The sequence below is a fragment of the Echeneis naucrates genome, chromosome 15 (genome assembly GCF_900963305.1).
Source record: "Echeneis naucrates chromosome 15, fEcheNa1.1, whole genome shotgun sequence".
Classification (NCBI taxonomy): Eukaryota; Metazoa; Chordata; class Actinopteri; order Carangiformes; family Echeneidae; genus Echeneis; species Echeneis naucrates.
This window is the reverse complement of record NC_042525.1, coordinates 6,460,224-6,583,193: the sequence shown is the minus strand read 5'-3', so window position 1 is coordinate 6,583,193 and position 122,970 is coordinate 6,460,224. Positions and strand designations below refer to the sequence as shown.

The window sequence follows — 122,970 nt, the reverse complement described above, 5'->3', positions numbered from 1 at the left end:
TTAACAGGCGTAATATTTGTAGAAACACAACAAAAAGGCCAATAAACCCACAATTGTCTTCAAAGATTCACAGGAAAAATAAACGAAATGATCTTATTTGTTTGGCTGATTGCATCCGCATCCAAAGACCAGATCCATCTTTGGTGTTGTAACAGCAGTGACTTAATATTTCACATAAAACTTCATAAATTACCCCAGTTTCTGAGGATATTTACCAGCTTTTTACTCTCATGCAGTTACATAAGCGGATGACATGAAGAATTCGGCATAAAGCAAAGAGAGAGTCAGCCAGAGGGGATACAGTCGCCCAGCGTTGGAGGAGCTGGTATTTCACACATGTGTGACAGAGAGGGAACATCACCCACAGAGTGGTTCTCCTTTTAAACTTCTATTTGAATCATTAGCTTCCCTGCTCCGTCCTCAGCCTTTTGTGTGTCTCTCTGTGATGTTAAAACTAACAGGTGCCAAACTCCACATTTGTACCTCCAGATAAACACACAAAACTGTCTGATCTTTAACTCATTCAGCGGTGATGTCCTCGTCCCCGGGGTCAGTGCAACCCCCCCCCCACCTTTTGTTTTTCTATTCAATTTGTCACATTCCTGAAAACCCACTGATGAAAAGTGATCGCTCCTCGATGCCCTTCCAGTTAATTGCTGCCAGTTTGTTTGAGGTTGTTCCTCCTTACAGAATGCCTGCTGGTTGTGAAACTGTTGTCTCAGCAGAAAATGCCGGTTTACTGTGTCACACATTGACATCCTCTGGCAGCGCCGTATGAACCGCCCTGGAACGTGCTCTGGGCTTCGAACCAGCCACCAGTGCCAGACCCATATAGCCAATCCCCGGTGTGTGCCACGTGGACTGTTCCAAGAGACTCGGCCCAAATATCTCCGCCACAGAGCTACAACAGCAAGTTTTTTTTGACTTCCCCATTTTCCCTAAGAGCGCATTTTTTTCCTGGCCTCGCCATCGTCGACTTAACCGCTTCCCTCCCTGGTGTCTGCGCTGGGAGACAAACTTCAGATTTGGCAAAAAACCTTTTGGTCTCTTGAAACTGTGGGACTCTGAAAACTCAGTGTTACACGATCACAAAAGCCTGGTTCTAATTTTATGTGGCCATGAAGGATATTTGAAGAACTGACCTTGGAGGGAGATTTTCTTTGAAGCTCACATTTCCTCCTGTACTGCTGGATGGGAATATTGTGATGTCTCAGAGATCCCTCAAGCAAATTTGATGCCAAACTGATTAACAGATAAATTAATGTAACTCTTCACCTGTCGACACGTTTAAATGCGTCTTTTCTTGAATTTATTTTCAATTTTCTGTATTTCTTCACTCTCAACAGCCATTTTTTTTTTTACATCATGGATTCATCCAGCACAGAAAATACTTGTAAAATAATATTTGTATAATCTATTCCTCTTTGAGTAACATATGCTAAAACCTAGTGCTCTGCTGTTTATGGGAATTCATAAGCCTTTTTGTGTGGCAGATATTTAAAGATTTACAAGCACTAATGAGTTTGGGTCAGAGAGCCTCAGACAGGCATTCGTGGACATAAACAAAAATATGAATGAACACCAGCCATATGCTTTCAAATGTATTTTTTAAGCTAGCATACTGTGCGAATAATGCATTAAATGACAGTATTTATATTTGGATAGTTTCTCAATACTTAGCAACAGAATTGTGTACAAGTGATTTATTTAGGAAACAGAAAAATCTTACACTAATATTTGTAGAACATTTATCCAACAACACATGTATACAAAAAAAAAAAGAAAAAAATGTAATTTTGTGCATCGCAAACTCTCAACAAAATGAACAAGATGGAAACCAAACACTAAAGGACAGGAATAAGACAGCAAAGCTGAACACAAAACGCAGTCACACCTGTTTTCAGAGGCCGTCATCTGGATTCACCACATCCATAGGAGATAATTATGACAAGCATATGGATGATGCATTCATTTGCATAAAAATGTTTTCACTGCGCTGGATCTTCATGACACATAATGACGGTTGCACTTCAGACGTGATCCATCACTCCGTGCTTGGCACACAACATTTGATTAACTGGGAATCTGACACTGGAACTGCAGTTCTGTTTAAATGAAACAGTTCAGACTAACTTTTGTTGTTTTTTTTTTTGTAGATGCATTACAAATATAAGGCATTGAGGAACTCTTGCCAGTAGCTCAATATGCATCCAATTTAAGTAGCGGGGCATTTATAAGCTCAGAAAGACGAGAACTGAAAAATGTTCCACATGTACCCAAGTGATATATCACTCTGAGGACAATAAAGCCCTGTCTGGATGGCCATGGAAATAAACACAGATGCCTTTTTAACATACACATCCCACCAGAATTTATTCTCTGGCAGCTACTGTCACATACATAAACACACACTGTGTTTACATATGTGATTATTTAACAAGCAGCTGATGTTTATCCTTTCCGAAAGCCTTACATTGCAGTTTGTCTAAAAGATATGAAGGACTAACAAGTTAAGGAAGTGCTTGACAAAAAAAAAAAAAGAACCGTTAAGCTCGAATGTGTTATCTTCGTGTTTGTGATATTCAATTGTGTGCTTTGTCAGTGTAAACAAATAAATAAATATTTACAAGCATAAAATGCAAAACGAACAAGCAGGGCATAAATAATTTACAAAAGGAATTATTATACAGACTTAGTATAAACATCTTTGGCACTGACTAAAATGGCTTAATTAAATCGTTCATTCACGTTCTCCATTGACAAAAACCAAAAAAAAAAGAAAAAGAAAAAGAAAAAAGAAAGCCTCAGGATGGAAAGGATGAAGAGAAATAGTAATGTACTTCAGACAGCTAAGTGATTATGCTTTGGTTACAATTAATGTTTGTTTGACATTATGATCAGCTCTGCAGAAGAGAAGCCACGAGTGAGCCTTTAAATCCCAAACAGAACAAAACATAAAAAAAAGGAGAAAAAATAGAAGAACTGAGTCACTTACAAGTAGTTAGAACTAAGACACCGCTGGAAAGCACATACATCGTGTAAGTGGTTGTACATTGAATCATTTAAAATGTAGGCATAGTTATACAAGTTATAATTAGGTACTCTCCAGAGCCTTTTTGTTTTTTAAGTCGTTCACTCCCATCAGTTTCTCTTCCCCAGCTTGGGAACTGTCACTGGGAAAACTGAAATCTCTTCGGTGGATGGATCAAGGGCCAAACACGGAAAAAGGATGGAAAGTCTCACTTACGTCGAAAAGGATTTAGTGATGACGTAATGTTTACTTTGAGAGATTCTTGCCTTTTGCCTTCTGCTGTTTTTCTGTTGATTCAGTTATCTGTGGAAAGGTTGAAGATTGAGAGAGTAAAACTTCCATTCTGGCCACATTCAGAACCAAAACTAGGACAATCAGTGAGATTCGCACAAAGTGCAACAACACCAACATTTCATAAAGCGTGTTTAAAGCGTGTTTGCAGTCACACGGCTGCGATTGTGAAAAGACTGTCGGCTCATTTTCCACAGTTTAGCACACAACAGAAGACCTGGAGTCCTTGGACCAGAACACAAGGCCTTCCACAATGCATCTGCGCCATTGTACACAGGCAAGCTGACAGGCAGGAACAATAAAGCGTGACTTTGTTTTTTTTTGCTTCAGCCAACACAAAACACAGAACCTTTCTCACCACCACCACCACCACCACCTTTATTATTACCTTGTGAACACTGTTGGGAACTCCGGTTTATCTGAGATTTAAAAAAGATGTTGGAAGATTTGATGACTTTACTCACATTATCCAAACATGGAGATAGTTCCTCCCCCAGTATGTAACGTCGGGCCATATTTTGAAATATGTGCACGTGCCAACATTACATACACATAAAATGCACATGTAAAGATAGATACACACTTAGTGCAGCCATCTCTTAAACATGCAACATCAAATTATGGCTGCCAGAATAATTTAAACTTCCCAACCCAATAAAAAAAAAATAATTTATGGGACACTTTTTGGCACAAGATAACATCTGCTACATTAACGTTCACATTTTTTTTAACACCATACATGTGCACATAGGTCATATATGGGTGGGTGAAACTTTGTAGTGACAAAAGCATTTTTACTTACCTCTGCACTCATACTTGAGGTCAGAGAAGAACACCAGCTCTTGCGAGAAGACAAATAAGCCTAACCTTCCTCCGGCAAAAGTCTTGTCATAAATTGGCCCTGAGTCAGCCATGATCTGTTTACCTTCATAGACCACAACCCTGCAAGATACAAGACGAACAGGAACTTCAATAAGGTTCTGAGAGATCACAGTTCTGTCTGCAGTGAAGTGTGCCTATTTCCAGGGATATGATAACTAACATAATTACCAGATTATATATTGTTGCTGTTTGTAGACCTTCAATCAAAGTTGCGTAGCACTGAAACAACAGCTCGTCTTGTTCCGGTGGAGTTTTCTTACCTTATAAATCCAGTCTTTGGTCTGTGGATGAGATGCCACCTGTATGCTGTGTAGTCCTTCCAGCCAATGTTTTTGGGGTCGTGCCACAGAGTACGCACCTATATAAAGTAGTTCATAATACAGAGCGTTAAAGCTGCTGTGGTTTTTAAAACCGACCATCAGTGTTTCAGCTGCAGCCCACCTGTCCGGGAGTGTTGCCCGTATGCCACAAAGCATTCCTGAGGTTTTCTCCTGTGCCAGTGGTTGAGTTGACGACTTTGAGCGAAACGCCAGAGATGCCAAAGGCCTTGGAGGGCTTGTCCTCCCAGTATGTCTGTGTGATCTGCTTCCACATCACCACATAAAAGCGCCCGCTGGACTGGTAGCCGAACACAAAGCCAGCATAGTCATCATCTCTGTCCGTGTTCACGTACATCGTCCCACTGAAGTCCACGGCGTTGAACTGATCAAAGCCTGTGACGGTGACAAAAGAAGCTGTTAGGACTGCACAGCTTGACAGATTCAAAGCTCTTTTAAAGCTTGTGGGAGCTGGACTGTGTGCGTGCTGCTCACCTACTGCGATGCCTGGGTCAGAGTTGGCAGTCTGGACCAGCTCTTTGCCCTGGTGTCTGACCACCCAGTTGGGATCAATTTGAGTGGTTCCCTTGGGATCCAGGTGGACCATCTGGAACTTCCTGAAGTCAGTGGCACTGATGGCATTGTTCTCTGGACACACATCGAGAAAATCTGGGATGCTGTCATTGTCAAAGTCATCTTTGCAGGCATCCCCTCTTCCGTCGCCTGTTTAAAGAGATAAAGCAAAAAAAAAAAAAAAATTACATAAAATTAAATTAAATTATACATGCATGATACAGAGTTAGGTTGGAAAGATTTTTATAGCCACTAATGTGAATGCCATAATGCTTCCACTACTGCGAGCGGCGAAGAGCTGGTCTAAGTTAGCATTGAAAATGAATGGAAAAAATAGCAATTACTTTCAGGAAATTGGCTTTAATACCGTTGCCAATAACGACTAAGGCAAATCAACCATCTTTTCATGCTGTGACAACTTCCACTAATACTTGTAACTATCTGAAGCCTGGCGTCTATTAGAACCAGACAGCCGGCCGGGAGCTCACAGTGGAAAGGATGCCAGTTGCTAATGAAGGACACTGTGTGGAGGTAGCGCGCTGCTTTCTGTCAACATCGTTGTTATTTCACACAAGGGGCTAAAACGATTCTATCAAATAAACGCTATCTAACGAGCTGTGAAGAGCGTCCAAGGCCTTCCTCCTTCGTGGTCTGTTTCCAGTTATAGACAGCTGTACAAACTCAAGGTGACCCTGCTTCATTTTGGCACTGTGGATTTGTCACGAGCAAAAAAAAAACAACCTTAGGGAAAGAAAAACTTCATGGTCTGACATGTGCCCTCCTGGACGGCTCACTGAAGTCATGCACAATGACATCACCCATGCCAGCCAGAGTCACTGACCCTGTGAAAGCTGCTGCTCAATAATTCTCTCATATCTCATAAAGTAAATAATGACTTAATTTTAAGTCAAAACAGACAAACAATCATTTAAGTGCCTAGACACACACATGTAGTAGTAGACATTTGCCTAAAAGGTTTAAATGCTGTTACTCTGCAAATCTTAACATAAGTCATTTATAACTGATTAAGGTGGATTTGAGCACTCTGTCATGGTGATTTTGACTAATGATTATTGTAATAATTAAATTACTTTTTCACACTTATCTCATTTTTGTTTTCTCCATTTTCGGTCCTGCAGAAGCTAGCATGCTTTTTTGCTTTACTACCATCAACAGCCGGAGTCACATGGAACCCGGCTGACTTTGCAGCTGTTAAACTCTTTAATCATCAAATGCTCACCGTCAGAGTCCAGCTGGTCTGCGTTGGGCGTTAGCCGGCAGTTGTCCTTGTCGTCGGGTATACCGTCATTATCATCGTCGTAGTCACACGCGTCTCCTTTGCCGTCCTTGTCGTGGTCAGCCTGGTTAGCATTGGCCACATAGGGACAATTGTCCAGGTTGTTCTGGTGGCCGTCTTCATCGATGTCCTGGTTGTTGTCACACTGATCTCCAACCAGGTCGTTGTCAACGTCAGTCTGTTGGATGAATACAAGTTTTAACAGTGCAACAGCTTCCTGTTTCAGCTCTTGTATTGGAGTGTGTCGTTACATGCAGCGTGGCACAGTACCTGGTCAGGGTTATGGAGCAGCGGACAGTTGTCACACTGATCACCAACTCCATCCATGTCAGTGTCCTTCTGGTCGGTGTTGTACACATAGGGGCAGTTGTCGTTTTCATTCATGATGTCTTAGAACAACAACAACACAAATAAAAAAAGTTGACACATAATGTTATAATTTTCTTTAGAAGTTAAGGTATAAATACAATATATAATATTCAGCTGCTATTGGCAGATTGATTATGATATTTATTCATTTAGACTTGTTTATTTTACCATCTCCATCAATGTCCACTGCACAGGCATCCCCTTCTCCATTGTGGTCGGTGTCTATCTGGGCCGGATTGTGTTCATACGGACAGTTGTCGCATCGGTCACCCACCTCATCTTTGTCAAAGTCAAACTGACGAGGATTGTAAAGGAGGGCACAGTTGTCCTGTGGTGGACAGTAAACATTTGTTAGAGAATTCTTTGTCTGGAATGAAAATAATCCCAAAATAAATGTTCAAAGTTTCGTACCCTCTCATCAAGGATTCCATCGTTGTCGTCGTCCTTGTCACAAGCGTCTCCTTGACCGTCTTTGTCAAAGTCTTCTTGTCCAGAGTTAGGAAGATTTGGGCAGTTGTCCTGGAAAGTTTTCAGACAGAAGAGTTTAGTGTCACTGCAGAAAAGGCAGCACAGGATGAAACGATGAAGGGTTCGGGTTAGGAATCAAAATACCTTTTTGCAGTGGTAAGTGGCGTTGGCGCCACACACGAGGTTCTGATTGGGCCAGCCATCCAAATCTGAGTCTTCTCCACAAATGAAGCCATCTCCAGCATACCCAGTCCTACATTCACACTTGTACATTGGGTCACTAAAGTGGCTGATGTAGATACACTCAGCGTACTTGTGACAGTTGTGGGTCTTGTCCTTGCATGGGTTTTCTGGCTCACACACCTGAAGAAAAAAAAAAAAAAAGAGACTCGTCAACAACCACATCCGCTATCAAGGACACACAGTTTCACATAGTTTCCATTTTGTTTTTTCAGCTTCTGAAGCCAAGAGTGGGAGCCACTCCAAAGGAGGAGATTTTGGACAAGGCCAAAAATATTGGAGGTCTTGAGGGCATAGAAGTCCCACCACGACCCACTGTTGCCCCTTTTACTGCAGTGCTAGGTATTCACAGCTGCCAGTCATTACCGGTAGATGAAGAATGACTCCAGTTTGGATGCCACTCCATGTGCTCAAAGGGCAGAAAATGACAGCAAAAACAGGCCTTTCTTTGATCCAAACTATGAAATAGAGCCCCTTAACACCAGTGATGAGACAGTTCCCTTTTTCCCCCAAATCAATTTGCAAAATTGGGGCATCAAATCAAAGACAAGCAGCTGCAGAAGCCAAAGAGGGAGAAAGTGCTTGATGAAGGATGTTGTGCAAGTGCTGCTCAGAAAGGTTTGGTAAGTTTGCCAGTTTTCCAGGAACTATGCGAATTTAGTGATCACAGGGGAGCAGAAAATAGTGTGTTCCAGTCAAATAGGCAATACGGCATATATGACGTGTCATATTACTTGAGATATGGTTATAAAATTAAGGACAGAAGTGGAAAGTGGAAACAAAGTTTAAAAGGTTTGAAAGAGCTGCTGGATAAAGAAAAAAATTGGGGTCTGATCCTGCATTGAAAGTAAAAAAACGATACCTGTAGCCCATAGGAAACATAATGTCTGTCTGCACGCCGAGAGGAGTTAGAGGGACGTGAGCTTCCCAACACTTGCTGGAAAGATGTTTTCCTAAAAAACATCTTGGGAACGTGTTGCTGAGTGAGCACTTATTGGTGGCAAACACCACAGAAAAGCCATAAAACCTTAAATATTTCCGCATGTCAGTGTTAATAAGCTGCTCTTCTGTCAGATCCTGACTTTGAACCAGAAGTAGAACACTTGTGTTATTTTATTGGTGTTTAAAATCGCTGAGTCTAAGCATACATTGTTTTTGATAGTTATTATTTAGCCGCAGTGATGCGCGGGGATACATAATACTCACTCTTACAGTTCAGATACTTTAACACCAAGAATATTGGCTGAAGTTTCTTCTGCACTGTGGTCCATATTGTATCGTGACGTTAAGGATTGTTGATAATGCATGTTAAGAAATAGTGGTGATGATTCGATTTGTATTAATGTATCTATGCTTGTTATTAAGGGTTCCCTACTTCACCTCCTGCTTGTTGTAACTGAGTGAAGGTGAGTCACAATAATGTCATATGCTGGCCGAGAGCCTCCCCTCCAATATGTGCGCTCTCACTTTAAGAGTGATACTTATAAATCACCCTAGATGCTACTTTCATTCATAAATTTGGATGTGACATAGAAAAAAAAAACAAAACAAAAAACTGTCTTTAAAAAAATCTACCTATACAGGCCTTCATTGTTTATTTATTTATTTATTTATTTTTTACCACATCGGTCTTTCACGTCTTCGCAAGTTAGTTGAGTTTGAATGGCATCCAATCAATCGTTTGTTACTGGGGCTGAATGAGTCCGTTCAACCCACCTGTTTGTTCTTCTTGGCAGCCTCCACACCCATACCAAAGGGCTGCGTGCCCTTGTAGCGCTTCGGGCAAGGCAGGCAATGGAAACCTGGATCGGTGTTGACGCAGCGTTGCGTTCCACTGACTTTGTAACAAACATCAGAGACCATATCGCACTGGCGGAGGGAATGAAAAGCTTCAGTAAGATGCAAACAAATCTTTCCATAAATGAACTCTGTTGTTTATGCGCCGAAGAAAAACAGGAACTTTTACCTCATTAATGTCTTCACAGTGGGTACCATTTCCACGGAAACCAGCAGGGCACGGACCGCACTCCCAGGAGCCATCTGGAGAGCTGTTGCAGTCCACTCCCCCAAAGCACGGGTTAGACAGACAGCCATCTGCAAGAGATTTAGATGACACGAATGGATACAAACAAAGGAAATTGATTTAAACATTATAGAACGAATCTGCACACTGCATATCCAAATGATTTCTCTTTCATTTGAACTGGATTTTATCTCAACTGGAAACGTGAAGGTAAAGCCAAACCAGCTAGCATAAAATATATACATGACCCCACCAGGTTTTAAAGGTTTGGGTTTTCTTCAAATTTGAGCTTTTCAGGGCTCAGCTGCTACCACTGCAAAAACCATAAACGGCTCTCACCAATAGGACACTCTGCCTTGTTACAGCTGTCGCTGTCGTTGGCCTCCCCGATACACTTCTTGCCGCCGTACTGAGGTTGAGGGCTGTTGCACTCGCGTGTTCGCGTTTTGACGCCCCCTCCGCATGTTGCTGAACAAGTTGCCCACGGGGACCAGGGACCCCAACCACCATCGACTAAAAAGATACAGACGCAAATGCTCAAAGGTTAATCGTTCACCTCAAGCGGCTCGTTCCGCACATGTTTTAACCTCTGAATTTCTAAATAAAAGTGTGTCAACATTCAGAGTCTGAAATCTGAAAAGCAGCCAGAGTCAGAAGCCTGGAACTTAATACCACAAGAGAACATACTGAGCTGATTTGGGTCAACATTTCCGGAAAGGACAGGAGGCCAAAACACATGGGGAGTGTTGCCTCAAGGGAGCCATGAGGCACGAGGAAGTCTGGTTGTTTTAACACAGACGCTTGCTGCTCAAGTAGAGATGCTGCTGTTGAATGTTCTGGGCTGAAATACTCACTGGGACACGGCTTGGCAGTGCAGCGCTGAGTCTCTCTGCCACTTCCTTCGCAGTCTTTGCCCCCCAGCTGCGGCACGGGAGCATTGCAGTGGCGTATCCGCGTGATCTGCCCTTCCCCGCAGGTCACAGAGCAGGATGACCACGGTGACCACAAACTCCACCCTCCGTCCTGGCGAACTGGGTATCAAACATCAAGCATATCAGGCAGAGGATCACCAAAACACGTCATGTATCATCCTCCTGAGTTTCATTTGGCCGAATAAGTACAGACATATGTAATTTACACAAACGGGAAAAAAATTGCGATGTTGGCGATGATGGCTCTCTTGCAAACATTTTCTGAGATGCTAGAGCCAGTATTTATGTCACTGTGGGTAAACTATCCTCCAGCGGTTAAACTGATTCAGCCGCTCGGACAGATGCAGGATAATGTTAGCTGCAAGAAATAACAGATACTAACCTCACAATTTATCAAACTCCTGGTTCATCAGTTTCTGCATCCACCACCCATCGTCATCCCCTTGCCTCATATTCATTAGAATAAATTTTTTTTGCATGACTGGCAGTGGTGAGTCATTGCACGGAGAAAAAACCCTTTCAGACAGTGATTTATATGGAATTAACTTTGACCAGGCACACCCTGCAACCCAACCATGCGATCCAGCTCTTCTCTCGGCCTTACTCAGAAGGATGCATTTTCAACAGATTTGTGGAGGCGTGAACGTGGACATTCTCTCTCATGTGCATCACCCTGCTTCTTTATCTTAAGTGGCTGAGCAGTTGTGGCGGAGGGAGACACACATATATTGAAGGTAACATCTCTGATGCTAAGGAATCACTTTTTAAATGAACATGGAATGACAGGTGATTAACTATTCCGAATATATCCTCACCACGGCTGTCGCATTTGCCCAAGCTGCACTTGCGGGTTTGGATTGACGGTCCGGTGCAGGGGTTACTGGTTGCATCGCATGAACGACCCCTCTGTTGAGTTCCTGTCCCACAGGTGACCGTGCACTCTGTCCACTCCGACCAGGGAGACCAGCCATCCTCACTTTCTATAGCTGCAAGATATAAAAGCAGTCCCATGTGTACAGTACTCATTGTTAAAGCAACATCATAAAAGTACTGGGAAAGAAAAAGTCCAGCTGAACTGATTTTATTCTTTATCTCAGCCCGTTTATCACATGACATCATCTGGAAAAGCTGCGGTAGCCATTGTGGGTGTCTAATATTTTGACCAATAACTATGAGGTTAACTCACAAAGACAATCTGACTGCAACAATCCTGTAGCATTAAAATTTAATATCCATGGAATACTGCTTTTATGGTGTACTGCACCATTAATTTAAAATTTCTTGTGTGCATAAAAGTGCATGTGTATTCGTAATTGCGTTTGTGTGCTAGATGCATTAGCAAAGAAGGCAGTTTGGGTACTTACGTATGCACACAGGGCAGCACTCGCCATCGACGAACGACGGGCTGGCACAGGCCACTGGTGGGCACGTAATCTGGTGGCACACAATCTTGGACTCCTGCCATCCATGAGTATTAGAATTATGTGATGATCAGTCACTGAATTTGTACATATATCCTCATGACTTGGCACTACCTGGCAGGTACACTTGGTGCAGCTGTCCACCACCCAGTCCTCCTTATCATCAAAGAGGCGGCCATCCTGCCAGCACATGTTCTTCTCTTTGGAGTTCTTCAGTTTCGCAAGGGCCTCCATCAGCACTGTGTTCTCCTCCGTCTGATCATACAGCAACAGACAGTCCATGACACAAGAACTCTGCCCTCCACTGAACATTTCAAGGTATAAACCTGCTCAAAAGTGATTGTCTGCCTGAATAATGTCAGACGACTCTTCGCCATGTAAAAATAGTGCGTCCAGCTCCAGCAAAAGAAATGCTACCTTAAATTTTACTTATTTTTGGGTGAAGCTAGAGACAGGTTAAATATTGAATATGGCATTAAACAAAACTCTCTGAGACACACAACTACCACTGTACATAAACAGTCAAGTGTTATTCTGTGATGTCATTTCTGAGAAGTCTCCTGAGCGAGGAGAACCTCAGAAAATAAAACTTAAACCACCTCAATAAAAGTACATGTACACAAACTTTTATTACTTTAATGTTTCTGTCAAAAAGTGCAATGAAAAGTGTTAAACACTTTGTAACCTCCAGCCTAATTAGAGAGTTTTGGCTGGACTCCTGAAAACTGGGGAAATGTCAGTTGATAAACTGCTGCCAAAGATTTGTGTGTGTGTGTGTGTGTGTGTTCATGCATCCTCCTTATGGAAAAGGGAGGCAGCAGTGTGCAGCAGTTGAATCTAAGACACCACTCGGTCTGGAAGAGCCTCGGGGACCCTTCTCATCACAGCCGTTCATTTTTTTTTTTTTTTTTTCCCCCAAAGTTCATGCCCAGTCTCTTATTGCTGGGAGGCCCCCAGAGGAAACACATGGGTTGTTTAAACACAACCAGACATTAGACTGGACCCATTGCTGCCAGGGGAGCACTTCCTATATCCACATGTAACATGTAAAATCTGTCTGACTCACGCTGCCATAGATAGCAGGAGTCAAATGGGTTCAGCCATCATGAGCGACTCTATAAACAGCTCTGCGGATACTCAATGTTTGCTTTCAAACCAATGTAGGTTACCTAGTAACCTAATTCAGGCCTCTTACCTCCTGACTGCTGAGAATTATATGATTTATTTTCCCAAAATGTCAATTTACTCTAAAATGTTAATTTTCCTCCCTCACACAAAGACAGATTGTGGTGATTTGACATCCATCACTAAAATTGGCCTGCAACGTCTGGTAAAAGAGGCAGTAATTTGTCTAAAACAAACATAAATCGGGATTATGTTGATATACACCATATAGGAGAGCATCAGTCAGGTTAACACATGTGTCATGTCCACTACTTACCACTTTCTGCAAGCCATCCATGAGGTTACTGACGACGACTCGCAGGCCTTTGAGTTCCTGGAACATGGTGCTCAGTTCCTCGCAGGAGCGTTCGCACATATCTGCGCCCGTCTCATCTGTTTTCTGACCTATGATGTTTGTAGTGATGGAAGGACTCACGTCCACAATTTCTGTGCTCTCGCTCACAATATTAGCATCATCTGGAGCAGCAGCAGAAAAAAGAAGGAAAGAAGGACAAAAAAAAAGAAAAAAGAAAAACAGGACTGTGAGCGGGCAACACAGACTGGAGATGGAAAACATATTTGAGAGGTATGATGAGTGAAACTCAAGGACTCAAAGGGAACAGATCAATTTCCTGTTTTCCTCTATCAAAAACAATGCTGTGATTACAATGTTTACTGCGTGCCCAAAAACAGATGTTCAGTTGCTCGGGTTTGAGCTGAAAAATATATCTGTTTGAAATGCTGATGGTTGAAATTTTCTACCACAGACGACAGCAGGGCTGACTGCGGGAGGACAGAAATCTGGGTGTTCCTTTCCTGATGAGAAAACCGCACACTTGTCATAAATCCCTGTGACCATTTTGATAAGTGGACACTTTCAGTATGAACTAAACAGAAGGGAGTGACCACACAGATAGTCTGCGCTCTGCCCTTAACTTGCTCTTGTCTAGATGTCAACACAGACTCTCTAATCACACGAGACGTGTGAGAATCCTTTGGGTGAGAGAATTTATCAATCGTTGATAACACTGAGGGATTTACACTCGGACCTCATATTTCAGCTCCAGGGTGGTTTGAAGGCCAAAATGAGGCCAAATGTTCTTTGCACAAAATCTGGAAAGTCCAGCCCAGCAGGAAGTCCAGCCCAGAGGAACGTGACTGCCAACTGTGAGCTTTGTACAACACAGACAGACAAGAACCCAAATCACATGCCTCACTCACCTCAGTTTACTCACTATGAACTTTATGAATGTATGATACCAAAAACAAATACACAACACATATCACAGCTCACTGGAATGCCTGTCATTCAGCCAAATCACACAACATATCTGCAACTGGTTTGGATCTTGCAACGCAAATTGGTGAAGATTAATAGCAGGCCAGGGGCTCTAAATCAAGAAGTCATCCAAATTGCCCAACGCTGTCCCAACTGTAGCCAGCGCTGTGTTTTCTTTCCTTTTCAGTCTGCTGGACTCATTCAAATCTCAGGAGGGCTTCACGCTGTGTGTGCATGTGAACGCGTGCTAGCTCGTCTGTGAAAGCATTTACACATTCTTTTCTCCCTGATAGACGTTCTCTATTTTCTCTCAACAGATAGAGGAAGGACTTAAAAGAAAAGAGAAGGGGAAAAAAAGTTCGGGAGCTTTAATACTCCTCATTAATGTCCAACATGACGGTCTTTATAAGTGTGCGGGCCGTGCGGCTTTATGAGCGGCTCTTGGCATTAAAATTGCTACCAGTGCAGAACCTCCTCTGGTACCAGCCAACATGTTGGAAACGTCCAGGTCTTTGTGACATTTGCTCAACAAACTCATTCAGCCGGAATTAAACACTGCATGTGGCAACAGAATAGCACACACAAACACACACGCATGCACACCTGCAAACTGTGCATAAGGGGTTGCTTTGTCACAGTAAACCAAAGACACGGTCGCCAAACCTGGCGGCCATTTAGCTTTGCTGTAAAAGATGATTTTCAGCATACTTACTTAGATGGCTGTTTTTTATTCCCTCTCTCGCTCTCTTTGTGTGAGCTCCACTGTGGATCATGAGGTACTATTACTCATGAAAGCAAAGATTCAGCTGAGAAAAGCAACCCAATCAGCCAATTCATGACTTCACTGTGTGTGTGTGTGTGTGTGCAGCTGGAAGTGGAAGCTCCCTGCACTGCAGCAACAGCATTCACTTTCTCTTTTCTATTTTATTTCCCAGGGCACTATCCAGAGCCCACTGCCAAGGGAAATAAATGTAAGCATCTGTATCTCCTTTTGTTCACCACGCACACTGCACAGATACTGTTGTGTCCGTGAGGATGAAGTAATGGTGAGAGATCTTGCCACATATCAAATATGCAAGCTAGCGAACTATGCCGATACAAAAAGGAAATCAAGTGAGAATGCTGAACCGTTTGGTCTGGAAACTTGCTGCGGTTGGTACTTAACAAAACACAGACACCGCGCTCTGAGGGATCGCATGTGAATGAATCCCCCCGTCACATCTGTAAGGTATCGGACTTGAAAAGGGTTCGTAAATATAATTATTGTGACTCAGCTTTTGGGATTATGAAAATCACACAAATAAAGGCTGGTTCCCACTGCTCCAGCAGAGCAGGAAGTTTAAGGTTAAATTGCGGCTCAAACAGATGAGCGCCTCTCACCTTGTTTCGTGACCTCGCAGTCTCTGCTCTGGAGGACGTCTTCCACTGAGGTGTCAAAGATGAAACGCACATTCTGCAGAAGGCCCTGTTTGGGAAGAAAACACACATCTCAGTCGCAGGCTATTATATGTTTTGGCTACTTAAACACACTTCAGACATTAAATACAGTATGAACATTTTCTAGTCCCACTTATTCCAATGTCAAGTGTGGATTGAGAATCAGTCTAAGGGCCCTGTTTACTCTTGAGCATAGAGGTACACTCCTGAAGTTGCCGTGCAGACTTTCATACTCGTGTTTACACACAAGGGGCAATTTACAGTCTAAATCTGGAGTCGTCTCCACACAGAAAGACCTGAGCAACACTGAGCCACACGTTGACAAGGGGGTATGTTAAGTCTCTACTTCTGGAAACTGCTGTTTAAAATGAGCTCCTGTTATGCGCCTGGTTGACCGCAGACTTGTGTCTTGTAACTTCTTAGCGGTGATAAAATATTGCACACTGATGTCACTCCCGGGGAATCCTGGTGCTGTTACTAAAAAGCCGGAGTCTTGGCCTTACCCTGAAGTGGTTCTCCCGGATGGATCCTTTGGCAACATACATGCGGCTTCCCTCAGCCCGCAGGTGCTCGTAGAAAGGCTCGTCCAGGATGAAGCTGTCTATCAGGCTGCAGCCCACAAACAGGTTTGCGTTCTCCCCATGGATATGAAGCGTGATATTCTTCCACTGCGAGTCGGACAGGTCCACATCCTCGAAGGAAACCACGTTCTGAGAGCCGTCCACCCAGTAAACCAGGTCCAGAGTGTTGGCCCTTCCATTGGACACAATCTCAAACTGTCTCCTGCCATCTGGGCCCTCCAAACCAATCAGGGTGCCCCTTGAGGCGCGGTCCTGGCGTATATTGGCCACAAACACAAAGCCCTCATTGTTCTGGATCTGCCTTAGAATTTGTTTCAGTATGGGGGGGCTCACTGGGGGAAGGTGGTCGAAGCGGATGAAGCGGTAGGCAGGGAGGTCTGAGTTTTGGCCCCGGAACTGTTTGGCCCCCAGAGTTTTGCGGGAGATGTGGCTGATTTCAAACAAGTCGAATGACATCTCATCCTCTTGCTCACCATCTATGCATGAGAGAATAATTACAAATAGACGTTTCTATTCTGGGGAAAAGGAGAGCTCATACAGAACAGAACATTTAGGAAGTTAAGCTTTTGGTTGCACCTGAGTCAGTTTCAGGTACTGAATAAATTCTGTGAATGACTATTAAATAAAAATTGGAATTGATACTATGAGGGAGGAAGTTTTGCACTTACCTTCAGGTAATGCGTGGAGGAAATTAACTGACAGGAGCAGCAAGAAGAGGCTTCTCCTGAGTATCATATCTGCTTCAAAACACAACAGAAAGGGGTTTTCATGAGTTTTGGAGTCGTCCATTTAAAATGTTGAGTCTGCACTTGCGCCTCTCAGTTACACAATGAGCGAGCCGAGAAGGAAAACATCAGAAGTCAAACCGAATGCGGAGAAAAAAGGATTTTAGATTTAACATTAAATTCCTCTGGCACTATCCATGTGACTTACCTGACGATGCAACTTTATTGTCTTTTATTTTTCCAGGTATCCGACTTGAGGAAGTATAATTCTAAATAATAACAATATATATATATATATATATATATATATAAAAAATGAGAAGTGATGAGAAGTGGTATCTCCCGTAAAGCCCGTGCGTAAAAAGAAGCGTAAAGTCCAGCCCGGTTTACTACATCCACAGTGCGCTGCAGCTGAGGCGCAACAGTGACGGAGGCTCCCACCGCCCTCCTCTTATACGGAGGCTCGCACACAGCCTGTCAATCAAAGCCGTCTGCGATCGGATGGTAAGACACACAGTTACATAATTATCTTCCGATGGCGTCATTTTCTTACCCACAGACACCGGTGAGCCCCCCCCCCCTCCCCCCGTCATCTGGTGCCCAACATGCCCTCCCCATCAAGCCCACTTTCCCTCTGTGTCTGCAGCCCGTTCACTTTCACTGTGCGTGTGTTTGCGGGGATGGAGGGGCGGAGAGGAGAGCTGCTTTTCTCTGGAGGGATAAAGTTTTGTTGATAAATAAACTAAAACCCAAATTAAATAGCTGCAGCAGCTTCATATATGTGTTTGATTTTTTTTTTCCATTCTGAGAGAGACGGGAGGGTTTTTTTTCTCCTTCTTAGAGAATCCACTGTGCGTTTTTACTTTGAATTTCATGGGTGACAACTTTTTAAAAAGATTGACTCTTGAAAGATTTGGAAGGTGTGAACAACAGCGTTTGGACCAAAAAAGGTGCCATAACTTTTTTTTGTATAAAAATATCTCCAACTCCCAGTGAGAACTCCAGCAATGTCTGCAGTGTGAGACAAAAGAGAACATGAATATGACCTCCAATGCAATAGATACTTTGGATGCTTCCACTTTGCTGGCAAGCGGCGTCTTGTGTCTGGAGATTGTCAGGTGTTTGCCAAGGCTTCCCCCCCTCTGCTGGTGTCAGGCAGAGAAAAGCTGAGGGGACGTCTCACTCTTGGAGCCCAGTGGAGGGATCGTAGGGCTGGACGTGGGTAGGCGCTGTGAGTACCAATAGGCTCCGAGATGGTTTGCGTCAAGTGGAAATGCGCATTCCATTTAGAGGAGAAGAGGCTGAGGAACAGACAGTCTCTTACCAAATGGGGCAATTTCCTTTCACCAGTGCGGATTTACTAACCTGACAGAAATTGGAAACAGCAGTAGGCGGATATTCAGACATACTAGAGGATAAGGATGCTTTGTGATGATACAAGCATTCTTCACTGACTAGAGAATATGATATTAAAACTGTCAGAAGGTGGTAAAGCTGAAATGTTGAAACTGTCAATTGCAGTTTCTTGTGATGGGTTTGAATCAGTTTGAGTAGAACTACGATTGGACCACATCAGAATCAGAATTACTGTCTTCGTGCAGCTTCAACTACCACCTTTTACTTCTACAATCTGCATTTTAATGAGCATCACTTAGATGCTTTAGAAAGCACAGCACAAACGTTAGCTGAGATGGTAGTCGTGTAATATCCACAAATACAAAGAGAATAAAAGGTAGCTCCAACCTAACTGTCCCACAGCAGGAGGATAGTCAAAAACAAGCTGCTCAAAAAACAGAATACGCACAGTCTGCCACTTTTAAGATATTGTTGAAAACTTTCTGGGTCACTTGGAGTCACACCACAGTCCTGCATAATATCTAGTTCACAGCCAGGGATCCATGCGCTCCTCTGTTAAAGCTACAAACATCGGGGATGTGGAGGAGTCATGAAATGAAGGTGATTGATGTCAGTTAAGTTGATAAACAATTCCAGTTTCCAGCTCTCTTCTCCAAACTGTGACTTCACCGTGGAAGTTTATATGTTTTTAACACACACGCACACACACACACACAAAAATGGGTTCAGTGTGACTCAGGAGCACAATCCAAAAGGGAAATCTGGCACCTGAAATGTTTAAAGTACCGAGAGAGTGACACATGAGAGCGACACTGTAAATTACTACGGTTTTTGGAATGATGAAAATACATATGTTAGGTAGAAATGGGTCTTTTTGGTTGAGATTTACTTCAAAAAGCCCCCTTTATGTTGATCATGCCAACAGTTGAGTAATTCCAATGAAACCAATTTGGCTGGAATGGCTGGCATTGTAAAATATTCTTCCATAATCTCCCAATTGGAATGACGGCTCCGCTTGCATTGCACTGTAGTGTACAGTATGTATGCAAATATCTGCAGGGAAACAAAATAAGTGTGTCACTGTCCTGTGTCTGCTGTAGTCTTACGACACTACAGCGATTTTGCTCCAAAAATTAAAAAAATGCTCTAAAACCAATTTGTTCCTTGTCATTTTAAACTTATTCTGGAGGTGAGTTACAACATTATTACTAGTAACCTCCAAATTAAATTAGTTGGGTTTTTTTTTTATTTACAAGTTTTTGGAACCTAAAGTTGTCAAAACAAAACATAATGTGCAACCAAATGTCAGCCCGCTGTGATGTCACCCGTTGGCTTGTGAACCACCCATTCGAAGCCTCAAGTTTGTAAATTGGCAGTTGCAATGTTGGTTTTTTGAAACCAGAAGAAACCATATTTGGACGAGAAAGCGGAGGAAAGAGAGGGGGATCTGACCTTCTCTGCTCTCTATGCTGTGTGTCCTAGCCTGTGGTGATTTAGACCATGAACTCATCACGAAAACTTCTTTTTCTCAAAGACCTCGACATAATTTGACTTCTTTTTGCAGCCAGTGGCGTCGCCCCCTGATGGACCTTAGATAGAACGCAGGTTTGAAATAATTTCACATGGCCTTCACCTTTTAGCCCCAATGTTGACATCCATTTTTATAAACAGTCTATGTTTCCAGGATACCACCCACTGGCTCCTTCAGCGCTGTGTGGCCAGTACTGTCCAACCATATGAAAGCAGGCGTAGCCAAAAGTGTGGACGTTATTACCTGACACTTGTGATTGCCACTGTGCTGATTACATCTTCCATCACCACCCAAACTCCTCCAGATGTGGTCTGATAAAGAAAGAAACATCCATGAAAGCGCAGCTCTTGGTACATATTTTTGCCCAAAATCGCCACAATTAATGTTTGTGATCAGTTAGCTTTTTAAAGCTAGCAGCAATGCTACTGGCAGTGGAGTTAAGTAACAGATTTTTCTTCACCACTTTGATGAAAGTGGTTTAAAAAGGCATGACAATAGCGTTTAGCTAAAAGCACCGCTGTGCAGCTACACCGAGCTGCCTACCAGCGGCGGATTGCTGATCCAGACATCTTCTCCTCACAGTAGTTATTTTCACTGTCAAAATATATAGATTTTTTTTTTTTTTTTTGCCAGACTAAGGTCATTTAAGTTTCACTGTCCCTGACTTCATTTGCTTCTATCTCTTCTTTCAATTTAAACACTTGTGTACTCCACAAGTTTATTTTTGCTCTGCAAAGCGTAGACGAAATGTATCTTCCTGCCATGCTTGTTCGTTTGACCTGATGGCTCAGAGTTTATTATTCATAGCTCGTGTATGGAACCACATCATAACAACCACCACCCAAAACCTCAGGGGTGCCCAGAGCTACAGAAAACTGAGACAGTCCTTGTGCAGCAATGTACCAAGGAAAAACCCCTTTTTGAGTCTGCGCATGTGAAACCATTGACAGTTTCACAAATTCCATCATTTCATTCCATTTGTGATGCATTTTTGATGTGCTTGCATTTTGTATGAACCGACACACTGAACTTTTTCATTTCCCACCACTTTCTGAAATCATCAGATTCTCCTGCCCAAAAACTAACAACTGTCACGAGCTCATTTCCAACAGGACATACAGAGCATTTCCTCTCATGCTGCGATAGACTATTACAGGAAGTACATTGAAACAACATCTGAGTCATTTGACGGGAGTCTTTTTATGGAAAAGTAACTCCAGGTTTTGTTCTCATAGGTTTTGTGAGGCAATTGAGAAGTCAACAGGGGACCGAGAAAACTGTGGAAAACACTTGAGCTGATCTGTGCACACCATTTATCACTAAATTGCAACACGGCAGGACTTCCACTTTTACTCTCTGGCTTCGAAGGGAATTCTAAGTGTGTGCTGACACACTGATGCTGCCCATTGAGTCAGGCTACACTCGAGGACTCATGTTACCAGACGGCAAATTTTATGACCATGAAGGATCTTGAACATCAGCATCAGTGAAGTAGCATACCGTTTTAACTATAAATGAAGTATAATCTGATAACACATGTTGTCTACAAACTCTAGTATGTAACAGCCACAAAGAGGAGATTGTAAAAAAGGAGGATTTGTTTCCAGGAAACCAAATGTTTGCCTTCAAAGCGTTTAATTCCAGTATTCATATTAAAATGGATCGCATATCTTGGCTTGGGCAAGGCATTACATCAAAGTGAGATAAGAATTGTTTGACTTGTTCTCCGCAAAGGTTTACATGTGACCAACGTGAGCGAGATTTGTTAATACGTGATTTGTAAATTCAACATAACAGAATATTTCCTGGGTGATATTATATTTGGGATTATAACAGAGCTGTGGTAACATTTCTTAATTTACTATCACAAAAAGGACAAACTCTGACGACGTGGCTCAAAACACGGACCTGCCAGATCTTTGTTTGTGGTTAACCAATATTTCTAAGCGGAAGGATGAACAGAAGGAATCTTGTTTACTTCCATTGTTGCTTGCAGGACTGTTGAAGGATGGCAGGCTGTGGGAGCCCCATTAATTAACTCCTGGTTGCTCATGTTCAGTGAGGGCCAAACACCGCCAGCTTTATGCAACACTGGTTGCCAGAGTGACGTAATCAGGCCTTGGTCAATTCATTGGGCCGGGACTTATTCCCAGATGTTTATTTGGACTGTTGGATTTGAACAGAAGCAAAACGTGTCTGAATTGAAGGTCCGACGAACACGTTTAAACCTGAAATTAGTGTGAGGTGCTGTATAAAATGAAAGAAAGAGCTAATAATAGCAGTGATTCCCTCTTTTACTTTGACTCATACCCTTCCTACATTTATATTAATGGATGAGGAATTACATGAGCGCAATTTTGCTTCCACCCTCTTCTCTCACAATCCCATTTCCATTTCTGAGATGCAATCATTTGGTAATGACTTCCAGATTCCCCATTTTCCTCCATGTGTGGATGACATGAGCTGAGTCATGGCACAAAAGTAAGAAATATTGGGCAAATTCATAAGATAAATTGGAAAATTCTGCGCAAATCGTAGAGGCAATACACATTTGACAAAGTAGGAATTAACGAGGGAATGACAACATGGCACCTGGAAAGAGACTAATTTGTATGGATAGTGAAAGCAGGCACTGGGAAGAGTCTTTGTGAGAAAGGGAACAAAGTGAGAGTCAGATCTCTTCAGTGAAAGCAGAGGAGGAGGAGGTGGAGGAGGAGGAGGAGGAAGAGGAGGAGCTCTGGCCTTGGGTCCCTGGGCACAGAAGGTGCTACAGAAGCTTCACTTTCTATACAAACTCATCTGAACTAAACAAGTTTAAGTTGAAGCAAAGAACTTAGTTCAACACCTCAACTTCTCACACCGTGGTTGAAATTAGCTGGGTACAGCGACCTGTGGTGAAGTCGATTGACTGGACATGAAATGGAAAGACACACACCTGTCTGTAAAGGTACCAGATAACACAGGTATATGAATACTTGTGTGGTGATACATTCCTGCTTTTCTTTTAATGAATTAGCAGAAATTAAAATACTCATTATGGGGTAATTGTTGTAGATTGATCATTATTGAAATGGTTTTACACAAGGCTGAAACATAAAAGGGAAGCCACTTTTATTTTTACCACTTCATACTCTCTCTACTACTCTGGAACCTTTGTTACATATATTTGAACTTTTCAGTATAAATATTTTTGGATTTGCACAAAACAAACTGCAGCTGCACCACTGAAATGGTTATACATTTATACCTTAGCAGTAAATTTACAATTATTTAATACATGATGTATTACTTACCAGGATCCTGTATATGAAGTGATGTCTGCCAAAGTTAGAGACTAGCTGGGGAACACAGGGGAGAAACAAACATTTTCCAAAAGAGCTGATGGAGACCAAGCAGAGCAAAAAGTAGAATGAATATTGACTGAATGAAGTGTGAGTGGTTGTGTGTCTCTGTCTGTCTCTGTGTGTTAGCCCTGAGATGGACTGGCGACCTGTCCGGGGTGTACCCTGCCATCGCCCAATGAGAGCTGGATTTGTCTCCAGCACCCCCGAGACCCAGAAACAGATAAGCAGTTGATGAATGAATGAATCAATGACTTGACTGAATGACTAACATTCATCACAAAGAAAGAAAAAATAGACATTAGCTGTACTAATGTAGTTCTATATTTACTGGCTATGTAGGTAAACAGCTGCTTGCTAAGAAGTTGGCTTCGGTATTTTCAAACTGCAAAGACAACGCACTGCACATCAGAGGCTGATAAAAGGGCATAATCATTGAAAACACATTGACGATAAGTGCAGTATGCAGGAATGATGTGTTGAAGGATACCAAATGTTCCACAGGAGAATTTCCTGCTCATTATTGGGTCCAGGTTTTATAGCTGGCATCCTGTGTCTGCCTGCACACCTCAACTTTTAAAAATTCAGGGTAAATTGGCATGTTTGTCGGAGGGGAAGAAAATTGGGCATAATGTGGAATAGAGCACAGAGAACACCTTAAGTATTTCCTCCAGTTGAAGGTGGTCAGGCAGGTGATAGCCACGGTTAGTTGGCTGCCACACAACCTGAAATCTAAGATCAGATACAGAATTACAGATGACATGCTTGGGCTTCATCTTCCTGATGGCTTGAGAAATGCTGCCAGCACACTAAACTCCAGCAGTACGAGTCTGATCACATCATTCTCTTTGAAGCTTGTTTTGTTTCTTCATTTTATGGCATTAGCAAAATATGAGGAACATTTTTGCATAACAACAGCAATATCACAAAATCGATAGCAAGTTACAAATACCAATCATGTCCATGGACTGAGATGGAGCACAACCACATGTGGTGTTAATTCTCCAGCTTGGTTAGAGACAATTAAAGAGGAAAAAACATAAAATGTTAAGGAATTAAATTCAGTCATAAAAACGAAGGAATTTGCTAATAGTGGAGGTTGATGTTGAAATGCTATCTGTGTATCAGGGTAAGGTTGGAGTTGAGGTCGGTGGTGGTGAGTTAATGACCCTGAGAAATGTGCAGAGACTTGATGGTTTAGATTCAGATGCCAAACTATCATCTCATCTCACCGTTGCACCTTGACTTAATGGAGCAGACTGAGGGTCGTAACTTCACCAAGACCTAGAATGGGAAAAGACTGTGCACTTAGTGACCCGGTCTTCTTTTTATAGGGTCCAAAGGAAAACTTGGAATATCCTTTTCTGAAACAAAAACAGAAGAGTCAGGAATTAATGCAGGAGACGGGATGAGTATAAAGCTCAAGCTGTTATTTGAAGGCTTACTATCTGAAGTGATTTCAAGCCTTACTCAGTGATCTGGCACCTTGCATTACGCTCTCCTGTTTTCCTCATTTGTTCTGCTCACTCCACAAGGGTCTTGTGTTGATTTACTGGAGTGTTAAGCACTTGGATGTTTATGCCTTGCACCCTGGATGACACTGTCTGCTACTAATCTGTATTTCCGTTGTTGTCTGCACACATCAGCCCAGAACAGTTCGGGATGGAGTCAAGTACAGAGATACCGACTTCCCTATCTGTCTCTTCCTGTGTGGCTGCATCTGGATATTTCACTTGTGTTTTCTAGTCACTCTACAGCTCACTATTCATGCTGGTCTGCAGCAGCTGCCTCGTACTTTGTGGTGTTACTGAACACTAGGACACGCAGATTCATTCAAACCTCTCTATATAACACAGACAGTAGCCCGGAAACATCATTTCAATTTCTATGCCAAAAACCTTTAAGAATGGGAATAGTAACCCAAATGCGCGTATAATGAGGGAAACCATTTACAGGAAGACATGTAGGGAGAAACTGGCGCAACTATTTTCAGACGAGCTTTGGTAATGGGTGCTATGCTGCATGTTGGTGCAGCGTTTTTGCACAGTGCCACACTTTCTGTTTTGGTCTTTTTTTCAGGTGGTGTTTTACATTTTCGTTTAGCTCCATTTTCTCCTGCTGCTCATGCTAACTGCCAAAACGTTATCGAAGGCAAACTGCAAGTGCTGCTGCTGGAGCTATAAAACCAGCGGGGAAAAAATATACTTTAGTCAAAGTTCATGCAGTATTTTATGAGAAATATACACTTCAATCATCAAAAACAAAAATCTGAATGCTGAGCGGTGCCTGTGAGACTATTGTATGTTCTAATATTTGATGCATTAGCAGTATTATAAGGTTGTATGTAGGTAAGGTAGATACTGCATTCTTTGTTACAATTAACCACTTAAAATGTGTAAACAGAGAGGCAAGACAGTTCAAGACTTTAAAGACAATTTGACAGAATAATTGATCAGATTAACTGCCACGAAATGCTGCATTAATACAGTGGATGATAAGAAAGGAAGTTCAAGGAAGAGAAAGTCTCATACCTGCCGTGGGACTGTTATTTGGATGTAAAGTGTTTCCAACCACTTTGACATAGTTCAATAGGATGGCAAAATTATTATTTTCCTGAAGCACAACATCTTTTGTGGCTGAAAACTCTTATTAGGTCTTATCAAGGCAGCTATGAGCTAAACCATTGAAATGTTTTAGCTCTGTAGCAATTACAAGCATTACTCATGTCATATCACTTTCATGCCCCGTCAGTCTGACTATTTATTACTTGTAAATAATTCATAGAACATTCTAAAACCAGAAAAGCATCAGAAATGCGTAGCTCAGCTATGTGACATGTGCAAAAATACTCCCTTGCCTTGACTTTGAGTTGCACTGAGTTTACAAAAACAAAAGAACAGAGATCCTCAGGGGTCTCTGAGGCATCATTAAAATACACATGTGTCATGATGTATATCTTGGTTCTCCTTATATAAAGAGCTCATGAGGGAGAGAGAAGGCCAGCACTCAGAACTCAGGCAGGGCCTGAGACCAGAGAGGAAATTAAACACCCAGACACTTTGCAGGCAACATCACAGCTATACACAGAACGTATCTGATTTGTGGATGATTCTGAAACGCAAGTGGTAGAAGTTATGATGCAAAACTCCTGAGGTTACTCTCTGTTCTTTTCTGTCATAATCCGGAGTACAGACCGTCTGAGTAGTTCAGGACAGACCAAGTTCACCTCCTTGTCGAATTGAATGATAAAGCATTTTGAGAAAACAGACTGCATCATGATGTTCGGGTGTGCCTAGTTGGGAAAGCCTTTTATTTGCAAGTATAAACACTTCATTCTTTTGTGGTGAGATCAATGAAGGGAGTACACCCAAAACTACCTCACACGGACAAGAAATGTGGATGCACAATAATATATCGCTTTGGTTTGTCAACGTGAGCTCACGGAATCTTAAGAGCAGCAAGTTCATTCAATAAAAGATACTTACTAAACTAAAGAGTCAGACACACACACGCATTCCAGCACATTAAAATGGAACATGGCGACATAAATTTACTCCAAAGAGAATTTATTGTGTTGTGTTCCACTGGTCTCGGCTAATTACAGGAACACTAAAGCTCACTGTGACAGGCCTGACTTGCCAGTACATACCTATCTTTTGTGGCATAAAAAGTACACCCCCGTGCCGACAGACACAGATGCACAATAAGATGATGACAAAAGATAGATAACACCCAATATGTCGCATGCGGCCTCGGCTCTGCTTTCTTTGATAAATAACATCAGTTTTTTTCTATTGGAAAAGCCATATTTCATCTGACCTGTCTGGGGCTGGTGCTGCACCGAAAACTATTTTGACAAGTAGTCTGGCTTGGCATCAATTAAGGTCCAAAAAAGACAGAGTAAATCAAACACAGAATATTGGACAAGAGACAAGTGAGCAGTCTAGTGAAAATTCACGTCCGTTAGGATATATCAATCGATCACCAGCGTCAGCGTCAGATAATACGTCCAGTGTTTTCCCTGCTGGAGAAAATGAGTGAGGCTTAAAGCAAAGAGTTTTCCTTCAGCCTCTCTGAAGAATTAGCTGGTGGTTTTGACATGTCAGCAGCGATAATGGGAGCAAAGTTGGCAGGAATGAAAGTTTGCTCTGGTTAAGAAAAAAAAAAAGAAGAGATAATTAATCGAAGGAAAATTAATTGGTTGCCAGCAAAAACTCCTCAGGCATATTTTAACGTAGACTTTGGTATTCAACTTATAAAATTTATATTATATATTAATTTGGTCGCCAAAAGTAATTTGGTATGGCATTAAATGAACATTTTTCATTGTTGAGCTTTGTTCCCCACTAAAACCAAAAACTGGGACTGTAAACATATTTCATGAAATTTTCACTGAAAACAAACAACATTTGTTATACTCGATCCAAAAAGAAGAAGGAAAAAACCACAACAGTCCCTTAAAAATACAAATCTTTTTTGGCCCCAAATTAATTTTGATGGATAATATCAGCATCAGTTATGTATTAAATATCTGTTTGACTTTAAATGTGAAATCACTACAATGACAGCATAATACAAAAATTCACATTCTTTATTATCGAAGTGGAGTTTCCATGGTTGATCCATAAATCCACATATTTAATTTGATTAACTTTCTGGACACCGTCAAGACAAAATAAAGCCAGAGCTTTGCGGTCCTAACTCATACCACACACTGTTGTGTTTTATTGAATTTATTAGCTGAGAAAAAAGTTTATGGGATGTTAAAGTCAGATCACAAAGCCTCTTGATTTTGGGATAAATTATTAATAGCTAATGGTGTTGTCAGCATACAGAGGCACATAACTGTCAGAAAGATTAAATGAGAGCGAAGTTAAAAAAAAAAAAAAAAAAAAACCCACAAAAAACAAACAAACAAAAAAAAAAAAACTAAAAAAGCTCCCAAAATAGTGCACATTACATGCATGTGATTGGGATTAAAGATTTATTTATACCTTGCAACAGTAGCCCTTGACACAAATCTTTTGTTACACTCTGGCAGAGTCCTATATTTTTATTCTCTTGTATTACAGTTGAGTGTTACTAACATTTTGTTGCGGCTCAGACAGAAGAAAGCAACTGTAGAGCAAAAACAACGTGGAACGGGTGTGTCATTATGAACAGTAGTGCCATCTGTGTCTTTGGCAGCCATCGAGGTTGCACCCAGTTGATGTCATTGTGAGCTGATCTGCTAAATAGTGGCTAAGCCAGTAATATGGAAGACTCCATCTGTTCCACTTACAGTAAGTACATGAATGGTGAGAATATGTGATAGTAACATTGCTTCCCACAAATTTATCTGTGATAGACTGAATGAACGTAGCATCGAGAAAACATGGCGACTCGGTCAAACTACTGCCAACTGTTTGGGCTTCAGTCAAAAGACAGGCGGCCTATTGATTAGGTGGCTACTTTTGACAAAGACAACTTTTTTAAGCTACCTATTTTGGATTTTCATCAGACAGCAAAACAAAACAAACCCTTATGTTCTTCATTCTCAGTGAAATTGTGGCCAAGGGGTCGGAACTGTCTTAACCAAACCTGCATGGTCTTCACATCAGCCTGCTGTAATTACCCAGTCATGCTGAGGAGGCCATGCACATCATTACTGGTGTCATGAGACAGACGGGCCCCCACTGCTGGGCTCAAACAGTCTCAGCCTCCCATCCAGGGTCCCAGTCAGCAGCTGAGAAGGACAGAGAAACAAACATGACGTCACATTCAGTTTTTACTCCTGTGGATGACATTTCCAAGAAGCTGCATCACACATCATTCCCCTTTTTCCGACTGTCTGTCTAAAGGACTGAGTTGCATAACAGCACACCTGCTTCCGCTTCAAGGTCAAGAGCCGCGCTGTTTGCCATTGAAATACTTGTTGTTCCATACCATGCCTGCTATTTATCACAAAAAAACATGATGCTGTCTGAGCAGGACTCTGTTACATAAGTCTGTTTAATCAAAAAATGGGACTTGATGTCTCTGCCAGTCTAAGTCAAGGCATCCACATATCAATAAACTAAAATCAACCCACACCCTGCACAGCCGTTTCAAGGAAACACATGTGCAAACGCACAACTAACGCCAACCAGCAGCTGGGTGCAGATAACAAGCACACATGTGCACAACCATCTTTTTTCAATATTTCTCTTTCATCAGTGATGATTATCTAATGTTTTTAACAGCAAGTCAAACAGATGAGCGTGAGCTGACGTTACCTCAACTATCAATCAGCAAAGGTTCAGAATGAGACTAATTTATGTTCATATCTGCAGTGGCTCAAAACAGGGTGTACAATAGAATCATAACTTAAGTTGGTTGTTCACAAATAGCGCTACATTTAATTTTTAAGCATGCGTAATATACAAGATCAGGGAATGCAGCAAACCATTTTAAACTTATGTCATACTACCTCAAACTGGGGTTGTTTGTTCAATACTAAATCCCCTTTATGTCCTGAAGGACTTCACAAATCAACCATAATGAAAAAGAGGTGAAAACAAAGCAACAAATTACAAACTAAACAGGAATGTTTGGGTTAATATCCAGATTTGCTGTGCAGTATCAATGTCATATATTCATATTTCAGAGATTTTACGTTGCTTTAAAGAAAAGTGGGAATCTTGCGAAACAAGGATTTGCCAAGCAGTGATAAAAACCACATTTGGTACAACAACAGTCCAACATTTTTTCCCATGTACTAAAGCTGTTTTATGCAGGAGAAATCATCTTTTACCAGCACACAGATGCCTGTGCTGGGAAAGGGAGTCAGTATAGTTGAGTTCTGAGGATGGCTCAATGAGTTAACTGGTGTGGATTTAATCTTTCTTTGATGGGTGATCCTTGCAGCCCCTCTCCCATAGGATCCACAGAAGATTTCTGGGTATGTATGGAGCCCACAGACTAGAGAATTACCTTCTAAAGGCAGCATGAATGCATTATTGAAATACATTACACAAGCAATTCCTGTGCTAGTGTTTTTGGTGTATAAAAATGTTTGAAACTCTTCCAAGAAACAAACAGTTTGACAGCTCATTTCAGTAGGTCTTCTATCCTCAAGCAGTCTTCTTTCACCATGACCTCCTGCTCAATGACCTCCATGAACAATAGCCAAGCTGTCTGGGTCCTGCCCCGGGCTGCTAAAATAGCTATTTAAACCTTAAAGAAGGTCAGAGAGCAGTCCCATTAGCGACCACAGTTCTTTTCACAGATTACTTTCTAAAACCATTAGACTGTGTAATCACCTAGGCATTACACTCCTCCATGCAAACATTCAGTGAAGAGTTGACATTAATAGCATTTTGAAGACATGCATTTACGAGAAACATCTGTAATCCAAAACATTCCACTTCTTCAGCCGTCTGCCATCCATGTTCAATGTGGCTGAAGTGAGTTGAGCCATTGAGTACTGAAAATTTTAAGCAACCTTCAGCGCCAGAGCTAGTTCACTGTAGACATAAAGTTAGGGTCAAACCAGGATATCACAGGTGAGTTATTACACTTTCCTAACCATCGCAATTCAACATTCATTTGCTGTGTCAAAAGTCCTCATGCAATCCTATACCTACTGGCATATGGTACGAGTTCAAATCCAGTGAACAACCTCAAATGGTCCAAAGGTAAGCAGTAAAGGGTGAGGGGGGGGGGGTGCACACACAAATGCAGCAGATTTGTGGGAGCGTATCCAACAATGCTGTGACAAACTTTCAGAACAATGTTTCATTACAATTTGTTCTTTGCTTGAATCTAAGAAACACTGGGTTCAACAGTTACATTGAATATAAATTAAATAACAACTGGAGAAAAGGGTTAGTTTTAATGGTCATTCACAGACACATGCAGTTAAGTTTTGGTAAAATTTGATTGCAGAAAAACTCATACATCTTACATGGAAATATGAGACTTGTGTTCTCTTGTTATCATGTTGTTTATTTGTTTTTATCCGCAGTATAATAAATATCGTACAAAACTTTTTACGAATTTCTGGATCATAAATCCGATAACATAATATTTGTGCCATACTGTGCACATTATCAAGCTCAGTTAATGTCAAGCATGCTGGCTGAACACCATGGAAAATATCGCACGCACACCACAAATCAATAGTTCAAAGCAGGAATAAAAATGATGATTCAGAATGCAATGTGGGCTAGATTTTCCGGTGGTGAACACTTGTGTCAAGTATTGGCATTCGGGCTGACAGAGAATGTCCATCAGTAGAAACTGCCCTCACAAATGCCAACACACCACGGGGCAACCATGGTTCTACATGAACTAGCAGAAATACACGTGCACTAATATCTGTGCATCTCAATCTTTATACATCATAGGAGCTATTGGTAAGCTTTGCTATTACTGCATAGCCATTATTCTCATTAACATTAGCATGATCATTTTACAAAAAAAGAAAAGAAAAGAAAAGAAAGAAAGGTTGAATAGAAGCAAAACAAAGGGTGGATTTTCACAGCTGGAGACAGCTGTTGGTGAGTAAAGGAATGTAGACTGATGCTGAACTCACATTTGTTCTAAACTGGTAACAAACAGCCAATGCTAATGTTGGCTGTGTGGCAAAAGCAAAACTCACACGTATCCTTTAAATATCAGTTGATCGTCTGCTATTAAAAGAATAAAAGGCATTTGTATACATTTTGAAACTGATATCTTAACTTAAAAAGGAGAAAGAAATATCACATGAGGAGGAGACATGACCTTCTTCATGTTTTCTAATTTCCCAATAACCTCAGTTAATAATAATAATTCATTTATCATACTTATTATAACAATAACACCAAAAGTAGCACAAATGTCTGGCCCAAACTGACTGTCTAATCTTCCATCTGCCCTCTAGCTATTGTCTGCACAGGTAGAGCTCATTTCTCAGACCATAGATATGGCTGTAATGCAGAGAAAGACAGATGCTATCAGACTGACAGCATTCCATATGTTTGCTCCAGAGGCTGTGGAATGCATCTTGAAAAAAGGTGCAGGGACTCCCCTATCCCCCTACCACCGCCCACCCCCCCTCCAAAAAAAAAAAAAAATCTCTTGAATATTTTCATTTGGTTGAGTTGGGGAGTAAAAAGTATTTTGCTGCTACAACATTAAATATATTCTGAATATCTTTAATTGAATCTATATGATGCTCAATAGACGATTTGGGGTTGTTTCTCTCGCAAGACATGTTCTCACATTGTGAGAATTACAGTAAATTTGTTTGCTGCTTTTACTCCGACAAAGCTGGATGTGTGAATAGAAAAATTTCTCATCAATCTCAACAAGCTATTAAATCACAAAACCCCAGCTGTGATCATTTTCACTTATTAGAAACAGAAATTTAGCAATCTAATGAATTCGTTATCATTCCGAACGTAAATCCAAATGGAGATCTGAAGTGCATTCATGATTTGAAGCTGCAGAATTGAGACAAATATTGTGTTGTTCAAATTGACACAGCAGGTGCCATAGACAGGGGGTATTCAGGCAAAGAACAGGACAAAGCTTTCATATACCTCTGTGGCCAACTGAGAAAACGCTGCCTACCACATGTGAAAGGTTTTGATACTTCATGTAACTTTGCAACTGGACCCAAACTTTTTACTCCCTCACTTCCTGTTCATTGCAGTTCTAACTGTGCCGAACACAGGCCAGTTGATTTCAGAGAGGCTGTCTCAGCTCAGTCTGTGTCTCACTCTAATGTGACATTCTGGACCAGACAGCAGAGTCCACCTCTGTATTTGCTGTCTGGCCACTACAGTAAGAAGGGAGTGTTTGGCTTGTTGGAGTCAGGCAGACAGGAAATGAAGAGATACAATATGAAAAAAAAAGGGGAGTGTAAATAGCCCTGCAAATGACAAATGGCCATAAATGAAACGATAACCCTAAAAAGGCCTAGAGAGACACCAGCTGCATTTTGCTTGCTTGCAAAGAACAAAGACGATGCATACTATGCAGACAAAAGGAGCACAGAGCTCGAAAGCCAATGAGATGATTCACTCACTGTCCATTCTCCTAGTTGAGACGATAGAGCATGTTAACTTTTCAAGACAGCTGCCTGTGTCAGTGAGAGGTCACAGTCCTGCACTACCTCCCAAACAAGAAGTGCAAATGAGGTCCAAAGTCCTTGAAGAAAAGTTCACAGACTTCCCACTTAATCAAAGGATTGACACAAAAAGCTATATTTTGATTTTAAAAGAGTTCTAATTCAACTAATAATTATTCAGATAACATTTAAACTCCATATTGGTATGTGTCTAAAAGAAGCACACCTGGTTCAGGATTATTCAAAGTGAAATCCTTGTTTTTATTTGATGGCTCTGTCTTGTAAACGTCTCCAACTCCACCCTGTTCATGTCCAGAAGGTCTCCCACAGGTAACCATTACAAATGTTCCAATTCATGCGAATCACATTTAATAAAAGCTGAAATAACATTTGGAGAATTTGACATAAATGTAAAGACATGTTTTTCTTTTTTCTTCCATCTGTTTTAACTTTTCCATACAAAAAGTCTATCTTGGGACACAAACATGGTAGTAAAGACTCAAGAAATCAAGTGAGAGTTTTGTTATTTATGGCCACTCCCAGTACTCAGTGGGATTCAATATCCATGTTAAAAAAACACTAGTCCTTCTCACCAAGAAAGCAAGTTTTTAAAAAAATCAAATTTTGTTTTCACAAATTGCACAGTGACGTTTAAATGAAATGTCACAAATTAAAACTCAATGGTGACTAAATGAAACAGCGATGAAAACATGATCACAGAAAAAGAGAGGCTGCTGGCCTTTAAAAGAACTCATTCACTAAAATGCTGATCTTTGGCTGAAAAACAAAGAGGTTTCTACTACAGATGTGGAACAGTGTAATTGGAGCTATCGGCAGCTTGGGATGTGATGGTAGAAATATGAGTCTTGCAAATACAGCACAGCCCCATGAGGTCTGTTTCTATTGTCTGACCTAGTAACCTGTTTCTTTTGAAGTAACTGTTCATTTGCCTCTAGCTACAGCATTTTTCTTTGCCTTTACTCTTCAAATCCAAAAATCACCGGGGGGGGGGGATAGTAGCCGCAGGTAAAATATTGACACTATCTTGTTTTTCGGGCACATTCCTGTTGGAAAGTGAGAAAGTTCTTCTAAGAAAGTAAATTTTAATGGTAGCACATTTGGGTCCAACACATGGGAGTGCCCAAATCTTGACTATGCGCGCTATGTGAAATCCTGAAAGGTTTTACAAGACAACAAAGTGACGTGACAGTAAAAGTTGGGATCTCTCATTACAGACCAAAGAACCGGAATAAACCTGAGGGACTGAACCCTGGAGCTGGATCAGCTTGCTTGATGGTCTTTTAAGTATTAGGGCGGAAAACGTGAGTGAAAAATTAGTGGAAAATATGCATTACACTCTCTGTCTGTGTCTTGCATTGGAAGGTTCTCACAGCAGTAAATATGGAGAACATCTGGTCCTCAAATGTGGCTAAAAAGCAAGGTGAGCACAGGTTGGGGACACTCTTCCTGCCAGTATTTTTTCATGGATTGATAAGGAGAAAGCGCAGGCTGAAGACATACAGCACTGTTAGTGTCGTGGTTTCACCGAACTCTGATCCCAGTTAACGGTTGAGACTGACTGGCTATTTCCCAGGACTTCTTGAACTTCTGCTCATTTATATTGACTCATTGCGTTTTTGGCCACAAACAAAAGAAAAATAAAGATAAATATGCATGCATCTATTCCAGTCAGACGTTAGATCAACCAACTCAAAGTTAACTAAAAACAGACTCACAGAGCAGAGCCAGGAACCCGATATTTTAGCTGTAGTTCAACTGTGCGAGGAAAAGGAAAGAAACACTTTTCAGTTAGAAGAGTAGAGCTTGTTAAGAATTATGAATGTCTTACTGCTGCAGGAAGATTAGGAAGAGAGCTCCTATAAATGACCAGGGCATTACTGGTGGAGTTTAAGGTGTAATCCTCTGGATCCTACAGTGCTCAACTCCTCAGCACCTTTCAATAATTTTTCCCAGACAGACTGAACAGTTGATTCCTATGTTTCCAATCACTTCACAAAGCTGAAGTCTTGTTGAAATAGGCCTGAAACACTGATTAGAGAACTTTATAGAATTATTTATCTTGATTGATGCTACCCATTGCAATACACATTTTGTAACTTGTAAATGTAATATTCAATTCAAATGTTAATGAGGTTTTTGGATGACTTCGGTAAGATATAATCTAAAGGAGAGATCTTGTCTCAGAAAAATCCATCTGACGAGAGCACAAACTGCCTCTGCTGATACAAGCCTTGATAAAAATGTGGAAAATGCTGGTAAGTCAGGCTTGACTTTTTGTCAAACTACTTTTTTTCCAAGTTAAAAAATGAATTGCCTTTTCTGTGTATTAGTATGGAGAGAGCTTAAAGTAGATTCATTGTGCCTCCATATCAAAAGGAACCCGCTGAGGTGGTACCCCCTGGGCACCTTTCGTTGTAGGTTTTCCATCTGGAAAAATAATTTGCTAGAGAGATTATATATCCATTCTCTCCTGGCAATCCATTGGGATCCGCCATGAGTAGTTGGAAAATGTTTCTCAGGAGAGAATACCCTTCTTAACCTGCTGTGACCATGATCCCATCCTAGACAACTGGAAGAAAATCTGATGGATGAAGTGAAGAATGAAGAATTACCTACCATTATTAATTATAGGCTATAATGACCAAGAGGTCCTAACAGTGCTATCGATGAATCACAACATTTGAGCTTGAGCTTGCATGTCAACAGATCAGCTCTCCATGACAAGTGAAGGAACTCTTTGTGCTACTGAGGAATATGTGATGGTAGTAAGAAGAACTCAGATTTGGATAGTTTGGTCAAATTATTTTGGGGAAAATGACACAGGGTTTCAGTGTTTCGAGTTCATACAGTTTTATCTATTAATATCTCTTAAATTAGACTGTAGAGAGACTCCTCCTTCAAAGAGGTCCACAGTAACATTAAACAGGTCTCAAGGAATGTTGATGAAAAACAGTTCTGTCCCTTTGGGTTAGAAAACAAAAATGCTGTGCACTAATTGCATTTCTAAAATTGCTTTAAAAACACTGCAACAGACAGTTTAATTCAATTAAGTATTATTGCTCATTGGTTTGCATGACAAAGCAGATTACCTCCATGGGAAATACTCAAATCCTGCAAAAGAAAACTCCTAAGGCCCAGCAAATACTGAATCAGAGCTTCCTCACAATTCATACTGTACATGTCGACATAACTGAGGGCATCCTGATTTCCAGTGTGGGAAAGCTTGTCATAGCTCTTTATTTAGCTGCAGACCCTCTGGAGCCCTCCAGTTTTTTCACACATTTGTGAATTTTATGACTTCAATCTGGTGAAATCTTAGCAGGTACCTGTAGTATGAGATAGCCAGTGTTTGAATCTGAGGGGAGAACTCAATAAGAGATGACCTCATAAAAAAATAAAAAAATAAATAAAATAAATCACAGGTTAACAATCCAAATAAAGATATAATTGACAGATTAATTAATTTTGTGGTATATTATGCAAATAGCCTGATTTATACATAGAAATGATTTGTCAATTTATCACCACAATAGCACAGTGGTGAATGGTTACATCTGTGTTCTAAATATGTCATATCAACTTTGGGTTTGAGAAGCTTAAAACGATACTTCAGTCTTTCCACTGAAACTTTTGTAGATTTTGTTTTTCATTTAGTTTCTGCTTTGACTGAATGTACTATTCAACAAAACAAAACTTACGGTGGCACTGAAGGGGAGTGAGCGCGGTCTGACTAATGAAGTGCGTCTCCAAATTCTGCAGATCACTGTGATTCAGCCAGTTAATGGCCACGGATCAAACTTTCCACTTTCAAACTTGGAAATCTGAATGTATCATTGTGCTGAAATTTTAAACTGAATGGAGTTTCACAGATGGACATGCACATTTTAAACACCTGCCTCAAGCCCAAACATTAGGCAACAGAAGTTATAAGAGATGTGTAGAAGAGGTTGTCATATGATATTTTAAAAGATGTTTTGCAAATCTACCTGCTTTGAACTGTTACAAAGGAAAATCATTTACTGGACAATAAAACACCTCCAAAGGGAATTGTTGCTCCGTATAATATGCTCTGGAGATTTTACTGGAGACACTGAAAGGATGTTGGCAGGAGGTTGCACTGTGGACTTATTTTCCTCTAATGGCAATTTAATACTAATAATAAAGGTCTTCGTTCTTTGCCAAGCTTTACTTTGTTTTTTAAATTCATCATGAGAACAATCTAATGAGTTATAATAACAAACCAAACATTTGAAGTTCACACAATCATATCAATATTACATTTTGTCTATGTTGCCTGACTTTAGACAGAGAGCCGCAAGATTCCTTAACAGTAAGCTACAAAGGATTTAATAAAAATGTCCACAGCCTCCAGAGAGTCAACAAGCACATCTGTGTATATGTGTTTTATCGACTCGAGAACTGTGCAGCTGGTCACAGGCTAGAACAACCCTGTAGGCAGTCAGTCATACGAGTGAATCAGCACTGTGCATAAAGCAAGTCACTATATCCCACAGAATTATGGTGTGGAAGAGCAGTAGTTATTATCTGATTGGACTGTACACTGGCTACCAATGCTAAAACCCACAGAGTGATTTAGGGGATATTCACTTTAAATGAATATGGTATTGGTCCAGGAGGTTAAAATTTAGGAAAAAAAGGGTTTGGGGAGTTTCATAACAATGTTAATTCTGGGGCATTCCTTCTCTTGTAAAAGAATTCAGATTTTTTTGGGAGAAATTTCAGTACATATTGCAGACTGTATACATAAACACAAAGAGATAGGCAATCACGTACAGGATTCATAAATTATCACACCCATCCCACACATATGGAATGATACTAAGAGCTGAGCTTGTTTTTGGAGGGTTTTTTTTTTTTTTTTTTTGCTCCATTTTATGTTGAATTCCTCCATGGCTACTTGTAGAAATTCTGTGAAGTTACTGACATAAAATCCACCCACCCTGAACTGTGGGATTGTCTCAATAAGCCCTGCTATGTGACCTCAGCCTGAGGATATCATTCCTTTTTTCTCAAACACTCAGCTGTGCACACCAAGTAGAGATGATATAGAGCTGATTTTATACAATATTTGAAATATTTCACATTCTAACTTAGCGACAGGATACCATGTTTAGACCATGCAATGTGATTTTCTTTCACATGGATAGCTCAAAAACAACACATCAGTATTTGTTTATTTCAGATGTACGATTCAAGCAAAAGACAAATCGTAAATAAAACTTTTTAAAAATGTTAAAAAGTATCATATGGTGAAAAACTTTCTCTGAAGTAAGACATGACCTCTGATTGATGGTACTTTGCACCTTTACCTCGTCCCTTAAAGATTTTTACCCAATGCCTGTTTAAAATTATTGAGAAAAAGAAGGCTATTTTGTATAAGAACTAAATCTTTCATTTCAGGGAGTAGTGCATCAGCTAGGATCTGGTGAAGACGGTTATTTCCTTATTTGTTGTTAATAAGTTTGTAGTTTGGGGAGGAAAAAAAAGAGAGAAATGAATACTTGGTTAAGACTTTGTTCAAATACGTAGCTATGCCTGTGCTGCTCAATGCAGACCTTGTATAACTGTATAACTATTTATGTGCATGCGTAATTAGGGAGAGAATGAACAGACATTAACACTGTTGCCTGTATACATGTCCCATAGGGTGTTTACGGAGAGTTAACGTAGGTCAACATCTGGAAAGTAAGAACTACCTCTGGTTCTAGTTTGGCTGCCTGATGTCAGAAAGAGACAGTCAAAGTAAGACATTTATGATATCGAGCATATATTTTACTGATCAATGGCTTACAGGATGTAAAGAAATACTGAGGCTTTATGTCAGATGGGCCATTAAAAGCATGGGCTTTTAGAGAAAAATAAAGAAGACAAAAGGTAAAAAAAAAAAAAAAAAAAGGTTCTTACCTCTGGTATGGCAGGGTTGAATGCCACACTGATCACTGTGTCAGACTGTTTTTGAAGTTTATGGAGGTAGCTGCTGTTACGGATATCATATACGTAGGCCTGAAATGAGTGAGATAAAGCGAATGAACAAAAGCAGGACCGATGCTGTGATGTACAGATGTGCGACATGGTGAACATATATAACATGAGTTATATTATAGGTGTATAATGTGTACAATCCACAATGGACAGACAGAAACAGATGCAAGTAGATTGGCTTTAGGGATCATTTCACCTTTGAAGGAAAGTTGGCTATTGCTCTTTAAGTTTTGCAAGCATAAATTTAAGCTCTAACACACTCAAAGGCCTGCTCTATCCACATACATGTGTACAGCTCATATCCATTAGCTGCTTTGGGTCAGTATGATAATGCTGATAACAGTTTTCTTGATCAAACAGGCTACACAGTAAGACTTGGCAGATGTTGATATCAGTAATCACACACATTAAATCTTGTAACATATGAGCCAGAATCAGTAATCCCATCTGCTGAACTAACTCCAAAAAACCCAGCAGCAGTGTATTTAGAGAAAATCTTCCATTGTTTGACTGACAAACAAAACACATCTGTAAAATTACAAGTGGACATCAAATACTTTTTCAGATTCTTAGTTTTGTTTCATATTTCTTTGCTGTGAGAAAATGGGTTAGGGTTAACCCTAACCCTAACCCTAACCCTAAAATGTATAAAGGTGCCTGGTTTCCTGTTTTTGTACGGTTTCAGTCATGGTAACATTAAACACTGATTAACAAAGTGGTTTCACATAAGAGTAACATAATACCAGAACAAAATCCATTGCACATTGCATAGACTGTACAATTGGCTGAAAGCTTAAACTGAGTGGTGACAGTGTTTATGTGTGGTCAGAATAGTTTTCTCTGTTGCACCTGTATCTATGCCCAACAGTCATGTGTGACAACGATGATTCTAAGTCACTTCAGCCAGATGAGACAAAAACATGATTTCTGTTCTTGTGTGAAGCTGTCTTTTAGCTAAAAGCTCCTTTGTCAACAGACTCTAGAAATCTAAAATTTCCAACATTAAAACAAGCAAATAATATAACATATAACATGTCTTGTCTTCAGTAAATCCAAAAGGAATTGCAATAAAAAATTCATGGCTACAATGTGGTGACAATCCACATCAACCCTGTTATTATCCGCTTTGAGGTAAAAGCCTTGTTAACCTACCCATTACTTGTTTGTGTACAATTTACACTTAGAATTGGGTGCACAAAAATGGCATTTTGCTTGTGGAGAAATGAGAGACAAAACCTAAGCATGATACATGAAAAAAAAAAATATTAATGTGTTATCCCCCTGGTTAGGTCTTAAGTACAACCAGTGAGTTTTAAGGCTTACTCATTGGCTTCTGTGTCATGAGCACAGATAAAAATAACTCAGGGGATGTATGATGGCAACTCATCAGATTCCTGCAGCTGTTTTGTATTATCGTTCCCTGAAAAATGCTTAAAGTGAGCTTTGTCAAATGGTCCATGGGCCAGCGTGTCTCCTGTCTGAAACATGTGACGTGTGTCGTGCCTAACAGGGCATTAGATACTCAGAGGACTTCTTTTGGGACTGTTTAAGTACAACAGAGTTCCCCAGATGCATCAGTTCACCGTAACTTAAGCTGTCAGCAGGAGGGATAAATTGTGGGTTATGAAAACTGATTGGACAGATATATGTCTTGATTAACAATTGCTCACCAATCAATTTCCGTTCAGATGATATAATGGGACGGAAGGCAAAAGCAGGGGAAAACAAAGACATATTTCAACGGAACATATGAAAGGTTAAAGTTGACCACACTGAAATCGCATTCTAGTAGTTTCTGGCATTGTGTTTTTTGGAAAATATGTAATGTGATCTTGGGAGTCTTTTTTGAGTATTCATGCTGTTTTTTTCCCCATGATTGCTTTTTGATATATTAAGACAAGTACGAATGGGTTTGGCTTATAGAAGTCTCAGGGTAGCTACAAATAAATATGGCGCAGCTCAGTACACCACGCTCTCCTGATTTCCATGAAACACTGGAAACGTACGATCTCGACAGAGATGCTCTCCAATGTCCATGCTGCTGAATTGCCATAATTAATAATGACCAGCGGCGTGCATATATTATTCCATTGTCGTCAACAAGCACATACACCAGTAGGAAGAGAGATGGATAAGGAAAAGGGAGGCACTCTTCTGGAAATGTCTTGAATGTCTGGAAAAGCAATTAAACAGCTCTGCTTCAACATGAATTCTCAATTTGACTTCTATGGAAAAAGGCTTGACTCCAAAAAAAATTCTCTGAGTCAAGGGCAAACAAGTCTCACCTTAAATGCAGATGAAACTGCTGTTTTTCATTGATATTGATACAATTGATATCAATCAGTGTATACACATTATACATGAAACTATTTATATTGTCAGAGTAGTTTCCTTAGTTTGCTACAATTTAACCTACATAGTAGCAGATATATATAAAAAAGGATTAAAACTTATCTGCCCCTATACATGATGGTATTGTGGGCATACTTCACGGAAAATATTTTGTCCAAGTATCCAAGTAGCTCTCATATGCAAGGTCTGTAAAAAAAACTTATTATCACTTACACAGTTATCCTCAGAGCCCGAGGCAATGAACCGGCCACATGGTGAGATGGCTGAAGAGCATGGATGGCAGCGATTTAGGTGGTTCTCATAACGCCGTACACACCTGAGGAGTTGATGCACAGTGATGACAATAATAAAGAACTCATAATGACCTGGTGTTTCACTGGTGATGTCTCAATACAACCTAAGTTTCAGTTATTTTTTACCCTGAACTCTGCGCACCAAGAAAGACAATGTGAAATAAAATGGGCCAGGTTTGAGAAGTGATACATCTTCAGTACGAGGAGAAGAATGCCACCCTACACACTTTAGGTTTTAAAAACATGTAAACCAGCTGAAGACAAGCAGTTGAGCATGACTCAGGCAAAACACAGGAAAAGAGAAGGTAACAGATGACAAATGGCCCCCTTGTGCAACTTCTACACAGTCTCATTTGGTTTGCAACACCATGTAATGTCTTTACAATGCCACCAACAGCTAGTTGAGCTTGGGTTTCTATATGAGCTGACATGCTGGCTCTGGTATGAGCATATTTTTGACATTCACATGCTAATGTCATTAAGCTGAACTAAAAGTAGGTCATTTTTGGTTGTGAACAGAAAGAAATTTGATATACCCAGCACCAGTGAGTTCTTCAAACACAAGGGGTGGGTATATGGGAATATGTTCTCACAATTTCAGAGTAATAAATAAAACTTTTATGAATCTCGCAATGTCAAACTGAGTCAATGAGATTTCTTTTGAGGTGTTCTATTCAATGGGATTGCTGTATTTTTGATGTTTTCCTCTCATTTTTCCAATATACTGTCAGCTGACTGTATGAGCCAGCCAAACAGTCCTGAAAAGTGTAAGTTGCTGGTTTCTGGCTGCGTCGGAACACCTCAACTGACTCAAAAGAAGAAAAAAAGAAATGCTGTCAGAGTTTTGCAGAAATTAAAATCAGATCTCACAGCACCTTGCAAACATACAGACTGATGACATACTTTTGTGCCTGGAGTTGCACACATGGGAATGGTGAACACAGCTGCGCTCATTCATTCATTTCTGAACTGAGACGACTGAGACTGACAAATTAAATTTGGCATGATTGACTAATCCAGCCGATCAAATGGAAAAATGAGACAAGAATGTGGCTGAAAATTAACAACCGTAAACAACTATGACATCATCACATCCTATTGCTAGTCAGCTAGGTGTCAGCTGGTTTCAGCCCTTCAAATGTTTCCTTCACTCCTCCTCTCTGTTCTCATTTTTAAAGTATTTTAATTCAATTGAACTTTGAATAAAGCAGTTCTCATTCACAAGTTTTTCCCTTTCTGCTGTCAGAGAACAGAAAAACTTTGAAATAATGATTGCAATAAGGACAGTCCTTGAAGATTGCAAGTTCATTTCTATGCCACTTTCAAGATGCTGCTCTGCACTGTTAAAATTCGGGTTTCATAACTGCAGCATTTTCTGACAAAATCACCAAACACATCAGTTGTTTTTTCACTTTTACTAACTTATAAGATGATCAACAGAATAACTGTCTTCATTTGTCTCGCACAGCACACACAAATTGTCTGTTCATCCAAATTCAACACTTCCTATACCTGCTTCAAATTAAAAACCCACTGCTAATTCAGTGGACAGAAACTATTTATTCATTATTCCATATATGCCACAATATACCACAAAAAGCATATTGTCTGATTTGCAGTTGCTGGTAAATGAGCCTTGTAATTTTGGTTCATATAGCAACACAAAAGAGACGTATCTGTTTCTAAATCCACATCAGTAAATCTGGACATTCAGGTCTCCAGCAGAGTTGACACAACCTGTCACTACCACACTGACAATAAGGAGTTTAACAAGATAGAGTAAACATTCATCTGGTTTTATGGGTCAGAAAGCAGATCTAATGTTTTGATTGAAGGAGAAGAGATGCTGGGCTGAATCCCACACACACTTTCTTCATGTTGTGCGAGTGATGACTGTTCGGTATTTGCCTGATGACTAACACAGACTGCACCGGAGGGTCTGATCCTCTTGAGTGGGCTTCTATACGGTTAGTGAATCCACCTGGGTATTCGATGTCACTCATCAAGGTAATGAGCAGGCTAATCATAGGTTATTATTTGGAGCCATTATATTTCACCCAATTCAACTGTGTCAGTGCAAATCAGGTAAAAACTTGGTTCTCTGTTGTACTATGTGATATTATTTGAAATAAAGACATTGATTAGTTCTATGGCCACAGAATGCATTACTCAGTATGAATTTATCAGATGGTGGAAATTCCAAGAGATTTAAGGGGAACACGTCACTAAAGAGAACCAGATCACCATCTGTTCCCTTCAGCTTTAGTATTGTATCTGAGTGGACCTGATTTTGCTATGTTAAATGGTTGTGTATAGATCTCCAAACTAGGCTCCTGCACATACAGACAGATCATCTGAAATAGCGAGGGGCTGATAAATAAACTATATAACAAATCCAGTGGTTACATAGTTTGTAAAACTTTCTTTGAGTGTAGAAAACTTTCAAAAACAATTACTTTCATTTGAAGTTTGATGAATATACATGGGTATCATGCATGTTTGTGTTTCTGTCTGAAAAGGAAGTGCTGAAAAATTCTCTGGTGACAAAGCAAAATAAAATGAAGACTGGGTTTCAGAAGTTTCCACTCATTTTTTTGGAGGCTCTCTCTCTATAATCAGCGTTAACCCCAATGTTGCCCTGACTGAGTTACTTTAACTTTAGCCACAAACAAAAAAATTCACCATCAAAACTGCTCATCAATTCATAAAATAATTCCAATGATGATTCTGCCAGCAAAACTTTAGACTTTTTCTTTTACTGCCTAGATTTTTTTCAGAACTGATGAAACTTGCGTTGCCAAGCCCGGGACTAAAACTCTATGAAACTGCTCCATGTAGATGACAAAACTGTACTGACTGCAGCTTTACTCATGCCACACACTGTTCAGAGAATTTTATATCACCCTCATCATCGTGAGGAGAAAACCGAAAACGATTGTAATTACTTCCATTAGCTGCACGCCACGTATATAAAGAAATTCCTACAAGCATTCATTTCGATGAGCTGTGTCTTTTTGAGGTTGTTTATAGTCACACAAAAAGACACATAAGGTCCATCAAAGAGAGAAATAAAATGAATAGGCCTGACAAGATGGAAAAGAAAAGAAAAAAGCTTTTACATATTGTTTTCATACTTCCGTGTGTTTCACCTCAGAAAACCAGCATCTGTCGAGTGAGCTTGATGATAGCTCTCATAATCAGAAGATGACCTGGACACCAGGCACAAATATTTATCAGATAACAATAAGGTTATGATGGAGCCTGAGATGAGAGGTAAAAGATGGACGCAATCACAGAGATGAAAGAACAAAAGACTCAATAATGCCTTCTATCAGGCCAAAAAGAACATTCTGAAATCTAAGAAAGCCTACTCGAATTATGCAGATTATATGGATATTTGCTCCTAAAGGTCAAAGAAAAATACACTCAGCTATGCACTTGAACAACTGCCGCCTCACTTATAAACTTAAGAATGTTTTTCTGAAGAGTAAGTGTTGATGTAATTTGAACATAAGCTAAATTTTGCAATCCCAGGAGCAGAATAGTAACGAAAAAATGGTCTCGTCTTTAATGTGCTTGAACATACATTACTGTTGACTAATTTTATGAAACTCAGTGTACAGTAACAGTTTAACTTGCATAAAACAAGTAGGCACCTATTATTTGCAGACGACATTTTTGTGAACATTACTCATCACAGTAAATGTACGATTGTCTTTCTTTCAGGAAGACATTACATCACGACAGTGACACTAATTTGTTGTAGAAGTTGCATTCAAGCATTATGAAGCCCGAATCTGAATTGAATTCAAGGCAAAACACGATACTTCATCCCATGAACCAAGATTCCATAATTTCATGATTATAGTAAAGGGATGACTTGTTGATTAGCTTTGCATAAATTAATGTTGTAACACTAAGTTGAGCTGTGGTTTCTGAACATGATGTTTAAAATACAAATAAAATGAATCACATATGTCAAATCTTTTTTTATTTTGTCTGGCCCCTTGTTTTACTGCTCATCTTTATCATTTCCTTCTTTTGTAATCTTTATCAAGCTTTTCTTTTCTAATTTATTCTAAGTTGCTTTAATGACATTTTTACATATTTCCATGCCTCTGTAAAGCTCTTTGAATATCAACTAACATGCAGTGACTTGCCTTGCCTTTTCAGAAGGCAAATGAACATGAACAGAAGGACTGAGCTGTTCCATCAAATTTCTTGCTTGATTTTCAAATTAAATCTCTACTGATGACAGACAGAACAGAGAGAATCAATACCAACCTAAGTGTACGGAGATCCCACATCTTCACACCATCTGTGACTGCACTGGTGAGGAAGAGGTTGTATGACTCTGGTGCCTGTGTGCTGAATATGGAGCCCTGTGAAGACACAAAAATGTCAAGTCAGCACATGTTTGGCTGAAATGGGTTGTAAATCAGCTTGTCTTATCAGCCAGTATGAGACTGTTCTTTGGAAATTGTCTCCTTGTTGTTATTTAAGGTTGCGTGAGTACTGCCTAAGAAGAGAAGCTAACATTAAAAGCGATGCAAAGATATTAGGCTAGAGATGGAGGCACAATTGTTGTCTTTTATGTACCATTATGCAATTCAGCTCCGGCTACAGCTCCAGCTATAAATATATGGATTTTCCACTGCACATATATTCCATATCTTTCACACCAGGTTATCGGATGATACAATTGTGTGTGTGCGTATGTGAGGGAGAGCTTGTGAGAGAGCAGGAGAGTAGGAGAGCAGTGGTGGGGGTGTTTTTTGTTTAGATTTCCACTAAGAGTGTGAGAATGGGAGTCTGAGAGGGCATTTCCAGTTCCATTTTCCATGAAGCCTTCTGCTCTGATGAGTTCCAGGTGAATTTCGCAGTAAGGGTGATGGAAATTTGAAGTGGGAAAAGTTGCTTCACATGCTGAAAGTTCCTGATGTTCGATTTGAGACGAGAGCGCAAGAGCACAGAGAAAAGTGATGTTATGCCAGGCTGGGGCAATCCCTCTGATCCTCGGGTATTAACCCCACAGCACCCAAAGGCCCTCAGGCACCCAGGCGGAGGATCCCCCCATTGACGCAATAGCCAAGCTGTAACAACACTCGGCGAGCTTTTCACAATGTATGGAACACAAAAGCTGGCTCGACAAAGCACAAGAACATCTGGACAGAAGGAGTACAGTCACCTGTGTGCAAGTGTGCATTGCGGTTGAACGCGTTAATGCATTTAATCCATGCTACCAGCGTCCTGCTAATCCAGCCCAGCCTGAGCGTCAGTGATGACATGGAGAAATGACTGAAGTTAAAATCCCAAGGTCACAGAGTACAGGCCTGTGTCATGGACAAAAACACATCTTCTCTATTCCAGGATTGGCTATCTTCCACGAGTTTCATGGTCAAAATTAATGGCTTTGCTGTGATTCCAAAATTGGCAAATATTTCAATGACTATATAAATATATATATGGAGAGAAACTGGGAGCCTTCATTTCTCTGTAATGTGATAGATGTAAAAAGATAAAATGCAGAAGCTGAGGCATGAATGCATGAATTTATTACTAATATTATTTCATTTTAAGTGTTGCTGGATTACATTCCTTACAACTCTATAATTGATGTGGATACAGAAGCTGTCTACTTGTTAGACACGAGCAAATTGGGCCCATATTGTTCCAAGACAGTGATGTGGGAGTAAGGCCACATAAACCTAGACTGCCTCATGGAACAGTTTCATTCCAAGACCATCATCCAGCATGGAATCTCTTCCTGCCATCTCCTATGGTAGCCTTAATCCTGATGCACTGGGGATTTACATTCAAACACTCAGTTAGATGAATGACACTGACGATGGCATGTCCTGTCTGTCTGTCATGGAAAACTTTTGGCTAACCAAGAAATATTTTTATAACCATGACCTTTTTCATTCACACCACAAAGTAACACTTTTATTCCCTGAAAGATGATCTGTGCTTTATGTAACTTGCGCAAAACTCATGGATGTCTTATGTAATGCTACAACATCTGCCAAATAGCCGACCCATGTAGAGTAAGATGGAAGATGGGGCTCACAGTCATTTATGCCAAGTCGAGCAAATTTTTCATTGTGTGGGTTAGGCAAAGCTTCACGCAGCCTGCCTGTGAAGTGATACCATGTGTTTGCCTCTGTTGTTCACAAAGGTTAGAAGTTATCAGAAGTCTGAAATATATATGACAAAAGAAGAAGCTTGCAATTATCTGTATCTGATCCAATTGTAAGTTAAGGAATGCGCTGGCAAAATAAACATTCATACATTAATTCATCTTCAACTGCTTATCTGTTTCTGGGTTGCGGGGTGCTGAAGCCAATCCCAGCTTGGGTGAGGGGCTGGCTACACCCTGGACAGGTCACCAGCCCATCACAGGGCCAACACACAGAGACAGACAGAGACAAACAACCACTCACATTTACACTCACACCTACAGACAATTTCACCAATTACCCCAACCATGATCTTTGGACAGTAGGAGGAAACTGGAGTACCCAGAGGAAACCCATGCAGGCACAGGTATAACATGTAAACTCAGCACAGGAAGGCCCCATGGCCTTCTTATTGTGGGGCAACAGCGCTAAGCACTATGCTGCCAAGCTGCCAAAATAAAATGTTTTTCCATAATTAAAATTTCAGGATACTAGCATGAACGAATGTAGGATATCAATTGCAAACGTCAGATTCACTGAAACCGTAGTCTTAATAATTGAGGAATGCCAGCGTGATCAAAACAATTCTGATACTGAAATCTGATAACTGGTTATATTTCTCACATTTGGACTAAAACTTCCAGTTTTCAAGTTTTTTAAGAATTCCATAGCTTTTTATGAGAATGTAGGCATAAAGACCACATTCAGTACTTGGATCTTATCAATGTCAAAGATACTTAAGATGTGATAAAAAGATAACATACTTAATAAAGATAAGATAATCTATCACAGTACAACAAATTAAAATGAAGTCACAGGAGCATTTTAATGACTTTACCTTATTCTGTGTAATGCAATGGATGGCTCTGCTGTGGGCATTAGGCACCTGAGATGCAACTGTACACTTGTTCATGTCAAACACTTGAATGGATCGATCTGAACTGCACAGCAGAATGATGTCTGAGACAACTGTTAAGAGAAGTAATGGCAACTGTTAATTGGAAACTGTGGTGCAATATATGTTAAAAATGATTGGGACATTCAACTACTAACAGTAGTGGACAATAAAATAATACATATTTGATCAACCATATATGTAAAACTTTCCCTTAATGCTCACAGACCACACTGGAAGCTGGTGCTGAGCTTAGTCGGTTGCTGAGTATATTTGTTTGCTTTCATTTGCTAATATTGCAAGACACACATTGTGTCTGTTTTGATGGAGACAATTTTATACATATTTATAGAAATATGTTTATAGAGATGATTTTGCATGCTGTCCATTTATTTACATTCTTAATGACATACAATACATTTAATTTGCATTTAAAATCAAAACTTTTTTTTATCAAATCATTATATACCCATTTTATATTTACTCTGTCAACAGAGGTGAAAAATAATTCCTGACAAGATCTCACTTATCCAAATGCAGCTCAGTTCAGTGGATTTATTGGAAAGTAAATGCTCTGTAAACCTTAACAAGGGGTTGGAATGCAGACATTCCTGAAAAAATTAAAGACACCTAAATCACTTACAGGTAAAATCAGCAGACATGAGGGAACATGTGAAGACTTTATGAAGCACAGACTGATTGCTGTGGTTCACATGGAACTGGTCCAACCAGATGTTCCAAGCAAATTTACTAAATATATAGGTTCAGTTTGCCCTCCACAGCATCAGTGCTGACTAGACAGTAACAATTCCTGTTACATGGACGACAAGGAAAAAGGATACAAGAGAAGAAATCATTGACTGCAGACAAGGCATTGATATCAGTTGCTGTTGTTGTTGTAAGGCACTTTGCCAATTTGACAACACTCCGTTGTTCATATCTAAAAAGAAAAGGAAATTGCATTAGTTCTAATCCAATGATGGCAACCACATGATAAAATGTACAATTCCTTCACACCCATTTTTGTTGCTCTCCGTCTAAGCTACGCTGGTGAAAAAGAGAATTCAGTAAAAACGTTTGCAATGTACTTCAAATTTTGTTTTTACTGACTGATGACAGTGACAAGTGTTTCTCATTTATAACAGGAGTTACTACTTAAGGTGGTAAAACAGTTACAACAAGCAACATGCACTCCGTAGAAAGAAATATGGAGGCCATTTATTGTAATTTTTCTGGTTTCTACAATAAACCCTGACAGTACACAGTTAAACAGGTAATGAGAGTCAGCAGTGCCTGGTAGCAGCTAAATAAGGCCAGATCCCCTCAACATCACCAAAGCCAGCTTTCTAAATAGATTTCATTAAGTAGACTAGTCTTTTTATCTATATTACCCCCTTAACCTGCATTAGAGTGCTAAATGTACAGAGTACATTTAGAGTTTTGTAAAATGGGACTTGACATTATATTTTATATTTATTCTGTAAGCAGAGGTGCAAAATAATTCCTAACACTAAAATCTTGCATTTCTTCCATCAATTGGATTCGACTCATTCGTTAACAAGGGGAATTCAGTTGTATGGAAAACTGAAGCTAAGCATGATGTGCCAAAAAAAAAAAAAAAGATAAAAAGAAATGTTTTACACGTTTTCTTTACACAGCGTAATGGAATATGCAATTAAATCTGAATTATTTATGTGCATCTTTACAGCACATTTTAAACAAAATGGGTTTCACTGTGCATACTGTTGTATACAATATACAATACCTCTTGATGTCATCATGTGTCATGTCCACATTATACAGGTACAAGTGCAGAAAGGATCCAGATGCAAAAAGCAGAAATTTGTCAAGGTAGTAAAACTGAGCACCTCTTATGGGTTTGGAAAACAAACTGTTGCCCTACAAGAGAAAAGAAGACAGTCAATCATAATACTCTCTTAAAAATTACTGAGACATATACAATAGAGGAAACTATACTCTTGAATGCGATGGCAATGCTCATCTACTCTGGTTTTAACTACTGGGAACATGATTGATGGAGACAATGAAGACAATAACCTTGAAAAAGTATGATCCTAAATTCCAGTTTGTTTAGATGTGATTGAAAGCAATAAAAGCTGTAGCTGTAGCTGTAATAGCAGCTGCTGAGCATCACTACATTTTTGAATTGTTTAAAATAATAATAATAGAGCATATAATCTTTAATGTTTGCTTAGTTTTAGTTGAAATATCTTTGACACAGTTTCACAACCAACAATTTTTCATTCTCGTCTGCTCAGTTGATGGAGGAGTTCCTCTCACCATGTAGAAAAAGGGAAAAGAAAAGCTACCATGAGGAAGGAGTTAAGTCAAAAATAGGCATTCTCATAAGCTGCAAAGTGTTGTGTCAACGTAAAAGAAGCCAACAAATGGGCTGTCATGATATTTTACCCCAGGTTCAGGTGTATAGTTGTGTATCTGTGACACAACACACCGGTGCTCCTTCCCCTGAAAAGATTTTCACTTGTTACCAGGTTGTTTCAAAAGAAAACAAACTATTCAAGGGTTTCAGACCCAGTCAAGCTCCAAACAATCTCAGCAGTGGGGACATACCAGATTTTGACTACAGAACCGACATAGGAACGCCGACACTTCTGATTGTCCTATTAAATGTGATTCACAATGAACTAAGAGGCATCTGCAGGCCGTATTTGGATGCTCTGAATCCAGCAGATGCTTTGAAAGACAAAGTCACAACTTTGAGCCAAGAAACACATTATTTTCTTTACACATTACAAATTTATCAACTTAATTAATATGCCTTTCTCATTTTATTTCCATGACGCCATTCTATTAGAAAATGAAAAAAAAAAAAAGAAAGTGATTTAAACAAGCAAATTGGATATTTATCATTAAAGCATCTCGTACCTGTACTGTACTGCTACATTAAATTAAATGGCGCCTACTTTCCACCACGTCTAATACATTATACATCTTAGTGCACTATGCAACAGAATCACAGAATCCAAACCTGAGACATTATACTCTCAAAGCATCTCATGAAGAAGAGCAAACGAGAACATTAAGGAAAACATTGTGGACCCAGTAGCTTCCACTGTTTTACTGTCATTGCCTAATTTGCAAGACTGCAATTACAGGCAAAAGCCTTGCACTGATCACGGCTGTTCTAGAAGACGGGATTGCATTTGTCCGTAGTTATTTGATTTTACTTCTGAACCAAAAGGAGTTGTTAAGATGTTCAGAGGGAGGGACATTTTTGCAATATGAGGTCACTTTGGCTGGTCCCTATTCCGGAGTTTTTTATTGTTAGCACTTTGGTTTAGAATGAGTGAGTGAAGATTTGATTGAGGCTTAAGTAAGGAGATGTAGTGGCGATGGATAACGTGACGGGGCAGAGACAGACTGTAAACCATATAAAAAGAAAATTAATTGACAAGTGCAAGGGTGGCTCAGTGAATGCATGGGACATTTACCATGATAATGGCAGGCTCTGTGCAGCCATGGCCCCAGACTCGTACTGACTGGTCTTCTGATGCACTTAACCACCACTGTCTGCTGAGGCTCCAGCTAAGGCTGCACACTGCCTTGTCATGACCTGCATGAGGAGATTTGAAATTAACCTGGCGATACGGAGTGAGACTGTAACATTTACTTTTATGGTGCTGTTCGGTGGAACAGGCAGAGTGAAGAGGCTCATAGTGACCTACTTGTCACCTCAACTTCTGTCCTCTTATCTCTGCTGCCCTCTTGTGGAGTCTGTTTCCAATGCATTTGAGCCATCAGGTGACAAAAAGATGCTTGACTTGCAGGAATATCTGTATTTAATGCTTAGAATTGCAGGGCTTGGACAAGAGGTGCTACGATGTGGACGGATTCAGTTATGTTTACAGTTGACCTTGTGACTTTTCTTTTTCTGCTTTAACCAGTTATATAAGTTATACCTTTAAAAACTGTGAACTATGTTCTTGCATTGGATTCATAATGATCCATGAATCAATTTCAAACTAGTTTAAGCAGAATGGCCCAAATGACATAGGACTCTTAGAATTCTTCTTAGAATCAATTCTCCATGTCTATTAGGAACATCATGGGCAAGGTCTTAACCTTAAAAAACTTTCAAATGTGAGCATACATTTGTGGAAATTCAAGTAATAAAGCCCCATTAAAGATTAGAAAATATAGCATGAATCGTTCACAAATCAATGTGGAAGAGACACCACTGAAATGCACACAGGGCACAAACACTATAACCAGAGATTTTTTCTTTGCTTCACGCACCTGTGTAGATAGCCGGCGTGCCAATAAATGACGACTTGTACAAAAACACTGAACTGTCGCCAAGACCACACAGGACTTTTTTTCCATCACCTGGAAAAGAAGGAAATAGAATCTTTTAGTTTGGATATTTTGGTCACTTTTACAACTCTTTTTTCTTCACTAAGCAAGCTTTAAAACTGCTGCTGATGAAAGATTATGGATTTGGGTTCCAAAAAGTCTCACTTATTCAAACAACTGTACTATTTCAGTAAATCAACAGTGAAGTTCATCAATGTGTCAATTAGTCATCTCTTAAGATTTTCACTCTCACTGAAAATGATTTTCAAATACTTGTCTCTGTCTCACATGCTGTGTTCCCACTACCTTTGGCTGGTATTGGCACTCGCTTTTATTTTGTAATATTTTCAAAGAAGGAAATACTTAATGATTTCAACCGCTTATCTAAATGTGTGCATTGTGTGTTTTAATGAAATTTTAAGTAATGTAGCAGCGTGATTGTCTCACCTGAGTACTGAAGGCAGTATACTGGTTTATTAGCAACATTCAGATGGATGCGTGGAACAGTAGGTGCTGGTCTATCTGCTGGATAGTCTCGGAGGAGTAAACCTCTTTATGACAAAAAAATATTTGCATTTATATCAAAAACAGCATTTTACAATATTGTCATAATTGTTATTAAATGAAAGACAAACTCACGTATTTTTGTTAGACTTTTTAGAAGAAGAATTCTGCTGAATATTTGTTTTAGGAGAAAACATATTCCTTCTGAAAAACAAAACAAAAACAAAAATCTATCTGATACCTCTTGTAACATATCACTTGATTAATGAATACTTATTTTATACTATTAAGAAATAAGCTAAGTGCAGTGCAGCAGTCACGAGACAAATGAATGAGAGACTCAGGACCCAAAGACGTTGAGTCGTGAATCAATAAGCCATTCCTACACAGAAAAGATGCGGCAGAAAGACCCATTGGTGAACGAATCTGAGCCTGTGGCACGAATGTGCGGAGTCATACAAAAGATTAGTTCAAAATGAACGACATATCACTAATAAAGACCTGATGAGTAAAAGTATTTAAGTAATTCATGTTTATCTTATATTTATATGACGTTGAAAAGCTGAGCATCTGGTAGTGAAAAAGATGTGCTAAAACCAGTCAGCAGGAACTTAAAGCCACATTGCTATGAGATCCTATTAATGTGGTAAGATGTTGCTTGTTGCCTCTCTGAAGTCCAAATTGAAAGTTTTGTGATGATTACTTTGTAAATATTATTCATCTTGAGTATCTGCAATACATTATAATTAAGAAATTAATGAAATACAAGAAGAGGGAAAAAAGTTCCATTCTTCCAGTCACCTGACTTTACTTTACTGTTGGTTTTTACCCTCATCGAGTTTAGGGCAATGTAATACACTGTAATTAAATTTCCTCAGGGAAAGTTCCTTTATTAACCTACCGTGGGGCACTGGTGTATCCAGATGATTTCACCTTTGAGTGGAAAACCAGCGGCTGCTCCATTATTCCTCCTTTGTGAAATTTAGAAGGCAAAAGCGACACAGACAAATTACCACAGACTGCAGTGGGTATAAATCACATGCGTGTATGTACTAAACAAATCTAAAGGATACAAAGGTCAAAGAGTTGCATTTATAAACAGATGACATGAGTAAGTATTTTACGATATTGGTCAAATTAAAGGAAAAAAGACTTCTGTGCTTTATTTTCCATAAGTAGGATTAAGCTCCTCATTACTTTTTAACTGACCTTTATGAACAAAACTATGAAAGGAAGATACAGTTATTTGGTGACTACTGTGAGGATTAAGTGCATCGGTCACAGGCTGTGGAATGGTTCATTCTGCTCCCTGTTCGCAGTCAGCGCCTATACTATATTACAATGAGCTCACTTTTTCCATAGCCATTAAACTGTGTAAATCTTTCCAAAAAGTGCTTTCCTGTCGAAACGGCAATTTAGGACTTAAGTTGCATCAGAAAAAAATACAGATTTGGTTTACAGCCCCACATAAATACTAATTTATTACCTGTGACCTGAAAAAATTTAAGTGATTACATTAATTCATCAATGGACTTAGTTGATTAATAAAACTGAAAACTTAAAAAAAAAAAAAATCAGGTAAGGTTAACTGTGTGAATGTTATAATGACATTTGGGAAACAAACCTATGGTTAATGACTTTAATACCGTCATTAAAGGTAAATAGGAAATAGTAAATAGGCTAAATAGGATCAATTATTCAAGACTTTTGCACAAATCAATGTTGGCATGGTCCCAACACAATAATAAAGATTTAATGTAAATGATACCAATCAGTCAAAATGAAAAAGATGCACATCTGGAACCCTTCTCATTCCAGTCTTATCTCAGAGAGCTTTTCGTCTTTGATGTGCACGGCCAAAGCCCAGTCTGGTTTTGGCTTGAATTGTATTTTCCTGTTTAATAACAATGATTCTTTTCCTTGGATTTTGGAATGAAATACACACTTATTTTAGTACATGTTGTTTCTTTATCTGTCCAGCTACAAAGGAAAGTGCTATTTTGGTTCTAGTGTTTTTGCAAAACCTTTTTCCTTTTTTTTTTTTTAATTAAGTTGAACCTTTGTTCAACTTTTCAGAACAGAAGAAGTAAAGTTCCTTTACACCTGGTAACTTCCTGAAGGCACAATGTGGCAAAATATAGCTTCAAGAAGAAATTGCAGCCACTGTGATTTGAATATCACATTTGGCTGTTCCGTAATATTGATAATACTTTTGTGTCATTGTGTAGCTCTTGTGCTTCTGGTTGCTCTCATGTGGCACCTTCCTTCAGTACTCCATTTTTGAGTGAGCATGAGTGTGAGGTGGAGTACTGGAACTAACATTTGAGCCAAAACACATTATATGCAATATACTAAGCATTTTAGTCCAGAAATGTAATGACTTGGCAACACAAAGCCTTGGCGTTCCTCAACAGGCCTATTGACCTCCTGTTGGTATATAACGGTCCTTTAGTTTTATGGGGCCATAAAAATCTCATAATTTACGCTGACTTTACACTAGATTCTATTTGAAGCAAAAAGAGAGTTTCAGACTAATCTCCAAGTGGAGTCATATCTATGTAATCGCAGCAGTTTGCCGAGTGCTCTTTTTACAGCCCTTATTATGTAACATTTAGCCTAAACGGTTACGGCAAATAAAGTTTCATAATATTGAAATTGTTCTATCCAGTTTAACGCAATAGGATGTTCAGTTTCCTATGCAACAATACAATACAAATAAAATGTGAAGTAAAGTACAGCACCATAAGGTAGCTTTCCTACTGTGTTTAGACATAAAACCATAAGTATTTAATTTGATGTTCAGATTCACAACAATTACAGTGTCTGCAGCTATTTTAGATTATGAGATTTTAAGAATGGGAAATGGTAGTCAGACCTCCCCTGGAGTTTTGTTGGTGAAATGTGGCCGATGGACAAGACAAAACAATCTAAGCTTCTGAAACTGTATAAACTATTGCAGTTGTATGATTCTAAGGTATTATTTTGACTGTAACCAGAGTCTCTGGTATGATTTATTGCCTTACTGAGCTGTGAAAATTGGGGCACACAAGAGTCAAATGAAGCAAAAGTAGAAATAATAAGCAGCAGTGACTAATTTGCAAACTAAACCAATACTTTTGCTAAACCAAATACAAAACCCGTATTGTAGTTGACTAGTGGAACGGTCATTGAGAGCATGAAACTCTTTCCTTTTTCAGTGAAAATGATGTCTCATTTAGATGACGCCAGTGTTTTTACATAAATCTGAGCCAGTCTCTCATTCAAACATTTCATTCTTTAGACATTGATGACATTTAAGGAAAAAATTATAAGATCACTTAGATTTTAAGTGCTGTTTTAAGAGTGCCCTTATATCCCAATCATAAAACATCTTACACCAGGCAACATAACTTTGGCATTACACTTTGGACAGGTGACATTATAAAAACGAAATTGCACCTGATGATCACCATGTCAAAATGCCAACTGATTTGCTCTGATTCACTTCAAGATTATACGACAGCTAAGCTGCACTCACAGAAAAGCTCTTGAAAAGCTCCTTCAGACTTGTGCCTAACCTATAGTGGAAGAACATTTTCCTTTCCAGGAGTCTCCAAGGTTTATGATGTAATTTGAATACATTTCTGCAGATATCCTTAAGAATACAGAGATGCACAAGGGCAACCTGGTGGGTAATGCTAGTCTGTAAATGTTTGTGGTTTTTGGCGTAGCAGTGCAGTCACGAAGCCCTTCTAGACTCCCATGAAGAGCTCCTAAATAGTCCAGCACTGGCAGCACCCTACACTCCAGCTGTACTGGCTTTCGCAGCACTACCTCTCTGCAAGACCAACATGTGAAACTCAGTATACTATAGGTCGCCAGCAGAATAGTTCCCAGTTGTCAGATCCTAATGATACACTGGAAAAAAACACTTTTAGCTTATTATTTTACCTCAAACTTCACCACTAAAAGAATTACCTGAGCAACAAAACCAGGCTAATTAGCAAGAATTTATCACACGTTTATTGTTTTTACTTTTCAAGTACCTACCTATGTGGTATGAAAACCCACAATGCAAAAGATGGAAACTTTTCCTCTATATTTACAGATAATGAGGAGGTTCTAAGTCGATCTTGTAATGCCCAAAGAAACTTTTTTTTAAACCTACAATGAGTACAACTTAAAACAATTGACCCAGGCCAAGCTAAACAGACAGTGAGCCAGTCATGGAGTGAGCTATAAAATTACTCATACTTTTAAAACCCAGAGCTGTCAAACAGCAGTAGCTCCCCTTTTATTTTATGTTCGTGAGCATAGGGAGAGGTAAGTGAGTGCTGAGACGACGACAGCAATGCTGACCTTTCTTTTTAGGATGACTTGGTTCCTTCTTCTTTAACTCCGCATTCAGAGGTGATTCAAGCAGTAGGGGAGAACTGAAAGAAAAGGAGGGGTGAAATAGGGGGGAATGAGTTACTGGAAATGAAGGAGCACAGCATTTTCCACTGTTATGGATTATTAGTCCCTCTAATTCTCAGGACCATGATATTGTTGACTCATGAAAATCCAGATGGCAAGAATGGATATAATAGGCGAAGTTAATGTGGAAATGTCAGAAGTCAAAGGCGGGAAGCCAAATAGAAAACAGGCCACACTCGTGTCCTATTGCTGGTGAGGTCAGGCGACCAGTGTCTCAGAGAAGGTAAAAAATCTAAAACTGCAGTGACTTTCCTAGATTTAACAAGTTTTGGCTCATAAATTATACATTTGTTAAATTAGAGCAACACATACTGTTGATGAAATTATCACAATTTATTAGTGCTAGTGGATTTTTGCTAAATAATCAACAAATGGTGGAAATAAGCTAATACCTGAATTCCTATCATTTCTCCCCTGGAGGACAAGGGAGACTTTTTGGCATTCGAATAGTGTTGTTATTGTGAGATTAATAAGTGTGATTTTCTTAATTGAGGATCACATCCAGTATGGACAACTTTATTAAAACTCATGTGGATTCCAATGCTTACGCATATAAAAAATGCTCACTGAATTAAATCATTTATTCAGCAGAACTGTTCCAGGCTGGAAACAAATGCTTACATAAGCTACAGAGGAGAAATAGTTTTCCTTTTTTGTGTGCCTTTTGTCAATTGTTTCATAATAGCGGCTGTAATAATAATGTAAAATAAAACAGAATAACAGAATTACACGCAAGCAACTGAAACACTACATGCTATCGTACTTATCAGAGTCCTGATAGAAGAAACATTGTTTCCAGGCCCTGTGTACAACGAGATTTCATTTATCACTTGGATCTTTATATTAATCTTTCAATATTTATTTACATCTATCTTTAAATATTAGCTTTAAACTTCAGGTTTACCTTGGGAACACTGAAAAGCCTTCAGCAGAAGCACAGATCCTTCCTTTGTCACAAAGATGTAACTCCAAAAGCGCCACGTGTGGAGTAAACAAAGAGCTCACTAAACACACCATCTACAGCAGGTAATAAAGAATTCAAGAAAGAAAAAGTTAGGGATTGATTTTAGTGGTTCTCATGTCAAGAGGAATTAAATTTTATGAATTCCTTTAAACTTTTCATTTTTAGGTGACTTTTATTATGATGAACTGAGGAAGTTTCAGAAGCCAAGAATGCACAGTCCTCAGCAAGGGGTCAAATGGTGTGTGCAACACACGTCATGGGCCGATGAAAGGACAGAAGTGAGTGCAGTATCTTACTCTGCTTTTCTCCTGTCCTGGAGAGATTGACCATGATCCAGCCATGGTGATGCTCAGGTTGGGGTAATCTAGAAGAATGCACGTCCAGTTAATTAGTTAGTATCAAGCATTGTACATCATGTAAAAACATTAGCTCAACTGAAGAATATGATATGCATATGCATGCACACGTCATTGAAATAGATTCATTTATTCATTTATTTATTGATTAAATTCATTAATTAATAATTGATGTATTTACCAATATATTTAGAAGAAAAACAGTTCCTATATTAGTTTTCTAAACATTGATTCAAAGTGGTCTTTAACCTGCAATATGCATTTTAAAGGAGGAACACTTAAACACATCATAGCATTAAAGATCAAATCAGAGAAGTCTCACTGCAATCAGCCCACCTTTGAAATATAGTGCTGTTACAAGTTCTGAAGTAGCCAGATCTACCACATACAGGCCATCAGAGCTTCCAACACATAGGCAGCTGTTGTCCCTGCAGGGGCCCACACAGAAAAATATGGAAAAATAGTGTTACAGAATTTCTCCCCAAAAATGTTTTTTTTTTTCTTTTTTCAAGATCATTTGGGAAAAGACTACGTAACCGCATACTAAAGAAAAACATACTGATGTCATGGTGTGGTGAGAGACCATAGGACTACAGGTTTTTATTCAAGTTTCATTTGACTTCATGCAGTCTAACCTATGCATAGCCAGCAAGATGGATACTATTGCCACACAGAGAAGGAAGGAGAGGAAATTGAGTCTGATGGATTGTTTTTATCTACTTCCTGCACTGAACTAAATGCTGAAGTGATGATGTGTTGAGTGTATATGTTAAAACAGGTTTTACATGTTCGTTTATTGTTATTTTTAAGTAGATCATCTGCCTCTGTTAAATCCATGATGTGCAGAGTTTTTACATAGCTATTGTATTATTGCGCTTGTAGAAAAGGGTGCAGCATTTCATTCTGTGTGCCAAAGTATCTATTATGACTTTCTCCCAGGGGACACATAAGTCTGTATTTCACTTCACACCTGCAAATGTTTTTTAGCCCATTACCTTGAGATAATAAGATATACTCAAGGGGAAACAATTATCCAGCAATAATAAACTGCTATTTCAACATAATTTGATAAACAAAGGTTGTTTTTCCAGCTTTGATCAGGCATCAGATGTAACAAGCCGGCGTGTAGATGAATGCTGAAACGTGAAAATGTACAGCCTTATGTATCGATTAACTTGTCAAAGAATAATTCAAACAACAACTTACTCAGGCAGTAATCACATTTTTGTTCTTAGTGGAAGTTCTGCTCCAGCTTTAAGCAATAAGGAATCAATGTCCATTTCATTTCAGTGGTTCACAAAATACACACTGTGTGAAGTCTGTGGTTTTTAAGTGCCTGCTTCCTGCTGTAACATGAAATATTTTAACAGCCTGAAACCATTTATGCTACAAGCCTGAAAAGTTTCCTGTTTCCTATGAAAGATGTGACATTTTTTTTTTTGTAGTTTTTCCAAGATTTTGTGATGACATTTGCGCTATACAGCACAAATTGCAGAAAAGTGTGGCTATGTATGTGTTTTTCAATGACAACCCTCTTTTGATTTGAAACTAAAATATTTTCAGACTCAAATACACTTACAAGGTGAAATTCTTGTTGAAAACCAAATTGATGCAATGAAAGTGGTCACAGTACTGAGAGTATCATGTCTTGTTTCAACATTAACATTCATCTGTGATGTGATAAAACAGTTCTTCATCAGGGTCGAATAATAAAGTTGATTTCTTACACTGGGAATTATGCTTACATTTTGGACTCCACCTTAAACCTTATGATTTCCTGTAATTAATAATAATTATAGTTATATGGTCTATCTGGTATGTCATTATCCCAGTGCTGACTCAGGAGTCTCCTGAGGTAACTAGACATAGAAAATCTCCCTCGTAAGCAAATTAGGAACCCAAAACAAGCAGGATCTTGTGTTTAGCAAATGCTTTAAATCATGAAATTATGAATACTATATATACACAGTGTTTACTTACTTTAAATGCTCATTATTGGTGTCAATAAATGGGCTACAAGAAGCCATTTTGAAGACAGGTTTTGCAGTATCAACAACAGCTGATTTTTCTGCCTCTCCTGGAAGAAAATATCAAAAAAGAAGTATCAATGAAAAGAAAATTAAGTCTGTCCAACACCATCTCTTTCATTGTTTGTAACATCACCTGCTTGAGAGCCAAAAGCTTGGTACATGCATCTTTGGTGATGTCTTTTTTCCATCTTTTGAAGGTCCATTTTGGTCACCAGGTGACACTTGTGGTCATCATGAAGAGAAAAGCACCACACCTGAACCCAACAGATACAGGCATTATATCAAAATTTGCAGTGTTCAGTTTTGGTCACTACATGTCTTGGTCACTAACCTGTCCATCAGTTGAGCCGGTGATGAGGTACCTTGTGTCCTCCAAGAAGAATACACTGAGCAGTGGAGAGGCTAAAGAAACGAAGAGTTAGTTTCAGCTGAGCTGCCGTAGAATATGAAAACTTTGCTTACTTTACAAAGCTTGTTGTATTTAACCCTTGTTGGTTCTTAAAAATTAGTCCTAACACCTAAATAGTGAACAATTCAAGAGGAATATCATACCTGAGAGCACAAAAGACTGGTAGCAAACATCTCCAGTTTTTAAATCCCACACCTGAGAAGAGTGGTAAAGTGCTGATAAGTTTATGTTGATTGGTTGGTATTTGTTTTGTGCGCAAACACTTCATTGTAACTAAATCAAAAGTGTGATCCTTTTTGACCATTATTTGTGAATCTTTAGCGAGAACCTTAAAAGTGCGGTCCTCTGATGTGGTGATGAGAATGTCTTCATTCCAGGGACAAAACTCTGCCGATGTTAAATGTCCCAGGTGGCCGGTCAAAGAAGAAATTACTTCCTTTCTCTAGTGTGGAAAAAAACAAAAACAATCAAACTTCAATTAGATAAAGTTGAGACTTTAACATCCACTTAACATCCACATCCATAACACACAAATGATATTAAATGTGCTTTCATAAAGCGATATGTTCTGATGTAGGTTTCATAAATAAAAAGGTAAATTATAAAAAAACGTATTTAGGAACAATGCTTTTATCAATATATGCAATAGAAAATAAATACAGTACTTAGCTTGCTCATGAGTTCAAAAATATGGAGCAAGTGTTTGTGTTCATGAAGACAAATTGTAAATCTAAATCTATAGAGTATATCATCTTTTACCTTTGAGCTAAGAATATGCACAGAAGCTCCAGAACATGCAGCCACTCGTTCATCAGAGACACAGAAAGAGAGATGAACAACTTCACCCAGTACAGTCCCAATAACAGTCCCAGCTGCAACTTTCCCTGCAAAAAAAGAAGTGATTACATTCAATACAAAAGAGGTCCATGACTGTGGTAGACCTCAGCGGCCTGTCTGGATATTTTTCACTAGATGGCAGGCTTGTTAAGATTTTCACTTTGGAAAATGATCATAGTCACAGCTCTATTATAAGAGGAAATTCACACAAAATGAATATCATTAGAAAATGTTGATCTTGCCCCTTTGCCCCTATATGTTGCAATGTGAATAAAACTAATTCATTTTAGAGATTAGAGACTGACCTGGACAGCAGCTTTTTACTGCACACACAGATTATTTCCTTACCCTCCCTCACTCTCTTCTGGCACAGTTCAATATCCCAAACGATGATATAATCAGCTGAGGCAGAGCAGAGTAGCACAGGATTGCTTCTTTGTCCAAATGTCATTGCACTGATCTCACCATGGTGGCCAGTTAACAGCAAGGGCTGTGGACAAATATTTAGACTTCACTAAAATATGCAACAAACATTATATTTATTAGCAACGATAACAAATAAAGATCAAAAACTTACAGATGATTGATTACAGTTAAACAACATATCTTTTTTTCCCACCTGCCCACATAAAACTATTTATAATTTTGCATTGTATAAGATTTTTAGCAAAACACAACATCACAAGATATTGGATCCCCTGTGGTTATAATACAAAACGTTGCAAACTAGTGGAACTATCCAGACATTTTTGATTAATACAAACTGAATATCGAATAAAAAAACTGTGTCGACAAACCTTGTGCTCTATATGTAGATTACTGTAGATCAACAAGTTGTTACCATCCAGTGGTACGACACAATAAGAGTGACAACAAGCTAGCTGCCGGTGCGACACAAGTCTATCGCAAGCTAAACTGAACTTTTCAGTCATCATCTTATGGCTATCTGTTTCCCGTTTACCTGGTTAGGCACTCAACTTTAGCCTGTAAAAAGCTCCCAGTGTTTAAAAAACCTGTTAAATTAATTTTTTTTTGTGACTGGCTAACTAACGTTTAGAGAAGACGCTTCCTTTAGCTGGATAAATACTACAGGTTGCTAGGATACAGGATACTATATCAATTTACGTTGCATTAGATCGTCTATGTCTGAAGAAGGGTTACAAACACATTAAAAAAACGTAAGGTAAATATATTTTGTCTCTCAATATATTTTCTCCATCTCATAGCCATTACAGCCGACGCTGGTCTTTCTTTTTAAAAAATATTGCAATATTACAATTTTATAACGGTGGCACATTTAGCCGCTTTTGTTTCACTACGGTACATTTGATTGAAATTGTGTTTGAAATATCTGTCAGAGTGAGACTTCTTTTTATTTTTCGTTTCCTCTTTACATCTGTCCAGTTACTTCTTGTACCTGCTGCTACCGCAAGATGGCGGCCGCTGTCCACCTCACGTGAAGCACTGCTCGTGTTTTTCAATGATCCCCGTCTATTATTACCATGTATGACAAAATGTTCAATATATATGTACATATATAGGCGTGTGGTGCTATTCAGATCCGAGACTTTTGCGCATTAATACCTATTAGCATGATTGTAATGAACGATGATATAAGGCAAACTGTAATAAATAACTTTTGAGTGCTTATTTTGGACTTAAACGAAAAGCAGAAAATACACTTGAGGACAGGAAATCCTAAGTGGATTTCCTAAATCATCCCGTGTGAGTGGCCAAAGGATAAGCACTTATAAAAAGCAGAATGGAGACCGGCATGCTGGGAAATGTAGTCCCCCCCCTCCCCCTTCCAGTCTCCCCACCCGGAGCCTCTGGCCGGACGTGACGTCTGTGCTGTGGAGGCTGTAGCTGGGTGTCGTCTGCAGTCTCCTCTGCAGTAGTTGGACGAGCCAGTCGACGTTGGCACTTCATGGGATGTGACTGTGATTTCGTAGTACAGAGCTAACTTTAGCTAGCCTTCTAGCGGATTGTCGGGTCCGTGAGATAACGTTAGTCGAAACAGGCCAATTCGGGTGCCAACGCGTTTTCTGGACAAACCGTGTTTTTCTCCCCTTCGTCAGCCTTAATGTTTACATAGGATGAAACGGGTGATGTCGGTGTTTTCCGGTAAAGGGGGCTGACTTAACTTAGGCTAGGCGGCTAAGCTAGCGTGTTATCAACTTGTGTAATTCATAATTTACACAGTGTCCGGCCCATAACAGCCTTGATATTCACCGGAGAGCTAGCTAGCTGGGGATTTATTAGCGGTTACATTAGCCGGGCAGCATAACAACGCGCGCTGGAAAACCAAACGAAGTTAAAACTGATTATTTTATTTTTACGAGCATAGTCAAAGCTAGCTAGTTGGGATTGGGTAAAATGAAAAAGACACGGTCCGATATATTGGGTTTTGTTCCTCAGAAAGACATCGTGTACAACAAACTTCTGCCCTATGCGGATAGGCTCGACAGTGAATCAAATGACATTTTGAGTAAAATAAAAGGAAATTTGGGCCGAGCCGTACAGCTTAGAGAGATATGGCCCGGGGTGCTATTCTGGACGAGGAAACTTTCTACGTAAGTAACACTAATCTCTGGCATCCTAACGGTGCATTAACAGTTGTTGACTGGATGTTTTCATCCGCCGAACGGAAAACAAGATTGAGAAACATTTGAACTGGATGTGTACTTTTTCTTCTTCCTTATTTTTATTTTGGGAGGGGAGATTGCCTGTCTGTCTGTCTGTTAGGCCAATAATTTGTTCTTGTCCCAGCTGTACACACTGATCAGTGGCTGGTTTACACACTCTGATCTTATCTGTAAGGGACTTTGGAAACCTGTGCTACTTTGTAGGATGGTGTGTTTATAGTGGTTATTATGTGTAAGCTAGCTGTTTACACACAGTGTGTTTGATTAGAGATGATACAGCTTTCATAATCGGGGCAGCAGTTAAATGTACAATGTCACCGTGACAGTACGGCACAGCTGTAGGTCACTATCATAATCAAATGAATTGAAAGATTTGATTATTCATTGATTATGAGGAAATGTTGTTTTGATATCCAGCTATTCGTGTAGTTTTACAGTTTTGACTGTAACTGTCAAGCAAACAGGAAAAGTCACACACATTCATTTGAATTGATTTTACCTTATTTTACCTTGACTTTACAATTCCTTATTCATTTTTTAGTTATTTGCTCATGGGTCTGATTACACTAGCAAATATGAAAGTGGATTACTTGAAGTGCCGTTTCATTTTGTTGCACTTGGTTGCTGGGCAGTCTGTAATCTGTTTCAGTCCCCAATGCTGGTGCATTGGCCTGTCTAAGAGTGAGTCATTGCCGGCTCAGAGAGTTGGAAAGTTTATTGTGGGGTTGACCCAGATTCTACGCACTGGTATTTTGGCATATTGACAGTTATAGAGACACTTTGTAATGTTCAGTTTCAAAGGACTTGGTGAGTTTTTTCTGTATTAGTTCTATTGTTTTAAAAAATAACTCTGTCTTCTCACTCGCTTTATTTAAAAAAAAAAATGTTATACCTGGGTTTGTGATGCTGATAGGGGCTCTGATATTCCCAATTCTCTGTCCTATATAGCTACATCAGACTGTATGGACGGAAGTTCAGCAAAGAGGACCATGTACTATTCATCAAGTTGCTCTATGAGCTAATAACAATCCCTGGACTGGAGATCAGCATGATGCAGGGCCTCGCCCGGCTTCTTATCAACCTTCTCAAGTAAGAATGCGCCTCTTCACTTTGTACACATGCTAAACACAGAAGTCATATATATTTTTGAGTGGTGTTCCTTAAAATATACAGCAAACAGAACACTAGTAGTTATATAATTGTGAGCAACTATCCCTTTTTTTTTTATATAGATTTGTGTGAGCTAAGATCTCTTGTGTCTGATTCATCTAACAGGAAGAGGGAACTACTGTCAAGGGACGACCTTGAGTTGCCGTGGAGACCACTATACGAGCTGCATGACAGGATTCTTTTCTCAAAGACAGAGCATCTTGGCCTCAACTGGTTTCCCAAGTATGCCTCTGTTCTTCATTGTTGCTGATAATCAGTTTAGATTGTGATACACACTTAATAATCACAGAAATGAGGAAATACAATCAATATTTCCAGTGGGGAAGGTATGTTCGCTACACAGCATACTGTTACAAGTCCACTTAAAAGTTTTATTTCTTCCTAGAATTAGTTGCATATTGATTGAAATGGTAAAGCAATTTATATTTGTTATTCTTTTATTTTTTTACTTTGTCTTTTATGAACTGAACAGGATATCTAACTTTAGATGAATATATTTATATATTCAGATTAATAATAATTAATAATTCAGAGCCTCTGGCTACTCTTGGGTTATGGGTTTCTTTGAAGAAAAGAGTTGTGGGACAACAAGTGGAACATTTTTTTTTTTTGTTTGTTTGTTTGATTGTTTTTTCCCTCATATCCTTCATAACTGCAATTTTTACAATGTTAGCTATGACCTTTACCTTGTAAAGTCCCTTTGTAAATTTTGTATGTGGTTCATAGCAAGCAGTGCGAGGTGCTCTTGTATGGTGCTATGGGAACATTGTATGATTTTCACACAGATGCTTTGCTAGCACACAACTTTTATTTTATAGCTAATGAAAACAAGCTGCTTTGGCTGTTTGCCAGCTCACCTCTGTCAAATTTATACTAATGCACAAAAATATAATAACCCAGATAGCAGAAAATTGTAGGAGATGCATAGTATGTAAATATTTTTGAATGATTGGCACTTGTTGCGTGCTGAATGTGTTCTTTATGCCTTTGTCTCCTTTCACATTCAGTTCTCCACGGCCTCGTTCATCCACTAAACTCATAATGCTAAAATTGGTTCAGAGGTGGTAAGGACAATATTTCTCTTTGTGTTTTACTTTGAATTCATCGTTTGGGGCACTTGTTTTTTTGTTTTTGTTTTTTTTATATATATTGCATGTTAAAACAAAAACTGGACACTCCATATGCAGCTTGTGACAGCAGAAAATTTTATTCAATGTTAACATTTCACCCATATTGGAGACTGTCGCACTGCAGCTAACAATTTTTTTACCTTTCCTTTATTCACAATATTGAATACTTGAGAGAGAAAGTGATAATAAGCAATGTAGTTTTTTATTTTTAAAGGGTCTCTCCTAATCTCCCATGCTGTGTTTCCCAGTATTTTTTAGTTGAAGAGTTGATTATGTGGCACCTTGTACCAAAATCATTGACAACCACATTAGTGGTACATTATTAAATATTAGGTGCTCTATAAGGTCATCAGTGGCATTGGTATGCAAATGAAAGCTCTCAACAAATGTGTATTTTGGCCTTCGTTCAAATGATTACTTTCTCATTGCTTAGACATCCCCATACTAGTGTACAGCATTTTCAGGATTCATTGAAGAGTTCAATCTCGTGTCAAGTTTCTCCCCATCCTGGAATGTGTTGAGGTCAACGTGAGGGTTAATGTCAGTTGACATACAAATGTTGTACAGTGTAGTCTGGGGGTTCCTTCTGCCTGAGTGTCTGAACACTTTGTAATGGGACACTCGGTTAAATTAGTTTGGTTGTTGCTGGATTTTCAGTGCATGAGTTTAACCCTGCTCTGTGGCCCGTGTGTTGTGGTCTTACGGTGTTAAAATCATTGTGATAAAATCATGCATTTATATATTTTTATATTATATTAGTTTGGACTACAGTGTGTCACTAGTAGTTAAAGGTGATGTAATTTAGCAGTAAATGAAGACTTGAATAACAAGTCTTCACTTGAGGACAACTAACCAGTTGTTTAGTGGAATTAGCAGGGCATTTCCAACAAGGCATGGCTTGAGCTTGCATGTGAGCAGATAGGTGGGATTGCAAGCAGGGAAGCTCAAAAGCTGTGGTTATATTGGTCCTGAGCTTTCAACACTGTTATGTGACCTGTTTTTGTAGTCTATATATGAAGATAATCATGTCAGCAGTAAGTGGTGTGTTAGATGCATTTTAATATTAGAACTAACCACCTGCAGTAAATGATCATAGATTTGATTGAATATAAGAGAAAATTTTATGAATTGTTATAAATGAACATTTAGTTGAAGTATTACCATATAAATATGTATGGTAGCTTGAGCCAAGTCAGGAAGGTCAGCTACTGTTGACAAATTCACTATGTTTACTTTCAGTGAACTATTATTCTATTAATAAACTTCTAATGCAGTTTCCTCATTACACACTAGCTTTTCTATTTCGCTGCACACATGGTGTGCAAAGAAGTTTCTGTGTGCATGCAATCAAAGTCAAATTCCATCAGTGTGGAGATTGTTTAACAGTTACTCTAACATCAGTGTTTCAGTATTTGGGCATTTTCATGATTTTTTTTTATTTTCTTTTATTACAGTTCTGTGGAAGGTGTGTTGAAAACTCTTGTGAAAAGCTGCAGACCGTAAGTATATCTTAATAATATTGTTCTAAACTGTATTAGTCTGGTTGATTAATTTATTCATGTAAAGATTTCTAGTTTTCTAACTTGACATGAGGATAGATATGCAGAGCTAAAGAAACCCCTTGTTGAAGTGGTTGATGTCATCATGGGTGAAAAACCCAGTTAGGTGTCACTAATTGCTTTATAATTGTTAAGCTTTGTTGTCACCTGCAGGTGCCTGATTGCCTTCACCCTAGTGGTATGCTTGCAGATATCTTAGGCGAGCAGTAGGAGTTGTCCCTCACTTTGCACTTAGGCAGATAATCCTATTACCTCATCTAATTCTGTCTTGTGTGAGAGTTACCTGTCACTGTGCAAAGAGAGAACAATTTGTGGTCAGGTGCTGAGATACTGTGGATAAGCAGTGAGGCAGGGGGAAGTAGCCTTGGTTGGAATCACCAGGATTTTCAAGGCCTCCAGTGGATGTGAAATTGCTGAGGCAGCCAGGTGACCTGAAATAACCTGCAGGGTTTTCACATGCGTATGATGAACTGTGAAAATCCCACTGTGGGACTATGAGGCCAGTGCAATGACAGGATTTACCCTAACAGCAAAAAATGTGCTTGGTGTATGACTGGTAATCTCTCGTTTTTAGAGCACCTAGTGCTCTTATCATCCAAATTTCAGTCACTGTTGGCTAATGTGTTTTTCAGTATTCTGATCGTGATATGAACATAACACAAACATATAGATGTTCTTTGTAAATAGAAACTCACAGTAAATAGTTGTTTGCATTTTGCACACTCTGGTCATCAGTCTCCAGCACCAGGTGGAGTGTATTCAGTTGTGATTTGTAAGGGACTTAAGAGGCTTGTCCATCTTTGTAGAGCCCTCTAAATTGCTCTGCTGGTTGAGATGCTTCAAGTGTCAATGTACCGTACTATTCGCACTATACGAACCAACCAACCACCATGAAAACATTTAGTCAGTGTTGTGTTACTATAATTAGACTTAAAAAAAATCCATATCATAATCCCATTACAGTCAAATGTTGGGATACAAAGTTTTTCCAATGTCACACTAAATTCAGGGGTTTTCTATCGCTGGCAACAATAAACCAGTCAGAGAACAGTACACGACACGCTTACCTCTGCCACTTTTTGTAATACTGGTACATGCTATGCTTCGCTTTATATATGTTTTATCATGCGCCTTATGTATGAAAATAGACCTGGTCATTGATGTTGCGTCTTATAATGTGGTGTGCCTTATGGTCCGCAAAATACAGCATATCCATTCATAAGCTGAGGAATGATAGTAACATTCTTATCATTAGCTGCCATTGGCTGGATTTTACAAAATGGTTCAGTGGTGATCCTTTCTCTGTTCCTACAGATATTTCTTGGAGTCTGCTACTCAGGAGATGTTGGATGAATGGAGACCACTTCTTTGTCCCTTTGATGTCACCATGCAAAGAGCAATCAGCTACTTTGAGCTCTTCCTACCCACAACTCTGCCTCCAGAGCTTCATCACAAGGGTTTTAAGTAAGAAACTTCTCATCCACTCCTGTATCATTGCTTCAGTCTGATAATAGTTAAGCTAGTTAAATGTAATAGCCTTGAAAAAATAATTTTAATGCTTGTGAAAAATTAACACACCTTGTTTATTATCACATTGGCTGACTTCCCATTCCTCCCACATATTACATATTGGTATAGAGATGAGATAACTGAAGCCCCTTTATACCGGTGAAGCATCCATTAAATGTCACCGCCTACCTAATGTTGTACTGTTGCACAGTACCTTCACAGCCACTGTGCTGTGAAGGTACTGTTCTTTTTAAAAATCATACTTATTCACCAGTGCAACCCAGAGTTTTCCCTGACAGAACTCTTTTGGGATTTGAGAGAGTTGGCAGCATGATTTCTGGCTCCACTCTGTGCAAATGTTGTACCATCTAGTATACGCTGAAAAATGGAGACAGCTCAGGAAGTAAAGAGGGTAACTCTTAATTTATTGGTCGATACTGTAATTTCCTATTCATTTCCTCACTACTTAGAATGATGGATAGTTTTTTCCATAAATATTGAATTTTATGCTTGACTATCAACAAATTCCACAGTTTAGTATGTTCCTCTGCCACATTATTCACTGAACTCTGAACTTACTTAAGCTGTAATTGATTAATGACCATTAATTCACAAGTCAACCAGTGTAAACTGATCCATAATTCCCCATAATTAATATTTACATAGTTTTTGACCGGAAACATTTTTAACATTACCAGGGAAGTACTCTAAATCTAAATCTAATTTGTTTTACACAGGCGTACCTGTCCGTCGGTGATGTGCTGATCATGAGCTGAATTTTTGCTTTCTGTAAAATGGCACATGCATGTACTCAGTAGAGTTGTCTTCTGCTTTTCTTACCATCTGATTCATTGACAGATTGTGGTTTGATGAAATGATCAGTTTATGGGTGTCTGTGCAAAATCTTCCAAGCTGGGAAGTGGTGAGTAAATGAATTTATTAAAAATGTTTGAATGTACAGTCACAAGTCTTTCCTGTGTAACATTTGTTCTCCTTTCTCTGCAGCATTTGGTCAGTCTATTTGCTCGCTTGGCTAATGACAACATCGGCTACATTGATTGGGACCCCTATATCCCTAAGGTTTGTTTCCCTCTTTTGCTGAACAGCCCCACCACCCACTACACAATTTAGAACTTGTTTTGCTGTGGGGGTTTGTTGCGCATACACTTGTATACACTATGGTTTTACCTCGTGGTGTTTATTTCATGGCTTTAGCTGCTTGTGGGACAAACAAACTATCAAGTTTCCTTGTTGATCTTGCTTAGTCACTGATGGAGAAGTGAATTTCATCATGGTTGTGTTTCAAAGGGTTTACTGTTCGTGCTGTTATGTGTTGGTGATGAACTTATCTGGCCGGTTCCACCCCATTAAATGCCACATTTCACTTTTCAGATTTTCACCAGAATTTTGAGGAGTTTGAACCTCCCTGTGGGAACAAGTCAGATGATAGTACCTCGATACATAACAAATGCCTATGACATCAGCCATGTGGTGCTTTGGGTCTCATCTCTACTGGTTAGTTCTTTTTAGATAATGTTTGAAACAATTCTATTTTAAGTAAGTAGAGATTGTTGTTTTAGTAAATTCTCTTTTCTAATTTTCAGGGAGGACCCAGCAAGCAAACTCAAGCGCAACTCAGTGGCCTTTTCAACAGTATTACATCATTCTTCCACCCATCAAACCATGGCCGCTGGTTGGTGAGTCACTATTTAACTTAGGTGGATGACTGGTGAATAGAAAAACTCATTAACTACCTCGATCAACAAGGCTGTTGTGAAGCACACGTTCCAATTAATGGAAATTTCAGCATCAGCCAAATAAATGTACAATCAATTGCTTTAAGTAAGGTAGTAACTGATTGGTTAGTTATTTAGTGAATTAATATGAAATGAAGGGGAGGCTTCTGATTTTCTTTATTTGGCTTTAAAATGCAAAAGTGGATGCCTACATCTGAACTGTGCTGTGTAAATAGAGCTAAAGCTGTTTAGATTTAAAAATATAAACCTGAGTCCATGACTTACTGAGAAGTGTGTGAACTGTGTGAGAAGAATGAGTTATCATAAACAACCAGATACTCAAGGAAATATGAGTCATAATGGTTGACCAGTTAGTTTAGCTACATCGTACATTTCACTTGTTCGCGTATAATTCCAACAACGTGTTAATGTGGCCTATTACAGCCAAATTTACAGTGACAGGGGTCATACTCACTCATTTCTTTAGGAAGCTTGAGCTCATGAGTTCTCTTGGTTGACATCGCTATCTAGTCCAGAAATAACAGGAAGACATGTGAGTGAGATGACTGTGATGTTATTAAAGGTCATTGGGAGTAGGGCCACATGCCTTTCTGTTTTGAGGAACCCCCTGCACGAGTTTTGAGGAACCACAGGCAGCAAGCTGTCCTTGTACACAAATGTTTATTTTTGGCGGGGGGATGTGTTGCTGTGTATTTTAGGCTGTTGCTTGGAAACACGTGAGCTGTTCATCTCTTATGCAGTGGTTTGTTACATGTAAACAATGTTTTGCAATTGATGAACAGTAAAAGTAGTGTTGAAGTCAAGCAAAGAACACAGAGCCACAGACTAGACACCCAGTGGGAGAAAGGGGGAAATTACAAATCTCACATTACTGACAAAAATTGTGTTCTTTGCTTGGTGAAACTTTATGAAGGTGATCAGACTGTGCAGTAAAGTTATCCCATAATCTGCACATGAAATATTCATAAAGAAAGTTGTGTTCACAGTAAACTGGTTTGTGTTTGTATGTCCATTATGTCAATTCTGTCTCCATTGTGCAACACCCTTTTCTTTTCCATGTGTCAAAACAACAGAGAAGCACACTGTCCACTTTTGTGTCACCACTTTGTCATGTATCTGTCCCTCTGTCCTCATGTCCAGATGAAGCTCATGAAGCTGCTCCAACGTCTCCCAGCCAGTGTGGTGCGTCGGCTTCACAGGGAGCGCTACAGAAAACCCACATGGTTAACACCGATACCAGACAGTCACAAGCTCACAGAGGAGGATATCACAGACTTTGTGCAGAGTATGATGCAGCCTGTTCTGCTAGCTATGTTCAGCAAGACGGGCAGTCTTGATGCAGCCCAGGCCCTTCAGAACCTGGCTCTAATGAGGCCAGAGTTGGTCATTCCCCCTGTGCTGGAGAAGTAAGTTTGCAATGCACTCAAAGATAAATCTTTTAAGGGCTGCGCTGCCAATTTGTAGCTAGATTTCTGCTTTAGATAAGAGGCAAACCCACACAAAGGACTGATTGTTCTTTGTTTCATCCATAGAACATACCCTGCTCTGGAGACTCTAACAGAGCCCCACCAGCTGACAGCCACTCTGAGTTGCATGATTGGTGTGGCACGAAGCCTAGTGTCAGGTGGGCAGCGCTTTCCTGAAGGGCCTACTCACATGCTGCCCTTGCTCATGAGGGCTCTGCCTGGCGTCGACCCAAATGACTTCAGCAAGTGCATGGTGCGCTGCATTATTACCTTCTTGCCGTGTTTTTGGCAGGGTTAGGTTTTTTTTTTAAATGCTGTGCATTCAACATTAACATTCCCTGTGTCCCAACAGATCACATTCCAGTTTATTGCCACTTTTGTGACTCTTGTGCCTTTGGTAGACTGTTCATCTGCCCTACATGAAAGAAATGACTTGACAGAGGTGAACCACTGTTATTTCTTCCCCTTTTCAAATTAAATGCAATGTGATTTTTATCCTTGCATATGGCTATTTCATTTTTTACAATTTTCAGGTGGAAAGAGAGATGTGCTCAGCCTCAGCAGAGTTTGAAGACTTTGTTCTTCAATTCATGGACAGGTATGTGGAGGTTTTTAGAGTTTCTTTTGGATGAAGTTTGAAGAAGTTTTTTTGGCTGTGACAGGAACACATGAAATTGGTAGTTTAGAAAACCTTTTCAGTTAAGGTACACCATTGAAATATTAATGGATTTCACAGCACTGCTGGAAGATTTCAACCTTCATACAGTATTTGCTTTATTAAATAATCAAGAGGGATAAAATCTGAACATGCACATATTTTTTTTCCTCCACAGATGCTTTGCCCTGATAGACAGCAGCACTCTGGAACAAACTCGAGAGGAAACAGAAACAGAGAAGATGACTCACTTAGAGAGTCTAGTTGAGCTTGGCCTTTCTTCCACCTTCAGCACCATTCTCACACAGTGTTCCCTGGACATTTTCAAGGTTAAGCCTTAGCATTTTCATACTTCTCATCCCTAATTTCTGTGCATGTGTGTGTATGTAAGCACATTTGTCCGTTTTTTTTCTAACAGGTGGCTCTGGTAAAGGTGTTCAACTTTGCAACCACTAACATCTTTGAAACACGTGTATCTGGGAGAATGGTTGCTGACATGTGCAGAGCTGCTTCAAAGGTCAGTCTCATTTACTCTGTTTCTTTGTCTAGGCTCAAAAGCTTTAACTTCTTGTAGGTAATTAGTTTATCTACTCTATCTCATTCTTATCATGGCTGTCTTTCAGTGTCACCCTGCAGAGTCACTCAAGATGTTTGTGCCACACTGCTGTAATGCCATAAACCAAATTGCTGTCAGTAAGTCCTCATTTCAAACAATTAAACATTCCAAGAAAAGAAAATGACTTGGTTGGCTGAATGCATTATTTGGGTTCTATTTTGTCCCTGCTGACTGCCAGAGGCTGTGCTTTAAGCACTGAATATTCCCCTGTGCATGCATTCATCCCTGCTGACTGCCAGAGGTGGTCATTTAGGATTCATAAAACCGTAGTTACATTTGTAACTTTCTTTTTCTTCCGTTAGTCTTGTTCCTTTGCTTAACATTCACTTTCTTTTTTTAACAGATGAGGAAGTGCTGAATGAGGAGGAGCTTGACAAGGAGTTGTTGTGGAACCTCCAGCTTTTGTCTGAGGTAATTGAGAATTCTCATAGTTAAATAAGCCCAACTTCCATGTTCCTGTGTTTACCAGCACTGCTGATCTATATTTCTAAATTATGTATATTCCTCTTCTTGCCATGTGCACCTCAGGTGACTCGTGTGGATGGTTACAAGATCCTCCCCTATCGGTCTGACCTAGTCCAAATTTTGCAGTTGACTCTACACCTCAAGTGTAAGCAGGGCTACACTCTAGCTTGCAACCTGCTGCACCATATCCTTCGTTCTACTGCCCTCATCTACTCCACAGAGTACTGCAGTGTGCCAGGGGGCTTTCATCAACCAATCAGTGACTACCTTCCTATAAAGGTACTTAAAGTTTTTGATTGTACATTTCTCTCATTCTAAATGCAAAGTAGTCTCATTTTATTTATCAGCTCTGGCCATCTGTGCTTGTGCTAACAAACATTGTGACTAAAAGTTTGGTCCTTGAAAAAATTGTGTTTTAGAAACGAACACTTGACATTTGTCCTTAAACTAGATATTAAGTCTGATATCAGTTTGTTGTGCACACTGTGACCTAGTGAGATAAATTGTCTGGCTCCTTTTAGACATTTAGTCATCGAAGACAGCCTGTACTTTGATCCTATTGTCTCTTCCTTCGTAGAGGCATGTGGGCAGTAGATAACTTGGCAGGATCACTGTCTGCTGCACCAAAGGACACACAAGATTAGGTTTTCACTTGTGTTTGCCAGCAGTAGTGCATGCCTTATGCAGTGTATGATGGCTTGTGTCAACCTTTTATGGCTTTGTTACTGATAATTAATACATTTTGCTTTCCTAAGCACTCAAATCTTGGTTCCAATACAAATGAAGTCTTGTAATGCAAAAATTTACTAAGTTTTACTTATTTAATATTAGGCAATGTTCAATTACAATAAATGTATCATATATTGATGCACTTCAGGAAGCTGGGAATGTTTGTGTTTATTATTTTTCCCATGCTAGAGTTAAAGTGTTGAATCTCCAGCTTTCAAATCTGATTAAATAAGTCCATGAAATTGACTTAATGCACTGATTACTACATTTAAGAGCTGTGCTGCAAAATCTAGTTGGTTGACTTTTATCAGGTTGCATTAACGCATCCTAATACTTTTCACAAAATTAAATAATGTATAAATAGTAGAGGTTTTGCTTATTGTTTTCATCCCATTCAGGACTGGGGTCGGCCAGGGGACTTGTGGAATTTGGACATCCGGTGGCATGTGCCCAGTGTTGAGGAGACCTCATTTGCGTTTTATTTACTGGACCTGATCCTCCAACCTGAACTGCAGCGCCTTCAGAGATTTGCACAGGGAGAACAGGACATGAGCAGGTAAGAAGCAACAGCTTTCAGTGTCCTTCTGCTCAGTTTTTCTTCTTTGTCACCTTGAATATTATATTTTAATAACGTAACCGGGGATTTTCTGACAGTCTAGCAGAAGCATTAATTTCATTGGATTTTGTTCTTCAAAGTTGAAGGTAACAGCTACCTCACAAAACATAGTTTTATGAAGGTGTCTAAATCACACCTCAAATTAATCTATTCAAGTTTATAAGATATAATCCTGGATTCAATAATTAACTTATTCGATGATGACCAATCGGAATGCAGCTACAGATGAACCTATCAGAACATGGCTACAAATAAACAAATTATACACGCTGTCAAAGGTCAAGTTCACTTTGGCTGCAAAAATACATTTTTAATAATCACTCAAGAATCCACTTAGCAAATATGATAATTTACATGGATGGTTAATATTTTATGACTGCCATTCAACCTGAGGAATGTTAGAAAGGTGCAGGCACTATGCTATAGTTTGATTCTTTGATAGATCTAAATATGTTTTATTTTGGTTTTTGTTTTTCAGAGATGATGTCCTACAAAGCCTGACCATTGTTCAGCATTGCCTCCTCGGTGCTGGGAACCTGATGCCTCCACTGAAAGGAGAGCCCATCCCTGAACTGTGAGCAGCTGCACCCACATTACTTAACTTTTTCCTGGACTGAATATTGGACATATGTTTTAAAGACACATTGTAATAACAAAATTAGTCTTTAGATGTCATCTCAAACATTAAATTAGCTTTGAACCTGCTTTCTTCCCCAGGGTCCATAGCATGGTGAATTTGGATGAGACCACTCTCTACACAGGGATGGAGTACGGTACGTATGGCATATTTGAAAAGCTGTCGGATAGTGAAAGTTTTGCTCAAAAAAGATGGTAATCTTTCACTTAAATATTATTTTGCCTTGCAGATGAGACCAGAGAGAACTATAGAGACGCAATCTGCAGTGTAATGAGACAGCTGCTGCGTAAGTGTTCACTCAGTTATACATGATTTGAAGATTGTGATCTATATTAATTATTTACCCATAGTTACATCCCCATACCAAACCCTATTCTCATCTAATTTAGGAGCCAACCTCATTATACTGTAGGCGTCTGTCCTGCCATCTCACTTCTTTTACTTCTTCCAGATTATATCCTGGAGCACTCTGAGGATGACACTAAGTCTCTTTTCTCCATCATCAAGGTAGGCAGGCAGGCAATAACACAATAGTTTGTATAGTTTTCAACACTTAACACTGACTTCTTTGTGTTGAAAAATATATGCAAAAATACTGGGCGTCAGAAAAGTGGCCTTGTTGCACTTGCTGCAATTCCTGAATCTAGCATTCATAGATGGATTTAGGTCAAATCTGCAAGATCGGCATATACTGTGACATCTTTTGTATGTGAACATTACTACTACCTACTTAACCCCTGTATGTTATACCTTTCAGATCATTAGCGACCTATTGCACTTCAAAGGTTCTCACAAACATGAGTTTGACTCCCGCTGGAAGAGCTTCAACCTTGTGAAGAAATCAATGGAAAACAGAGTGCGAAATCTCCCATTTCATCATTTCATTGTACCTGATATATTTCTGTCCTTTAGTGTCCTTGTTATGGAATTAAAGTGTAAAATGCCTTGTCATTGCATTTGCAGCTTCATGGCAGAAAGCAGCACATCAGAGCTCTGCTAATCGACAGGGTCATGCTCCAGCATGAGGTAAGTCATTAACAGAGAAATTACATTTTGGAGAGTCATTGTATTTCATCCATTTAACTTTGAGCCCATTTGTGTATCAGCTACGAAAACTGACAGTAGAAGGTTGTCAGTACAGGAGCATTCACCAAGAGCTGATGAAAGATCTGTTGAGACTTTCCACAAGTACCTACAGCCAGGTGAGTTCTTGGGACAGAGTGGATTGCTGCATTTTTTTCAGTCTACGCTTATTCTTTATTCCAGATTCACAGATTAGCTTTTATACATCACAAATCTCAATTAATAGTGTTGCTAATACACACAAATTAAATAATACCCTAACTGAGACTTTTCATTACTATACAGGTTCGCAGCAGAGCTCAAAATGTGTTGTTCACGGCACTGGGAACCTACAATTTCTGCTGCAGAGATCTGATCCCGCATGTGCTAGAGTTTCTCAACCCAGACAATAGCAGTGTCATACAGCAGCAGTTTAAAGTATGATTCTAACCTTACTCTCTACCTTAAGACCCCTCAGTTCTATTCATTCTTTCATATGAATGTATGACAATTTCTGACATGTTATCTCTAAACATCTCCAGGGTGCCTTGTACTGTCTTCTGGGTAATCACAGCGGCGTGTGCCTGGCCAATCTGCATGACTGGGAGTGCATTGCTCTGACATGGCCTGCCATTGTACGCTCTGGCCTCAGCTCAGCAATGTCTCTAGAGAAGCCCTCCATTGTGCGTCTCTTTGATGACCTTGCAGACAAAATCCATCGGCAATATGAGACCATCGGCATGGACTTCTCTGTAAGAAAAACACAACGAGCACCCACACAAATTGACCATAAAATCAAAGGTAATGATTATCTCTGGTTTCCTGTAATAATAGAATCTGTACAACCCTAAGTATACCTCGAAATTAGAGGTTAACTCATTATCATATCATTTTTGAATGAAAATGAAAATGTGAAATTGTATTGATTTGACATTAATCCCACACATTTAAAAGAACTTGATTTGATTAGCAAGATTAATGATCAGATATATACATGTATTTCTTTGAGATAGATTAGATATTGCTGATGTATTTCCACTTGAATTTACTCGAGAGCCTTGTTGAAGCTACCAGAATGAAGTACAGTGAAAAAATAGTGAAGAAGGTTTTTCCCTCTTACTCTTTGCTCTCAGCATGAGGATACGCTCCAACATAGTCATGCCAGGAAAAACAAATATTTGTTCAGTCTGGCTCCCTCCTCCCCTGCATCTGCTCTGTCTGTGTTCATACCTGGCATTAACTTTTGTCATGTGATCTGATCACAAGTCAGTAAGAAATACAGGAGTGAATGAACCAAAGACACACTGAGGATATATTTGAGATGAAATCACTCAGACCACAGTCTTTTAGCAATCTTTTTCCTGCGACACATTAGAGGACCGCTTACTTAACTGCTGGATTGACACAGTCTAATTTTTTCCACCAGTTAAATAATGGTCTGAACAACAGCGTACCACAGTATCAGCATTGACTGCCATGGACTACTTTTAGTATTTATCCACTTGTGGTCAGATACATACAGAGCTGATCCAAGCCAAACCCAGTCTACCAAATCACTCCTTCCTAACAGGACACAATGTTTCCCATTTGAAAATTGCTTATGTTTTATCTTTCACATCCCTTTAGATCCCTGCTGGGTGCTGTGTTGTGGCCAAACAACTTATGATTACTGGAAATCCTTGCCCTGACAGCCCAGTCCCTTCAGAGGAGGAAATAGCAGAGGGCCTAAAGAGGCAGGAGGTCAAGAACTCAGAGTCTGTTGCGTAAGTTCATACCAGCACCCGAATAAAGAGTCATCACAAGACAAAACACTTTGCTGATCTCTTGAATACTTTTTCACAATGAGAGCATAAATTACAATGAATAGACCTGGAGTCTACAGTTCCCATCATGGCAAACTGGCCTCACATAATAAAATAAAAAGATTTTAAAAAATGTCCACTTTTGTTAAGATGATGAGTGTATAAGGTTAACACAAACAAGATATTTTTGCTTACTTATCATGCAAATTCTAATCATGTTCTTCATTTTTCTAGGAAATATGAACAGCTCATTCATGATCTGCTGAGCTGCCTCAGCAACAGGAACATGTAAGTTCATTAAATATTCATATTATCAAACTATGTTTATATGTACACTTGTTACCATATTTAACACCTGCTTTGTTTAACATTCTAGGCCTTGGAAGTTTGAACACATTGCTATTGGCTTCCTGTCATTGCTGCTAAGAGACGACCACCAACTCCCTCCACCAGCTGTTACTTTCTTTGTCAAAAGCCTCAACCATGATTCCCTTTATGTCCGGAAGGTATGGCTCACAGACATTTTGAGACATTCAGTAGTGGAGTTGTGATTCTTTTGATTCTCCTTCCTGTGGAGACATTTTTTGAAATATAATTATTTCTCCATTAGGTGGCAATATCAGCTGTAGCAGGGATCATGAAACAAATAAAGAGACCACATAAAAAAGTCCCTATCAGCCCCTCTGAGCTTTGTAAGCATCATAAGATTGTGTTTCACTAAAAATCTTGCATCTGAACATATGCATTCTTATTAAGCATGCATTATTTCTAAAACTCTTCTAAAAACATCTTCACTTGTCTTTTCCAGGTGGAGTGAAGGAGCTGAGTGGGACTGTAGCAGGGGACCGTCCAGACAACCAATGGCTTCAGTATAACAGCAGCAGCCTGCCACGCACACAACAGGACTGGGATCAGTGTGTGTTTGTGGAAAAGACACACTGGGGATACTACTGCTGGCCAAGGTTCTCATTTTACAGTGCCTATATTTTTATTATTTTGTTCACTTGATTTTATTTATTTATTTTTATTTTTTCTTCTTATCTGTCAATGTTTCAAATGGTTTTTGTGCACCATTAAGGAAACTGATGATGTATGCACCACTGGAGGAGCAACCCAAACACAATCTCACTAGAGATGAAATGACAGAGGTTTGTACATAAATATCATCCACTCTCCCACTACAAAGAAGATAACATATCCAGTAAAGAAAAGTAATGTTACCTTTATCTACTTAAACAAGTTCTCATGATTATCCTAACAGCGGGAGCAGATCATCTTTGCCCATTTCTCAGACCCAGTGTTCATCAACCAGTTTATCGAGTTTCTTTCCCTTGAGGACCGTAAAGGGAAAGACAAGTTTAGCCCTCGCAGGTTCTGTTTGTTCAAGGTGAGATTTCACCAGTATTGAGAATACTCTGGAATAAAGGGAACAAGAGGAAGAGTGTCAGCCAAAACATTTAATCCGTTCTTTTCTTCTTCTCTTCTAGGGCTTGTTCCGCAATTTCAGCGATGCCTTTCTGCCCGTGCTGCAGCCACACATGGAGCGCCTAGTAGCAGACTCTCATGAGAGCAAACAGCGTTGTGTTGCTGAAATCATCTCTGGGCTCATCAGAGGCTGCAAGCACTGGAGCTACTCAAAGGTAGGGACTTGAAATTTCTTGTAATGTAGTTTATAATTTCATCGCCTCCTGGCTTCTGAATGTTTGTGTTATAAGAAACTTAAGTCCTACAACACAAATATATCAGGGCATGCTCTCCTGCTCTGTTTACAGGTTGAGAGACTTTGGGAGGTGTTGTGTCCACTGCTCCGCACAGCCTTGTCAAATATTACAATAGAAACTTATGCTGACTGGGGCACCTGCATCGCCACAGCCTGTGTAAGCCTTTTGTTCCTTTACATTCATCAAGTCATTCTCTTTTTCCTTTTGTTTCCTAAACATATTTACCTCATTCTTTCACTCTGTGTAACTTGTTTCTGTCTTTTACAGGAGAGCAGAGACCCACGTAAACTTTATTGGTTGTTTGAAATGCTAATGGAGTCTCCAGTCAATGGTGAGGGAGGCTCCTTTGTCGATGCCTGGTGAGTAAAAAGGTTGCTGCCTTAAGCAGATGTTGAGGTGGTTGACAATCTCTGATGATTTTATTTCCTTCTCTCTCCAGCCGTCTGTATGTGCTGCAGGGAGGGCTAGCTCAGCAGGAGTGGCGTGTACCAGAACTCCTTCACAGGTTGCTACAATACCTGGAGCCCAAACTCACGCAAGTCTACAAGAACGTTCGAGAGCGTATTGGCAGGTGAGATCCTTTCTACACTGCAAGTGAATAAACTACTAATACTCAATGAATATTCAAAAATCTTTATGTACCAAATCAGTCCTTCCTAATGTTGTTTTTTTTTCTCTACTTATCCCCTCTCATTTCCTTTTAGTGTGCTCACATACATCTTCATGATTGACGTCAGCTTGCCGTACACTCATCCTACCACTTCCCCACGCATCTCAGACTTCACTGAACGGATCCTGGTCCAGCTGAAACCTCTAACAGAGGGCGATGAGGAGATTCAGAATCACGTAATTGAGGAGAATGAGGTCGGAGAGCAGGATGAGAGGACACAGGCTATCAAGCTACTCAAAACAGGTGGGAGAGGGATAAATAACTGCTAACTCAGTTGTCACAATAAATACTGGTCATTATAGAAATGGTTAGAAAAAAAGTCAAATTAGGCATTAATTAAGAATACATTTTTGTCAAACACCTCTTCAAACATCCACAGTGCTTAAGTGGCTAATTGCAAGTGCTGGTCGCTCCTTCTCCACTGCTGTATCAGAACAGCTACGGTTACTTCCCCTGCTCTTCAAGGTGACCAATTTAAATTTTTCTCTGCTAAAGTGTCCACAAAAAGGCTAACAATAATGCTAGCCTAACCTTTAACCTTTGTGCTTGTTCTCCAGATTGCTCCAGTTGAGAATGATGATAGTTATGATGAGCTGAAAAGGGATGCAAAGACCTGCCTGTCACTGATGTCTCAGGGACTCCTTTACACAGAACAGATTCCCATGGTCCTCAGAGCCCTGCAGGAGGTGAGTCATCGGGCAGCTGTGGCTGTTATTCCAGTTCTCACTTGTCTCGCACATGACTTGGCTTTTAAAAACTCTCACGTCTTATAATCTATGATGCTAATAAGGAAAAGCAAGGAGGATTCAAAGGAATTCACAATTGAGCGTGCTTTGATTACTATTTCCTTTTGAATTAATTTGATATGAGTGTGTTATTATTATATTAGTTTTATATCAGTAGACCTAAATGCTTTCACTCATCCAGGGGATAGTCTTTTCCTCTTGTGAAACAAATTCTCAGAATCTGTCACTGATGTGGAATGGGTCTGTTTTTGGCAGATTGCTGGCAGTAGCTCCTGGCATGCTCGCTACACGGTGCTCACATACCTCCAGATTATGGTTTTTTACAACCTGTTCACCTTCATGAGTGACCAGAAAGCAGTGAATGACGTGCGGGCTCTGGTGATTCGACTACTGGAGGATGAGCAGCTGGAGGTAAAAGCAAGCTTTCATTCACAACAGTTTGATATTAAAATCATTCAAAATGTAGCAGTTTTTTGTTTTTTTTTTTTAAACAGTATATACCAGTTATAAGTCTGGTGTAATCAGTAACTGGACCATTGTTAGAAAATGGACCATATGGTAGTCTGATTATGAAATAATCATCAACCTACTGCCCAGTGCATGCCTTGTTTGTGCACCCTCACTGTCTTTCAGCTTCACTGTAGTGATTCAGCACTCTCCTTCTGGCTCTCCACCCCCCCCCCCCCCCCCCGGTCATGTAGCAGTTGCTATGGGCAGCAGTAATCTGTTGCTATAGAGATAACATTCAGATTGAAAGAGGATGAGAGGGAGAAAGTAGAGACAAAGAAGTGGGGGATCAACGGAAGCAGCCATTTTTTTGGCCTCAAATTAACCTAGGCCTGATTTATAAGCCTTCACTATTACATTTTGGTTTTTAAAAATTAGAAAATGCATCATAACCCATGTTATGGTGCACCCATGACTCTTTCGGTTATATTAACTGTTGAAGTATGTCACACCAACTTAACTCACGAGAAATCTTACAGGAAACTGCCAAATGTTAATATGTACCCTACTTGCCTCAGTGACCCTATTTAATCTAAAATGCTTTCTCTCTTGAGAATGCTCCCCAAAGATCTGCATAATCCCCACATTAATCTTTTTTGTTGAGAATAGGGCCATTAAATGTGCTGCAAAACACAACTGTTTAGTCTGTCCATGTAGTTGGGCCACAATAAGGGTATAATTAATGCCTTAGTATAGAGATATAGTGCACTTTGAACTTCAATTTACCATCTCCTCTTTTTGGCCTAATTTTTTTAGGTAAGGGAAATGGCTGCCACTACACTTAGTGGCTTCCTTCAGTGCAATTTCCTATCCATGGATGGCCCCATGCAGGCACATTTTGAGGCACTCTGCAAAACATCCTTGCCCAAGAAGAGGAAGAGGGAGCTGGGCTTTGTAGTGGATACTATCCCCTCTGCTGGTAAGGAATTACTCCAGATACAGCTGCCCTCGGATATGTTATGATATATTCAATGTGCTGCTCTTTCTCTTTTCATTAATCTATCTTGTGTTTTTGTAGACCTGGTGCGGCGCCATGCAGGTGTCCTTGGGTTGAGTGCTTGTATTCTCTCCAGCCCGTATGATGTACCCACCTGGATGCCCCAACTCTTAATGGACCTGAGTGCCCACCTCAATGACACTCAACCTATTGAAGTATGTAGATCCACCTTCTAATCACATTCTGTTACTGCCTGGGGATGGCTTTTTTCAGATGGCCAGTTTCACTTTTCTTTCACTTTATAACAAATGAGAAATGGCTATAATTTATGTGTGTCGTTCCAGATGACTGTGAAAAAAACTTTGTCAAACTTCCGACGGACTCACCATGACAACTGGCAGCAACATAAACAGCAATTCACAGATGACCAGTTACTTGTCCTGACTGACTTGCTGGTCTCCCCTTGTTATTATGCCTAAAACATGGTAAAGCATATTAACTTCTAAACAACTACAACTGAATATGTTCACACGCACACCCACGAGACATTTAACATGAATGTAATTCACCACTAGAGCTATTGAAGAGGTCATTTTAGAGGGGTGTGAGAGAATTACATTTACAGTTACATTTGTTTGTGTTTCACTTGTATCAGTTTAGGGCAGCCCCAGACTATACAAATACCAGCCTGCACTGGGAAGAAGGCTCCAGTTCTCGATTGAAAGATGCAGCATCACCCTTGGGGAAAAGTGGCACACAAAGCAACTGAGATTTGGCACACAGGATTGATAAGTTATGTATTTATGTATTTAGCTCATTTACATTTCTACTATACTTAATATTTAAGGATCAATCATAGCAGGGATGAATGACCTGCAGTTTGTAACATTACTGTACAGTTTTTTTCCCGTATTTTTTGGTTTGTGTGTGTGCATCTGCACAGGATGTGTGTGTGTGAGCGTGGGTTTATGGGATCCTTGAAGACATCTACTGGTGTCCCACACATTTCTCAGGATTATATCCCAAGAACCAACTCTGAGCCAACACAATGTCCAGTGTAGGACATACTCTTTATTATCTTCCAGTAGTGAAGTGTCTGTTACAAGCCACAGAAAAATTACTATGGAAGAAAAGTCTCTTTAGATTAGACTGAAACCTGCAACACACAATGTTTGTGTGGCCGTTTGATCTATATATGATTATATGCATCATGTATGTATATGTCATGGTATAGCAAATATGCACAAACATATTTATTTATTTATTTGAATTTTTTTTTTGTTCTTTTGAAGTGCTTATTTTAAAATTTTTCATTGGAAGTATTTCAGACATTAAGTAGCTGGCTGAATTTTTAGCGATGGAGTCTAAACTCATGTGCTATTGCAAATAAAGGGAGAGGAAAAGCTCCCCGCTGCTGTGCTGTGTAATGCGTTTGCTGTGAGGACCTGAACAGTTTGATCACCATTTTGTGCATCTGAGTACAAGAAAATAACCAAACTGCTGGTCCATAAGTGTGACCTCTTCCCTCGTATCCTCACTATCACTAACATTTACCTTCTCTACATCCCAGTGAGATGAATCTAAAAGATTTGGTTTGCTTATGTTTTCCCCTGATGACTTGAAATCAGTCAAATCGTTTAAGCATTTAGTACCTCACTGATGTATAGTGTAGTGCCAAAACTGCAGTGATTTCTCTTTTTTTTTTTTTTTTTTTTGGTTGTCTTTTTTTTTTGTTTGTTTGTTTGTTTGTTTTCTTTTTTCTTTTTGATGTACCGTTTGCTTATTGACTGACAATAAATTGTTTCTAACAAAAACTGCATTTTATGTGATTTTCCTAGTCTTGTTAATTATTTAATTTTTATATAGTGAATGTAGGCATTTTTAGGGATGTACTATAATACAGACATGCCGTTTTAGCTGAACAAAGAAATTTGCCTGAATTACAAAAGCATTGTGGCTGAAATGCATTTGGATACCTTTTTTCTATTTTCTATTTAAACACGTTTGTATACTTTGATTCGTATTTATTAAATCACCTCAACTAAGATATTTGATAACTAGTGGTTTAATTTATTTTGTACATCTTTTTCCTTTTTCCCCTTAAACCACGAGTTAACTATCTGATTTAACATCTTGTTAGTTTTTGTTATAAGAAAACATTTATATTTATTTTATTATTTATATATTTCAGACGTAAATATAGAAATATCGTTACTTTTAGCACAAGTAAAAGAATAATTATCAATTTCAGCTAAAATGCTAATCCCATACTTAGATGCTGTTTGTTGCCATGGTGAGAAAATCGTTTGCTGCGGTAAAATAGCTGACGTCACAGAAAACGATGTAACAGTCTCTTTCAAATCTTGTAAGTAAAAACTGGGACAATGGCGGCTTTGCCGCTGTTAAATCTTAAAAACGGGGAACAGAGTCTATTATTATATTTTCATGTATTTATATATTTTACAGACTGACTACTTTAATGCAGTGGTTGTGCTTATGCCCACATACGTAGGCAGTGACTTCATATTCGTCTTTCGGTTCAGGTCCGGTGGCCGTCGCTCCCGAATAAGATTGGATCCAATACCGCCAAGGAAACCGACACGTTTAAATACAGATATTTGAAGAAACGTGTTTTTTGTTTGTAGCAACGGACTGCTCCGTTTTTCGGTGAGCTGCTGTTTAAAAGATGTCCTCCCTCCCCGGTAGCTGCCGTCCGTTCACTTACTGTCATTTCTCCTGCTGAAGACGGGCTGTGTCAGATGATGATGATGATGATGATGATGATGATGGACACACGATCGATCGGAGCAGGTATGTTGCATTTTTTTTAAGTCATTGCAAATATTTCAATCCATGTAACGCCTTGTAGTACATGTATACATATTTCCTCTGAATTTCAGTAGATGATGTGTGTGTGTGTGTGTGGAGGGGGGGATAATGTATAATTGGCCAAATGCAGTGGTGCATAGCTATAGCCCTCTATAGCTTGTGTCTGACAGTAGCACCACAGCTTCATATTGACTTTGAATCAGTTTTCAGTTAACAGTAAATTTATAAATGCTCCTTATTGTCAGCTGTGAATGTGTTCAGTCATCCACTGCAGAATATTAAAAGCTAATATATGACTTTGTATCCTTTCTAGCACTCTACCAAGGTGGCAGCAATGGCGGACGCAGCCGATACCGTAATCATCGTGTGCTCCTTCCATATAGAGGAATAATGTTGAAACTGATGACTGGAGGAGCCTTATAAATTGCTGTCAGTACAATGAACATCACTGTTACACCATCGGACTTGGTGGATGTGCCGAAACATCAGACCCTCAATGGCACACAGGCTCCGTCAGGTTTGGCTGTGATTCACACTGCTACCTTGACCTTCTGCTCTCTGCTCCTCATTCTAATCTTCTGCCTGGGCTCTTATGGTAATCTTGTGGTGTTCCTGTCATTTTTTGACCCAGCGTTTCGCAAGTTCCGTACCAACTTTGACTTCATGATCCTCAACCTGTCCTTCTGTGACTTGTTCATTTGCTGTGTGACTGCTCCCATGTTTGCGCTGGTTCTCTTCCTGGATGCGGGTGGAGGGGATGGGGTGTCAAGGAGTTTCTGCTTTGCTTTCCACTTGACCAGTTCAGGCTTCATCATCATGTCCCTGGAGACGGTAGCTGTCATTGCTTTGCACAGACTGCGCATGGTTTTGGGGCAGCAGCCCAATCGCACTGCCTCCTTCCCTCGCACGCTGGTGCTGACCGCCCTGCTGTGGACATCCAGCTTCACCATGGCTGCCCTCCTCACCATGCAAGCGTATACACATGGAGATGGACCCTGCTTGCCCCATTTTGGCCTTGGAGGTGGACAAGCCAGGGTTGTGTTGTATGTCTACCTGGCAGACTTTGCCTTTTGCGTAGCTGTGGTTTCTGTGTCCTACCTTATGATTGCCCAAACTCTAAGGAAGAATGCTCAAGTTAGGAAATGTCCCATCATGACAGTAGATGCCACTTGCCCTCCACCTCCCCCACCGCTCATTGCAGCAGGCTTTGAAAGCATGCAGTGTGCTGTTCAAGGTCCCCCTCTGTACCGTAACCAGACCTATAATAAACTGCAGAATGTTCAGACACACTCGTATGCCAATAGGACCAGCCAGCCTCTGGTTCCAGGGGCTGCCCAAGGAGCCACCTGCTGTCAGCTGGTGTCTACAGTCAACCTGGCCACAGCCAAAGACTCCAAGGCAGTTGTCACCTGCGTTGTTATTGTGTTCTCTGTTCTGCTTTGCTGCCTGCCAACGGGAGTATCACTGGCGCAGGATGTTTTGACACCAGAAAGTAGCTTTGCACATTACCAGTTTGAACTGTGTGGCTTTGTGCTAATTTTTCTCAAGTCAGGCATCAATCCTTTTGTTTACTCCCGCAACAGTGCAGGCCTCCGTCGTCGAGTGCTGTGCTGTATACAGTGGGCAGCACTGGGCTTTCTCTGTTGCAAGCAAAAGACTCGTCTCCATGCTATGGGAAAGGGTAGCCTGGAAGTCAATCGCAATAAATCCTCCCATCATGAGACCAATTCAGCCTATGTGCTGTCACCCAAGCCGCAGAGGAGGCTAGTAGACCAGGCTTGTGGGCCCAGTCACTCAAGAGATTGTGCTGGTAGTCCTAGGGCCACATGTGCGCGCAAACCTCGGCCACCAAGTTCCTCAACACCTATCAACACACGTATTGAGCCCTATTATAGTATATACAACAGCAGTCCTTCGGCTGGGCCCAGCTCCCCCACAAGCCTACAGCCTGTCAGCTCTCAGACATTTGCCTTTGCCAAGTCATATGTAGCCATGCACTACCACACTCACCAAGATGCACTACAGGACTTTGAGAGCACCTCAGTGCACCAGATTCCCATTCCCTCAGTCTAATCAAGTAGAAGAAACATAAAGGTTTGGACAATGTCGCCGTGGTTTTAAATCAAATATGAATCAAAAGAGGAACATGAACACAGTCCATTTTATGTATTTGGAATCAGTATTTATCACTTGTTCTCTTTTACAGTGGTACATGTTTTATTGAGTGGAAAATTAAAGAGTCAATAATTAGCATTGTTACAGAAACTAGCAAGACATTTGTAATGAAGTTGTCTTTCCCAAAAAGTTATTTACTCAGTGAATGACTTGCTTTTTTCTTTTACATCTAATGCATTTACACATAAATCTGCCCGTGTGTTTCACACTGGTCTACAAGTATATCCCAAGAATATTTTTTTTTCCTTGCAGCCAAGGGAAACATTTATCAGTTTCACTGCTGTCTCCCTTCTGGCCAATGTTGAGCACCTCTATCAGCTGCTGTAGTGGTGAGCTGCTAGGAAGCCCTGCACAGGCCCACTCAAGCTGTTGATGCTATGTGGTTGCACTTTGATGGACTTTTCTTCTAAAGAAAAATGTATTGTGAACCTCATACATTTTTTAAAATAATAAATGTTTGGCAAGTGCAGTGGATCTGTGCTTTCACCTTTTTTTTTTTTTAAAGCTAGTGCTGGAATTGTTATTTGGTAAGCCCATCAATTAATGAAATTATTTAGATTTTTAAAAGTGAGCATTTGATGCTTTTCTTTGTCATGTATTATTGTAAACTTAGTATCTTTGGGTTTTACTGTTGGCGAGACAAAACAAGACATTTGAAAATGGGGTCTTACAAAATATAATAGGCATTAACTATTACAGACAAAACACTAAATTGACTAAGGAAATTGAAAGCAAAAATGACATTAACCGACAACAGTATGTCATTAAAAAAAGATATATAAATATAATATTCCAGGCCTCATGTCTGCTGGGGTTGTATACCTGTAATTGTGGTGAAATTGAAATTGTGGTTGAAAACACAATTAAAAATCAAGTCAGAACAAGACTGTTTGACTTGCTATTTTATGGACCGAAGTTGCAAATCAGCCGATTCCATTGCTCAGCTTGAGATAGATTTAGGTAGAAGTGCTGACCTTTACTTGATATTCTGAAGTTACAGTATAAGCTTCCCAAACTCAAGACCTTGGTGTAAATATGACCTTAACTGCAATGGTTCTACAGTACACATGGTGAAATTTAAAATACTCCACGCCATCTGCACCCTCTGGTGGCCTAAAACTCACCATAGAAACTTTTAGTAGGTGTCCTCTCATCTGATAATGTGTTCTGAAGAAGGGGGGTTATCTAATAAATGACAGGAGAAAAAAAAACCAAAATAAAGTCTAAATATAAGTCTTTCTTTAAAAGCTGCAACATTGAACAGAATATCTCTACTATTATCAAGCAAAGATATTTGTTGGCAAGACAGAGTTATGTTGGTCATGTCAATTTTTAAGGATTTATGATTTAGTTTTATTCTCTCCTGCAAATGCATTGGTTTTAATCTCCAAGATACAGCAATGATCAGGATCCCAGTGTGGATTTTCATTTCACCACAGAACGACCTCTTACAGGAACCCACAGATATTCTGGACAGCCACAGCAACCTCGAATGCATAAGTTAGTCACACATCCTGTAAATAAACATGGCACACATTCACACTGCTGCAAAAACATATTCAGATTTGCTTTTTCACATATCAACATGTGCAAAGTGCAAAAATCTATCAGCTAATCATTTCATCTCTCTCTCTCTCTCACACACACACACACACACACACAATTACCAACTTTAAAGACAATTTAACCACCATGAATATTGTGGAGTCTCCTGATAATCACAAATCCCCTGATATGTCCCTCATTTACTTGTAATTCTTCAATACAAAGTGAAGCACAGATAGCAAGTGCTGACAAGAAAGCCTGGTGGAGTGTGGCATCAGCTCCATTTCACTGTTTTCTCTGACTCTGAGTTAGCCCACTGGATTACACTGTGATGTAGCATTGTCCAATGCCCACATCAGGGTACGGGCTGAGGTGGGCTCCGAAGGTACATGAAGTTCAGCCTCAGTGTCAAGTTTAACCTCTGTGTAACCTTGATTTTGGCTTCTAGCGCAGCGTCATGGGCATCTCTCTTCCTCCAACAAACAGGCTCCTGTTTCATCATAAGTGACCTCTATGGTTTTCAAGTGCACCTCTCTCTGTCAGTCCTTTAAATGTCCTTCATGCACCTTTGCTGTCACATGATCTCTGTCAGTTTAGCTGGAGAGCGACAGAAGTCCATGTTCATCAGCAGTGTCAAGAATCCTGCATATGACTGGTGACTCAACCTAGAGAGGGGAGGGGAGAGGTGTTAGCCACTTTGAACATAGTGCCAATAATTTTGGTTGACCTTATTTCTATAGACAGTCTAGAAAAGTGTCTGCTAATAGATGTCCTAGTCCTCTAACCTTTCATGAATTTCCAAAGCCTTTCCTGTCAGTCATTGGTGTATGGAACTAAAACTTGACAGACTTGAGAACTGCTTTGGCTATAGCAGGCTATGTTTAGATTCCACTGTCTAGTGTTTTCAGTGTTTTCATGTCCAAATATTCTGACGTGTTTGCCTGATAAGCATTAACAGTTCCTTTTCTTCCCTGTATGGTACTTGTCATTTTACTTAACTACTTTAATTTAGTTTTCACAACTAAAGTAAGGGCTCTCTTTCAGTGACTGCAAATAGTGAACTTACCCCAAGGATATACTGACAGGTCTGAGGCTCCAGCATATAGACAGTGACAGCATGGGGAGACTCAGACTCCTTACATCTGACAAGAAAAGAGAAATGAAATGAGTGAAGCAACAAGGAAACATTTGGATAGTGCCCTACACAAACAGTGACTCCGGGCAGTTACACTGAACTGATGCTGCAATGACTGTTGACTCACTTCAGCTTGACAATGACTTGTCTTGGCTTCCCTGTCAGATCGCAAACATCTCCATGGCCATAAAAGTGTGATACCAACCTGCCCCCCCCCCCCAAAAAAAACCGCAAAACAAACAGAAGAAAAAAGAACAGTCAATTTCATATTGAAACCAGGTTTGGGTTCAGAAATGTGAATTACTTACTTGACTTTCTGCACATCGTCTTTGAGCTGGTAGGATCTGGCAACGTTCTTCTTGGCCCACTCGATGTGTTCCTCTGAATTCCAGCTCCCCACCACCACAGTGTTCTTTCCTTGCTCCTTATCCTGGAGGACCAAGGAACATTTTCATCACTGTACAAATACTATAGAGTGCAAATAGCAATCTGACATAAACCATCAAAATCACCATTTCATATAATTACAAATCATTCTACTGCCAGTTACAAGTGGACCAGTTAACACTTGAAATGTGGACAAAGTGAACAGGATTCTGGGCTTCGGGAAACCGTAGTGTTCGGAATCTAACATTTAAATAATCTGTGTCAGTCCATTTTACCACATGACTCTTCTTCCACAAGAACACAATACAAGTAGCAAGGAAGAGCCCTTACCTCATGATACTGATGGACATGTTTTCCATAACAGAATTCATATTTCCACCACCCCACTCCCTGAAAGACAAACATTAAGATGGTTCTATGCCAATCAAATATTTATTAAACATGGCCCAGGTGCTAAAGATGAATATGTCTCACCCCATGCAGGCAGTATGATCCACTGAGGAACTCTTTGATGAGCTGGTCATCTGTCAAACGGGAGATATGAGTGGTGCCGACAGTGATCTGAGATTGCCCACCAACAGTCATGGGTTTATGAGTGGAGGTGAAGGCCTCTTCTCTTACCGGTGGCACCTCCTCCTGAAACAAAAATATAACTGAGCATTGTGTTGTTGGAACAGTCATATTTTTCCTCACTTTGTTGTCTTTCCGTGAATGCCTCACCTCTCTGGTCTCAGCAGTGGCACTGAAAGGTGGTTTAAGCTGCTCCTCTTGCTCCTTGTCCAACTGGGCAAGCCGCTGAGGCCGGAGTGGCGAGCCTGCCAGAGCCTGGCAGAATATTGCATTCACTGGGGACGTCTTAAACCTACCAAGAACACATGTCCAGTTCAGAGAAAGTAAGATGTAAGCTCTAAACTGCTGCAAAATGCATTTCAGTAGCACCCTGATCCTGGGATGAGCACAATTATAATACTATAACACATAGAATACTGAGGAGTACAATATTTAAACATAGTTCTACCTGTATTTTGGGTGAGCACAAAGGAGTGGCGTCAACACCACCACTTCATATTCACAGGTTGTGACTTCAGCGACAGACAAGATCTCATGCTTAGCCTCTGGATGACAGACATACAGCACAGATGTGGAGCGAGGCTGATCCTGCTTCAGCACACAAGGAGTCCCATTTCCCATTTCCAACGAGTAGTAGGGAGTGAGCTGGCCCTCTATGTTCTTAGTGGGTACCTGAACACCAGTAGGAAGAGAAAAGGCAAAAGAGGCAACAAATGTGAGAAGTGGTAACTCATCTGGCAAATGTGGCTGGTTGTGAAAATGTCATTATTAGACTTACTTCTGTTTCATCAGTTGACTTTACGTTTTCTGCCTCTTCGTCTTTGTCTGAAAGAATATGTTCCTAGTTTTAATGCGATTTAAAAATAATAATAATAATAATAAAAAAAAGAAAAAAATATATATATAATAAAACTGCATTAAAAAAAATCCACCTGTCTCTGTCGACTGACTTTTCTGATCCAAGTTCCCCAGGAAGTATTCCTGAACACTGATCTTCTGAGGAAACACACATGGTCACCCTCTGTACTCATCACTTCTCATACCTGATATCTGAAAGTTATTTCACCCACTCAAATCACTGACCTGACCAGTCTCCTTCTCTTCATGATACTGTCTTATGTGCTTTCCGTGGCAAACTTCATATGTCCAATATGACTCGATCTGTAGTGACAGCAAGCAAAGAGCATGCGAATAGTTACAGCGTCACAAATGTTTTTAGTTATGCTTTGCTAATGTAGCATGAACTCTGAGCACAGTTTCAGTCCCTCTACTGAGAGAAGTAGGGAAATGATTTGAAACCAGAAAATAAACTAGAGGAGCCTCACCCTGTAGGAGCAGCTGCTTCGTTTGAATAGAGGCTCCAGCAGCTGGCCCGGACCTGGCCCACTGTACTCCTTATCGTTATCCTGAGACAAGAGAAAACAGAAACCGTCAGCGTGCTGACAGCATCAAATGAGGCATTAAAATTTCAGTCTAATCTGCTCTGTGTTTTTTTTTCCCTCGGCTTAAGTAAACTGGAGACTTTCATATTTTAAAGCCCATCCAACCCGATGAGTGCTTATGTTATGGGCTGATTGTAACAAATATGAATAACTCCACAGAAACCATGCAGACGGGTTGCTTCCCATTGTGTTTTCAAATACTACAAAAAGAAAAATATGTCTGTACAGAATCAAGTTGAAGGAAAATCCAGAGCTGCTCGCTGCACATTAAATGGTGATAGCAGCATTAAAAAGCTGCAGCCCAGAGACTGAAGCTGTTCATCCCTCTTACCTCCTCTCCAGCTGTCAGGGACGGCAGCAGACATTTGTACTTCTCCTTCTCTGTTGTTGTCATGATGACAAAGTCATCCTCTTTGTAAAGCGCACCGGAAGTTGGCTGAAATTAAAAGATGAACAATTTGACCGTGACGTCAGCTACTTAAAAAAAAAAGAAAAAAAGAGGAAACAAACTCTGAACTTAAACAAGACACAAATCAAAACACAGCAAAAGGTAGAGAAATACCAGCGTGAACTCGGCGTCCGGCCAGGTGATCTTGAAGGGGATTTCGTCGGTAAAGGCAGCGGGGGACCCCCCTCTGTTGGCCGAGACGCTGCCGCAGACCTCCAGCAGCCCCCCGATGAGCACCACGACAACCCCGGCCGTCATCTCTGCTGTCCGGCTGCCGAGCTCCTCAGCGCGGCCCTCTCCTCATGGAAGACAACAGTACCTCCGCCTCACGCCGACACCGGACCGACGGTCGGGGCCAAATGTGCTGGATAAGTCCGAGCAGGTCCGGTCTGCCTGTGGAGGGAGCGGGGGAGAGGGGGACGGCGAGACTGACAGTCCGATGTCAATACCGCACAAAACACCGGAAGTGATCCGTCCGCCTGCCACGTCGAGTTCCGCCTCCACTTCCGGGTAGAAGGGCAGCAGCGACCTCTGGTGGCCAAACGAGCTGCACGTTTTCATTCAGAATCACAATCAGAAATAGGTATGTGTGAACACACGGTGTTTCAATCCTGGGCAGGGGGAATACACACACACATTGAAATCAGAAATATTTGTAGTGGGATATGATAATATAGTGCGATAAGTGCAGTAATGTGCAAATGTTCATGAGATTGTCAGGTGGCTTTTAGGGAGATCTTCCTGACAGTCTAATCTGCAGGTTTAGGGAGGAACACAAAGATCCCTACAATGAATCTACATTTCGGATAGATTATTGTCTTTCATGTTTGATTGCTTTCATTTTTATTGTTAGTATTTTTTTTTGTTCTTCTCTGCACACTTTTATTGTGTTTTATTCTGAATGAACTTGTGTTTAATTCACCTGCTTCCTGTAAAGCATCTTTGAGCATTGTTTTCGTAGAGCACACTCTATGAATGCATTTTACTATTATTATTAATATTATTATTGTTATTTATTCCATGCTTGTCCCTGTAGAAGCTGTAAAAAAAGTAGGCCCTTGAGCTTTACAGAATCATAAACACTATATTAATCCCCAGGGGGAAATTTGATCCCTTGCAAGTGCCCCCTCATAGAAATACAAATATTATGAGAAATGAATTAGATAATAATAAAGTATACAGTAAAAGATAATGTTAAACTGGATGGGCCTATGACATGAGAGATAGGAATTAATTTACTGGGGCTTTAGAAAGCCTCATGTTCAACTGCTGACTGAAAGTGGATGATATGTTAATATATCTATATCTGAGATATTTTGAGAAGCAGAGTTCCCTCTGTTGTCTATTGTTTTTACTCGTGAAGCACAAATGTCCCTCCATAAGTCCTCCTGTGCTGCGAACATTAAGATGATACTGGATGCAGACCGGAGTTCGCCTGAAGCATTTACCTCCTGTTGAGTTTACATGCTTGAGGAAGATTTCCAGGGGATGTCCTCATCTCTGCCACCCAGTGGACAGATTTGGAAGCCAGCATGGCTGTCTGGACTGGTGTTAGTGTCCCACAATAATTTTTGTGGGGACTCCATCAGAACTGAAAATGGAGAGTAAAACAGATTTGAGTATGACTGAGCATTTCCTGGACATTGCGCTGGCAGACTTTTTAGAAGCGTTGACAAAAGCCAGCGTTCAGCGTCCTCACTCTTTTCTCCTGCGACCCTGTTGATTCAGCATTGCTGTGTGCTGAATGACAATGAATAACCCCCACCCCCATCCCCTCTCACCACCTGAACAGCTCACAGGGAAACAGCTCATACTAACGGGAAATTTAAAACACAGGCCTTGAAAATATGTGCAGTTGCATTTTACTGTCAGGGAGAAATGTGGGGAGGTCCTCGGACTGACGGAAACGTGCGAGTGTAAAGCTGATAGAGGTGTTTTTCCACCTGTTGGTGGAGCTGTTGATATGAGAATGTGCAGATAGGTGAGAGATTGTAACTGAGATTTTGAGACAAAGAGTGAGAGGATTAGAGGGAGAAAGGGATATAGCAGAACAGGGAAGGATACAAGCAAGAGAACACCCCACTACATCATCCACCTCCGTGACCACTCCCATCTGCTCACATCATACAGTTCCTGCTCACATCTCACTAATGCAAATACCACATAGACAGACAGACAGATAGATTGATAATTTCCATAGTGACTCTTTTGCTGTTGAGTTATGATGTATTCAAACGGTTATTTATTTTCTCATCTATTCTATATTCATTTGATAAACAACAGAGGCAAGTATGACAGAAACTGTTTAAATCAAATTTTGTTTACCTTAGAGTCAGAGTTCAGTCTAGAACTCTGGACTGCCAGGCCCATTGCTTCATATTCAGTATAGACACATATAGATATGGATTTGGTCATCTTACTAATGTTGAGAAAAGGAATAAACATATTTCCCGAAATGTCAAGCATTTCCCCTTAACTTTTCCTTTACATCTGATCTGATTACATAAGTATCCTTCATGAAAAATAGAAGCATGAATAAATAAATGACTTGAAATATACCCACTCATGCATAGCAAAGGCAAAGGCAAAGCAAATTTAAATCCCCCCTTTTTTTCGTTTGTTTGTATGTTTCAAATTTCATTTAGCATCTTTGAATGGCCTGAAACTATCAATAGTTCAACACAGATGGCCAACCTACTTTGGTCTCTTCCTCTTTTGTTTATTTGAAGATTTTTATGGAGCCTGATTGGCAGCAACTTACCTGAACTCACCACTTTGAAACAAACGTTTTCATATATTTCACTGCATCCATGGAGTGAACTTGATTTACATAGATGCCTTACACACAGTCTTACCTTATGCATAATTGATACAACTGTCATCTCCCCAGCCATAATAATGCCGTTCAAAGGGAGCAGAGAGAAATTAATTTTGGCATCAGAAGGCCTGGAGTTAGATTAAGATATCTTCAGAGCTGTCACCTCAAAATACACATAGAATATGTCAAATGTCAGATCAATATTGTCCCGGCCGCAATATTTTCTTATAAACATTCAATATTGATTTGTGTAAAGCATTTCTGCAGGTTGACTTTCTTTCGTAAATGTTTTTTGTGAAACTTTCCAGACTTGGAGTCCATATCTGTGAGTAATCAATTATGATTATTTGTTTTTTAGAGTTTGCGTTAATGTTGCACAAATACTTGTCAGAATTGCATCATAACTTTTGCTGCTCTCGTAAATTACACAGACAGAATTTAGTGTCTTTTGAGTGATAAACTGATGAAGTTCAGCATTTTTAACACAGACTATATACAAATCGAGTGTATGTCTACGACAGAACAGTGAAGCCGATGCAGAACCTTAAACCTGTATTCTGTCCAGTGAACCTCAGGGGGCGACGCCCATGTTTGTCAGGATTTACCGAGGTCTACGTGAAAATGGCTCTACTCCTGACTTGATTTATTAGCTCAGCAAACATTTTCTAGTCTGACATATTTGTCACTACAACATGATGTTAATGTTTTCAATATTATGAATGAAGGAAACTAGACCATAAAGCAGACCAAAGAGCAGGTCAGATCCATCCCTCACTCCTCCTTTTGGTCTCTTCTGGGTTGAAAAAAAAACAAACAAACAACAACAACAACAACAACAACAACAACAACAAAAAAACTGTAACTGATATCACAATGGCATTTTTACACCAACCTCATCTGCATGTAACCAGTTATTATTCATGTCCCTGTTTGTTTTTGGTTTTGTTTAAATCAAACTAAAACATCACTTCATTGGCTAAGCAAACCTTCTAATAGGCTGCTTCCTGTAAAAATCGCAGCAAATACATGTTGGCTTGGAGAAAAGAATTTTTAACTCTGTTGGTGGATCAGAGTTTTGCGCTCTGCTTCCCTACAGAGAGGGTAATGAGAGAGTATTTTTGTCTGAGTGGATCTGGAGAAGATCCAGATATTCACACAGCTGGTCCTTACTATATTTGCCTCTGATTGAGGCTTAGCTCTTTCTTGAGAATATTAGAGGAAGGTCAAGAGGACTAGAACATCCCCGAGTCCCCGAATGCATCGTAATGGCAAATAATTAAATCAATACAGTATAAAACTGTTGCCAAAGATGTATATCAACCAAATATTGAGGTAACAGAATTAAAAAAATGTTTCATGGGTTGCCTCAACTCTTACATGAATAAATGTATGTATTTATTCATTTTGTTTTTGCTTACTTACATGTGATGTTTTTGTTTTGTTTTGTTTCCAAATGGAGCCATGGTTTTACCTCCATTTCATCCTCATCACGGCTAACCAGCCCAATCGACCATGACTCCTTTCAAAGGTGACCTTGGATGTTTATGTAAATACTGTTTGCATTGTCTGAGACTTTAAGCTTTTTTAGGGATTCTCAATGCTCGCTATGCTTGAATACAAAAGTCAGTGAAACCCCAGAAGTGCATTTTGTCCATAAGCAAGAACAGAAAGTGGGTTAACTACTTGAAAATGCATCCTAGGCAGTGTGCATAAGCTAGAAGGGCTTAGGGAAGCTGGGGAGACTTTGAGAGGGAAAGTCATTTACTGTTTCTTCACAGTTTAAGACAGAATGGCACAAATACTGCAAAGTGGGGAAGAGCCCTCCTGACTGACTGGATGGACAATGGAAACTGAGATTTTGTGGAATTTTCACGAAATTAGCATTTCAGCTGCTACAAATGCTGGACAATCATAGCAGGACTAGAAAGTAACCAGATAACTGGGGAAAAAAAAACAGTATGCTACACACTGCAGGTTTTTACTGGGGACCTGAAAACAAAGCATGAATATGAATTTTGCTAAAGTAAAACAGAGGAAACAAACAATATATATATATATATATATATATTTTTTTTTTTTTTTTTTCTTAAACACATTCTATGCTGATTCCTGCATGCTGGCTCCAAACAAATAACACCTGTGAAACACTAAATACTAAAGATACGGTAAACTCCTGAGCTACAGAGGAAATAAATATATTACTTAACACATTTCTTGTAGATGAGAAATACTGTACTGCAATTCTGAGTCATGTGCATTGGACTGGCTGTTGAGCTCTTATTTATGCACAGAAACATTACACCATCCATCATCATTTGAATGCAGTGGCAAGATCTCATTGGCACCAATTTGGGCTGCAGAATGGTTTAATTGGCAGAGATATGTGAGAGATGATGGCTTCTTCCATTTCATGTCTGAATACACTATCTGCCACTTAGCTGATGTGTAAAGCATCCACTACATCAGGCTAATGGGTGACATCAGGGAGTTGACAAGGAAATGCAATCATTTAATGCACCAAATTTAACCTTAAGCATATGTGTGAGCTTTAAAAACCTCTGTGTTTGAAATACCAGATGGTTAGGTACTTAAAGATCATGAGTCTATTGTAAAGTAACGCCACCTAACCTAAAAAAACCAACCTCATTTAACCCCACCTTGATCTAATAAAATGTGGCATTACTTAACATGCTGTAACGTCATGTAACATAAGGTAACATAATCTAGAATACCACATCCTGATATAATATACCTGAAGGCAACACAGCGCTACATAATGCAACATGGTGCGGTGACAAGCACATTGCCGTGATTGTGTCACAAGTGTGATGGTGAGAGGTGGCGTCCTGTAACGGCCATGAAAAGCTCCCACATAGTTTTAGTAAGCCACTGATTGCAGAAAATGGTGACAATCAACTCATCCAAGTGCAATTTTTGCTAATATTAAATCCAAAATATTGAAAAAAAACTGGTAAGGCACAACCAAACTGATTTTTTTCTGATTTGAAGTTCATATTAATTTTCTGTTGCTACAAATATTTATTTTATACAGTTTGTACACAAGCAGAATGTATAGATCAGGACTCCTTGCTTTCAGCACACTCATGAAAAATTGAGCGGTGTTTCTTGGCGGTTGGATTGAACCGCCTCATGTAGATATTACTCGCTCCTCTGTATGGATTTTATTTGTATGTCAGGAAACAATATAGGATGTAGTTTTTAGTCTTCCTCTTTAAATGTGCTGAATCTGCAAGTCAAAGACAGGGAGTCTGCTTCTGAACTCAAATAACAAGAGGAAATCACCTGCTTCCAATGGAAGTCACTCTGAATGTTGTCCAATTTCTCCTGCTGGATTTTTTTCATAAACTGTATTCATGTATGTAAGTTATTGTGGGTCTCTCCCTGGAGACCAACATCCCTTCAGTTAATCATCTTGCTGAAACACCGATGTTTACTGTTCCACTTTTTTTTTTTTTTTTTTTTTAATATTCACTTAGTGTGAAAACTTGTCGCAGATGCTATTATCAGTGTATTTTTGCCCAACATGACACTCTTTTCCAAACTTAATTGGTTTATCATGCAGAGGTTGACGGTGGTCGTGTTTAGTAAACAATGCAAGGTGTAAATGCGCGGATGAAAAAGACATCCTGAAACTATATTGACAGATTGGTTTCACACTGCCTCTTTTTCAAATGGCACAAGGAGCCTGACCTTTTCATGATCTCGGTACTGTCAAAAGATGACCTGCACACTTTCACGTAGTCAGTGCGTATGAGTTGGAGTCTTCAGACGAGGCACTAGCATTTCCTTTTCAAAATCGCCTGTCGATAGCAACACAGGGAGCAACATAATAATAATAATAATAATAATAAAAAAACGCTGTCGCATTTTACGTTGTTATGACTTCACTATATCACTCACCACCCTGGAACGTGTTTGATTTTCAGGAGTCTGGTTTGTCAGACAATAACGGTGTCCTCAGGAATCTTGGTTAGAACCACAGAAATCCCAGAGTCCTTTGGTATTAAAGGAGGCAATGACTGTATCTCTAGTGTACAAAAGAAAATTCAATTCAAACACCCACATAAAATCTGTTAATGTTTTTTCAGGACATTCTCACACTTCTATTTTTTATTTTTTTGGCTGTTGTGGTGGTGGTGGTGGGGAGGGGGGGTGTTGAGAAACTCTGTAAATCAATAAACTTCTACTGTAGTTCTTGGTTTGTGGGTGTAACCTGAGGGAATTGTAGAATGAGGAGGAGGAGGTTGAAAACAGGCAGCTCGGCTTCCCTGGTGGGTCAAGGTGAGTCTGTTAGCCTGATGGCTTGTTCACTCCGCAGATGTCACCTGGTCATTATCCTGAGGCAGCCATCTGCCAGTTGGTCCTGCAGGGCCCGGCCACTCAGTCTTGTGGGCCCCGTGTGACTGGCAGGATCCATGCTGCTTCTCTTCCATCCTGACCTGATACTCCACCTGCCCCCGGTGTCCAAGAGGCCGGGCTGGTCAGGGCCAGAGGGAAGACGGAGGACACATGCAGAGAAACAAAAAGGCAAGCTTTGAACTCTCGGCCACGGCATAAACTGGGATAAATTAATGATGCATCCACAATTTTTACCTGGGCTCCCCTCACAGCTGACTGCTTGGCTTTTCACCCTCAGCTCTGCTGAGATGCAGAGGTACCCTGCCAAAATAAACTCCAGCCTCCTCCATCACCTCTGCAGATTCGCCTGCTGTTGGATTTACCTTTAAATTGCTCAACACGATTTACTTAAGATTATCTGTTGAGAGAATCCTCAGATATAAAGCTAATGGCATCAGTCGCTATAAATCAAAGTTAATTGTCAGCCCTTAAATCTTTCAGGAAGAGTCTCAAGGCAGGTAATTATCTTAGAAAATTAAAGCCTTAATTTTGGATACACTTAATCATGGACTTCTGTAAGGTGTTGGATTTGGCTATGTCTTTGGATTTTAAGATGTAATTTTGACTCGACAGGATCCTAGTTAACCTCCATGTCTCCTTAGAATGTGATTTAATGTCGAAAGGAGGGGAATCTTACTGGATATCACTGTCATTAATTGGATTTTTCAATATGCATGTGGTACTCGTTTTAATTTTTCACTCTGAAAAACGCTGAAAAAACTCCTTTTATTATCACAATGAGGTTGCCAAACATACATACACTCACAAGTGTTGATTTTGGACCAAAATGAAGGTTTACTTTCATATTTATAGTTGCCTCAGTTGATGCCAATAGCACACTGCCACATAGGATCTCAACGTGAGCTTTTATTTTGTTATATTCAATTCAACACTGCCAATGAGTGAAAGCCTGTCTGAAAGTCAACATTAAACTGTAAATATTTCACAATAAGAAATGTGTTTGCTTTTTTTTTTTTTTTTTTTTAAATTGACCTTTCTCAGCACAAGTGAAAAATGATCATGTTGGAAATGTTACTTCTATCTTTGCCCCATTTCTCTTTGTTCAGAAGAGAACGCTGTACGCTGTTTTGTTTCAGTTCTGCTGTGTCGCACACGCTGATATCAGGGAGTCTTTGAAGACATATTCACAGATAACCAATCAGGTAAAATCCATAAACACACTCACTCATCTTCTGTCTGCCAGTAATTTCCAGGAGGCTGCCAATTTTTTATCATCTCCACACTTTCATCATTTTTGCTAACCACAAAATACCATGGCTAATACATAGCTAATACGCACACACACACTTGGACACCTTTGATCTTGTATCCTTTGTGATTTTGATATTTCATCCTTGACCCATTTTGAACTCAGGACCTGCAGTAATGTCCAAGACATGAATGGCTGCCTGTGCAATCTGCTCCTCCTTTCCTTCTGTTGTTTTTTCGGATCAATTATGCCGTTGCTCCGGAGGACGAGTGCACCACAACTTGGACTTGGCTGTGTTTCCAGGCCCAATATAGAAAGGAGAACCAATGATTGTGGGAGGCCCACCCTCTAACCTGCCTGTACCCCTGGCAGCCAGAACGGGCCAGCTGGTACTGTCAGCAACCCTGACAGATGACCTGCTGAGCGGATACTTTTAGCTCATGCATGGCTCGTCATTATAGAAACATACAGACGGATATAAATTACAATATACTGACACAAAGCCTTCCCTTGCTACAGCGTCAACAACAAAACTGTCCCCTTATAAAATACTACTACAAAGAACCAAAAGCCATATTTGTCCCTGTGTTTGTGTTTGATGCTGTCTATATTTCTTAGCTCTGAGCATAAATAGCCAAACGCATCAGATTTTATAAGATACTCTTTACATACAAAAGAGTTGAAAATCTCTGAAGAGGAAAAGACACTAACTTCAGGCAGTAGCCACAAACTATAAACCACAATACAACACAGCCACGAGTGATGCTGTGATTTATTTCAGAGTGCAGGCTCACTTCCTGTCGTGAAAACAGTCCTGATCTCCTGCTCTCTTACAGCGTGTTTCTGCTATCTCTGTTACAACTGCCACCCACGCAGACACCCGTGGCTGGCCAGCATATAGTTCATGCCCACTGTGAAGGCCGATTCTGCTGATTCTGAAGGCTAAAGGGGCATTAAGGGACAATGCAGGTTGAGGTTGAGTGAAAAGAGTGGAAGAAGAGCAAACACGTACAGTGAGCCTGCAAGTAGAAGGCTAAATTTAAAAAATTTCAATTTCAGTTAAATGAATAAGAAATTTGACTGACAGGAGACAAACTACATATAAGGCATTTTCTCTGTTGCTTTATATCGGTGACATCATCTCTTTACTGACTCTTAATCCCATAGAAGTCAGAAATAGCACATATTATGAAATAGATTTAAGTATTCAACTAATATGGACCCTTCCAGTGTAAAACATAGTTAATGAATTAATGGAAGAATTTTATTTGATTTATACTTTTTAAAATTTGCTTTTATTTTTAGATATTAGATAGATAGATTTTTTTTTTTTAGATAGATAGATATAAAATTCTCAAAACCTTTCCAATATCGTTTATACTCTGTACATACACATACTGGTGCTGTGTGCAGATGAATCTCTGCTGTGCACAGTCGCCATAAAATCCCCTCCTGCATTAAACTGCTGTCTGTTTAAATAATGTGCCTTCTGTTTATATGATATGATGTGATTTGATGCTTTATCCACATGAACAGAGATCAGTGTGAACACAGACTGAATTTGGACTGCATAAATAAGAATATATTTCCCTTACGCTGAGCAGCTGAATTTAATTTTTCAGCAATTAGAATCTGAAAGCAAATACTCAATATTGGACATGACAATTATTCTAAGTAGACGACTTTCTAACAATTACACTTCATTACCAGACTGATATTAAAATTTTTTGAATTCTGACTGGGCTCTAAGCGGCTGAACATCTGGAAGGAACTCGAATTCCTTGATTGACTGGAAGACAGATGCCTCATCCGTGGCTGCCAACCGTGGTCTGACACTCTTCACTTGGCCAAATGTGAACCATGTGGCATTGTGCCTCTCTCATCTCGTAAGCCAGTGAACAAGACTTCCTTACACTCGGTGAAAGGCAACTTGTAGTGGGTAAAAATGGGCTGCACAGAGGAATCACATTTGACGCTTTTCATGTCCCACTATGTACACTTTCTGTCGGCCAGTTTTGGACAGTCCGATATGGTCGGGTGGAAAATAAAACACTGAAATGACAAGAAGACAACAAAGAGACACTAACTTTTTTCTCTAAGTGCAGAAGATTGGATATTTGCTGGCTGAGACTCTGAGTACGGCACAATGCCACATGGCTGGATATTGGCTAAGTGATGTCAGCTCACAGTTGGCCGTCTTGGAGCAAATAGTTGCCTTCAAGCCTCTTTTAATGGCTGCCATCAAACTGAAGCCAAAAAGGTGATGAAGGGAGCCGCTCAGTCCAGCTGCTGTCTGCACTGACCCAGGACTTTAATCTCTTTGTAAACAGCCAGCTGGTTTCCAAGTGATGCAAAGCAAATCCACAGCACTTAACTGAAGGGGAGATAATACCAGACAAAACATCCAACTTTTAGAGATTTTACCCAAAACAAATTCGAGCAAAACTCTCAGACAGAAGTAATTATCAGGAACTTTATTAAAAGAGAGGTGACCTTGAGATGAATGCAGCTGCTTCACACAAGTTTAGAAAATTAAAACTTTTTTTTTTTTTTTTTTTTTTACAGTTGCAGAACTTAAAGATGTTTTAAAAACATTTATGGCTGCAAGGAGAAGCCCAAACATTTCTTTTGCTCACAAAGTAAATATATTCTCTACCACCAGCAATATCATCCCAGCATATTTCTGTATTTAGCTTGTCTGCTGACACTAAATGTGAAATTAATTTGGGTTAACCCACAGTGTCTGGGTGTACTAAATTTCACAGCAAAGTAGTTTTAAACAAGGACCCAGAACAATCTTGTTAGTAGTAATTTAAAGATGGTATTTTTCTGAGATGATCATTTACTGTGGTAAACATAATTTTAGTTTTTAATGCCCGTTCTTGGGAGCTGAGGAAAAAAGGTTTTTCTCTAGCTTTTTGTAAATTGCATTTTCTTATCTAAATATGCTTCGGACACAGTATCCAAAAATCCTACTCTGTTCTCGATGAAGATCTATAAGAATAGGTTACAAAACAAATAGAATTTACTCAGACTAACAGCGAGGATGGGATCTGTCTTCCTTCATCCAAGTGTGCCAATAGTCTTCATGCCAAAATAGGATATGGTGAATTACACATGAAGGCACACTATGCTGGTAGTTTAGTTTCCATTTAGTTTTCATGTTTTATACGATATTGACATTTTGATTTAGTCATTATCTCCTTAGGATCATCTGCATGTGAAAATGGATAACCTAAAAACTCGTTGAAGCCAGGAGTCAATAACAGGAGTGTTAAATATGCAGAGCTTTCCAATACCCTGAGGGGAGTTTCTGATGTGCTAATTTGATCATGGTCACACAGAGCCTAAGCAAGTGTCAGCAGCATGAAACCCAATCCTGCATGTGGAAGCTGCGGCTTGAGTCTTGGCAATGTGCTCATTTGCTTCTCCAAAGAGACAGGCGTGCTAAGTGAGGATATCCACAACACCTGTAAGCTCATAAATGTCAGATGTAGCACAGATGCTCTGCACTTAGATTGAATATTTATCTTCACATGGAGTCAGGCTGCTGAAATTATCTGCTGATTGCAGTTTAATTAATGGAATATGACAAAAAAAACAAAAAAAAAAAACGAAACAACAAAAACAAAGCTCAGGTGTTTTTGATGAGCTGCGAGCACCTAAGAATCAAAGCAAAGTAAGAAAACTTAAGATGTAGCAGTACAGTGACACCAGTTACCGAACTGGGCTTTGACATTTAAGGAAGAAGAAATAAAAAATCTTTTTTGAACAGTAAAGTAAACTCTGCCAGCACGGCACTGTCGGTCTGAAACTGAAGCTCTGAGGAATTTTCATTCTTTGCACCTCATTAAAGTCTGTTTTCAATATTGCTAACATTACCATAAGCACACAAGACTAACACAAAGAGACTAGAAATATTTGCTGCCATTGTTTATATCTTGTATTTTGGAAACTACAAAACTGGGCATTTGTCGGTGTCTTCCAAAACCAACTGTGTGACTGTTCCAACAGTAGTTTATGTGAGTGTTTTCTGTTCTGCTGATGTTATTACACACATTCTTCCCTCTCTGGGAGGTTTTACAGCAGCATGAAAACATCCCAGTGTAGGCTTGATACTAAACAATAGCTCAGCAATGGATTCCTCGCGCTGACACCACCATCACGATGCTCGGCATACAGGATGTTAGTAGGCAGCATTATATGTTCATTATGTTCTCCACCTTCAATGTGTTTGCATTCTTTTATTTACTTTGGATTACATTATCAGAAAGGGCCGCTACGATAGGCCCATTTCTCCTTCTCTCATTACAGAGTGGGGAACAAGTGCCATGTAATCACAACTTTCGGCTTTTTCATTCATTGCAAAAGTGGGTTGCAGCCATGAATCTGCGGTGCTGATGTCTTTGAAGGAAAAAAACAGTCTTTAACTGGCCAGTTCGCTAGTTTCCACTGGGACTTAGAGTCCAGTTGTAGGGTTAGAGATCCATCTTTACAAGTCAACAGGGAAGTTACAATTCACCCTGCAGCAACAAGCCAGAAAAAGCCCAGCTCACAATTAAAATGAACCATTTTTTTTCCCCTAATTTTGATGTGGGTGAAGGTGGCACTTCACAAACACACTCACAATTACACTTTTTTTTCTCTTTTTTTTTTTTTGATAGAAACAGGACAAGAGTAGAAAAAGCCATGTTGATTAATACCTACTAATATGAGCTGCAACAATTAAAATAGAAATTTGGCAAAAATAAATAGATAAACAATGATTGTCTTACTAATGACGAGTTTAACTGAAAAACTTCTCAGGGTTCGAAACAACACCACTGAGAAAGTGGGAAAACCGTAGAATTAATAACCCTACATGCTTTGCATGATGTCTGAATTCCCAGTTATAACAAAATAAACAAACCACTTGAGCAGAAAAATTACTTTTTGTTCTTGTTTTTGCCAAAATTGCAGCGTTGAGTTTTCTTACTGTCGCATGACAACCTCCCAATTCAACACCTGTATCATAAAGCTGAGAGCAGAATGAACATTGTGACAAATGATCCCATTAGCATGCAGAATTAAATCCCATACAAAATTCAAGACATAGTCAAGGGCCTGACTTAATATGCTCCTTAAGGGTGGTGCCTGTTTCTATTAAATCAAGCAATCAGGTTAAATTAAAATTGTTAAATGTGGTTTATTTGGGTTTTTTTTTTTTTTTTTTTAATGAAAATTTGGTAATCTCACGACACTTCCCTCCTCAGCTAGCTGCCAAATTGCTCTTCTCTGCTTTGTGTTTGTGAAATTTGACAGGACAAATGTAACTCCTCCGTCACGACAGAAAACAGGAAGAATATTGATTCTCTCTCTGAGAACACTCAGAGTTTACGTTATAAAAGCCATTTAATGGCATAATTGCTCAACACAGACTTCACTGGAGGCACTGGAAGCACTACGCTGATTTCTGTTGTGTGTCTTCAAGAGATGCGACAGAAAACCGGTGATAAACCCGAGTAGTGGCAGCCGGCCTTCACTGTTTGTGCAGAGCGATTCCTCTTATAAAAACATGGGTCAGAAATTTGCATACACACGTTTCAACCTACTTGAAATGCTCCTGCAAATTCTGCACGATCTCAGACGCCACTGAGGAGGCAACATTTCAGGGCTGTTTACATTTTGAGGCCCCTCCATTGATACAACGCTGCCATCCATCCAGCTCAGAAATATTACACAGCTGTGTAATAGGTTGTAATTATCTTTGTTATGTGCGTGTGCGTTGTGTTGAATGAGTTAATGTTTTGACTTAACAGTTGCAGTTCAGGAGGTCAACCACAGCTAACCAGCTTGGCTAAGCTAATGGGCTCACCAATGCAAACATGGCTAACCTAACGGGCTTGTGGCCAAATTTTCTGAGCTGAAACTTTAAATGTCAACATGACATTTTCAAATATTTCTGCTGTTTTTATTAGTTCTGAAGGAGAAAAGAGGTCTTCTTCTCTTCGGGGTCACAAATGTCCAGAAGAGCTTGTCTTCAATAAAGTTGGGAAATGGTTGAATTCCCTTTTCTTTTATATTTCTCATTCAGTATCCAGGCTGGAAATGATATTGTGCCATTTATAGGACGGGTTGTTCATGTCAGGAAAAATGTAAACGCGCTATTATAAGACTAAGACAAATGAATCAATTTCAATTCAGACTTCTATCTTTGGCGATAGAGATAGCCCAAAATAGCTATGATTACTATTTATTTAGCTTTCAAAATGCAGTGAAAAGAATAAAAGGCGCTCATCAGCTATTCTGACATTTTCTGACCTCTTCTTAAAATGTAGACATAATCCTTTTTGGCTAAGGTGTGCATGCACGCAGGGCCCTTGTGAGTTTTCTTTTTTTTTTAATTTTTATCTGAACTACCATGAAAAACGACTGAAGAGTCGACCACTTAGATGGAATGTGTTTGGCCAGTGAGCCTGCTTCATACAACCAATAGATGATGAAACTGAAGCTAACTTTCTGAGCAGATTCATTTAAGGTCCAAAACCTCACTTTGAAAAGATCTACTTCTGTCAAAATGTGATATATTTTTTTTATATCCTTGGAGTTAGAAGAAAAATATGAACTAGCATGTCAAGGGGAGGTAAAAAAAACAAACAAACAAACAAACCACAAGGTCCATGGAGCTGATTCTTCTTCTTCTTCTTCTTCTTCTTTTTTTGCACATATTCATAAATAATTAATCGTTGGTTTTCTGCATGATAACCTCATTATCTTGTCTATTATTTATTATCTAGTGTTTTATGTAAACATACACAGTTCATGTTAGTTCCAAATGTATTAAATATGGGCTTTAATGTGAACAACATTGGACTGAAAAGCGAAACCACAAATAATAAATCATCACAATGTTCATAGGAGTAAAAGAAAAGGTCCTTTTAAGTCACCAAGACATGGAATTTGAATCCTTGTCCATTTTTCCTGAACTTTGCTTCACTGTTTGATGATGTATCTGTCCATTTGATGTGTAGTGAACTGCACAGGATGAGAGACAGCCTCCTTCTGTCACAGTGCAATCTTCCTCAATTTAATCTCTATCAAAGAATGTGAAAAGGAGATCGCTGAACAAAATCAGGGGCTGTATGCTACAAAATAGTCTTATCACTAGATGCTGGATACGGCTCTCAGAGCTATTAAGATGTCATAGTGAATAAAGGGAGTATAATTCAGATTTTAGGATTAAGTGAGGTCGATAGGATATACAGAGAAAAAAAAAATCTAAAAAGGGCCACTTTGATTTATCGAGTGAGAGGAGCTTTGAGGTCACTCGTTTGAAAACTTTAAAGCTCAAAGTTTCAGCGATGCAAATATTTGATTTATTTTGTATAAAACAAAAATAATGATTAAAAATTAAAAGAGATTCTTTGTTTGTTCCTGATTTTCTTTTTGAAAGTACAGGTAAATAAAATCTGCCCATCGGGATCTTAAGCTCACTAATTACCACATTATATAGATTTTCTTAACTGTCAGTCAAGCTTTTCTTAACAAGTCAGCTAAGCTTGCTGGCTGAATATAATGTGGAAACTTCAGGTTACTCTCAGTATACATAATGATTTCAACAGTGAAAGCTGGTGCGTTGTGGCTTGGTAGATTGTGGTGGTGAATTGAATGCACACATAACTGCATTAACTTCCTTTTACAGGCAGAGATTGGAGTGAAATATATGCATGTGCATGGAACAGGGAGCAAGGAAGGATTTGAATCCGAAATACATGTTTACTTTTTGTTGCCACAGGGTTGCCGATGTGCAAAAGATACAGAGTGACAATTTCAATTTCCCTAGACAGGCATCATCAGGCAAGCTGCTTGGGAGGGATGCTGAGGGAAGTGTAACAATTTCCATACATAAGAGCATTAGTGGGAGAGAAAAAAAAACTGTTTTTCCAAAAATGTGAAGTCAGGGAGTCACAGAGATGAAGCTACTTGGAAGAATTTGTTGTTGGGCTGAAAAACCTGCTGGGATCAAAGCGCCAAACACCAATAGGCACAGCCACTCTGTGGTGTCACCATGTTGCTGGAGTAGAAAGAAGGATCCTGGTCTGAAATGATGAAAAGGTTCCTCTACTCTGAAATGAAATTGAAATCTAACAACATGAAAATACTAAAAAAAATACACTATGAACCACCAAATCAAATACACATACTTCTGCCATCCAGTTTGCTTCAGGGTGTCTTACTATATGATCATATATCACGGTGGTAAGACATCCTGGAAGCAATACTGGCAGCTGTATTGTTTGAATTGCCAGCACATGGACACAAACTCTAAATCCTTATTTCCCAATCCCAAATAAAGCCCAAATCCAAAACCCAAACACAACAAAACAACAACAAAAAACATACACAATACATATTTCCCTGTCTTGTTGCTGTTCTGCTCTTTTAGTCATTGTGCTGGATATACTATACACACACTAGGGAGATAGTCACGCCAACATTTGAAAGTTAACTGTATCATTTTGTTTAAAGCTTTGGCAGTAAGAAAAAACTGTTACTCCAGCAAGGCAGTCTTATAAAACAGTAAAATGAAACGAAAAAAGAAGACATGGATTCTACAAAATGTCTCACCTTTTGGTTTTTTTCTGGATAAATTCTAATCGAACTGAGGTAATTCATTCAAACATGTTTTTTTTTTGACATCTCCAGCAGGAGGTAATTGGAAACATTTACTTCCATACAACAAGATGCTGTCACCAGTTTCAGATTTAAAAAGTATCATGAATACAAAAACGATGAGACAGAAAGACCTATCAGTTTATGTTCACTTCCAATGTGAGGCTCTTCCATTTCCACATGATTGCACATCGTGTGTTACGCACGCACTGACGGTGGTTCGAGAAATTACCCCGAAAGGCTGAATGTACTCTTCAGCACCTTTTTCACCAAAGAATACTAACAAACCAAAGATCCATTCTTCCAGTTTATGATGTGAAAATTTTGGAAACCAGTGTGATTTTTTTTTTTTTTTTTTTTTTGTTTGTTTCCCGGAGAGCTGTGGCTTCGACTTCATTGCTAGAGATTCAGTCAGAGCAGAAGGCGGCTCTGCTCCGCTGGGATCCAAGAGCAGTAGACCCGATCGATGCCTCTTTGATTGCCTGTACTAGGTCTTTTTTCTCCTGCCTTAGCTCACCAGGGGGGGAAACAGGCTCCTTCATCTGAATTGTAACCATCAGAGATGGCTTTGGTGAGGTGTTAGTAAGCTGCTGGTTTTTCAATCGTTTCGGGCCGTCGCTGCTTTCTGCCCTCTGCTACACGATGCCTGGAATGACAGGGTCCTTTTCTAGACGTACATGCAGCAAATGTAATTGTGGTCGGCTGCTGCCGGGCGAATCCATGTGTCATCTACAGTTGTTGCAATTCAGAATGACATTTCTTCCAAAAGATTGCCCCTGAGCAAACATGCCATGTTTGTTTACACATGAATTCCCCATCTTTCCTCGTGTCACTTCACGACAACGGTGACAACAGCACCAACTGTTGAAGCATATAGCTGCTGCAAAAGAGGCTCAAAGAAGGTTAGGTTAATGTCTGAATGTGACATTCAAACCGCAGTCCTCACAACAGGAAATACAGCCAATTTACTGTATGGTTTGTTTGTTCATACATTCATTCCTCCTTTCATCTTCAAACGTTTATCCGTTTCCGGGTCGTGGGGGGTCCTGGAGCAAATCCCAGCTCACAATGGGGTCACCCTGGACGGGTCACCAGTCCATCACAGGGCCAACACACAGAGACAGACAGAGACCAACAACCACTCACACTCACACTCAGACCTATGGACAGTTTAGAGTCACTAATTAACCCAAACATGATGTGTTTGGACGGTGGAAGGAAAACCACGCAAACTCTGCACAGAAAGGCCTCAGGTCAGGGAACCAAACCCACAACCTTCTCATTGTGGGGCAACAGTACTAACCGCTTCATTCATTATCATACATTCATACATTTTGTGTCGTCGTACAACGATATCTGTCGTTCTGGCTCTTTAATGTAAGTTTCAGATGAGCTATGATGAATTCACTGATGTGCAAGCGGCTGTTGGTTGATGTGTTATGTTTTGTTTTTTGTTTTTTTTTTTGCTGTTTTTGTCAGTCTGTAGTTTGGTGTCACCTCTGTCTAACTGTTAAAACACGGTCGTCATCTGAAAAGTGACGTTCTCTCAATTATGAGATGCTCAGTCATCCTGAATGTCGCTGATGTGGAAGTGAAGCTGTCGTTCAGCTCAACCACGAGCTCATTTCCTAACCGTTAACTACACTCCTACACCTGCTAGTCTGTACTTACCTCTAATACAGATTCTTTATCAATCCGTTCACACACCAGCAAAGGAAGAGACTGTCGTTTTTCAATATTTTACCCAGCCACTGTTACCAATGAAGAGAATACAAAACAAACAAAATATTTTTAAAAACGCTTTTCTAAAACAACAAGTTTTCCAACAAGTCATTGTATGAATTCAAAAGGCTTTTGTCAGGGACGATATCCAGCTGTGGATTCATAAAAATAAAAATTTTGCACAAGTAAATATTTAATAATTATTATTACCATAAATCAACAATTAAATATTAACATGCGAGCACGTGAGGAACTATTTGTAAAGTAATTAATTCCCTTATGATCATAATTTATTAGAGATGTTGCTACACAGTATTACATGTTATGTTACCATGAATGTTGACGGACTGTGAATCTAAATTATGAATAATTAGGCTGCGCACTGAGTAATAACACGAAGGGAAGCGTAAAAAGCTGCACTACATCTGGAACTATCTGCCTTAAATCTGTCAACAAAACCTGCCAGTTTTACTCGATAGCTGAATCTGATGTTGAGGGAAACAACACGCGCAGACACACACAAATGAGTGAACATGATCTGTACGTTCTCTTTGATCCTAAACGAGGTGGAGCGCGTCAACTGAATGCTGACTTGTCTTACCTCCTGGTAGCGCAGTTCATTAGAAAAACTAGCTGTCAGCAATTTAAATAACAATTCCTTATAATTTGCGAACATGGGAGTTGCTCCTTGTTACAGGTTGTAATTTGCACGAGATGAAATGTCAGCCTTGCTCCTGTTTGCTTTACAGCCAGTGATGTGTCCCTCTGCATTCATGTGAAGGAGCCTGTGGTGGGTTAGCTTCTCGGGCACAGGCTGCCCTCCTGCTTTTCTTGATTAGCTGATTTGCTGGGCTCAGTGGAGTTGAAAGTCTATCAGATTTAACTGATGGAGACCCTCCAGAATCAATGAGGCTAGGAAAGCGGGACAGCCCTGCTTTTTGGCAAGCCAGGAGGGCATCAGAGGGGCAGAGGCACCAGGGCTGTCTGTGTGATGTTCATGCATGAACCTGGGGCTTCGGAGTAATTGTGTGTGTCTACCCTGGTGCCACACCGCATCAACTTAGGACCTCCCTGTCAGATCCAGACACAGGGCCTACGGCAATTCACGCAAAGATTCAAACAATAGACTTGAAATTTGTTATCATGTGGGTGTAAAAATTAGGACGCACGCTATGTCAGGAAAACTTAAAACACAGCTTCAGCTTGCTTGCATGCATTAGCATAGTTTTACAACAAGCTACATTAGTTTTACTGCTTAAACCAAGATGGGTTTGGTGTTTTCATACTCTATATTCAAACCTTTAAAACAGTGACTAGAGTAATGTAACATGGGTCCTTTAACATTTATCACATTATTCTTGCAATTGTCTTTAATAGATGAGCAAATGGTGAGTGGAGAACCTTTGGATAGTTGCTAAATTGAGCACATTACAGAGCGAGCGAAATCATCTGTTGCGGTTCGTGCGAGGGATTCTGAGCAGCAGTGGCTGTGCCCAGTGAGCTCCTCGCTGCAGCATCAGCAGTGTCAGTGGACTGAGCCCAGCTCAAACAAGGAGCATCTGGACGGCCAGTCGCAGCACATCAAGATGATCGACGAGCATTCGGGAAACTCAACCTGCCTCACAGAGGGTGATCAGTCAAGCACTGTCTCTATCTGTCTCTCTGCCCTGGACAAAAATGCACGACAGTTTCCGTAACATTTGCTCCTTCGCGCTCCTGGAAGAGCCAGACTGACTTCACAAAAATGTCTTCTGCAATCGAATGCATGAAACAAGCAAAAGTTAGAATTACTAGCATGAGCAGGTAAAGGCAACGTGTAGCTTGTGTATTAATCAGCTTTCCTCTGTAGTCTCGATGACTGAGCAAAGACGGGTGATGGCTGGTGGGATGATGAACATTGCTTAAGTAACAGAAGCCTCAACAATAATGTGTAGACAATGATCAGGATTAAAACCTCCGACTATGACTGAAGTTCTGTTTAAAGTCAAACTCGCTGATTAGAGTGATGTACAATCACACTTTCACAGTGTATCTTGGTGACAGATGATAAACGTAGTAGACTGATTGGAATCAAAAGAGATATATTTTTAAAAAAAGGCAAGTTTTTATTTATTTATTTTTTTGTGAATGGTGCCTTTCAATGATTACAGTTATTTCTACTTGCAAAAGCTAACTCTCAATGTTATCATTCCTGCTTGCTTATATATTATGTTAAGTAACCAGGATCCATATGGTCCTGGGCTGAAATATCATTCTGAGGTGACCCTGACAGATCTTTGTGGCCTAGATATCTGATATCATCTGTCGTTTGCATAGCAGAACAACTAAGCTATATGCATGACATCTGGAATTACCATACCATGGGCCTGAGGCTGACAAGCTGCATGTATAATCACCTGTCTGCTGTGTAGCTGGTGAAACAGCCACAAGTAAAACTGGAATATTTTAGAAAATAAAGAAAATAAAAATAATAAAAAAAAAAACCCCAGCAAGGCAGCACGGAAAAGAAAATCATTGGAATGAGGTTTGTAGGACTGCGCCAGCTGCCAGAGTTTCATTTGGTCCAGTCAAATGTAATGCACGAAATGAAGCTGAAACTCAGACAGCAATCAGGAATAGATGAACTTTATTTATTAGCTTCTCCATGAGGCCGACCAGCCTCATGTCTGATTGGGACCAATCAAATACAAGCATCCAGCAGCAAAGCAATCCGAAATGGGACCGACTATTAGGTTCGCTTTCGTAGAAGCAATCTGAAGCTTTCAGATGAGTGTGCATTTAATCTGTGAGCAGTCTTCATTACCTGTTTTCCGAATTTCATCAGCAGTTATTTTGAAAAAAAAAAAAAAAAAAAAAAACTCAAACAAACAAACAAAACAAAACAAAACAAAAAACATAATAAATGACTGGATGATTGATTTTACACGTCATGAATCACATTTACATAAAACTGAGATGTCTGAAAACCTTCCCCGACATCACCATCGCCTCTTTGAGCGGGTAGAGAAATATACCCGACCTCTGCGTTGCCGGAGGTGCTCCTGAGGTTGAGTTTAATGTATAAAGATGGGAAATGTGGAGAGCATGTAGGTATGAGACATTCCTGAGGTGCACTGGGCACATAAATTAGGGAGCAGCACAAATCTATCCCTCAGGACTGCTGTCAGTTGGTATCTTAACACTCTGGATTCTAATGAGAAACAATGCTGCATCACGCACCTTATGCAACATGCAACACCCAGATGGATCGGGTCTTTTTCAAGGGTTAGAGTGAGATGGAGGTCTGCAGTGTGTTGTGTGCAACATGTATACAAACAAGACACCAGCCATTACCAATTCAATTTTAGGAGATCTTATTCACAAGAAGAGCTGAACTGCAAAATCATGTGTTGCTTTTTATTAAGTTGTATAAATCACAGGCTATCCAATAAACTCTATAAACTTTAAAAGTGGATATTTGTAAGGTTTCTTCTCCGTCAAATGCCGTTTGTTGTGGGAGTGGGTGGTGGTGATTGTGTCATATAAGTGCTAGCTGGATATTTCCTGTGGAAGAAAAGACATAAGGGTAAAAGGTTTGTGACATTTCTTCTACAGCGGTATGTGGACAACCATGAATGCGAATAAAACTTAGAAATAACTGCATTGCATTCCACATAAGTCTTATCTTATTGCAAGTGACTTCTGTACAAGTATAAAAATACTTGTAAGTTTATGGAATTTATCAAAGGTCTAAGTGTCTTTATGGTGCAACTATAGAGATCGAATTTATCGAATTTTGTAGTTTGGTTTGAAAAATTCAAATTTTCACCGTCAGTGAGAGCTTGAAATAGATGTACAAACAAGATGGTTGTATATTTTTGTCCCAAATGTTGCTGGTCTCTAACTGCATTTTGTTCAAATCACAGCGGATTATTATATGAATTAGGAAATAGATATCTTGGCTTTTGCACTCTTTAGTTGGTTATGGTGTTTAGATGGAACAAAACTGGTTTAAACGGGAAATGGGGAAATTCTGTGTGCAAGGTGTGATAATGCAAACACTTCAGGACGGCAGGATCTGTTTGAGGTTTCAGGAATGACTGTAAAAGGTCAGTCGCCTGCAGCCAGCAGAAAGAAACAAGAGATACAAATTTACATGACGATAAAAGCTATTGGCAGCATATAACATGGAATAAATGCTGTAATAGGAATGAAACATGACACTTTATCTGACAATAAATAATAAATTATTAAACAAATGCATCGCACACAGACGTAGACAAACGTTAACATCAATTCTTCTCATCGTGTGCAGATGAAACTGATGAAACATTAATGATGTAAAGACACTGCATGCAAAGTGTAATTACAAACCACCAAGAACCAACAACATCGTATCAACATTAATTCAATTTGAACGGCAGCCTTGGCTTGATGCATTTGGCATCACCTTCACTGTCGACGGGCTCTCAGAGGGCCCGAATCTGTTCTCTTCTATTTCGTTACTGTGGACTTAGACATTCCCCAGCGATGCCCGAGCAATGGAAGAGCAATAAGTGCTTTTCGCAGCTTCAGATCAGCGGAGCTCTGACGTGTTTGGTGGCCGTGGCAGAGAGAGGTTTGGCGATGGGAGGGGTTGACGCCTGCTTATAGGTCCATCTGAAAACCAGACAGCAGGGAATTATTTCTGAGACCTGAGAGAGAATACTTTCGTTTCACTGCGGGGTCTTGCGCTTTATGGCAGCAGGATTTGTCGGCGGCTGTGAAAATTGACATTGGTTGAAGTTGTTTGATGTGCTCATAGCTCTGTTTTTCACCCTTTAGTAGACCCCACGGAGAGTAACAAATAATTGTACAGGAAATTAAACAGTGACAGTGATCGATGGTTAATCAAACCGGTTGTTAGTGCATTATCTACCTCTAATGTTAATATCAATATATATTTATATCATCTGCTATACATGATTGCTCTTTTGAATGGACTGTGACTTCAATACCAAAAGAGACAAACAAGAAATTAACATTCAAAGATTGTTCATAAAGAAATTATTAATATCATATACAGAACCCATTTTATTGATATATATGAATCCCAAAATAATAGTGAATCATATTTCCAAATCACCTCTGTCAATTTTGTTACATTTTATTCACTACATCACTGAATGGATTCGATCAGCTTTGTCAGAGGTTTGAAAACTACCATAATCCCCGTGTATATCCTGACGTCATTTTAATATGTGATGCTGTGCTAATGCTGAAGGTGCTAAATCGAAATGAACCACATACTGACTCTTATTGAGCCTCCTGAAAGTCAAAGAGTGGTCTCGAGCAAATCTTTGCAACCACGAACATATAAAAATATGCAGCTGCAGTTCTCCGGATTTGTCTTTTCCGAAAGCAAACGTGCACGCTGCTAACCTTTATGTCTCCAAAGTGTAGTGACACAGAGAGACGCAGCCACTGGCAAAGACCAGCTTTTGTGAGGAGAGAGTGTTGGCTGCGGAGAGCAAACACTAAGGCTACATGTGCAGTGACGTGTAATAAAGACATGTCAGAAAAAATAAACGTCGCATGCGATCACTACACTCTGACACTGATGCTTGTTTACTAATTAAATATGAAAGAATTTCCTTTGCTGCAGATTACAGGGATTACAGGGCACACTAGGCAGGCAATCAAATGACAAATCTAACAGGCTTATCAAGTTAATCTGTAACCATCCCAACTGTGCCAATGATTCATTGCAAAGACCTCTGATGTCTAAGAAGATGAAGATATTTTAAATAATGGAGTAAAAATAAATAAATTGCTGAGTCTAATTCATATTTTAATCAGTCACATCTGAAACCAGCATAAAATACGAATTAGCTGATTTGTTGATTAGACCAGGAGCAAAAAAGTTTTTTGTTTAATGTTGATGTGAATGAACAGAATTAGAGTCTAATATTACAACATTAACTATAACAAAACTTTTTCTATGTAACACCAAAACATCTGATTTAAGTCCATAGTTTTTATTTATTTTTTTACATTATGCTTCAAAGTAACAGAGAGAGAGAGAAAAAAAAAAACATCAGTTAGAGTTCAAAATTTAAATACAAAGTCATTTTTCTATTAGTCCCTTCATCTCCACATTGCACCATTTCAAGTAATCTGGTTTGTGTCTTAATGTAGACTCAGCATTTGAATTGTGCGTCTGTTCGGCTTCCACACACACACTTACTGAATGCCTTTGACAGATGATTTAAACAGTGGTTTCAATAATTTGTATTACTCAGTTTCATCCCATCACTCATTTATTTATAATGTGCTCACTGTCTTTAGCTGATTATTACTTTACTTGTCATTAATGGTCATGCAGGAATGGACTCAATCTTCAGCAGGAGGAATGAAAGCCCCTTTTGATGGGTCGCCAGTTCATTGCTGTAAATCGTTGCTGGTGATGTGAATGTGGTCGATTTGACCGTGAATGAAGAATTTCAAGCCTCCGTCCTGTTAAAGTAATGAAACATACATATAAGGGGTCAGTGATACCATCCTTGAAATCTTACCACGGGCTGGAGATATGTAAATCATCTGCACTTCGTCTCCACAACTCCACTTTTATCTGACACCAAGGGCATTTTAGATCAAATAACAATGACGCTGTCTGATCAGTAGGCAGCATGCACCACCCAGGAAGTTATGATGTGACACCTGTCATGTCAGTAGCTGAGTGGTTGGAGGCTGTCGGATGGTGAGAGCCAGCGCTGCTCAGCCACCATGTTCTGCAGGCCTCCTTTGATCAGCCTGCATCCTCAGCCGGCCAGATGAACGGGCGCTGTGGCAGAACGGGCTCTTTGAAGATCTCAATCATCGCTTACTGATAAGGTTATTATGTTGTTGCTCTTTGTCTTCACGGCTGTAATCAAATGTGACGCAGGCTGTTCTATTGCCGCTCCCACGGGGAAGCAATGAGGTGCATGGCAGCAGGACTTTGATAGGGGAAGTTGAGGGTTGGGGAATCTGAAGAATAATGAGATGTTTTCATTTCAGTAGCAGTGAAAAAAAAAAAAAAAAAAAAAGAAGGAAGAAGTAACCTGCTGTGGTGGGAGTGACCAAATCATGCCTGTGTCTGCAGGCAAAATGTGGCTACGTGTCAGCAGGAAGCAGCGGAGTTTGAGTGATGCACGTGAGGCAAAATGTACGTCTACTTCTCAGGGGTTACAAGAAGAAAACTGACATGCTTCTACATTTAATCTGTGATACTCTGAATCCGCAGTGCTGAGGGCTGTTTAAAAAGGTAACACGAGGTGATGCATGGCGCACGTCATCACTCTAAATGGCGATCAAACTGCTCCCCTTACCTGTGGCTTTCCCTCCAAGCTGTCAAAGCTAACCCCAAATGCACGCCATCACTTTGTCTGAATCACAAAAAGAGAGGGGGGGGGGGGGTTATTTTGCGACAGCTGAATAAATCTAGAAATGTCCAAATGAGTGTGTGTGTAGGGAAACATGCACACCTGTCATCATGGAGTTATTACTTGTCTTTCAAATGAAGCGTTATGTATAATTCTCTCTGCTGCCTCTGTGCGGTAAACAAGAATCATTATCAAAGTCAGATTACGACTAATTAGTGTTTATAACTTCCTGTCTGTGCAGCACCGTGTCTTGCAGGTTTAGTAATCGCCTTTATAAAAATGAATATCCTGCAGCTGGTGTAGAATACTAAAGATTCATTGTTCATGTAGCCTCTTTTATATTAAAGCAAATAAATCTTTCTGACATCACAATGAGACCAGCGAAAACAAGAGAAGAATAACAAGTATGTGGAAGCTGGAAAAAAAAAAAAGAAAAAGAAAGAGCCAGTTTTCCCCTTCTAATCTTCTCCATCACACTCCTAAAATCCAATAGATTAGGCCCTGCAGCCTTGAGCTCACTATCATAGTGGGGACTAGTGGTGCATGAAACATCTCTTATCACCTTCATTTCATTTCTGCTATTCAAGCCAAGCTTTCTTGCACAGGCTCTTTAAAATGGAAGCCGTAAGACTCACAGTTTTAGGAGTTGTTTTTTTTTTTTTTTTTTTTTCGAGCCGGACACGTGGGAGTTTTATGGGGAAGGTGGCAATGTTTACTTTGGAAATAAATGCTTTAAAGTGAGTGTGTGAGAGAGGAAAGAGAAATGGGTAAGTCCAAGTCCCCAGTGAGAAGGAAAAGAGAGGAAGCAAATAATACTTTTATTCAGGACGGACAAACACGAGTGTAGGAAATGGGAGTGAAGCCAGACAGC

The 122,970-nt window shown here is 39.7% G+C and overlaps 5 protein-coding genes across 14 annotated transcripts; 2 read left to right on the top strand and 3 right to left on the bottom strand.

The window, feature by feature from the left end:
- Positions 1-1,590: 1,590 nt before the first annotated feature.
- thbs2a (thrombospondin 2a) lies at positions 1,591-20,191 on the bottom strand. 4 transcript variants are annotated; one of them, XM_029521009.1, is made up of 23 exons: positions 20,161-20,191; positions 16,974-17,042; positions 16,228-16,781; positions 15,668-15,752; positions 13,286-13,485; positions 11,959-12,099; positions 11,788-11,881; positions 11,239-11,409; positions 10,346-10,522; positions 9,831-10,004; positions 9,435-9,562; positions 9,185-9,337; positions 7,373-7,591; positions 7,172-7,279; positions 6,929-7,088; positions 6,662-6,780; positions 6,335-6,569; positions 5,017-5,244; positions 4,646-4,917; positions 4,465-4,562; positions 4,125-4,264; positions 3,711-3,741; positions 1,591-3,334 (listed from the first exon to the last, which is right to left on the bottom strand). In XM_029521009.1, the coding sequence occupies exons 2-23, from the start codon at positions 17,038-17,040 to the stop codon at positions 3,331-3,333; spliced, it is 3,558 nt and encodes a 1,185-aa protein (XP_029376869.1). In that variant the 5' UTR covers positions 17,041-17,042; positions 20,161-20,191; the 3' UTR covers positions 1,591-3,330. The 4 variants fall into 4 exon arrangements, with proteins under 4 accessions (XP_029376869.1, XP_029376868.1, XP_029376871.1 ...); XM_029521008.1 differs by lacking the exon at positions 20,161-20,191 and adding an exon at positions 17,239-17,517; XM_029521011.1 differs by lacking the exons at positions 3,711-3,741; positions 20,161-20,191 and adding an exon at positions 17,239-17,517.
- An 8,598-nt stretch (positions 20,192-28,789) lies between these two features.
- Positions 28,790-64,742, bottom strand: wdr27 (WD repeat domain 27). Its single transcript, XM_029521791.1, has 24 exons — positions 64,737-64,742; positions 63,315-63,456; positions 62,889-63,013; positions 62,458-62,571; positions 62,273-62,324; positions 62,052-62,122; positions 61,854-61,974; positions 61,671-61,767; positions 60,027-60,118; positions 59,631-59,698; positions 59,275-59,387; positions 58,254-58,327; positions 54,817-54,886; positions 54,051-54,119; positions 53,859-53,962; positions 53,355-53,444; positions 52,550-52,671; positions 50,842-50,975; positions 49,919-50,016; positions 49,020-49,141; positions 46,287-46,384; positions 41,923-42,025; positions 39,280-39,378; positions 28,790-28,983 (listed from the first exon to the last, which is right to left on the bottom strand). Exons 1-24 carry the CDS (start codon positions 64,740-64,742, stop codon positions 28,912-28,914), a joined length of 2,256 nt encoding a protein of 751 aa, XP_029377651.1. The 3' UTR covers positions 28,790-28,911.
- A 114-nt stretch (positions 64,743-64,856) lies between these two features.
- On the top strand, positions 64,857-87,095 carry psme4a (proteasome activator subunit 4a). 3 transcript variants are annotated; one of them, XM_029521264.1, is made up of 48 exons: positions 64,857-65,539; positions 66,560-66,700; positions 66,887-67,003; positions 67,789-67,845; positions 69,366-69,410; positions 70,785-70,934; positions 71,838-71,901; positions 71,985-72,059; positions 72,372-72,494; positions 72,584-72,676; positions 73,877-74,142; positions 74,269-74,455; positions 74,555-74,644; positions 74,736-74,800; positions 75,036-75,186; positions 75,276-75,374; positions 75,481-75,550; positions 75,817-75,884; positions 76,002-76,217; positions 77,066-77,223; positions 77,762-77,857; positions 78,001-78,056; positions 78,150-78,206; positions 78,372-78,427; positions 78,678-78,776; positions 78,884-78,946; positions 79,027-79,122; positions 79,289-79,420; positions 79,525-79,734; positions 80,609-80,745; positions 81,019-81,072; positions 81,161-81,290; positions 81,395-81,476; positions 81,593-81,746; positions 81,863-81,932; positions 82,046-82,171; positions 82,272-82,424; positions 82,557-82,661; positions 82,773-82,864; positions 82,945-83,076; positions 83,210-83,418; positions 83,555-83,640; positions 83,733-83,861; positions 84,177-84,332; positions 85,185-85,347; positions 85,447-85,580; positions 85,710-85,850; positions 86,021-87,095. In XM_029521264.1, the coding sequence occupies exons 1-47, from the start codon at positions 65,343-65,345 to the stop codon at positions 85,842-85,844; spliced, it is 5,544 nt and encodes a 1,847-aa protein (XP_029377124.1). In that variant the 5' UTR covers positions 64,857-65,342; the 3' UTR covers positions 85,845-85,850; positions 86,021-87,095. The 3 variants fall into 3 exon arrangements, with proteins under 3 accessions (XP_029377124.1, XP_029377126.1, XP_029377125.1); XM_029521266.1 differs by lacking the exon at positions 72,372-72,494; XM_029521265.1 differs by lacking the exon at positions 67,789-67,845 and having other exon boundaries at positions 65,343-65,539.
- A 1,537-nt stretch (positions 87,096-88,632) lies between these two features.
- On the top strand, positions 88,633-90,267 carry gpr75 (G protein-coupled receptor 75). Its single transcript, XM_029521851.1, has one exon. It carries the CDS (start codon positions 88,633-88,635, stop codon positions 90,265-90,267), a length of 1,635 nt encoding a protein of 544 aa, XP_029377711.1.
- Positions 90,268-91,571: 1,304 nt separating this feature from the next.
- Positions 91,572-96,363, bottom strand: erlec1 (endoplasmic reticulum lectin 1). 5 transcript variants are annotated; one of them, XM_029520969.1, is made up of 15 exons: positions 96,011-96,363; positions 95,780-95,884; positions 95,332-95,412; positions 95,090-95,167; positions 94,939-95,002; positions 94,785-94,831; positions 94,455-94,678; positions 94,157-94,298; positions 93,911-94,072; positions 93,767-93,826; positions 93,358-93,479; positions 93,177-93,254; positions 92,981-93,056; positions 92,481-92,579; positions 91,572-91,883 (listed from the first exon to the last, which is right to left on the bottom strand). In XM_029520969.1, exons 1-14 carry the CDS (start codon positions 96,152-96,154, stop codon positions 92,508-92,510), a joined length of 1,455 nt encoding a protein of 484 aa, XP_029376829.1. In that variant the 5' UTR covers positions 96,155-96,363; the 3' UTR covers positions 91,572-91,883; positions 92,481-92,507. The 5 variants fall into 5 exon arrangements, with proteins under 5 accessions (XP_029376829.1, XP_029376828.1, XP_029376831.1 ...); XM_029520968.1 differs by having other exon boundaries at positions 91,572-92,579; XM_029520971.1 differs by having other exon boundaries at positions 91,572-92,579; positions 93,911-94,069.
- Positions 96,364-122,970: the final 26,607 nt, after the last annotated feature.

Excerpts from the sequence above, each read along its gene's own strand:
- psme4a (XM_029521264.1), top strand. The coding sequence starts at position 65,343 with ATGAAAAAGACACGGTCCGATATATTGGGTTTTGTTCCTCAGAAAGAC. Across the intron at positions 75,885-76,001 it reads ACCTCCAGCTTTTGTCTGAG|GTGACTCGTGTGGATGGTTA; the intron begins GTAATTGAGAAT and ends TGTGCACCTCAG. Across the intron at positions 77,858-78,000 it reads GGAGAGCCCATCCCTGAACT|GGTCCATAGCATGGTGAATT; the intron begins GTGAGCAGCTGC and ends TTTCTTCCCCAG.
- erlec1 (XM_029520968.1), bottom strand. The coding sequence starts at position 96,154 with ATGACGGCCGGGGTTGTCGTGGTGCTCATCGGGGGGCTGCTGGAGGTC. Across the intron at positions 95,885-96,010 it reads CGGACGCCGAGTTCACGCTG|CCAACTTCCGGTGCGCTTTA; the intron begins GTATTTCTCTAC and ends TTTTAATTTCAG. Across the intron at positions 95,168-95,331 it reads GAAGCAGCTGCTCCTACAGG|ATCGAGTCATATTGGACATA; the intron begins GTGAGGCTCCTC and ends CTGTCACTACAG.
- thbs2a (XM_029521009.1), bottom strand. The coding sequence starts at position 17,040 with ATGATACTCAGGAGAAGCCTCTTCTTGCTGCTCCTGTCAGTTAATTTC. Across the intron at positions 11,882-11,958 it reads GCACCAAGTGTACCTGCCAG|GAGTCCAAGATTGTGTGCCA; the intron begins GTAGTGCCAAGT and ends CATGGATGGCAG. Across the intron at positions 7,280-7,372 it reads CCACTTACCACTGCAAAAAG|GACAACTGCCCAAATCTTCC; the intron begins GTATTTTGATTC and ends AAAACTTTCCAG.
- gpr75 (XM_029521851.1), top strand. The coding sequence starts at position 88,633 with ATGAACATCACTGTTACACCATCGGACTTGGTGGATGTGCCGAAACAT.
- wdr27 (XM_029521791.1), bottom strand. Across the intron at positions 49,142-49,918 it reads AGTCAATGATTTCTTCTCTT|ACATCATTCTGCTGTGCAGT; the intron begins GTATCCTTTTTC and ends CAGTTGTCTCAG. Across the intron at positions 46,385-49,019 it reads ATTGCATTACACAGAATAAG|GGCTCCATATTCAGCACACA; the intron begins GTAAAGTCATTA and ends GTGTCTTCACAG.